At 42.1% G+C, this 101,737-nt stretch overlaps 2 protein-coding genes across 4 annotated transcripts; one reads left to right on the forward strand and one right to left on the reverse strand.

The window, feature by feature from the left end:
• Window positions 1-12,111: 12,111 nt before the first annotated feature.
• On the reverse strand, window positions 12,112-54,960 carry ska1 (spindle and kinetochore associated complex subunit 1). Of its 3 annotated transcripts, XM_043701223.2 has the most exons (8): window positions 54,871-54,958; window positions 47,584-47,668; window positions 39,751-39,840; window positions 35,156-35,280; window positions 31,767-31,861; window positions 28,137-28,271; window positions 20,452-20,621; window positions 12,113-15,115 (listed from the first exon to the last, which is right to left on the reverse strand). In XM_043701223.2, the coding sequence occupies exons 3-8, from the start codon at window positions 39,836-39,838 to the stop codon at window positions 14,967-14,969; spliced, it is 762 nt and encodes a 253-aa protein (XP_043557158.1). In that variant the 5' UTR covers window positions 39,839-39,840; window positions 47,584-47,668; window positions 54,871-54,958; the 3' UTR covers window positions 12,113-14,966. The 3 variants fall into 3 exon arrangements, with proteins under 3 accessions (XP_043557175.1, XP_043557158.1, XP_043557148.1); XM_043701240.2 differs by lacking the exons at window positions 47,584-47,668; window positions 54,871-54,958 and adding an exon at window positions 54,641-54,716 and having other exon boundaries at window positions 12,112-15,115; XM_043701213.2 differs by lacking the exon at window positions 47,584-47,668 and having other exon boundaries at window positions 54,871-54,960.
• A 237-nt stretch (window positions 54,961-55,197) lies between these two features.
• cfap53 (cilia and flagella associated protein 53) lies at window positions 55,198-101,529 on the forward strand. Its single transcript, XM_043701200.2, has 8 exons — window positions 55,198-55,395; window positions 64,426-64,652; window positions 71,732-71,905; window positions 81,875-82,178; window positions 91,150-91,368; window positions 92,405-92,621; window positions 95,221-95,323; window positions 101,140-101,529. The coding sequence occupies exons 1-8, from the start codon at window positions 55,324-55,326 to the stop codon at window positions 101,378-101,380; spliced, it is 1,557 nt and encodes a 518-aa protein (XP_043557135.2). The 5' UTR covers window positions 55,198-55,323; the 3' UTR covers window positions 101,381-101,529.
• Window positions 101,530-101,737: the final 208 nt, after the last annotated feature.

The following is a 101,737-nucleotide window of genomic DNA, read 5'->3' on the forward strand; positions in this document are numbered from 1 at the left end:
AGCACCTCCATATCCTCGGCAGAGTGGGAGGGGGAGTTGAAATGTTGAGCCACGGGGTGGTTTGGTTGATTGGTGCGGGTGTCCCGGAAAATTTCCCTAAAGCGCTCTGCTAGAAGGCGCCCAGTCTCCCCTATGTAGTGGAGACCGCATCGGGAGCAACGGATACAATAAATGATATTAGTGGATGTGCAGGTAAAACTTTGATGGAGGTGGAAGGCTCCTTTAGGGCCTTGGATGGAGGTGAGGGAGGAGGTGTGGGCACAGGTTTTACAGTTCCTGCAGTGGCAGGGGAAAGTGCCAGGATGGGAGGGTGGGTCATAAGGGGGCGTGGACCTGACCAGGTAGTCACAGAGGGAACGGTCTTTGCGGAAGGCGGAAAGGGGTGGGAGGGAAATATATCCCTGGTGGTGGGGTCTTTTTGGAGGTGGCGGAAATGTCGGCAGATGATTTGGTTTATGCGAAGGTTGGTAGGGTGGAAGGTGAGCACCAGGGGCGTTCTGTCCTTGTTGCGGTTGGAGGGGTTGGGTCTGAGGGCGGAGGTGCGGGATGTGGACGAGATGCGTTGGAGGGCATCTTTAACCACGTGGGAAAGGAAATTGCGGTCTCTAAAGAAGGAGGCCATCTGGTGTGTTCTATGGTGGAACTGCTTCTCCTGGGAGCAGATACGGCGGAGGCGGAGGAATTGGGAATACGGGATGGCATTTTTGCAAGAGGTAGGGTGGGAAGAGGTGTAATCCAGGTAGCTGTGGGAGTCGGTGGGTTTGTAGAAAATGTCAGTGTCAAGTCGGTCGTCACTGATGGAGATGGAGAGGTCCAGGAAGGGGAGGGAGGTGTCAGAGATGGTCCAGGTAAATTTAAGGTCAGGGTGGAATGTGTTGGTGAAGTTGATGAATTGCTCAACCTCCTCGCGGTAGCACGAGGTGGCGCCAATGCATCATCAATATAGCGGAGGAAGAGGTGGGGAGTGGTGCCGGTATAATTACGGAAGATCAACTGCTCTACGTAGCCAACAAAGAGACAGGCATAGCTGGGTCCCATACGTGTGCCCATGGCTACCCCTTTGGTCTGGAGGAAGTGGGAGGATTCAAAGGAGAAATTGTTAAGGGTGAGGACCAGTTCGGCCAAATGAATGAGAGTGTCGGTGGTGGGGTACTGTTGGGAACGTCTGGAGAGGAAAAAACAGAGGGCTTGGAGGCCCTGGTCATGGCGGATGGAGGTGTAGAGGGATTGGATATCCATGGTGAAGATGAGGCGTTGGGGGCCGGGGAAACGGAAGTCTTGGAGGAGGTGGAGGGCGTGGGTGGTGTCTCGAACGTATGTGGGGAGTTCCTGGACTAGGGGGGATAGGACAGTGTCGAGGTAGGTAGAGATGAGTTCAGTGGGGCAGGAGTATGCTGAGACAATGGGTCGGCCAAGGTGGTCAGGCTTGTGGATCTTGGGAATGAGGTAGAATCGGGCAGTGCGGGGTTCCCGGACTATGAGGTTTGAAGCTGTGGGTGGGAGATCTCCTGAGGTGATGAGGTTCTGTATGGTCTGGGAGATGATGGTTTGGTGATGGAGGGTGGGGTCATGGTCAAGGGGGCGGTAGGAAGAGGTGTCCTCAAGTTGGCGTTTGGCTTCAGCGATGTAGAGGTCAGTGCGCCAGACTACCACTGCGCCCCCTTTGTCCGCTGGCTTGATGGTGAGGTCAGGATTGGAGCAGAGGGATTGGAGGGCTGCGCGTTGTGAGGATGAGAGGTTGGAGTGGGGGAGGGAGGTAGACAGGTTGAGGCGGTTAATGTCCCGGCGGCAGTTGGAAATGAAGAGGTCGAGGGCAGGTAATAGGCCAGCGCGGGGTGTCCAGGTGGATGCAGTGTGTTGGAGGTGGGCGAAGGGGTCCTCGGAAGGTGGGCGGGAGTCCTGATTGTGAAAGTAAGCTCGGAGGCGGAGGCGACGGAAGAATTGTTCGATGTCACGGCGTGTATTAAATTCATTGATGCGTGGACGGAGGGGAATGAAGGTGAGTCCTTTGCTGAGGACTGATCGTTCGTCCTCAGTGAGGGGGAGGTCTGGGGGGATGGTGAAAATTCGGCAGGGCTGGGTGCTGGTGTGGGTGTAGAGCTGGGAGTGGGGTCGGAGCCAGTACCTGGAGTGGGTGTGATGGTGGGGGGAATGGGGGTAGAGTCATGAGCAGGGGTAGTGTTCCCCTCGGGGTTCTGGGGGGTGGGGATAGTGACAGTGGGGTCTGTGGGGGGCGTGTCAGCAGAATGCAGGTGAGTGGCGCTGGTGGGGATGGAAGTGGTGGCAGACACGGCAGTAGGGGTGGCGGAAGTCACTGAGCGTGTGGCATCGGCAATGATGAGAGGGCCAGAAGTGGCTGTGGGAGTGGCCATGATGGGGGCAGAAGTGACATCATCAATCAGCGTGGGGGTGTTAGCTGCATCAGCCGCATGGCTAATGGTGTTTGCGAGGCCAGGGGATTCTTCTGGAATGTTCAAGGAGCGCTGGTTATGGAGGTGGGTAGATAAAAGTTTGTTGTACTTACAGTTTTTGATGTTTGTGGTGTCTACTACTCAGTGCCAGTCACCAGCACTGCAAGGATCCCTGCACAAATATTTATTATCCCATTTATATTTGTCCTGGTTTCTAAACAGCCATGGGTCGCATGTGAAGGTCCCCTTAGCACCCTCAGTTAAGATTACCGTCTGCGGCTGTATCCCAAATGCCTCTGCCCTTATGAAAAGTCCTACCAGGGCGCTTGCTGACAGTGTGAGCTGGGGCAGCCCCATATTCATATGTCAACTATTACCAGACAATACCTTTTCCCTTTGCTGGGCGTTAGTTCAATAAATCCATCTGTAAATGTTCAAAGGGTTTTTGGGGTTGGGGGTGTGCTGCCTGACTCATCTGTATTCCCCTCCCCACATTATTAGTGGCACAGATAACACAACGTTCACAATATTTCTGGGAATAGTGAGTAAATCCCTTAGTGTACCATTGTGCCGAAATACTATCATACATCCCTTTTGACATATGATGCTTACCATGAGTCAGTTTGGCATAGAATGGAAATAATGATCGTGGTAAACAGGGTTTACCATTGGGGCCACACCATACTCCTTCCCTCACACTGCATCCTGCTTTTGTCCACTCACGCTTTTCTTCTGGCGTGGCCTGTGACTGTAACTCCCATACGTCTGCTGTTGGGGTACAAATTTTTGTCATACACATGTCAATCTGACCACTTGGCAACTGCTGGGCTGCTGTTCTTGCAGTTGAGTCTGCCCTCGCATTGCCTTGAGAAATAGAATCATTATTTTTCATGTGGGCTTCACATTTACACACAGCGATTAATTTGGGCAATAGGATGGCTTCCAGGAAGTCAGAAATCAGGCCATGGTGTGTGATGGGTTTTCCAGTGGTGGTCAAGAAGTCCTTGTGTTTCCACAGGATTCCAAAATAATGTACAACCCCGAATGCATATCTGCTATCGGTGTAAATATTCACTGTCCTTCCCTTAACCAATTTACATGCAGTCAAGGCAATCAGCTCCTCTGCTTGCGCTGACATATGAGAAGGGAGTGATCCCGCTTTGACTATCTCGTGGGTAGTTATTATAGCATACCCAAAACAACTCTGGCCTGTCTTCTTGCTCCTGAATGCTGACCCATCCACAAAAAACTCCATATCTGGATTCTGAAGTGGTGAATCCTGCAAATCTGGTCTAGGGCTGCAAATTCCATTTGTTGCAGCGACACAATCATATGAATCGCCATCTCCTTCTGTGGGGAGAAGGCTGGCAGGGTTAAGGACATTACATCGCTTTATTGTAATGTTAGGCATCTCCAATAACACAGTATTATATCTGAGCCAACGTGCTGCCGACATGTGTGCAGTCTTTTTCTCAGAAAGCAGTAAGGATACTGCGTGTGGGACCAGTAGGGTTAATTCATCATAACTGACTATATCCCTGGATGCTACAACAGCCTTTTCAGCTGCAGCCACTGCTCGCAGGTATTTATGCAATCCTGCCACTACGGGGTCTAGTTTAGCCGAAAAATATGCTACTGGCCTCAATTTTCCCCCATGATCCTGTAACAGCACAGATGTCATGCAGCCACGCTTCTCATTTACCACCCATTTGTACAAAAGGCTTGTTTGGGTTCGGAATCCCCAGTGTAGGTGTAGATGTAGTTTGGAGTGCCTTTTTCAATTCAACAAAGGCACTCTCGGCCTCTGGTGTCCACTGCAACGGACTCTGGTTCTGCAACCCTTTGCATGGGCTGTGTCACTTAGGAGCACCTCAAGGGTTGCGTAATGTGGGATAAACATTCTACGCAGGAGCACATGCCCAAAAAGGATAGCAATTGTTTCTTCGTGTGAGGCTTTGGAATTTGCTGGATTGCTTGAACTCCGTCTTGACCAATGGCCTTCCCTTGTGCAGATATTAAGTGACCTAAGAACTTCACCTGTTGTTGCACAAATTGTAGCTTTGTGAGACTGGCTTTGTGCCCTTCCCTCACTAGATGGCAGAGCAACACAAGGGTATCCTTCTCACATTGTTCCTCTGTCGGTGCTGCTATCAAGCAGTCGTCTACATACTGCAGAAGCGCTGACCCTGGGGTTAGAACAAGAGTCTCCAGACTCCTGTGTAGAGCCTCGTTATATATGGTGGGGGACTCACAGTAACCGTGACAAAGTCGTGTGAAGTTATGCAATTTCCTTTTGAATGAAAAAGCGAACCAGAATTGACTATCTGGGTGCACCGGTCCACTAAAGAAGGCATTTGCTAAATCCACAACAGAGAACCATTTACTGTCCGGTGGAATTTGAGACAATATAGTATAGGGGTTGGGAACATTTGGGGCGCGTGGGACAATGGCATCATTGACTGCCTGCAGGTCTTGTACAAACCTCTATTCCTCCGGTTCACCGGGAATGTTTGCCTTTTTGATCAGAAAAATGGGGGTTCTCACCGGTGAGTTTTCACAGGGGACGATCATTACAGCCTTTAGGAGGGATTCAAAGACTGGAGTAATTCCTTCGATGGCCTCTGATTTTAACGGGCATTGTGCTCTGCAAGGATGACACTCAGACTTCGGGGTTATTCTTATGGGTTCACAGCCCCGTGTGAGCCCCACATCGTGTCTGCCCTTTGCCCACAACTCAATAGGGACTGTTTTAAACCTTGGGTTCTATCTTAGGGAAACGCCAGGCTACCCTCCTAGGCTTTTCAGAGCTAGCAGGATTTACCTGGACAATCCTACCTGCCCGAGTTAGCCAATTTAGTCTCTTCCTATATGTCTGCATATCTGCAATGAACCAGATACCTACATCGTCCTTGAAGATCCAATCTTTCGTTCTTTGTGCCTTTAGCACCCATGGTCCCAAATCCTGCCACCGGACACCTTCACCAGTGAGACGTGAGGAGTGGAGATAGGGTCTACTTGCGGTTACAGGTAAGTTCACACTGACTGCATATCTGTGATCACTCCAATAAAATTCACACGACAACAGATCTGGTTTAACCAATCTCCTGAACCACTCCTTCTCATATGGTTAGTCAGGGCCATCGCAGTGTATGTGTGCTGTGCAGTGCAGCATGTCCCCAGCAAGAAAATCAATGTTAATAGGATTAACATGGTTGCTTGTTTCCAGGGTGAGTGAATCGCTCACTGAACTTATTGCTCTCTGGCTTAATCAACATTCATAGACGTACATCAGGGGTCGTGGGTCGTATTTTACAGCCTGCACTGGTAAATCTTCCTTTTGAATTACCTGCAAGCCTGGAGTACTGAGCAAATCCAACACCACTCTCCCTATGAGATCCCGACCCATCAGATTTAAAGGACAGAATTCTGATGACAAGAATGGGAATTGGAATGTTTCCCCATTACTAGTTTTGCATAATAGGGGTGCGGAAAATCTCTCTCGCACCATGACTCCTGGTGCACCCACTGTGTTCAGGAACCTTCTACTCATCTTTATTGGCGTCGATTGTCTAAACTGGCTTAATTTAAGGACTGAGTATGTTGCTTCTGTATTTACCAAAAAGGTAACTGGTGTGCCTTCCACATATAACAGACATCAATTTAGACACATCATTGTTACGTTGAACATATTGTCCACACTTCACAATCTCAGCACTCAGTATAGAGGTGGGACATGTCTCAGTGCCCGTAAGGTTAGTAGAAGAGACTAGCATAAGCGAGTCTTCATTGCCAAGCATAAAGGAAAGAGGCTTACCTGGACCTTGTGGGCTGCCCACTTCCACCTCAGCCTTCCCCTGTCAGTCACCCTGCTGTTCAGCCTCCAGGCCGATTGTAGCTGTCTGTGCCCAGTGGTCCATTGCTCTGCAAACAAAGCACCAGCCAAATCTACCTCTGCTCGCGCCTCTTCTGCGACCCCCTTCCTCTTCAGTGACCTCCACCTCTGCCTCTCTCTTTTCCTGCAGCACCTCCCTCCAACAGCTGGGTGACCATTTGCATCACGGTAAGCTGAGCTTTAAGTGCTTGCTGTCCCATCTTTAGTTTCCATTTATCCTTCTCTTGGGTAAGCAATTTTTCAGCATGTATTGCATGCCGTTCCATCAAATTCAGCTTTCCCATGTCCCAGGTTGTACATGTGTCTTTTCCTTTTTCGCTATTTCGTCCTTCATTCCATCGATGGCGCTGTTCCTCAGCTGTGCTTCATACGCTGGTGATTTCTGCCGCTGTAATGTCGTTGGGTCGTCTCAGTCCACTATGGGCGTTATGGACTTCAATGAGGTGCGTAACGTTTTTGGGACACTGTCTCACCTCGTTGTTTACACATTGCAATTTTGGTCATATCCATTCACACTGGGAGTACCTGCCTACAAAAGCATTAAAAGTCTCCGATCCCTTCCGCTTGCGGGTCGGTTGATCTGGCATGGATGTTTACGTCTGGCCAGATATACTTGATTTTGGCGACATCGGCACCCAGTTTTCATCCCAGAACAAGTCTCATCTCATGTGACGTGGGACAGAACTCGGTACAGAACTTTGTCACTTCTTCAGCAAACTTATTACCTCCAACCTCACATCGGTCAGGCAGCTGCCCATAGGCTCTTTCCAAATCCTTCATGGCCCACGGTCGGTGGACCTGCACTGGGCACCCTTCTGGACCTGCAATTTCAACCATTGGTGCTTGCAGAACTACCTGGTTAGATGATCGTATGCCAATACTCTCACCATCTGACTCATCATCCGTCATGGGGAGATCACGAGCAGGCCATGAATGCCTTCCCGTCTTGGAATTGCCATCGTCATTTTGGGGTTCTTGCTTCAATTGGTTGTGGGTACGACTTGCTGTCGGTGATTCAGCAGACTCCAAGGCAGCAGTCACTGACTTGGAATCTCACCAGGCAGATCTCGTGTGTGGGGGGGGGGGGGGGCAGGCTATAGGTCTCGTAGGGCAGTCATCAAGGTCAGGAACTGGAACAGATTTAAGACACTGTACAGCTTCGTTATGTTGTTTGCTGCGCACGTCTGCATGTGCGCTAATGTTTGTACGCATATTTGATCTACCTTTTACTTGAGATTTCCTTTCTCAAATACTGAACCCTTTTCCTGCTGTATTTATTCTCTTATAATGAGTCTCTACGTAGGATTTCTTAAGTCATGGCTCTTACCCGACCCTATTCAATTCGAACCCCATGGCGCTGGGGCGATCCACAGATTCTCAGTCCTCTCACACAAAGGGGCCAATTCAGTGCTCGAGATGAAGTGAAAGACCATCAAGGCGCTGGTGCCTGCACCTCCTGGGAATCTTCAGAATCTCACCCAGTCACGGAATCCCTGACGAGCCCCCAAAGTTTACTGTTGTGGCAATTAAATTGACTCGATTCAACTGCTAGCAAGAGCAAAGAAAAAGCTTGGGTTTAAAAACTGCATGCAGTGCCAGTACACTTCGCAAAAATACCTCATGTAAGGGAATGAGCATAATTCACATACTCTTCTTATACCATTCTTATCACACTCTCAAGGGCAAGGATTGGGAAGATTCGAATTGTTATTTTCTCATTCCCTTGCCGTGGATATAACTGCCCTTATGTTTTCTCTTAGCTTTTTGCTGAATTCGACTGCTTGCAAGGTCAGGTTGAACATTTACAAAATTCAACAAAGACAAGCTTAACACGTGGCTGCGCAGCTGGTGTAGGAGGGAGGGCTTCAGATATGTAGATAAGTGGGATGCCTTCTGGGGAAGGTGGGACCTGTCCATGAAGGACGGGTTGCACTTGAACTGGAAGGGGACCATGTGCTTGGTGGAAGGTTTGCTCGAGTGGTTCAGGAAGGTTTAAACTAGTATGGCACGGGGGGTGGGAAGCTGAGCTATATACCTGTGGTGAGAGTTGATGGAGATGAGGCAATAGCAAGAAGTAGCACAGCCAGTGGGAAGGAATTTCAAGGGATTGGTTAAAGTGTGTTTGCTTTAATGCAAGGAGTATCAGGAATAAAAGTGATGAGCTTAGCACCAGCTACTGATCCATGCTCTATGATGTTGTGGCCATAACAAAGACATGGGTTTCTCAGGGGCAGAAATTGTTGCTGGATGTTCCAGGGTTTAGAACATTTAATAGGAATGGGGGGTTGGGGGAAAGAGGAGAGAAAAGACGAGGGGGTGTAGCACTGCTAATCAGAGAGGGTATCACAGCTACAGAAGTTACCATTGTCGGGGAGGGTCTGCCGACTGAGTTAGTATGGGTGGAAATTAGGAACAGTAAGGGAGAAGTCACCTCATTAGGGGTTTACTACAGGCCCCCAATAGCAGCAGGGAGATTGAAGAAAGCATAGGTCGGCAGATTTTGGAAAAAAGTGTGAATGGAATAGGGTTGTTGTAATGGGTAACTTTAACTTTCCCAATATGGATTGGAACCTCCTTCAAGCTGATGATTTGGAAGGAGCTGTTTTTGTAAGGTGTGTTCAGGAGGGTTTCCGAACTCAGTACATTGACAGGCTGATGAGGGGAGAGGCCATTTCGAATTTGGTGCTCGGCAATGAGCCGGGGTAGGTGTCAGATCTTGCGGTGGGAGAGCATTTTGGTGATAGTGACCACGACTGCCTCACATTCTACATAGCTATGGAGAAGGAGAGAAGCAGGCACAATGGGAGGATATTTAATTGGGGAAAAGGAAACTATGATGCTATCAGACGCGAGTTGGGAAGCATGGACTAGGAGCAATTGTTTCATGGAAAGGACACTATAGACATGTGGAGACTGTTTAAGGAACAGTTGTTGCGAGTGATGCATAAATGTGTTCCTCTGAGACAGGCAAGAAGGGGTAAGATAAAGGAACCTTGGTTGACGAGAGCAAAGGAGCTTCTCGTCAAAAGAAAGAAGGCAGCTTATGTAAGGTGGAGGAAGCACGGGTCTTGCTCAGCTCTAGAGGATTATAGGCAGGCAAGGAAAGAGCTCAAAAATGGTCTGAGGAGAGCCAGGAGGGGGCATGAAAAAGGCTTGGCAGGAAGGATTAAGGAGATTCCAAAGGCATTTTACACGTATGGGAGGAATAAGAGAATGATCAAAAAAAAGAGTAGGGCCAATCAGGGATAGCATTGGGAACTTGTGTATAGGGTCTGAGGAGGTAGGGGAAGCCCTAAATGAGTTTTTTGCTTCTGTCTTTACTAAAGAAAAAGGACCTTATAGTGAATGAAACCATTGAGGAGCAGGTAAGCATGCTGGAACGATAGAGATTGAGGAAGTGGATGTGCTGAAAATTTTGACAAACATTAAGATTGACAAGTTGCCAGGGCCAGACCAGATTTGTCCTTGGCTGCTTTGGGAAATGAGAAATGTGATTGCTTCGCCGCTTGCGAAGATCTTTGCATCCTCGTTCCCCAGAGTCATACCTGAGGACTGGAGGGAGGCAAATGTAATTCCTCTCCAAGAAAAGGAAACCCCCAGCAATTACAGACCAGTCAGTCTCACATCTGTTATCTGCAAGGTGTGAGAAAGAATTCTGAGGGATAGGATTTATGACCATCTGGAAGAGCATAGCTTGATTAAATGCAGTCAGCACGGCTTTGAGGGGTAGGTCATGCCTCACAATCTTATAGAGTTGTTTGAGAATGTTACTAGACAAGTTGATGAAGGTCGAGCGGTGGATGTGGTGTATATGGACTTCAGCAAGGCATTTGATAAGGTTTGCCATGGTAGGCTCGTTCAGAAGGTCAGGAGGAATGGGATACAGGGAAATTTAGCTGTCTGGATACAGAATTGGCTGGTCAACAGAAGACAGTGAGTGGTAGTGGAAGGAAAGTATTCTGTCTGGAAGTCAGTTGTGAGTGGTGTTCCACAGGCCTCTGTTCTTGGGCCTCTACTGTTTGTAATTTTTATTAATGACTTGGATGAGGGGATTGAAGGATGAGTTAGCAAGTTTGCAGACGACACAAAGATTGGAGGTGTCGTTGACAGTATAGAGGGCTGTTGTAGGCTGCAGCATGACATTGACAGGATGCAGAGATGGACTGAGTGGTGATAGATGGAGTTCAACCTGGATAAATGCGAAGTGATGCATTTTGGAAGGTCGAACTTGAAAGTTGTGTACAGGATTAAAGACCAGATTCTTGGCAGTGTGGAGGAACAGTGAGATCTTGGTATGCAAATACATAGATCCCTTAATAACCCTGTCCACTTGGGTGGCAATTTTAAGAAAGCATATGGTGTTTTGGCTTTCATTAACAGGGGGATTGAGTTTAAGAGCCGTGAGATCTTGTTGCAGCTCTATAAAACTTTGGTTAGACCGCACTTGGAATACTGTGTCCAGTTCTGGTCACCCTATTATAGGAAAGATGTGGATGCTTTGGAGAGGGTTCAGATTAGATTACTTACAGTGTGGAAACAGGCCCTTCGGCCCAACAAGTCCACACCGACCCGCCGAAGCGCAACCCACCCATACCCCTACATTTACCCCTTTAACCTATCACTACGGGCAATTTAGCATTGCCAATTCACCTGACCCTGCACATTTTTGGACTGTGGGAGGAAACCGGAGCACCCGGAGGAAACCCACGCAGACACGGGGAGAATGTGCAAACTCCACACAGTCAGTCGCCTGAGTCGGGAATTGAACCCGGGTCTCTGGCGCTGTGAGGCAGCAGTGCTAACCACTGTGCCACCGTGTCGCCCATAAGGAGGTTTACCAGGGTGCTGCCTGAAATGGAGGGCTTATCTTACGAAGAGAAGTTGACTGAGCTTGGACTTTTTTCATTGGAAAAAAGGAGGAAGAGAGGGGACCTAATTGAGATGTACAAGATAATGAGAGGCATAGATAGAGTTGATAACCAGAGACTTTTTCACAGGGCAGAAATTGTCAACGAGGGGTCATAATTTTAAGCTGTTTGGCGGAAAGTATAGAGGGGATGTCAGAGGCGGGTTCTTTACACAGAGTTGAGAGAACATGGAATGTGTTGCCAGCAGCAGTTGTGGAAGCGAGGTCATTGGGGATATTTAAGAGACTGCTGGACAGGCATATGGTCACAAATTTGAGGGTTCGTACATTAGGTTTACCTTACGTGAGGATCAATGGTCGGCACAACATCGTGGGCTGAAGGGGCCTGTTCTGTGCTGTACTGTTCTATGTTCTAAGCTGTCTCCTCGACTGCAGAACCCAGCAAAAACGGTTTGCAAAGCTCAGCAAAAGTATTAAAGTTAGCAAAGAATTCTCTTTCAGATTTCACAAGAAAAGTTAAATTTGTTAATTTCCCATTACAATGACAGAAGTCATGATAAAAACACAAATTACAAAGTTAAGTAAAAATTAAGTTAATATGAGACAAAAGTTCAACAAAGTCCATTTAGAGGCTCCTGGTCTCGAAGAAAGCAGATCCATGATGAGAACGACATGAAGGGACAAAACCCGAAACACTGGGACACCACATCACTAGATCAAAAACCTCTGAAGAAATACTGCCACCAAGAACACCAGAAAAAAACTCTGGGCCATCGGATCAAGAAGTTGGACAGAGGAAGTTGCAGTCTGGGGTGAAGCTCAATCTTCATTCAGAGAGAGGAGCAGCAGCAGCTCCAGAAGCTCATGGTCTAGTCTGTACAGTAATTGTAACAAAGTCAGCCAGCTGGATGTCATCCCCGGCTGACAATATCACTGATGGACCTGTTGATCTGACACTCAGCTGACTGTGAAGAGGCTGTACGAAAGTCAAGAGCAGTTCATGTGTAAATAAAGAGTGACTTGGTGATGAGATAACAGCCTCTGTGGAATTATTTCAGTCTGAAATGCTGATTTACTTAGATCTGTACTTTCTGCTCCTTCTTGTTCTGGTCGGTTTAACATTTTCTATACTAACATTTCCTTTTATTGCCTAATCACTAAACTTCAATTTACCACATCTTCCCAAATTTGATCCCTCGCCCCAACTATTGTTTAAAACCCTCTATACTTGGTAGGACCAAGCATCCGCTTGGGCCCTCATACATAAAAACAGAAGTAACAGAATAATTACTTCAGAATGGCACATCTACTAAAATAGCAGAAAGTAAGACTTCAGAAGAATGAATTTAGCATTGGCACACAGTTACGCCTTGAAGCCGTAAACAGAGGATTGAAAACACCAGGTAGTAGTGTTAAATAATGCACACTGCAATTTTATTTGCTTTTTCTTTCATAAAGCTTCACAGATCAGATTATTAATTAACTGAAATAAGGCATGGAAAATATTTTGACAACTATAGCTTCAGTGATGTAAGTTATCTAGCAAGAAGCAAAAGGAAAATGTAAACATTTACTTGACATCTACAGTGTATTAGCCAGAACCTCAATACCTTGTCCATCTGACGACACCATGGTCTACCAGCACAGCGCATTGCAACAATACCATTTTGTCAAATTTTTATAAAATGGAGGTTGATCTCAATGCTCAAATGAGAAAATAAATAGGTTGATAAAAGCAGTAATGAAAAAACAATGACAAGAAAATCAGTAAGGGCGATTTATAAAATATATTCATAGAATAGAAACCCTGAAGTGTGGGCTGAATGGCCTGCTTCCACCAAGTCTATACCAACCATCCAAAGAGCATCCTACCCAAACCCAACCCCTCTACCCTATCTCTGTAACCCCACATTTACCATGGCTAACCCACCCAGCCTGCACATCCCCTTGGTATTATAGGCAATTTAGCATGGCCAATCCACCTAACCTACACATCTTTGGACTGAGGGAGGAAGCTCACACAGACACACTGAGAATGTGCACGCTCCACACAGTCACCAGAGTGTGGAATCAAACCCAGATCCCTGGTGCTGAGAGGCAGATGTGCTAACCACTCAGCCGCCAATGGATCATCAATTATTGCTACGAATTACTAAAATTTTAATAGCTAAATTAGGTTAGAAACCTAATTGCATTAATATTTGTAGATAGGAAAATTTATTTCAAATAAAGAGCATTATTAAAATTTGAAAGTTTAATTTGCATGAGCTGTCAATTTCAAAATCATAATTTTTACAAAAGCCAAGTTGAGAGTTATTTTACTCATCCAGTTGCAGTGATTAAAATAACACATTGGATTACTTGAATGCTTTGCATAAAAGCCAATTAACAGGGAGGATTCGATAGCAGTAATAAAGTTGCTAATTGATTGGAGATGATGATGATGATGATGTCAGACAAAAAAAAAAATCAGCAGGTCTATTACAGGCATGAAATTCTCCCTCAACAAATAGGTAATCAGTGCACCCAATGGCAATTATTAGGAAAATCTTCCCATTAATGATGGCAAATTGTTACACATCACTATCCTTTACTGAAGTAAAGAACCCAGCTGGGAGAGCACTGTTGCTTGGCATCAGCTTAATTTGGTTAGACTTGCCTGAAACTTACTTTTTTGCATGACCCTGAGCATTTACATCAGCTGTGAGCTAGTCACCATTCATGTCCAAAACTGGCTTTTGGTCACCCACCCAAATCTTTCCCTTGTAGCATTGCATCCGCCACTTGATTTTGTTTTTTCCCCATCTAGTCTGAAGCACTTGTGATATGCACTTTATGATATTTTCTATGTTGAAAGTCATATGAAAACAACTGCATTGTCCTGCATTAGGATTTTTAGAAGTTGCTGCTGATGGATTGGCAGTGAGTTATTTTCAGAGATCAGCTAGTCGAAATACATCAAGAATTTAGTGACTTAGTAGATTGGGGAGTATAACAGCTGAAAAGACAAGTTACAAAATTTTAAGAGTAAAAAAAATTACATTACTGAACACAAATTTTAAGCACAGTAGACCAAAAGACATTTTAGACAGAACACATTTAGAAAATAATGTCAATACTATTGATTTTGCTGAAATCTTCGAATAACATTAAACAGCACAGATCTACCAAAAGTACACAAAATAATTCAATAGACATCCACAATTGAGTCGTGTGCTAGACTTGGGTCAAAATGCAGAGGATCAAACATCTGATTACCCTTAGAGTATGAATTGATTCAAAAGTCGTCATTTTAAACATGGTGATATGTATTCAAATCTCTGCGCAGTGATATCAGGAGACGGTTCATGAGTGCTTCAGTTGGACATTTTCTTGTTCCTTCTCTGGTGCTCACCCAGCCCAAAAGGAGGTTTAGGATTTACATCATTTGCAGATTGTATCAAGTGATTCAGAGTACTTTAAAATGAGCAGAATTAAATTAAAAAGTGCTGAGATAACATGATTTCAACATCGTTCCTAGACTCTCTCCCAGTATGTATCTAACTGCAAAGAATAAGGTGTGAATTTGGGATGTCACAGGCATGTAATAGCAGAAAAATATACTTTAAAAAAATGTAAATATTATAGTATTAATCTCAAAAGGCTACCAATCCTCAGATGAAGACCATATTATGATAATAGGAGAGGGAGTAAATAAGGCATATATAATTCCCTTTTGTAAAAGTAACTAGCACAGTTATCTTTGAGACATTAGGATTTATGTGGCTTAAGAATACCGAAACAATTTACAATTGCCTTAAAGTAACAAGTAGCGCACATGATGACTCCCGCGGACTTCCCGCAATCGGTGGCAATGTCGCAGAATATTTAAGATTACGTGAAATTTCTTGTCAACCTTAAGGTGCGAGAAATCCTTTATATCAGCTTCTACAAAGAAATATTGACCTGCAGAAGATAAACAGAGAGAAATGATATATTTATAGATAATTGCTCTGGTTCCAGAGAGTGTACAGAAAGCTATAATTGACATAGATAACTAATCCATCATAAGCAGGCACTTGAAAACGTAGCCTCAACGATAATTATCTTTTCCGAGAACAACTTGGAAATTAGATACCTTGCTTGCGTTTGTATAGCCAGTTTAAAAGTTTAGCTCAGGATAGCCTAAATAGATTTCAAACTTAATTTCAGTTTTTGAAAAAAGACAAAACTTTTGCATGTGTCTGCTTAGCTTAACTGTTTGGCTAAGAGGATTAAGTTCAAGCCTCAGTTCAAGACTTCAGCATAATCTGGTGTACTTCATCACGCGTTTCCACACTGAATTCCATTTGCAGCTACTCTGCGCACCTGATCAGCCCTTTGACAGTCACCTGAAGTTCATGGCAGTCATCAACACGGTTTATCATCTTACAGATCCTTCCATCATCCTTCTTTCCATTCATCATAGCCCCTACATTCGAGTCCAAAGAATTAAGTATACACCTCAAAAGCAGAGACCCAAGCATCAAGCCCTGCAGAACCCCACTGGAAACAGATCTTCAATAAAAAGAAATATCCCTCTACAATCACCCTCTGCTGGATGCCTCTTAACCAAAATGGGATCTAACATGCCACTCTGCTTTAAATTCCATGGGTTGTTACTTTCTTGAACAGTCTGCCAAGAGAGATCACATCAAAATTCTTGTTTTCTTCTCAAAGAATTCAAATGAAATTTGACAAACTTGACAGTCACTTAACAAATCTATGCTGACTATGCCAGAATAATCTCTGTCTCTCCAAGTGGAGATTTATTCTGTCCATCAGAAAGCTTAGACTGACTGCCCTATGATTTCTTGGTTTATCCCTTACTCCCTTTATTTTTGAAAATAATGTGGCATCTAGCAACCTTCCAGTTGTTTGGCACCTCACTGGTGGTCACGGAAAATTTGTTGCTAGGCCCTCCGATATCTCCTTCCTACTTCCCTCTACAGTCTGCAATACTTCCTATTTGGACCTGCAGATTTATCTGCTTTTAAAGTTACTAAACACAAAATTATATCTTTTTTTCTCCCCCCAACATTTGAGTTTTCCACAATGACATCTATATTTGGAACATCATTTTCTACTGTAATACTCAAAGTATTAATTCAGCCCTGTTTTCATATTTTCTAGGTCCATACATAAATTCTCTCTATAGCTCCTAATAGGTCCTACTGTTTCTCTAGTTATTCTCTTGTACTTCTATATTGAAAAAAAAAACACCTTTGGCTTTTCCTTTATTCTACCTGCAAATACTCTCATGCACACACTCTGCCTTCCTAATTTTCTTGTAAAAACACACCCTGCTCTTTTAAAATACTCATCTCCATATTGAGCCCTTTGGTACTTACTACTAACTGATCTTTTCTTTATTCTAACCTTTGTGTTCCTTGATCCTAGGCTTCTCTGGTCTTGTTCCAAACTTCACCCATACATTAGTAAACACATTTGCCCTGCATTCTTATTACTTCCTCCTTGAATGATTCCCACTGCTCTGACAGTTGTATCTGCAAATCACTGCTCCCAGTCTACTTGGGCCAAATCGTAACTTATTTTAGTACAATTAGTCTTTCCCCAGTTTATTCTTGGCCCATCCTTCTTTTATTCCATAACTACTCCAAAACTTCAGTGAGTAATTGCTACAGTTAAGAGTTCTTAGAGCAGAGGGGTATCTGGTTCTCACAGTATTCAAAGTTACTACACTAAAGAAACAATGGGTGTTGGAAATGAGAAATAATCCAACACAAGACATAGGAGCGGAAGAAAGACCATTCGGCCCATCGAGTCCACTCCGCCATTCAATCATGGCTGATGGGCATTTCAATTCCACTTATCTGCATTCTCCCCGTAGCCCTCAATTCCTTGTGACAAGAATTTATCAATTTCTGCCTTGAAGACATTTAGCGTCCCAGCCTCCACTGCACTCTGCGGCAATGAATTCCACAGGCCCACCACTCTCTGGCTGAAGAAATGTCTCCGCATTTCTGTTCTGAATTTACCCCCTCTAATTCTAAGGCTGTGTCCACGGGTCCGAGTCTCCTCGCCTAACGGAAACAATTTCCTAGCGTCCACCCTCTCCAAGCCATGTATTATCTTGTAAGTTTCTATTAGATCTCCCCTTAATCTTCTAAACTCCAATGAATACAATCCCAGGATCCTCAGCCGTTCCTCATATGTTAGACCTACATTCCAGGGATCATCCGTGTGAAGCTCCGCTGGATACGCTCCAGTGTCAGCATGTCCTTCCTGAGGTGTGGGGACTAAAACGGGACACAGTACTCCAAATGGGACCTAACCAGAGCTTTATAAAGTCTCAGTAGCACAACGGTGCCTTTATATTCCAACCCTCTTGAGATGAGACAACATTGCATTCGCTTTCTTAATCACGGACTCAACCTGCATGTTTACCTTTAGGGAATCCTCAACTAGCACTCCCAGATCCCTCTGTACTTTGGCTTTATGAATTTTCTCACCGTTTAGAAAGTAGTCCATGCTTGTATTCTTTTTCCAAAGTGCAAGAGCTCGCATTTGCTCACATTGAATTCCATCAGCCATTTCCTGGACCACTCTTCCAAAATGTCTAGATCCTTCTGCAGCCTCCCCACTTCCTCAGTACTACCTGCCTGTCCACCTAACTTTGTATCATCGGCAAACTTCGCTAGAATGCCCCCACAGTCCCTTCATCCAGATCATTAATATATAATGTGAACAGCTGCGGCCCCAACACTGAACCCTGCGGGACACCGCTCATCACCGGCTGCCATTCCGAAAAAGAACCTTTTATCCCAACTCTCTGCCTTCTGTCAGACAGCCAATCCTCAATCCATACCAGTAGCTCTCCTCGAACACCATGGGCACTCACCTTGCTCAGCAGCCTCCCGTGTGGCACCTTATCAAAGGCCTTTTGGAAGTCTAGGTACACCACATCCACTGGGTTTCCCTAGTCTAACCTACTTGTCACCTCTTCAAAAAACTCCAACAAGTTTGTCAGGCACTCCTTCCCCTTACTAAATCCATGTTGACTCATTCTAATCCGACCCTGCTCTTCCAAGAATTTAGAAACCTCATCCTTAATGATGGATTCTAGAATTTTACCAACAACCGAGGTTAGGCTAATTGGCCTATAATTTTCCATCTTTTATCTTGATCCTTTCTTGAACAAGGGGGTTACAACAGCGATCTTCCAATCATCCGGGACTTTCCCCGACTGCAGTGACATTTGAAAGATCTCCATCAACGCCTCCGCTATTTCCTCAGCCACCTCCCTCAGAACTCTAGGATGTAGCCCATCGGGGCCAGGAGATTTATCAATTTTAAGACCTTTTAGCTTTTCTAGCACTTTCTCTTTTGTAATGGCAACCATACTCAACTCAGCCTCCTGACTCCCTTTAATTGTTGGGATATTGTCATGTCTTCCACTGTGAAGACTGATGCATCAGTTTGAAGTGGCCCAATGTCTACTTTTGCCTGTCATTTGTTTCTTATGTATTGAAAGAAACTTTTACTATCATTTCTAATATTACTGGCTAGCCTACCTTCATATTTGATCCTCTCCTTCCTTATTTCTCTCTTTGTTATCCTCTGTTTGTTTTTGTAGCCTTCCCAATCTTCTGATTTCCCAGTGCTCTTGGCCACTTTCTTGGATATCTCTTTTTCTTTGATAGATGGGCGACACGGTGACACAGTGGTTAGCACCGCTGCCTCACGGCGCCTGAGACCCGGGTTCAATTCCCGCCTCAGGCGACTGACTGTGTGGAGTTTGCACATTCTCCCCAGTGTCTGCGTGGGTTTCCTCCGGGTGCTCCGGTTTCCTCCCACAGTCCAAAGATGTGCAGGTCAGGTGAATTGGCCATGCTAAATTGCCCATAGTGTTAGGTAAGGGGTAAATGTAGGGGTATGGGTGGGTTGCGCTTCGGCGGGTCGGTTTGGACTTGTTGGGCCGAAGGGCCTGTTTCCATGCTGTAATGTAATGTAATGTAATGTAATCTAATCTAGATTTCCTGACTTCCTTTGTCAGCCATGGTTGTCTAATCCCTCCCCAGATAATCTCTCTCTTCTTTGGGATGAACCTCTGTAGTGTCCTCAATTTTACCCACAAACCCCTGTCATTTTTGCTCCACTGTCTTCCCTGCTAGGCTCTGCTTCCAGTCTATTTTCGTCAGTTTCTCTCTCATGCCCTCATAATTACCTTTATTTAACTGTAACACCATTACATCCGATTACATCCGACATCGGGCAACATCTGTGGAAAGTCTGATATGACTTGTCTTCAGGCTTGTCTTTCTATTCTGATTTTTTAAAAAAAGAAACTTGTGCAATGTCATTGAGCTGGTGACATCTTAAGCAGCCCTCATTGCTCGTATAACCAGTTCTTCTGTACGGTAATGGTTGCATTCTTGTAATTGCATTACAGCCAACACATGTTTTAAAATTTTGCACTTTACAAATAGCGTCCCCAATTCATCAATCACGTTAGAGAATTTGCATTGAAGAAACAACCTGTAGTATAGGAGAACAACCTGTAGTATAAAGCCATAAAGTGATGAAAAATCAACACAGCAAATGTGACAGCATTTGTGGAAACAGAGTTTTGAAGACATGTCAGATCAGACTCAAGATTCTATTCTCTTTCCACATATGCTGCCAAACTTGCTATATTATTTCACTAATGTCCTCTAAGGAACGTAATCTGCCACCTTACTTGATCTAGCCTACATGCGGCTCCAGGTCTTCAACAATGTGGTTGACTTTCAACTGCCCTCTAAAATGGCCTAGCAAGTTACATGGTCTAAGCACAATTAGAGATGGGCAATAAAATCTGGTCTTGGTAGTGATGTTCATATCTTCCAAATGAATAAAAACAAACAAGGCCAGGATGGACGATTGAACATGGATACACTGTGCACTTTCTTTCTACTAGCCAAATAAAATTACTTAAATACTCTCAACTATTGTTCATTGTGAAGAATCATCATCATCATAATGGATTAGGAACAAGAATGCAGTGTTAGCTGACACTTCAGTTCAAATGCTCACGTTAAGATGGAAACGGTTTATATTTCGATTGCCTGAAATGAATATCTCTGGAAGCTCAGCTGAGACTAATGCTCATTTACATTATAACCTCCGTAGAAGAGATGGTTCTCTTCCACATTTTTTTATTTTATTTAAATGAATGGTAGTGATGTAAGACACGATACAAATTAAAAAGTTTAAAGAACATATTGATTCATCTTGATTTTATCTCTTATTCCTATTTGTACCTTTGGTTTCCTTGGTTTCTTGTTCTTTAAAAGCATGATATTGGTTACGAGTAGTATTCGACATTGATTTCATTGGCAGGTTTAGGATCTTGTACTTGGCTTTCACAGTAGCATTAATCTCCTTAATCACAGCATTGATCTGATCATAGGTCATTCGCCCTTTCATATATCTAGAATGCCAATAAAGTCACTGTCAAATGGGAACTGAGGTGATAAAATACATGCATGTTCCAAAATGATTAAATGACGAATAAAATAGGAATTTCCAAAGATTACAAGATGTAAAAGATAACAAGACATTCTTTAGGAATTGCAAGAACAAAAGCAGAAACATACAAAACATGCTACTGTGAATGAGGTTCCAAAGAGATCCAAATTTTTCTCCAAGATCCAAGGGAGAACAAATCAGTACATTGATCTTAGCCTCTAATCAATGCTGCTCAGAATGTGCCTAGAATGATAATATTTTGAGATCTTTTAACGAAAGCTTAAAAATATAGGCTTCCAATGCAACTAAAAACATCATAATTTTAAATCTTGATCAGGATTCAGGACCAGCATGTTCCTGCCAGGATGAAAGATTCAAGATAGCAAAATTCAGGAACCCAGGATGACAAGAGATATTGCAAGTTTAAGCAAAAAAGGGGGAAAAAAAAGAGGCAAATTTAAAGTTTAGGAAATGGAAATCAGACAGTCCTGAATTAGGAGGGCTAAATTGGGGCATGGAATGTCCTTGGCAAGTAAGATTAAGGAGATTCCCAAGGCATTGTGTATATTGGGAGTAAGAGGGTAGCTAGAGAAAGGGTAACTCCATCCAAGGACAAGAGAACAAATTTATGCATGGAGCCAGAGGAACTGCATGAGATCCTTAATGAGCACTTCACATTAGTATTCACTAAGGAGGACATGGATGGTCATAAAATTTGGGAATGCTATGTTGATTTCTAGGGCATGTTGCTATTGAAGAGGTGGTGGTGTTGGGGGTCTTAAAACATTAAGTTAAGTACTCAGGGCATGATGGGATTGGTCCCTGGATACTGAAGGAAGCAAAGGAAGAGAGATTGCTGGGATGTTGGAAGAGATCTTTAGAGAATTGTATAATTTTAAAGTAGAGAAGGAGGAGGCCATTCAACCCATGTGTCTGTATTTGCTCCCGAAAAGAGATCTACCCAGTTAGTCCCACTCTCCAAAATGTGGGGTGCTGGAAAAGCACAGCACATCAGGCAGCATCTGAGGAGCAGGAGAGTTAATATTTCCTGCATGATGAAGAGCCCATGCTCAAAACATCGACTCTTCTGCTCCTCGGATGCTGCTTAACCAGCTGTGCTTTTCCAGCACCACACTTTTTGACCCCGATCTGCAGTCCTCATTTTCTCCTTGTCCCACTCTTCAGCCCTATTTCTACAGTCCTCTAACTTCATCACTTTCAAATATATATCTATTGAGTTTGCTTTTCAAACCTCCTATGGAATCCACCTCCACCACTCACCCAGGCACATTCCAAATCATCTCAATCCTAGCTCTCTCACTGACAATTTTGAATTGGTGACCCCTAGGTACTGACATACTGAAACAAAATATCCTTCTTTACCCCGTCAAAATTGTTCATAATTTTAAAATACCTCAAAAGGTTAGTTATTCTCCTTGGAGCAACGAAAGTTAAGAAGTCTAATACCCCTAATCGTTGCTTGTATCGAAAGGAAGTTCTGTTTAAAAAAAACATTTATCTGTTTTAGCGATAGACCAGGTCATAGAAGACTGGAAAATAGCCAAATGTTGTTCCTTTGTTTAGGGACAACAGGGATGATCCAGGAAATTATAGGCCAGTGAGCCTTACATCAGGTTGGGAAATTAGAGAAGATTCTTGGGGACAAGACTTACTCACATTTGGCAAAGAATTAACTTATTAGGAACAGTCAGCATGGTTTTGTACGGGGATCTTGTTTCACAAATTTTATTTGAGTTTTTTGAGGAAGTGACAAAGATGATGGAGGAGGGTAATGCAATTTATGTGGTCCATATGGACTTAAATTTAAGAGGCATTTGGACTGACATGTGAATAGGCAGGGAAATAGAGATCATGTGTGGGTAGATGCAATTATTTTAGAATGCAATCGTAGAATAATAGGTTCCAGAAGAAGCCATTCTGCATTCAACAAAGTACCTATTGGGAGACTGACCCAGAAGCTGAAGTCACTTGAGATGTGGATGAAAGTGTAAATGGCCTGATTAGTAAACTTTCAAATAACTCAATAATTGATAGAGGTGGTTAGTGAGGAAAGATACAACAGGATATCAGTTGGAAAGGTGGAGAAACAGCAGATCAAGTTTAATCTGGACAAGTGATGCCAAAAGAAAGAAGAAAACATACAGTAAACAGGACCCTTAAAAACATTGATATATGAAGGGATCATGGGGTGAAAGTCCATAGCTTCTTGAACTTGGTAGTACAAGTGGATAAGGTGATAAAGAAGCCGCACATCATGCTTACCTTCATTGGTCAGGACATTGAGTACAAAAGTTGACAAGTCATGCTGCATGTGCATAAAACTTTAGTTGGGCTACAAATGGAATACTGTGTGCAATTCTGGTCGCCACACTATAGGCAGGATCTGGAGGCTTTGGAGTGGGTGTAAAATAAGTTTAATCGAGATACTGTGTGGATTGGACTGTATTAAAGGAGAGGTTGGACAAACAAGGACTGTTTTCACTACAGCGTCAAAGGCTGAAGGACATCCTGATAGAAGTATACACGATTATGAAGTGGATAGCCAGAGTCTCTTTCCCAAGGTGAAAATATCAAACCTATACTCCCTAGTATTTAAGGTGATAAAGGCAATGTTTAAAAGAGGAGGAATTGTGCAAGGCAAATCTTTTAAAAATATTGGTATGCTTTCCTTTATTGGTCAGAGTATTGAGTACAGGAGTTGGGAGGTCATGTTGCGGCTGTACAGGACATTGGTTTGGCCACTGTTGGGATATTGCGTGCAATTCGGGTCTCCTTCCTATTGGAAAGATGTTGTGAAACCTTGAAAGCGTTCAGAAAAGATTTACAAGGATGTTGCCAGGGTTGGACGATCTGAGCTCCAGGGAGAGGCTGAACAGGCTGGGGCTGTTTTCCCTGGCGCGGAGGCTGAGGGGTGACGTTATAGAGGTTTACAAAATTTGAGGGGCATGAATAGGATAAATAGACAAAGTCTTTTCCCTGGGGTCGGGGAGTTCAGAATTAGAGGGCATAGGATTAGGGTGAGAGGGGAAAGATATAAAAGAGACCTAAGGGGCAACTTTTTCACACAGAGGGTGGTAAGTGTTTGGAATGAGCTTCCAGAGGATGTGGTGGAGGCTGGTACAATTGCAACATTTAAGAGGCATTTGGATGAGTATATGAATAGGAAGGGTTTGGAGGGATATGGGCCAGGTGCTGGCAGGTGGGACTAGATTGGGTTGGGATATCTGGTCGGCATGGACGGGTTGGACCAAAGGGTCTGTTTCCATGCTGTAGATCTCTATGACTCTATAAATGCAGAGGGTAGTGCCTGGAACGCACCGTCAGGAAAGGTGGCAGAAACAAAGACAATAACAACATTTAAGAGGCATTTGGACTGACACCTGAATAAGCAGGGAATATTTTGGTTTCCTCCCTATCGGAAAGATGTGAAACTTGAAAGGGTTCAGAAAAGATTTACAAAGATGTTGCCAGGGTTGGAGGATTTGAGCTATAAGGTGATGCTGAATAGGCTGTCTTCCTTGGAGTGTCAGAGGCTGAGGGGTGACTTAGAGGTTTATAAAATCATGAGGGGCATGGATAGGATAAATAGACAAGGTATTTTCCCTGGGGTGGGGACAGTCTAGAACTAGAGTGCATAAGTTTAGGGTGAGAGGGAAAAGATTTAAATGGACCCAAGGGACAACAGTTTTACACAGAGGGTGGTGAGTGTATGGAATGAGCTGGCAGAGGAAGTGGTGGAGGCTGGTACAATTACAACATCTAAAAGGCATCTGGATGGGTATATGAATAGGAATAGTTTAGAGGAATATGGGCCAAGTGCTGGCAAATGGGACTAGATTGGGTTAGGATATCTGGTCAGCATGGACAATTTGGACAGAAAAGTCCGTTTCCATGCTGTACATCTCAATGACTCTGTATCATGTGCCGGCAATAGGATTAGTTCAGAATGGCATCATAGAAGAATGGGGGCAAGGGGAAGCCACTTTGCCCACTGATTGTACATCTGTGCTCTGTACAACAATACTGCAAGTTCCATTTCTCCCAATCTATACCCAATGTCAACAATCACTAAATAAAGCAAAGTTAATGTTGAGTCCAACTTGACTTCTATTCACTAAAACGTTTGCCACAGGTTAGCAAAGTCAGAGAAATGGATTATCAAGTGGAGTTTGATTGTTAGAGGCATTGGCATGGAGAATGTACCTACTAATGATGATTGGCAGTGAACAATCATGGCTCATTGTCTTGAAATATGAATTCGTGAATGGCTGTCACCTATTTTGACAAGTTCTGCAAATTAATATGGAGTAGAGAGAAGTCTCTGAATGCAATTCTATGCAGCTTATAAATTTTAAAACTCCAACGTATAAATACTTCCACGCACTTAAGAATAGCTAAGTAATTTTTGCATGCAGTGTTCCAACTTATGTACAAATCCATGCAGTGTACTTGGACTTGCCAGACTAACTAACATGGAAGCTAAAACTCAGGGTAAGGGAAAACATGGTACAGATAGAACATTGGCCAGCTAACAGAAGCAGAAGGTAGATCTCTATCAGGTTGCCCTTCAGCCTCCACCTTTCCAGTGAAAACAAATCTCAGTTTATCCAACCTCTCCTCATAACTAAAACCCTCCAGATCAGACAACATCCTGGTAAACTTTCTCTGTACCCTCTCCAAAACGTCTGGTATTGTGATGACCAGAAATGCATGCAAGATTCCAAATGTGGGCTAAATAAAGGTTTGTAAAGCTGTAACAAAACTTGCCACCTTTTAGATTTGATGCCTGGTCGATGAAGGGAAGCATCCTGTATCCACCTGTGTTGTTACTTTCAGGGGCTTTCATTTCATTATCAAAATGCAATTCAAATCTATGTCTCTACTTATTGTAGCCTGAGAGGATGGGAGTCATTTCCAAACTGTTAATACAAAAGCCTCTAGCAATACATCACTCATTTTGTAGGGGAAGATTTAAAAAAAAAAAGGGCTGAGGGGTAACTTTTTCATGCAGAGGGTGGCGAGAGTATAGAACAAGTTGCCAGAGAAAGTGCTGGAGGAGGGTACGATTAGAACATTTAAAAAGTATCTGGACGGCTATATCAATAAGGAGGTTTAAAGGAATATGGATCAAATGCTGGCAAATGGGACTAAGTCAGATTGGGATGCTGGTCAGCTCAGACAAAGTTGGACTGAAGGGCCTGTTTCTGTCCTGGATGACTATGTCCACCTGTGACAGTACATACCAATAAGATTCGCTAGTAAACTAACACTGTCAAACACAGATATAATCTAAGATGAACATGATGTAGCAATCTCTCATTGTTCATGAAAATATTTTGAACCGTGATGTTGCAATACACTTGTCAGAGGAACCTGCTACGGAAGTTCAGGAAACAATCCAAAAAATTGGAAGCTTTCGTTTCAAGAAAATTTAAGTTCAAGAATAATGAAGTCTTACAATAGCTGCACATAGTTTGGTGACACTACACAGACATGGTTCTGTACAATTTTCATCTGTCTTGACATCTCTGGTCAAATACTGCAGTCAGGACAGTAGAAGAATCATCCTTCAGACTAATTTCGTACATTTTATTGATAATTTTTTTTATTTTTACTTCACAGCTAAAGCGGAAAAAGTCATTTCTGCACGCATGGCAATATGTTACTGAACACAACAATGAATACAAAAATGAGAGAAATCTTGGGACACTGGTGAAGAAAAATCTATAAGAGCAAAGGCCAGTTAAGCATTGAAAATGTAAACAAAGCACAGGGACGTAGAATTCAGAATTTATGAAGTTATAATAAACTTGTTTAGGATCCTGCTTGGACCATACTCAAGAGCAATGTGCTTTGGTCTAGTTGTCTCCAATTAGAAGAAAAAGACAGAAATGCAAGAGAAAGTTTTTTTAAAAAAAAAAGATGGAAAGTAAAGAGCAAATAATTTGGACAATTTCTTTCGATAAATGAAGACTTAGAAAGAGCCTCATACGGATCTTTAAAACTATCAGTGTTGAACAGGGTCAACATACGGTGAGAATTTTTCACGTGGTTAATTTTCACACATTCAAGATGGTTTCAAATAATCCAGTAGGTTAAAAAAAGACGACATTTCTTTACTCAATGATTAGAATCTAGAACTCAGTAACATGGAAAATAGTTAAGTTGAGCAGTTTTGTTGAGTGGTATTCACTGGAAAAACAGTAGTGTCCAGTTAGGATATTAGAAAATTTTAAATAGACTATGCACAGAATTAAAAATACACATACAAATAATTACAATTTATTTCCTCAAAAAGGTATTTAAAATAAAAAGATAGACATCAGTAACAAGTATATTCCTGCTTGCCAATTTTCACTCACTATTTCCTTCTTCTGAACTCTAGATGCAAGAGAGAGAGGGCTCAAGAGAGGAACAGTGAGCGGGACAAAGCTTCTGGCAGAGTAAGATGTGCTGCAAGTGGAGGGTTCACAAAGAAAGAGATAATTGGGAGTGGAGGGGCTCAGCAAACAGGCTGCAGTAAAGAGGTCTTTGGCTTAAATATGTTTAACCGCATATGATGTCAGTGCTTACAAGTCAGATAGAACAGCTCCAGAATTGATCAAGAGTAGTAATGCTCATCAGACTGGTGTTTAACAGCTGAGTTCTTAGGGTTCTTGTGATGCTGTGATAGTGTCCCTCCCTCTGAACAAAGTGGCCTAGGTACAAGTTACAACTGCTCCAGAGATGAGTCATAGTACATTTGAACAGGTTGATTATAAATATACAAAAAACAAACAAGAGCTGAGTCAGTTGTGGCTCAGTGGATCGTATTCTTGCCCTGACCATGAATATTCAGTGCTTGCTTCAGCAGCACAGACACTAAAATTGTAAAGATACAGAGAATAACAAGAATATTTTCAAATGCGTAAAGCACTTGGCATCTTCCCCATTGAAGAGCTAGTCTGTGGCCAGGGAAAGGTCCAGAAAGGTGGAAACTGATGTTTGTGCTAATCTATAGATTTACAATAAAACTAGAGTACCTTAGAAAGTCTTTTGCTGCCTAATTCCACATAAGTATGTTAAAACAAAAAAACAGAGGAGGGACAAAGATGTGCTAAAAATGGTCAAGGGGAGATGGCTGGAATGGAAGCAGCCTCATTGTATCAACACTAACATGGACCAGACCAATCAGATCTAAAAGCTTGTTCTGGATTGCATATTTTATCCAACTTTCAGTTTAAGGTAAAAGTAATCTTAAGAAAAGATCTACAAAAAATGTATTTCAAACAAAAACATAAATTGCTGGAGGAGTGGGAACAGTGAGAACTGTTCTAAAGAAGGGTCATTGGATTTGAAATATCAGCTCTGCTTTCTCCCCACAGATGTTTCCAGACCTGCTGAGTTCCTCCAGCAATTTAGATTTGTTCCAGTTCTTTGTTCTATTTTAGAATTAAACTGTTGTTATGAAACTTACCCAGGTACCTGATTAAATTCCTCCATCAACAGGTATTCAATTTCACGAACAAAATGTTTGTTTTTCGCTGAATTCTTTTCAGGTTCAGGATGGGCAGTTACTTCTTGGACTTTCAGATCTTTTGCAGGTGCTGTGCTGAAAATTAAACAAAAATTCTCAGTGTTAAGTTATAAATCACACCAGAATAAACATTGGTGCTAAGGTTTATATAAAAGATAAAAATTTTCAAGGACCTTTCAAACATAATTTAGGATTAATTGGTGCCTTGAAGAACTTTAAATAAATTAGGATGTGCAAAGCATCAGATCATAGATAAATTAAATTACTAAATACAACAATTAATTATTTAGTTGAATTGAATTGAATGAATAAGTGCTTCCATAAGCTGGCTTCCTAATGCAGGTACAAAGCGAAAGAGAATGAGAGAGACCACTGTAGCCAAAATAAAAGGATCTGTGACAAAGAGCTTGATGTCATGCGCAGATTCTAAGCCCTGTCCTTTTACAAGTGAATGAGGTAAGCAGCAGTGGGAAGTTGCAAAAGGCAGATCATTGCAGGTAGTAAAGATACAGGAAGGTGAATCTATATAATCATTTCTTGCGCACCAAACACAATATTAAGAAATGTTACTAATTTTTCCATGCATTTTCCTTGGGCATTCTTTATACAACTTTACTTCATTCAAAGCAAAAAATACATGCTGTATGCGCTTATATTCCTCTACAAGAGTTGCATTCAGAAAACCTGTAATTTTTACTGGCCAATGCAAATACTTAATGGAATGATGAGACTACTTTGATGATTAAATAATTTAAGTCATTCTATTGGTCTTATTTAGAAGATAACATCGTACTAATTCTTCTCCGGATCATTACAGCATAAATCCAAGAGCCTGAAAGATGCAAAGAAAGTTTTCAGCAAACAGTATAGAATGAATCCAATGCGAAGGCAACATCTGTAGCTTGTAGGAAAGATTCCATTTATAATCAAGGCTATGACAACTTGAGGATACTGCAAAACTCTTCATATGCAACAAAGGAGTCCTGAAAATGTAGTTGTAACTGAATGACAGATTAAAGAATCTTAAATATGTACAGCAAGATAACATGAACAGCAGTGACAAAATAACCTGTTTGATCAATATTGAGGGAGGGATACATGCTATTTGCAGAGTAGAACTCAACAACTTTTCCTCAAATAATGATTGAGGGGTCTGTCAGACAGCAGATTGACTCTACTTAAAAGTTCATCCAGAGGACTACATTTCTAATAAGGCAATACTCAAGTGTCAGGCTGGAATATGCCCTGAGAGATGGGATTTGAATTCCCATCCTTTCTGACTCAAAAGCAAGAGCGCTACATTTGAGCCACCATTACACTAGGTGGTGTCACTTGTCCTATCTTTAACTGCTCAGATGTGTTGTCATTTCTCCTCCGGCCTCTGCAGTCCTGCAAGGGTACTGCTTGGTGACAATAGAGGAACATGCTTGCAGTTAGGAAGCGGTCAATATTCCCACAATATCATTGCACCGGTTCTTTTCGTTAATAGAGATTATGTGTGGGGTAAGGATGCGGTTTAAAGTAAGCTTGGTAAGTTATATTGCATCTTCTAGTTAATACTGAGGGTAGTCAGATATATTCATAATGGAAAGAAATCAATTACAGGGACTCAGCAAAGCAAACTATTGTTTGTAGTCTCTTTGGGCTGGTGTGCTGTTACCTCTTCATGTATGTCATTTCAATCAAATGGATTTGAGGAATCAAAGCATCTCACAATATTCATCCTTTGACCTAGTTCTGAAAATATGTTGATATTACTGTTGTAGTTAGGCTTCTGGTCAGTGATCTTATAAAAAAGGTATAAATGCTAGAAAGCAGAGTTAGTGTTATGACCAAAGCTTCTATTTGCTTATATCATTGCTTACATGACTAGGTTGTTACCTGCAACTTATCAGTCAAAGACTAAATGCTATTCCAGTCTTGCTGTTGAGGCTGGTATTGGCTTCCAGTATTGAGGAACACAGAAGAGAAGTAGGTTATTCAATGTGACCATGGCTGATAAAATGTTTCAATGTTTTTTATCCACCTTAACCACCTTATATGCCACAGTAATCAGAAATCTATCAAATCCATCAATCCCTACCTTAAAAATATACCCAAAAATCGAACTTTCATAGCTCTTTGGGGTTGAGAATTCAAAACAATTCATAGCTGTCTCAGTAAACAAAAAAATTCTCTTCATCGCAGACCCAACTGACACCCAAACAGATTTTTAAAATCTGAACGATCTCTGGTTCTAGACTTCCCAACAAGAAAAATCTTAGTTGCATCTGGCACATCTACCCCTTCAAGCGCTTTGCAAGTTTCAGTTAAGTCACCTCTTATTCTTGCATTGCTTAATCTCTCTTCAAAAGCAAAGTCCCACCATCCCATGAATAAATTTGTTGAAGCACCATTGCACTCCTCTGCGGCAATAATCTTTTTCCTGAGACAGAGACCAAAACTGCATACAATAACAGTATGATCCAATGAACCTCTGGAACAATTGAAGCAAGACTTCACCATTCCTGTACTCCAACCCTCTTGCAATAAAGGCTACATTCCATTAACCTTCCTAATACTTGCTACACCTACATGTTAGCCTTCAGTAACTGGTTAACAAGGACAGCCAAAACCCTTCACACATCTATCTCTTACCATTCAAGAAACACTATACATCTGTTTCTCCTCCCAAAGTAAATAACTTTACATTTCCAAATGCTCCTGAAGGAGCTTTAAATCCTCTTCCACACCCTGTGCTTTCAACCTCTTCATGTACTACTTCTCCTGGTTTTGTACTTGCTTATGGACTCCTAATACCTCTAAATTTCACCCAGTTCTGACAAATAATTTGACCTGAAGTGCTGGTTTTATTCCTCTCTAATAGATTCTCTGTGATCTAAATATTTCCAGCATGGTCATAAGCTTGCAATAGGGACTTCACAATTTCAACCAGTTCTTAGAACAAATGGACACAACATTTATCTTCAAACTTATGAAAAAAAAATGCTCTACTACCTCCCATGATATTGTACACAGTGAGTCGATAAAGTGTGGCATTGGAGAAAGCACAGCAGGTCAGGCAGCATGAGGAACAGGAGAGTGGATGTTTCAGACAGGACCCTTCATTAGGATCCTGCCCTAAACACCCACTTTCCTGTGATCGGATGCTGCCTGACCTGCTGTGCTTTTCCAGTGCCACACTTTATTAACTGACTCTCCAGCATCCGCAGTCCTCACTATCGCCTAAATTGTACATGGAGAGTCAAGATCATGTGCAGTCTTCAGCTGCAGCAGAATTATATCAAAAAGAAAGGCAGGTGTAATTCAATAACAAATTTGGACATTTTATTTTTTTCCCCACTTATATTTCCTTTGTCAATAATGAAATGTGAACAACAAGCTTTTTCTCTTATTCACTAATAAAAGTATCAATGGCAAGTTGCGTATCCCCAATTGCTCTCGAGAAGCTAGTTAACGACATCTTGAACTCCAGTCCAGTGTGAGCATTCAATTCTTAGGAGCCATAACATGAAATCAGAAGGGGCAAAAAAAAACAAACACCCTTTGGTTAAGGTCAGCTTCACCTACCTAGTTTCAGCAGCTTTCTTGGGTAGATGAGTTGGGATATTTTCTAGCAAATGATGTGCTTTTTCAGAATTTCTTTGGACTGCATTTTTCAGTTCCTATACAAATAATCAAAAATCAAAGCTAGATTTAAAGCATTTGCCAAAATTGTATTTGTTCCTGGCTATTAAGCACGTCCAAAACTTTCAAAAGCAATGCAATAATGAAAAATTTAACAAAAAAAGTTCAAAGATAAAATCATAACAACTGACCAGATGAAAATCAATGCTATACAGGTGAGATTTAAAAAAGCTGGATTTGGTAAATCAAAATTTAATTTACATTAATTGACAGTTTTAAAGCTGTTACATAACAGTCACATGTTTTACATAAACAGAAATAGCATCAATAGCTGTTTGGTAATTCTTTTAGGTGAATTCAAGCTCTTTCAAATTTGACAAAGATTAAGATCTCAAGTGTGATCTAGCTACTGTCTCAATAGCATTCAGAGACATTTGCTATTTTTACCTATCATTAATTAGATTAGATTAGATTACTTACCATGTGGAAACAGGCCCTTCGGCCCAACTAGTCCACACCGACCCGCCGAAGTGCAACCCACCCAGACCCATTCCCCTACATTTACCCCTTCACCTAACACTACAGGCAATTTAGCACGGCCAATTTACCTAACCTGCACATTTTTGGACTCTGGGAGGAAACCGGAGCACCCGGAGGAAACCCACGCAGACACGGGAAGAATGTGCAAACTCCACACTGACAGTCGCCTGAGGCGGGAATTGAACCCGGATCTCTGGTGCTGTGAGGCAGCAGTGCTAACCACTGTGCCACCGTGCCGCCCGAAAATTAATATTAAATTCCTTTGCAATGGAATACAGAAATTTCACTGATCCTTCAGTCTGTCATAGATTGAGTCTTTAAATCTACCCCTGACTCGTACAGAGTTGGCTAATTACTACCTACATGGTAGTAAGGGCAGAAAGCTTTCTTTTAAATCCAGAAGAATTGCAAGCAAAGAAGAAAAAAGGTTAAAATCAAAAGTTCTTCATTGTTAGTCAATTATCTTCTCAAAAACTACAATAAATGGCTTTGTTGATATTTTCTGCAATAAAACACACTGCTAACACCAAAACAAATGTTAATCAGTGCAGTTTATCATGAGCAACTGATTATATTCTGTCAGGAGTACAAACTTGAAGAAAAGAAAGAAAGAAAATTTGGCAGCAAAGTTGAATAGGATCTCGTGGAATGTTGTGACGGCCCCAGCAGAATGGAGGAACAATCTAAATGAATAGAGACTTAGATTATTTCCTTTGATGTGTCAAGTAATTAATATTGCTAGTCAACTTAGATAGATACATTGAATACACGGCTGGAAGCAGGGGAAAGGGAGGTCAAGGAAAAGACTGTGCAAAATGCTCCTTCTCATACACCTAGTGTTCCTGAAAAGTTTGGATTCGGAAACCATGTAAAAATTCCTATCCTTGAAAGGATGCTGCCAACTACCTTCTTTTCTGCTCATCGCATGCTATACCTAGTGTATTGCGCTACTGCAAACAACAAAAAAAAAGTGTGATACGTGAACTGACACAATAGAACAGGAAGCTGCCAGAAATCTTCCTCATTTGGCAGGAAAGCTTAAAAGGAATGAGTGTTGTTTTGGCAACAGTCCATAATGAGTCATGGAGCATTTTTCAAGTTAGGTAGCCAGACATCTGGCTACTGAAAGGCATGGTAATGGAAACCAGGCTTGAGCAGTTGCCCTGAATAGCTACACTGTGGGCTTTACTGATTTCTAGTCACTTTCCACCATGATCACTCACATCTACTTCAATCACATGAACAAATTGAACCATGGGTGTCTGCTGAGCAGAGACTCTGTAGATGGTGATTTGACTGAACAAGCTGGAGACCAGCAAGAGAGTAAAGCCCAGCTGTAGTGTCATCAGATAGTGACAGCTATCTGGCCCAGCTACTACAGGCCAGGATAATCAGCCTCTCTGCTTCCTATTCTACAATGCAAGGCATTTGCAATTCTCCAATCCTGGCTTCATGTGCATCCCTAAATTTTAATTATTGTCCTGCCGGTGGCCATGATTGCCACTACCTCAATCCCAAACTCTGGAATTCCTTTCCTAAGCTTACATTCACCTGTTTTGCCACCTTATCCAGCTAAGGGGGAATTTTATTTTTTAACACTCCTGTCAATTGCTTTGGGAGTTTATGATCTTAAAATTTTTATACAAGTACAAATCATTTTGTTTAAACAATGTACTTAAAATGCACAAATTTTTACTTAAAAAGACAATTACTGAGTCGTGAGGGATCATAATGTATGCCATTTCATGTATTGACTTTCTGCATGGAAACAATCTTTTTGGGAGAATTTTGAATTTGGGTTTGAAGCATACACAGAAGGGATATGTTTTCTTATTTAGCAGGTCTAAACTTTGCCATAAAACTGATTTACAAGGAAAACACAAGAATTACATGCCACCACGATACTTCTCTTCTCACCTGTGCAACCTCAAGAGGAGTTCCAATTATGCCTGTAGATCAGGAACGCAAAACATGCAGTTTTACAGTTGTGAACCCATATTCGTATAACCCATGGAATTTCATTTAAAAAATGTTGATTCAGAATTGTTTGTAATGCTTAGTTTCAGGAGATAAATTACTTACTAAAAATCACTCAACTCCTAAGAAATGGTAAATATAAGTATATATAAATATATAGGTCGACCGCCATATCCACGGAATCTGCTTCTGTGGTTTCAGTTATCCGCAGTCTGAAAATATTACATGAAACATTCCAGAACCAGGAACTGGGGGCTGCCAGGGAGGTAAGTTTCCCACTTAAATGAATGGGTTTGCTACTATCTGCAGTTTCGGGCATCCACTTTAGTTTTGGAAGGTATCCCGACAGATGGGGCACTACTATATTCCTAATTTGCAATAGCGTTACTCTTGAGATTCTTACACACTTGCTGCAACTGCAACACACCAACTTCTGTGAACAAGCAACCAAATTTATTAAGGACAGTACAGTACAAGCTTTTTGGAGGAACCTTTAACACAGCTCGCAGAGCTTACGGGGTTGTCTTGAGCAGCATGTAATTATGAGGGGTTGGCCAGAGCATCTGTAGGCATTGCAACTGACTTATAACAAGGAAAACATATCACCTTTATAAGTGCCTCACTTTGACCAGACTTTGCATGCCTGTGAATAGGATCAAAGGGAATCACCTAGCTTGTACTGTACTTGATAAATTTAGTTGTTCGTTCACAGACGTCGGTGTTGTGCAGTTGCATCAAGTGTGTAAGAACCTCAAGAGTAGAAGAACCTAACAATAGAACCTAATCCTTTTGCAAATGGAACAAAATGGCTTTACCTGGAGTGATCTCAGTTCAGTTTGCTGTTGCTGTATCTGCATTTGAAAAATATCCAATATACCCCGAATGCTAGACAACTCCAGGCCAATCTTCTGCAGAATGTTTGTAAGTGAAGGGTCATTACCTAATAAAAAAACATTTCAAACTTGCATTAGAACAGGCTTGAGAAGGAGAAATGGGAGCAATAAACAAAATAGCAAAAAACAGAAAAACTGAAGATCAAACAAATAAAAAATCATACCTACTAAAAAGACAGAGGCAAAAAAAATGTACCATTCCAAACCAATGCCATCTGCTTGCAAATGGTTTATAAACAAGTCACTGCTGCAGTAAATAAGAAACACAGGTATCAAAAAAGGCTAAAATCCAGAAACTACCAGATAAGAGACAAAATCTGATACATAAACATTGCAAATGCTAAAAAGGAGGTCATAGCAATGTGAGTGATTCAATACCAAAACTTTCCTCATGTCTTCATTTCTCTGCAGTGTATTGAGAGAATATGAAAAAAAGAGCAGCATGTCTTTTTTAAAAATTCATGCAGGTGATGTGGACATTACTGACTAGGCCAGCATTTTATTGCCCATCTCCAATTGCCCAGAGATCAGCCAAAAGTCAACCACACTTTAGCAGTTCCAGAGTTAGATGTAGGCCAGACCAGGTAAGAACGATGACAATTCCTTTCTCTAAAAGGATATCAATCAATCAATCAATCAATCAGCATAAGAGCTGGAGAGCTCCTAAACATACCACAAGCTTGACAGAAGCATCCCAAACTGCCAGAGCTGTTGGTGTAGTAGAGTCTGTCAGCTTCTGGATGCTCAAGACCTAATCCTTTGGGGGTTTAGTGGAGAGGCTTTTCCTAAAAAAAAATCACCTTGGCATGAAAACAGAGTATAGCACAGTAACACAGCAATTGGTCTACCGTGTCTGTGCCATCCATGAGGCCATTCTAAATGAATTCCATTTCCTGTGCATGGTCCATACCCCTCTATCATCTTATTCACTTTTGTTGCCAGTTTCAAGTAGTTATGGACTTTCACCCCAAGATCCCTCTGTATATCAATGCTTTTAAGGGTCCTGCCATCTACTATATACTTTCCTCTTACATTTGACCTCCCAAAGTCCATCACATCACAGCTGTCTGGATTAAATTTAGTTATATCCATGAGAAGAGAACCTTTGGCCCAATTAGTGCATGTGACCATGGTCCCAAACTAATCTAGCCCCAATTGCCTACATTTGGTCCAAATCCTGCCAAGCCTTTCCTATTCATGTACTTATCCAAATGTCTTTTAAATATTGTGACTGTACCTACATCCACCATTTCCACTGGTAGTTCATTCAACAAACATACAACAAAAATATTGCCCCCTCATGTTTTTTTTTTAAAGCCTCTCCTTAAAAATATACCCCCTTTGTTTTGAACTCCTCCACCTTAGGGAAAAGTCACTTTACTAATGCCTATCATGATTTTAAAAATCTCCATGTTCACCTCACAATATCCTACACTCCAGTGAAAAAAGTGCTAGCCTATTTTTATAGCTTGTACCTTCCATTCCCGACAACATCCTGGTAAATCTTTTCTGAACCCTCTCCAATTTAATGACATTCTTCCTATAGCAGGATGACTAGAACAGTATAGAGTACTCCAGAATAAGCCTCACCAACGTCCTGTCCAACGTCAACAAGACATCCCAACTCCTATACTTAAAAAGGAGTGACTAACAAAGACAAGCTTGCTAAACTCCTTAACCACACGGTGATGCAAATTTCAAAAGAACTATGTACCTGGACCCCTAGGACTCTATTTACAATACAGTCCAGGGCCCTATCATTAATTGCACAAGTCCTGCTCTTGTTTGGTTTTACCAAAATGCAATATTTTCGTCCAAATCTACTATATATTTTACAACTATAGGAGGTCCTAGTACTGATCCTTGCAAACACAATTGGTCACAGACCCAAAGTAAGGAAAACATTTCTGCAACAACCTCTGTCTGCTATGACCAAGCCAATTTTGCATCCAACTTATAAATTCACCATAGATCCCATGTGACTTAATCTTTTGGACCAGCTTAACATGAGGGTCTTATGAAATGCGTTATGCACTATCCACCCTCAAATCATTTTAGGAGATAGAGATGGTTTTCAGGGGCAACCTCAGTCCTCCCCATGTCCTGATTGCCCCCAATTAGGGCAACTGGAGGGTTCCCTCAATCCTTCAGCAGGTCACTATTCTTTCCCATAAATAGAGGTATGAGTATAAAAACAGAGCTAACATTTACAGACCTTTGGTTAGGTCACAATTAGTGTTACTTCCAGTCTGAACACCAAACATTCATTAGTAGCAGCAGATAAAGGCAGAATGACAGTAATCATGAACAAAACAGACTACATACAAAAAGCAGAGGAACTACTTGCAGATACCGACACTTACCTACACAGAGGGAGTGTGACCCCACACCACAGTCAACCAATAACTAACTCTACAGAAAAATGGACTGATAACCAAGACAGACCTATAAAAGATTGAAAAAAAAAAGGAACCAACACCCCACAATTTTACAGATTATCTAAAAAAAGGTGCACAAACCAGACATACCTCTTCCAGGAACTTGATCACAAACTGGCAAAAGAACTTCAATAAAAACTCAAACATCTAACCAGTAGATTCAAACACTCCATACAATCATCACAGGAATTCCCAGACAGTATAGAGAACTTAAAACATAGACAAGGAACAAGTGACGGTCTCAGTTGATGAAACATCTATGTTTGGCTAAGACTTTGTCAGTTGAGTAAACAGACAATAGCCAACCTCCTGGACAAACAGATGACATAACAGGGGAACCAAATCAACCAACAAGGACAGCATACTTAAACTACTGGATCTGTGCTTGACAACGCATTTCAATTTTAACACTGGAGGAGTTGTGAATAAAATCAATGGGGCACCCCCATCTCTGGGTTCATAGCAGAAACAGTAAAGCAAAGACTGGAACAAACAGCCCTCCCACAAATCAGACTCAAAAATTTGCATCAGATTCACTGACACTTTTGTAATAATTAAAAGAACAGGGATTGAGAGCACACACCATATTATCAACTCCATGCTCACAGGGATCAAATTTACATGAGGAGGAGGAGATTAACAACCAACTCCATTCCTGGAAGGGATCGTAGAAAGAACACAGTGGGGAAAGCACAACAAAATTATCCAGAAAAACCACACACGGTGGACCAGATCCTGAATTATAACAGCAACCACCGAAACTCTCACACAAGAGAAACTGCATTAGGACCCTGTTCAAAAGGGCTACAATACACTGCAACACTTCCATCCTACTAAGAGAAGAACATCACCTCTATAAATCTTTGCCAAGAATGGATATCCCTCAACTTCAGATATTCCCACGACTTCATCCACAAATGTCACATTGTTTGTCTGTCAGACGACGACAAAAACATTAACTACTCTACCTTATATAAAAAAAACTGAATTGAAAGCCAAACTCCTCAAATCACTCAGATTTAATGACAGTACATAAACCAATAGCCACACTCTGACAATTCACGAGAACAAAATGACTAATTCCCATCACGTGTAGGACAAACGTGGTGTGCAAGATTCCATGCAGGGACTGCCATAATACTATATAGGACAAACAGGCAGACAGCAAGCCATTTGCATTCATTATCAACTAGCCATTGAACACCACAACCAATTATCCTTAGTACCTGTACATACAGATGACATGGACAACACAATAATAATAGGACAAGCCAAACAGAGGACAGCTAGAGAATTCCTTCAAGTTTGGGACTCACCCATGGACTCCTTAAATCAACACTGAACTAAACTCAATATACTGACCACTGCAATGAACAATCGGAACCAGCAATTGAAGCAGCGCGAATGAAATGAAATAAATTCCAACCAACAGTACTTCACAGGAGGTTTCACAGCACTGAGGATGTAACCTAGTAAAGAGACAAAACATCTGCAAACCAAAATTCCCAGCTCGGCAAACATAAACACTTCTATCAAATACCGTTGTTGTGAGTAAGATTATGACACATTTAGACAGTGGAAATAGTGGAATAACTATTCACGTTTATCACAAGGATTAGGGAACTTAGTTTTGGGTAGGAGTTGCAGGGAGAATGCAACAAAATACTGTTTTTAAAAAAAAGATGAATGGCAGTGACCTGAAATTTGCTGCCAGAGGAGTGCTGAAAGTCAAGACGATCAATCATTTTTAAAAAAGGAACTGAATGGGCATTTCAGGAAAGTGTACTTGTAGGGAAGAGGATTGAATGGAATGGAATTGATTGCTATAGAGAGCCAACATAGACTTGATAGATCAAATGGCTTCCTTTTGTATCTTCCTCTTACCAATGTTTGAGGCTTTATTTCAAAGATACCTTTATTGAATTTCACACCACATATAATCATATGGACAGACAATACTAGCAATTTCCCCCAAACGAATTCACATTTGGAGAACTTCTTGAAATTTTACAAAAGGTTCTTTCATTAAAGCTTTGTCAAAAATGAATAGTAGACAACTTAAAGTCATACTCAACATACACATGTTCTTCAGCTGCATAGACCTTTTGATAGACGATATCTTGTTGTTCAGTTGAGTTGATACATCTTGTAAGTCAACAGATGCCATTTCTACAAAGTCAAAATGAAATTTGATGTTATCTAATGAAGCACTAAGAGCACAGCTTGTCCCAACGTGTAGCTGGACAGAAGGTACAAACTTGGAGGCAGGGGAGGCTTCAAGGATTAAAATCGCTAAAATATAGTTTGAACAAGAATAATTTAGTTTCAAGAATGCATGCTAAATTTCATTTAATCGTAGTCAGGGATAAACCAGCAACCGGTTAGTGAGGCAAGTACAGGTGGTAAGTGGCTGGCTCCTCTAGCTAATGGTGTTGAATCATGTCTGTAGAACTTCAGTTAGTATATGACCTTGCTCAACGCACAAAATGAGCGAGGGTGGGGGAAAAGAGAGAAGAAAGCATGGTAGGTGGAATTGGTGGAGGCTGGAGGGAGGATGTGGAAGTGGGGGATGGGGAGTATAATTTCAGAGATCAGAAACAGGCAATGAGTTGGTGAATTTTAGGCTGCTTTCTCCTCAACAAAAAAAAATTTAAATTTAAGCCTGCGTCTTAGCCAGTTAAACTACTCGAGACAACTACAGACTATTATTTAGCATTATTCCTAAACAGTAATTAAAACAAAAGATCGGTTTCTGCAGGTGATATGTTGCAGCTAAAGCATTTGGAAGCTGATGGACACAAATGTAACTTGAGAAACTTGGCATGGAGGCCAAACCATAGGCAATACTATTATGCATCAAGGAGGGGGAAAATCTACATGGACATTTTGTTCCATTTGGTAGTCACACACCTTCTGATCTGGTCCATGGTCAGGTACAGGAGAAGAGTTAACTGGAAGTAAAGTAGGAAAAGGAACCAAGAAGGTAGGACAGAGCAAAGCTTATCTGGTTGTGATCTTAATTGCATTTTCTTCTGTTCCCCCATAGTCCATAACCCAAATGTAGAAGTGGAAGAGACTCAACACTTTGAATTGCCCAACAGGTTAAAGCTTCTTGCAGTTTCTATCAGTAAGAGCAGGTAGTGCAATGTGTATGAGCAAACTGACCATAGCATCTTGGTACTGGAAGCTAAGGTAGTAAATAGGAATTCAGTGGTAGCAGGTTACAGTAAACCATGGAGATAGACAGTTCTGTAAGAATGTGTCCAGAGGCTATTGGCACCAGGCTCAGCGCATCTATTCTGGACTGGAGGGGAAACTTGCAGTAGGAAGATGACGATTAAATTGTCATGATTCACATGTATACCAATAACAAAGATAGGAAAAAGGTCATAGTACAGGGTAACAGTTTGGATAATGTTAACCATACTGAAATTACCAGTGTAAAAGCAGAGCATAAAGACCAGAGAAACAGCAGAAGATTAGATTAGATTAGATTACTTACAGTGTAAAGACAGGCCCTTCGGCCCAACAAGTCCACACCGACCCTCCGAACAGCAACCCATCCAGACCCGTTCCCCTACATTTACCCCTTCACCTAACACTACAGGCAATTTAACATGGCCAATTCACCTAACCTGCACATTTTTGGACTGTGGGAGGAAACCGGAGCACCCGGAGGAAACCCACGCAGACACGGGGAGAATGTGCAAACTCCACAGTTTGTTGCCCGAAGGAATTGAATCCTGGTCTCTGGCACTGAGGCAGTAGTGCTAACCACCAAGCCACCGTGCCACCCTGAAAGCAATCACCAACCCTGATACGGCACTGCAAACATCGCTGGCTCACCACTACACTTGGTCAGTGTGGGGATTGAACCCACGACCTTGGCGTTATTAGCACCACGCTCTAACCATCCGAGCTAACCAACCAATGAAATAACCCTTCATCCAATATCGTCCCGTTCCCATCTCAGTTGAAGCAAGACCCTCAGGGACACAGTATGGCTTTACCTCCTTAATCTTTATTCCAGGCTTTGGAGGGAGAGAGAATGATCACCCACGTGCACAGAGACATGAGTTCTCTGCCCTCTCTCGAACACTAGTTTCTTAGTAAATCATCTAATCATTTTAAAAAGGAAGGAGCATCCAAATAAAGCAACATACATCTTAATTGGGTGACAGTTACAATCAGCAAGTGTCAATAGTAAAGATTAAGCCTTTTGCTGTTACACAATGAATGCTCTTAACCTTGTTAACTGCCTTGACATAATGGGTACTGTTCCCCTTGTTAACTGACCTTATGCTTCCAATATGTTTAAATGGCTCTACACAATGAATGCTTTTCCACCTTGTTAACCCATTACCCTTGCCTCCTGTACCCCATTGTTAAGTGCAAGTTCTTATCAGATAAGAGAGTTATGCTCAGGTGAACCTCTTGTTTCACAAACCTCAGAACTTAACTCTTGCCCTGCCTGGTTATACCGTATACAAATTCTCACATGAAGCATTCATTAAAAAAAAAGATGAATTGTTGGTACAGGTAGAAAAAAAAGTATGACCTGATAGCCATGACAGAAGCATGGTTGCAAGGTAACTAGGGTTGGGTCCTAAATATTGAAAAGTATTTGAGATGTTAAAAAGACAAGGTGATAGGATCTGTTAAATTGAGGATGTCATTAGTGCAAAGTTAAAAAATCATATCAGCAGATTACAGTCCAACAGGTTTATTTGGAAGTATTAGCTTTCAAAGCACTGTTCCTTTATCAGTTTCCAGCAGCACTCTGAAAGCTAGTACTTCCAAATAAACTTGTCAGACCAAAACCTGGTGTTGCATGATTTTTAACTTTGTCCACCCCAGTCCAACACCAGCACTTCCACACCATTGGTGTAGAGATTATAGATAGGCTTAGTTCAGAAGTGCTAGATGTAGAATCAGTCTGGGTAGATACAAGAAGTAAAAAGTAATTTGTGGGAGTAGTGCAACAATATTCATGGCAGGACGTTATACAGGAAGAAATAAGTGAAGCAAGCAAGATACCACAATAATGAACTATTTAGGTGCAATGATCTTCACGTAGATTGGATGAATCAGACTGATGAAGGTAGCCTGGGAATAGAATTCATGGAGTGCATTCAGAACAACTTTTCAGTTGTACATTCTGGAGCAGAAATGGCCCACTAGGTGACAATTAACAAACATGATAGCTCAGTTTGGGAGATGGTGAACTATAGGTCTCAGAGTTATGTTTTGAACCTGAATGTGGGTAATTGTAATGACATTATAAGGCAGGAGTTAGCTAAAGTTAACTGGGGAAATTAGGTTAAATGGTAGAACAGAAGTTGGAGTGACAAACTTTTTAAAAAAATATTAAATAACTCTCAGAAAAGATGTATCCAGTGAGGAAGAAAGCCTTTGGAAGGATGCATCATCTGAAGCTAAATCAGAATCTTAAAATGATAGTAGCAAACCAGAAGAAACTCTGTACTAGTGATCACAATCAGTAAATAATTACACAAAAGAGAGCATGAAAGAAAGCCAGCAAGAAATGCAGAAAACATAGCTCTTACTACTATTTAAAGTATTTGAATAGGAAAGGAGTAATAAATCAAGTACAGTGCATCCTGGTATAACGTGACAGTTGTGTTCCTCTGCAGCCTTGCACTATAGCAAATTGTGCTATGATAAACCACTACAGAAAATCACATTGTAGAAACCCCAAAGAAAATTGCGAAACCTATCCAGTATAAAGTTAGTGTTATCCAAACAGAGTCCACAATTCGTTAATTGTGTTATAGCCAATTCATGTTGACGAATAATGCGTTATACCAGAACAACCTGCATTAGTCTCTGGAGTATGACAGTGGTGAATTGATAATGGAAAACAAAGAAACAGATATTTGAACAGATATTATATGTTTTTGTGACAAGGACTTTTGAAAACATGAAAACAAAAAAAGTTAAAATTATCATAAGGCGCATGACAAGGAAGTAACTTGAAATAATCACCATCACCAGGAGAAAAAATGGTCATGGGATAACTAATGGACTTAAAGGCTGACAAGACCCCACTACCTGATGGACTGTATATTTGTATTCTAGGAGATATGATTGCAGAGATAGTGAATACATTGGTTATAATTTTTCAAAATTTGTTGGATTCTGGAACAACTTTAGAAGACTGAAAAATAGCAAATCTAACACTTTCATTCAACAAAGGAGAAAAAGCAAGAGAGTCCGAGAAAGCATGAAAGAGAGCAAGATGTGTCATACAAAAAGCCCTATAATTCATAATTAATAAAAATGCAATTAATAAATGTCAAAGTAGTAAAGATATTTGTTTTCAGCATGGCAGTAAACAAGCAATGGACAGGCTAACTCGGTTTTTGAATATTACCAAACTGCTACAAAACTGCTAGAGGTTTCTAGATTACACAAGCTGGTTACTTATTACATTATTGGACACTCTCATTTGAACACTTGTCATTAGCAGAGTCTAATACACGACATCTAAATGTTGCAAGTTTTTGCAAATAATTGGGAAAGCATTTGACTTTTATAGCTACATCAACATAATGACTGGGATATTAGAAGCGGTTTTCAAGATTCTTCCTTTTCCACACACCGAGTCAATTATGGTCAAATTTAATTGCGCAGCAAGTTGAAATAAATGCATTGCACATTCATTGTGCAAATATTATACCAAGTGATCAAAAGCAGATACTGGAGATTTCAAATAAAAAAAAACTGATAGCCTGGTATGACTCTTCTTAAGTTTGATTTAAAAAGTAAACTTTTGTTTCTCTTTCTATATATGCTTGCCAAACCTGCTGAGTTTCACCAGCAGGTTGTTTTTAATTATGATACATAAAATTTTGCAATGTGCATATGTGGGATATAGGTAAATTAATGTTACTTCTGCAATTATAATTGATTATATAAAAGTAAATGAACTCACACCAGTGTGTGGTTGTTTCGGCCGGGAGCTGAGTCAACAAGAATGGAAACTATGTGGAGGAAATATATAATTGTTTTTGTATTAGCTAAAATTGTATGCCAGCATGAAACGTGATTGCAAAACAATGGTAGATATTATGGGCAAATAGATAAGATGTCGTGAGGGGATGAAGTTAGGCTAGATACACGCCTGTACAAACGTAGGTATGAACATCTGTTTCCCACTTTTACAGAGACACAGGAACAAACCCTAATTAAAGAGGTCATAGGGATCAGAATGGCCTCGGGAGAGGCCCAGATGGAAAGAGTGGATACTGATGAAGAAAGAATATGCCTAACAATGACCTGCAGCGGGATGGGGTCAAACGGCCTTTTGAGGCCAGAAATAAGCATTTTGTCACAGACAAGGCCGGATAAGGCAAGAGATAAACAAGAGTAGGGCAGTGGAGGATGTAAACAGGGGAGGAGCAATGTAAAACAAAAGAAACTAAATTATATAAATATTGTGTATGAATTGAATTTGGTGTGTACGTCCTCTACCTTATAGGCACTGGACATCACACCCACTTGCAAGTGTGAAATAAATGATACTACTGATTCAGATCTTGTCTCGGACTGAAATTATTGAAGTGAGTGAGCTTTGTTTCCCACACATATTACTCTGAAGTGGCCTAAACTTTTATTGCATTAAAGTAAAAAAAAAAATGGCTTTACACAGGAAGTCCAATACCACTATCTGAAATAGGTGGGCAAAAGCATCTAGCAGGAGTTATAGTTACCTGAATGCATTACTAGTAGGTCACAACAAACATTTTCATTATTGAAAATGCAAAAATATAAATAGTAAGTATGCATATACAAATGTTTTCTAACATTACAAATCCATTACCTTGGACAAAATGCATGCCATAACAAATGACGTAATTTTAAATTAAATTCTTCAAAAATCATTCTGACCATTTGAATCATATAACTTGTCCCAATAGCCTGGTTTTACATCATTTGGATTTTCTTCATCATCATCATCAACAGTCCAAGTAACAACATTATCATTACCCCACAAGTATTCATCCTTGCCATTATGGAACACTTGATATTCAACATCTAAAAAAAATTTTAAACTATTTTGGGATTAGGCTCATTTCACAGAGTCATAGAGATGTACAGCACGGAAACAGACCCTTCGGTCCAACCCGTCCATGCCGACCAGATATCGCAACCCAATCTAGTCCCACCTGCCAGCAGCCAGTCCATATCCCTCCAAACCTTTTCCTATTCATATACCCATCCAAATGCTCCTTAAATGTTGCAATTGTACCAGCCTCCACCACATCCTCTGGCAGCTCATTCCATACACATATCACCCTCCGTGAAAAAGTTGCCCCTTAGGTCTCTTTTATATCTTTCCCCTCTCACCCTAAACCTCAGGTTCTGGACTCCCCGATCCCAGGGAAAAGACTTTGTCTATTTATCCTATCCATGCCCCTCATATTGTGTAAACCTCTATAAGGTCACCCCTCAGCCTCCGACGCTACAGGGGAAACAGCCCCAGCCTATTCAGCCTCTCCCTATAGCTCAGATCCTCCAACCCTGGCAACATCCTTGTAAATTGTTTCTGAACCCTCTCAAGTTTCACAACATCTTTCCAATAGGAAGGAGACCAGAATTACACGCAATATTCCAACAGTGGCCTATAACTTCCAAGTATATAACAGCTGAAGGTGCTTACACATTCCTACTTTTCAGAAAATGCTATACCACCTTCCACTTGTCCATGATCATTTAGATGCTGCCTTTGGGAGGTTTACTTATACAGTATTCACCTCCAAAGACTGCCACCCCAAATGGCAAGTAAGGCTTTGGAATCCTTAATGAGGAAAACAAAGCATGACTGGGAAAAAATTCAAATTAAAACTCAAGTGCCCGCTAAGGAGACAATGGTGGATTGTGAAGACAGGTTATATTTGCCTAATTAAAACTGATTTTTTTTAAATGAAGTAACAGAACAGGATGAAGGCAATTCAGTTGATTTGGTGTCTACAGATTTTAAGAAAGTGCTAGACAAATTTGTCAAACAAACAGCTGGTTCAATAAGTTTAAGGCCTATTGAAATTGGAGGGATAGTGTGCAATTGGAACTTTATTTAAAAAAAAGCTTAATAACAGATGACAGCAACTTCTGGTCAAAAAACTATGGATGCTGAAAATCAGAAACAAACAAATTGCTGGGAAAATTCAGCAAATCTGGCAGCATCTGTGAAGACAAAGCAGTTAACTTTTTTGGATTCTGTTTTTTTTCCAATAGTCCTTCAGACACTGATCCAGCTCCCTCAGAGTGAAAAGTTTAACTCTCCTGTTCTTTTTTCTTTTCTTGGTTTTAAAGAAAAGATTTTCTCCCACACTACCGCCTAACTGCAGTAGTGCTTATTTTTCCCCAGCACTTTTGTCAGGCGCGTGCAAGTGTCAGATAACGTGAAGAACAAGTGTATACATTTTTATTTGCATCCCACCACCAGGAAGAAAGGAAATACCAGAGTGGCCAGTGACAAGCAGTGCCCTTCTCAACAAAGGGCAATGCTATGTGATCAAAAAGTGAAGGGAAGGGTAGGGATTATCAGGTTCAGTTATTCTTGGGGGTGGATAGGAAGTAAACAATAGGTAGAGATGAAGCTGAGATACAGAAAACAACAGTTTGACGGGTAAAACTCAGGCTGGGGGAAATCAACAGCTGCTAATTGAGACCTTTAGTAACTGACAATGAAATGGTTGTGGTACAGAAGGTCAAGTGCTGAAAACTGGGTTTAGAAGTGTGATGTTTGATGACTGGCATTGATATAATGGGCCAAAGGGACTGTCTCATTGCTGTTAAGAACTTAGAAACCTATGTGATGATAAGGTCTGGTGTGTGGGGATTCGGTAAGGACATGGGAAGTGGTGTTCAGGCCCAAAAATCAATTACCTCATTATGGAATCCCAAAAGCTGCAGAGTCGAAGCAGAAAATTAGATGCCGTTCTTCCAACTTGTGCTGAGCTTTTCTGGAGCACTGGAAAAAGCCAAGGCAGAGATGTTGGTCAGGGAACATGGTGGTGTGTTGAACTGCTGACATCAGGAAATTCAGTGTAATTTTTGCAGAAGAAACATAGTTGCGCTGCACAGTAGTCATCCAGTTTGCATTTCATCTCCCCAGTGTAGACAGCAAATACAGTAAATTAGATTGAGTGAAGTGCAGGTAAATCACTGCTACATCTAGAAAATGTACTTGGGCCTTAGATAGTGAGGAAGGAGGAAGTAAACAAGAAGGTACCATGGGAGGTGGAAGGTATTGGGAGTGGAAAAGGAGTGACCAAGGTGTCATGGAGGGAATGGGGTCTCTGCAGAAGACAGATAAGGGAGGGAAGGGAAACGTGTCCAGTGGTGGCAATCTGCTGGAGGTGGGAGAAATAGCTGCTAATGATCCTTTGGAAATGGATGTTGTAGGGTATTAAATGAGGACCAGGAGGTCCCTAATGCTGTTGCAGGAGGGAAGAGAAAGAGGAGGGTGGAATTGCAGGAGATCATAGTTCTTGGACACTGCCAAGAGTCATTTCAACTATGGTACTGGGAAATACTCGGTTAAGGGAGGTGGTGGACATTTTGGAGGCCTTTGTAGAAACTGCCTTTGTGAATACAGATAAAGGAGATGGAAAACCGAGAACAGAATAGAGTTTTTACAGGAAACTGGGTGAGAGGATGTATAGTCAAGGTAACTGTGGGAGCCAGTGCATTTGTAGTGGAAATTAGTGGCCATCCTATTCCCAGAAATGGAAACAGTGATGTCTAGAAAGGGAAGGAGAGAGTTGGCAATGGACCAGGTGAAGGAGAGGTGGGAAGGAAATCGGAAGCAATACTGAAAAACCTTTCCAATTCCAGGAAGGGGGAAAGCAGCATCTACGGAAGCAAATTCTGGTAGTTGGCTGTTCTTCACACTGGAGGGTAGGAGACAGTGTTCCCCAAGGGTCAGTGCTAAATTGCTTTTTTAAAAAAAATGTATAAAAATCACGATCTTAAAGTACAAAGAAAAATTTCAAAATTTGCCAATGAAACATGCAGCTTCAAAGGTGGCAGCAGCGTATGATGCTCTGGTCGGAGCTCCTCTGTTCACCAGTCCTTTTTCCTTTATCCCCCTTTCTACCTCCCCTGGGATCTTAAGATCTTATAGTCACTTATTATTATTTTGGACTTTTTAACTATTTCATGCTAATGTTTTTCTTTTTTTCCTGTAACAATACTATATTTTTCTTTAATATACAAGATTTGTACCTAGGTACTTGTACCTAAGATAGCACCATTAAAAGGTAGCCATTGTAAAAACGTTTCACTGTACTTCTGTACTGGAGTACATATGACAATAAAAGGATATTCTATATTGTGGACAAGAGAGGCAAACAGTGAGAATGACATGAAGTAACTATTACAGGACAGAGAAAATAGCTGAGTGGCTGATAAGTAGCAGATGAAATGAGGTCTATCATGGCTCACGTTACCTCCAGTCTACAAAATTGTCTCGATCCTTTGCAATTGCTCTGTCACAAGAGGTCCACGGCAGATACCAGCTCCCTGACCCTACACTCATTCCTGAAAAATGTGGGTAACAAGGATACTTACATTACGTTCCCACTTATTAACTACAGCTCTACATTCAACACCATAATTCTAACAAAATCAAACTCCAAGACCTAGGTCTCAGATTCCTCTTTCTTACTGGATCCTTGACTTCCTGACCCACAGAGTGCAAATCAGTAAGACTAGGAGACAACACCTCCAGCATAATCCTCAATACCAGTGCTCCCTCCTCCAGAGGAAAGGGGGGGGGGGGGGAGAGAGAGAGAAAGAGGTGGGAAAAGAGAGAGAGATCCACCTAATGACTACACCTATACTTCCCACAGTCTCGGGAAAGCAGGCAACATAACACTACAGATTCAAAAACACCAGCTACAGTTCTCCTTCAAGATCCTCCGCTCCACGCTTGCAGCAATGTGCCGGCACCTAACCTCTCTACAGTCTGCCCTGCCTCAGCTGAGGGCCACACTCTCTCAGAATTGCAAAGGAACCACTCTGTACTCCATCCTCAGGAGAATTCATACTCTCAACAAACAGTATTTCAATTCCATCGCAAACATCAAAAACTAAGTACAACAAACTTTTATCCACCCACCTCCATAACTAGCGCTCCTCAAACATTCCAGAAGATTCCCCTGGCTTCGGAAACGCCATTAGCCATGCGGCTGATGCAGCTACCACCCCCACGCTGATTGATCCTGTCACTTCTGCCCCCATCATGGCCACTCCCACAGCCACTTCTGGCCCTCACATCATCGCCGATGCCACACGCTCAGTGACTTCCGCCACCCCTACTGCCGTGTCTGCCACCACTTCCGCCCCCACCAGCGCCACTCACCTGCATTCTGCTGCGACGCCCCCCACAGACCCCACTGTCACTATCCCCACCCCCCAGAACCCAGAGGGGAACACTACCCCTGCTCATGCCTCCACCCCCATTCCCCCCACCATCACACCCACTCCAGGTACTGGCTCCGACCCCACTCCCAGCTCTACACCCACACCAGATCCCAGCTCCCAGCCCTGCCGAGTTTTCACCATCCCTCCAGACCTCCCACTCAATGAGGACGAACGATCAGTCCTCAGCAAAGGACTCACCTTCATCCCCCTCCGTCCACGCATCAATGAATTTAATACACGCCGTGACATCAAACACTTCTTGCGTCGCCTCCGCCTCCGAGATTACTTTCACAATCAGGACTCCCGCCCACCTCCAACACACTGCATCCACCTGGACACCCCGCGCTGGCCTATTACCTGCCCTTGACCTCTTCATTTCCAACTGCCGCCAGGACATTAACCGCCTCAACCTGTCAACCCCCTCCCCCACTCCAACCTCTCACCCTCAACGCGCAGCCATCCAATCCCTCTGCTCTAATCCCAATCTCACCATTAAGCCAGCGGATAAAGGGGGCGCAGTGGTAGTCTGGCGCACTGACCTCTACACCGCTGAAGCCAAACGCCAACTCGAGGACACCTCTTCCTACTGCCCCCTCGACCATGACCCCACCCTCCCCATCACCAAACCATCATCTCCCAGACCATACAGAACCTCATCACCTCAGGAGATCTCCCACCCACAGTTTCCAACCTCATAGTCCGGGAACCCCGCACTGCCCAGTTCTACCTTCTTCCCAAGATCCACAAGCCTGACCACCTTGGCCGACCCATTGTCTCAGCATGCTCCTGCCCCACTGAACTCATCTCTACCTACCTCGACACTGTCCTATCCCCCCTAGTCCAGGAACTCCCCACATACGTTCGAGACACCACCCACGCCCTCCACCTCCTCCAAGACTTCAGTTTTCCCGGCCCCCAACGCCTCATCTTCACCATGGATATCCAATCCCTCTACACCTCCATCCGCCATGACCAGGGCCTCCAAGCCCTCTGTTATTTCCTCTCCAGACGTCCCCAACAGTACCCTTCCACCGACACTCTCATTCGTTTGGCTGAACTGGTCCTCACCCTTAATTTCTCCTTTGAATCCTCCCACTTCCTCCAGACCAAAGGGGTAGCCATGGGCACACGTATGGGCCCCAGCTATGCCTGTCTCTTTGTTGGCTACGTAGAGCAGTTGATCTTCCGTAATTATACCGGCACCACTCCCCACCTCTTCCTCCGCTACATTGATGACTGCATTGGCGCCACCTCGTGCTCCCGTGAGGAGGTTGAGCAATTCATCAACTTCACCAACACATTCCACCCTGACCTTAAATTTACCTGGACCATCTCTGACACCTCCCTCCCCTTCCTGGATCTCTCCATCTCCATTAGCGACAACCGACTTGACACTGACATTTTTTACAAACCCACCGACTCCCACAGCTACCTGGATTACACCTCTTCCCACCCTATCTCTTGCAAAAATTCCATCCAGTATTCCCAATTCCTCCGCCGTATCTGCTCCCAGGAGGAGCAGTTCCACCATAGAACACACCAGATGGCCTCCTTCTTTAGAGACCGCAATTTCCCTTCCCACGTGGTTAAAGATGCCCTCCAACGGATCTCGTCCACATCCCACACCTCCGCCCTCAGACCCCACCCCTCCAACCGTAACAAGGACAGAACGCCCCTGGTGCTCACCTGCCACCCTACCAACCTTCGCATAAACCAAATCATCCGCCGACATTTCCGCCACCTCCACAAAGACCCCACAACCAGGGATATATTTCCCTCCCCACCCCTTTCCACCTTCCGCAAAGACCGTTCCCTCCGTGACTACCTGGTCAGGTCCACGCGCCCCTACGACCCACCCTCCCATCCTGGCACTTTCCCCTGCCACCGCAGGAACTGTAAAATCTGCTCCCACACCTCCTCCCTCACCTCTATCCAAGGCCCTAAAGGAGCCTTCCACATCCATCAAAGTTTTACCTGCACATCCACTAATATCATTTATTGTATTTGGTGCTCCCGATGCGGTCTCCTCTACATTGGGGAGACTGGGCGCCTCGTAACAGAGCGCTTTAGGGAACACCTCAGAGACACCTGCACCAATCAACCAAACCGCCCTGTGGCCCAACATTTCAACTCCCCCTCCCACTCTGCCGAGGACATGGAGGTCCTGGGCCTCCTTCACCACCGCTCCCTCACCACCAGACGCCTGGAGGAAGAAAGCCTCATCTTCCGCCTCGGAACACTTCAACCCCAGGGCATCAATGTGGACTTCAACAGCTTCCTCATTTCCCCTTTCCCACCTCATCCTAGTTTCAAACTTCCAGCCCGCCCTGTCCCCTTGACCTGTCCGGACTTGTCCGACCTATCCACTCCACCCTCTCCTCCCTGACCTATCATCTTCATCTCCTCCCCCACTCACCTATTGTACTCTATGCTACTTTCTCCCCACCCCCACCCTCCTGTAGCTTATCTTTCCACGCTTCAGGCTCTCTGCCTTTATTCCTGATGAAGGGCTTTTGCCCAAAACGTCGATTATGATGCTCGTCGGATGCTGCCTGAATTGCTGTGCTCTTCCAGCACCACTGATCCAGAATCTGGTTTCCAGCATCTGCAGTCATTGTTTTTACCTAACACAAGGTGCCGCCCATCCCCAATATTCTCTCCCATTCTCTTCAGTAAGGCAGAAGGTAAAGGTCGTTCTGCTATAACGTACATTTCATTAATACGAATTCGCGGTAACAAGATTGACCAACTGGGGCTATTTCTAAAGGTTGAACTTTTCGAACATGCGATTACATGGTAGGCTACTGCATGGTAGGCTACTGCAGAAAATACGGAGATATGGCATTGAGGGTGAGTTGGAGGTTTGGATTAGGAATTGGCTGGATGGAAGAAGACAGAGGGTAGTAGTTGATGGCAAAGTTTCTTCATGGAGTGCCGTCACTAGCGGTGTTCCGCAAGGATCTGTTTTGGGACCATTGCTGTTTGTCATTTTTATAAATGACCTGGAAGAGGGGTTATAAGGTTGGGTGAGCAAGTTTGCGGATGATACGAAAGTCGGAGGAGTTGTTGACAGTGAGGAAGGATGTGGCAGGTTACAGCAGGATATAGAGAAGCTGCAGAGCTGGGCAGAAAGGTGGCAAATGGAATTCAATGTAGCTAAGTGTGAGGTGATTCACTTTGGGAAGAATAACAAAAAGATGGGGTACTGGGCTAATGGTCGGATACTTGGTAGTGTGGATGAGCAGAGGGATCTTGGTGTCCATGTACACAGATCTCTGAAAGTTGCCACCCAGGTAAATAGTGCGGTGAGGAAGGCATATGGCGTACTGGCTGTTATTGGTAGAGGAATTGAGTTCCAGAGTCCTGAGGTCATGATGCAGTTGTATAAGACTCTGGTGCGGCCGCACCTGGAATATTGTGTGCAGTTTTGGTCGCCATACTATAGGAAGGATGTGGAGGCACTGGAACGGGTGCAGAGGAGGTTTACCAGGATGTTGCCTGGTATGGAAGGAAGATCGTATGAGGAAAGACTGAGACACTTGGGGCTGTTTTCATTAGAGAAAAGAAGGTTTAGGGGTGACTTGATTGAGGTGTACAAGATGATTAGGGGGTTAGATAGGGTTGACAGTGTGAACCTTTTCCCACGTATGGAGTCGGGTATTACAAGGGGGCATAGCTTTAAATTAAGGGGGGGTAGATATAGGACTGAAGTTAGGGGTAGGTTCTTCACTCAGCGAGTCGTAAGTTCATGGAATGCCCTGCCAGTAGCAGTGGTGGACTCTCCCTCTTTATGGGCATTTAAGCAGGCATTGGATAGGTATATGGAGGATAGTGGGTTAGTATAGGTTAGGTGGGCTTGGATCGGCGCAACATCGAGGGCCAAAGGGCCTGTACTGCGCTGTATTCTTCTATGTTCTATGTACATCACCAACACTTCAAATGTTGTTTCTAAAGCATGATTTTTTTCCCATAATGTAGAGTTGTACAAGAACGCAACCATCATGTTATAGAAGAACTACCTGTATAAAAGTTTGAATGCAGATCTTTTCTGTGGCTGTAACACTATTACAGTACTCTGTTCTGCTACCCTGTTGCACTTTGAATGGTACGCTCTGTCTGTACAACATGCAAAACAACACTTTTCACCATATTTTGGTACATGACAATGATAAAATCAAATCAAACCAAACCAAACAAACATCACAAATACAACGTTAAAAATCACAGAACACCAGGTTATAGTCCAACAGATTTATTTGGAAGCCGTAGCTTCATAACTACCTGAAGAAGGAGCGGCGCTCCAAAAGCTAATGCTGCCAAATAAACCTGTTAGACTATAACCTAGCATTGTGATATAAATAGGCGAAAGTGAGGACTGCAGATACTGGAAACCAGAGTTTAGATCAGAGTGGTACTGGAAAAGCACAGCAGGTCAGGCAGTATGTGGTATAAATGACAGACATTCTGAACAGCTCCCAGCAGTGTTAGAATTAAAAAGAGAAACGTAGTATCTTACACAACTAAAAATTGTTCCGTCAGACTGTCGAAAAAAAATTCCGACAGATCACCAGCTTCGTCCAAGTACGGAGACCCTAAACAGATTCACACCCCCAGGCCTTGCCTCCTCAGAGCGCATTCAATCTTCTCCAACCAGGCGGCCAGTTAGTCAGCGATAACCTTCTCAGTCGAACCTGACAATTAACTTAGAAAATAAGTAATAAACAAGCAAAACAGCATCAACGTTACCTGTTCGCGTATTTATAGTTCGCCGGTGATTCTTGCCTTCAAAGAGAAAATAACTACTTTGTAAACAATTGCTTTAAAGGCACATCCGTTAACGGCTCCTCCTGTTTGAAATTCCCGCCCATCCGGGAGACATCTCGCAGCCGTACGCTAATGATATCCGCGTCGATAAAAAATTTGTCTTAAAAGCATTTGTCCGTAGTTCATGCTCGAATTAATCACAAAATATCAGAAAATTGCTGTTTTTCTTTTTTTAAAAAAACTGTAATTTAAATACAATTTATCCGTTGCTATGGCGAAGACACGTCATCTCTTTGGTAATGCACATGGCCCGGACCGGTGTTTGGTGGTCGCTATGGTGACGGTCCGGCGGAAGTCGATGCTGAAAGGGTCTGAGAATCCTTCACCTTACTCTGTCTGATAGCGCAGAGGAGATTCGAGTGGGAGAAACAGACGATGGCGGCTAAATGTCGAGAAAAGCTTTGCGGCAGGGAGGTAAAAGGCCCAACTCCCTGCTCTGTGGGTTTGGTAAGTTCAATTCTAAAGAAAGACCCCCAAAGTTAACTCCGCTGTCTCTCCACAGATGTTGCCAGACCTGCTGAGTTTTTCCAGTAATTTCTGAACTTGTGATAAATAGCACTTTCAGGTAACTCATAAGAGAGAAGGAGGGACTATTCCATACTGTCAGAGTTAATTAAATAATAAATAAATATGTGTTTTGGGGTTTGATGCAGGAGGATGGAAGGAGGATTGTGGTGTAAGCTCGTTGAGTATGTTTCTCTGTTGTATGTTCCATGAAAATGGAACCTGCTGGTCATTCTCTGGAAGTGTGTTTGATGCCATTTGTATGTTTTCTATTCATTAGTGGGATGTGTTTGCCGTCAGCTAAGTGGCCATTTGTTGCTATCTCTACTGAAAACCCAAACCGGTCACTCCTGAAAAATTCAGAAATTGGGAGAGCTATCCCACAGAATGGTCAAGCAACGGCCTGACACATGGAATCATACTGGGAGAAAGCGAGGACTGCAGATGCTGGAAATCAGAGTTGAAGACTGTGGTGCTGGAAAAGCACAGCTGGTCAGCCAACATCCAAGGAGCAGGAGAATCGACGTTTTGAGTGTAAGCTCGTCATCAGGAATGAGACTTGTAGCCAAAGGAGCTGAGAGATAAATGGGTGGGGGTGTGGGGCTGGGGGAAGGTAGCTGGGAATGTGATAGGGAGATGAAGGTGGGGGTGAAGGTGATAGGTCAGAGAGGAGGGCAGAGCGGATAGGTGGGAAGAGAGTTGGATAGTAGGACAGTTCAAGAGGCCAGTGCCAAGTTGGAAGGTTGGATCTGGGATAAGGTGAGGGGAGGAGGGGAAATAAGAAAACTGGTGAAATCCACATTGATGCCATGTGGTTGGAGGGTCCCAAAGCAGAAGATGAGGCATTCTTCTTCCAGGTGTCATGTGGTTGGAGTTTGGCGGTGGAGGAGGCCCAGGACTTGCATGTCCTTGGTGGAGTGGGAGTGGAAGTTAAAGCTTTTGGCCATAGGGTGGTTTGGTGCATGTGTCCCAGAGATGTTCGCTAAAATGTACTGCAGATTGACATCCTGACTTCCCAATGTAGAGGAGACCACATTGAGAGCAGTGGACACAGTGGAGGGCCTAAAGGCCTACACATCCAACAGAGATTTACCTGTACTTCCATACACATCATCTACTGTGTCTATTGCTCTGTATGTAGACTCTTCTACATTGGGGAGACAGGACACCAACTTGCAGAACATTTCAGAGAACACTTCTGGGACACACACACACCAAACAACCCTACCGCCCTGTGGCCAATCACTTTAGCTCCCCCTCCTACTCTGCTAAGGACGTGCAAGGTACTGGGCCTCCTCAACCCCAAACTCTAACCACCCAACGCCTGGAGGAAGAACGCCTCATCTTCCATCTTGGGACCCTCCAACCACACGGGATCAATGTGGATTTCACCAGTTTCCTAATTTCCCCTCTTTATCCCAGCACCACCCTGTTGAACTGTCCTACCTGTTAGCAATTTTTGAGAAGATTTGTAGCTCAGGTTGAGGTTTTGGATGTACATTTGCTTGCAGAGCTGGAAAGTTCATTTTCAGACATTTTGTTACCATACTAGGTAATGTCATCAGTGGTTCTCCAGTGAAGCACTGGTATTATGGTCTGCTTGTGATTTATGTGTTTAGATTTCCTTGGGTTGGTGATGTCATTTCCTGTGGTGATGTAATTTCCAGTTCTTTTTCCCACAGGGAAGTAGATGGGATCTAAATCGATGTGTTTGTTGATAGAGTTCCAGTTGGAATGCCATGCTTCTAGGAATTCTCAAGCATGTCTCTGTTTGGCTTGTCCTAGGATGGATGTGTTGTCCAGTCAAAATGGTGTCCGACCTATCCCATTTTCCTTCCTATCTATGTTGCCCCACCCTCCTCTCCGACGTACTACCTTCACCCCCACCTTCATCTACCTATCACATTCCCAGCTACCTTCCCCCGTCAGCTCCACTCCCTCCCATTTATCCCTCAGTCCCATTAGACCACATGCCTCATTTCTGATGAAGAGCTGATGCTGGAAATGTTGATTCTCCCGCTTCTCGGATGTTGCCTGACCGGCTGTGCTTTTCTATCACCACACTCTTTGACATGGAATCATACCTCATACACATTGTTGCTCACACCAACATTCTTGGGACAGGCCCACCAGAGATGGTGGCACAGTAGTATATGGTTGGGAGGGTGTTGCCTTGGAATCCTCAGTGTTGATTCTGGATCCCCTTAAGTCGTGTGGCAACAATTATTGCAATAAAACCTCCTATTGATTACTACCTACCACTCTGTGCACCCCAACCTCTGCTGATGAAACAGTACTCCTCCATTTTGACCACCAAATGATAAGGGTGCAGAATGCATCGAGAGTGGCATGGCGATGTCAGGTGTTTTTTTGACAGTCTGCTGAAATAGATTTTACGTCGATTTTGCCTGTCCTCGGATGCTGCCTGAATTGCTGTGCTCTTCCAGCACCACTGATCCTGAAATAGATTTTAGCTGTATGGGATACCATGTTACTCATTTCAGGCCTAACATTGAGAGGAGCTGTTGAAACCTTGCATTTATAAAGTGGCCAGAGGATGTCCTGAATAAATCATGAATTGAGTGCCTTTTGTTAATTTTCTGTAAATGAAAACAGATCCTACAGTATTATTTTGTTGATGTTGAAAATGGGGGATTCAATAATGATAATGCTATTGAGTATCTCACTTCCGCCAAGGGAATTGTTATGGGCATTTGCCTAAGCCCCAGTTATGCCTGCTTGTTTATGAGGTATGTTGAACAGTCCTTATTCCAGTCCAACATTGGCCCCCTTCCACAACTCTTTTTCTGGTACATCGACAAATGTTTTGGTGTTGCTGCATGCTCCCACCTTGAAAGATTTGTTCATTTTATCTTCAATTTCCACCTCTCTTTTCACTTTCACTTGGTCCATCTCTGATACCTCCCTCCTCTTTCTTGACCTCTCTGCCTCCATTTCGGGCAATAAACTGTCCTCTGTAATCCACTACAAAGCCATTGACTCCCATAGCTACTTTCACTACAGCTTGTCACACCCCACACCATGTAAGGATTCCATCCCATCCTCTCAGTTCTTTCGCCGACATCGTAAAGTTTGGATGATGCCTTCTTCTAAACCAGTGCTGCTGACATGATTTCCTTCTTCCATAATCGTGGTTTCCCACCCACCGTTGTTGACGGGGCCCTCAACTGCATCTGACCTATCAAGCACGCTTCTGCCTTTGGCCTGTCCCATTACTCACAACAGTGTGATCGGTTCCCCCTTTGCCCTCACATTTCATCCCACCAGCCTTTGTACTCTAAAGATTATTCTCAGACATTTCAGACAACTCCAGCAGAACACCACCACCAATCACATCTTACTCTCACTCCCCCGTCTGCATTTTGGAAGGACCATTCCCTCCAAGATACCCTGGTATGTTCCTTGATGACCACAACACCAGCCCCCCTTCCATGGCACCTGCCCATGTAACTACAAAAGGTGCAACACCTGCCTCTTCACCATCTCCTTGCTCACCATCCAAGGGCCTTAACTGTCTTTCCAAGTGAAGCAGCATTTCACCTGTACCTCCTCCAATCTTGTGTCTTGCTTTTGCTGGACCCAATGTGGCCTACTCTACAATGGAGAAACCAAACAGATTGATTGACCACATTGCATGATAATGTGTTGCTGGAAAAGCGCAGCAGGTCAGGCAGCATCCAAGGAGCAGGAGAATCGACGTTTCGGGCATGAGCCCTTCTTCAGCCCTTCTTCCTGATCTACAGCATCTGCAGTCCTCACTTTCTCCCCCAAGCATGACTCTGACCTTCCTGTAGCTCGTCATTTTAATACAGTGTCCTGCTCGCATGCCCATTTGTTTGTTCTTGGCATGCTGCAATGCTCTAGCGAATCTCAGTGCAAACCAGAGGAACAACATCTCATTTTCAGACTAGGCACTTTACTAGGCACAATATCTGGACTTAATATTGAGTTCAACATCTTTAGATTGTGAACCCACTCGCATTCCTTCTTTGCTTTTATCTTTACTTGTTACTTTCTCTGTCACCATGTCCTCTCTTCCCTCCACTCCAGTGGGACTGTCTGTTCTTTCCAATCTGGCATTTAGACACACCATTGTTCTGCCATTCTCACATTCCTATCACTTATTCTGCACTGTCAACACCCTTTCTCGCCTATACTCCACACCCCCACAGTGCATAAATGTTGCCCCCTCCACACTTCACGTCAGCTCTGATGAAGAGTCATCTAAGCTCGGATAATTAGCTTGTTCTCTCTCTATGGATGCTGCCTGAGCTACTGTGATTTCCAGCGTTTTTTGTTTTCATCAAGAGGGAATGGTTAGATCCTCTCTTATTTGAGGTGGTCGTTGCCAGACACTTATGTGCCTCAATGTTAGTTGTCACGTTTCAGTCCAGACCTGAATGCTGAATGGGTTTTGCAGCATATGGCCGCTGACTGCTTCAATATCTGAGGAGATTAATATGTATTAATTTGTGAACGTTTTGCCTTTCTAACCTTATGATGGAGAGAAGATCATTAATAAGAACTATTTCCTGCAGTGATTGCTGTGGGGCTAAGTCATTTGATCTACAAGAATTGCAACCATATTCCCTTGTGCACTGGATTCCCAAAGATCTCAATATGGTTAGAGATCCTTCATGATAAAATGATGTAATGAGAGCCACTTTCACAATATATTTTGAATTCAGTTTTTTGGACAAATGCTAGAAGGAGGTCTGTTGCTGACTGGCCATGTATAACCTATTTTTGGCTTTGGTGAGCAGTTTATTGCTGGATAAGTACCACCTGATTGACTGTCAATGACACCTTGCATTGTTTTGTTGTTGATCAATAGAAAACTGATGGAATGGTAATTGGTTGGCATGGATTTGTCCTGCCTTTTGAAGACCGGTCATACCTGGTAATTTTCCACAACTCGCTATTCACTGAATGTCTAATACCATATTTTAAAGGACATGCACTGTAAATCCACAGTTGCTTGGTATGGTTCCTGATACTTGCCCTGGATATGCAGAAATGGGGAAATTGTGCCCAACTTTGAGGGCAGGGACCTGGAGGTCCTGCTTGATCGGATGGTCCTGTTGATGGATGGGGTGTTGTTGACGCAGGACTTCTTCCCACAGGATCAGCAGTGGAGGTTCAACACCAGACCGTACTGCACCTTGTCTGAGATTGCCTCTTGGGTCAGAGCAGTCTCAGATACTTTGAAGATTGCGCAGTAGTGTAAGAAGAAAGCTAATGTCCTTCTCCACTCCATCAATCTATCTTTTTTATTCATTTGTGGAACGTGGCCGTCACTGGCTGTCAAGCAGTGATAGCCTATCCTTATTTGCCCTTGAGAAGGAGGTGGTGAGCTATCTTCTTGAATTGCTGCAGTTCACTTGACATGGATTAACCAACAATGCCAGTAGGGAGGGAATTCCAGGACTTTATATATATTTTGTATATCTCATTATCTTCTCTCTGACACCCCACAATTACACTATCTGCTACTGTGCCCTTCCCATCAAAGTTCATACTTTACCACTCTCATTATTGCAACATCTTCCCACTCTTCCTGTGCTGAAAAGCACAAAATGTCTTTGTCCTCTGCACTGCCTACTCACGTCTCTTTCCCAGCTGCACCAACAGCGACAGCTGTGCAACCCACTTTCAACCCCAGCAGTATATGCCTTCTCTGGATGGTGTTTAGCAAGTATATAATCTTCTTTTATACCTTTGTTAGGTTAGCACGTAAGTTTTAGAAACATTTTTTCGTCCTGGTGTATTCTCTTTCACATTCCACATTTATCTAAGGGTGATACCCTGTTTGGATATTAATGATAGAGTGAGGGATATCTAGGCTGTGAAATTACAAGTTATGCTTGAGTTTTGATGATGTTCCCTGAAGGATGCCCAGTTTTGAGCTGCAAGGTGTGTACAGTATCAGTCCAATTTAGCATGATGGTGGTGATGTGATGTAATAAAATGGAAGGTGTCTTCATTGTGAAACAATATTTCATCTCCACATGGAGCACAAGTTGTAACTGTTACCAATACAAATGCATCTGGGTTGATGAGGATGATGTCAAGTAGATTTTTTTCAATTATCATCTACTATAGACCCAGAACAGCAAATCGGTTAATATTGATGATTCTGTTTTAGTGATTGACATTGAGATCCTCCATCCAGGGTTCCTTCTGTTCCTATGTTACCCTCTGTTTCTTCAAACATCAATCAATATTGATTTATTGTCAAAGGGAGATGGTAGAGAGTAATCAGAAGGAAGTTTTCTTGCCCATGTTGATCTAATGCCATGAGACTTCATAGGTAATAAAGTAAGTATTAAGGACTCTCAGCACAACTCCTTTCTGACTGTACACTACATCTACTGTGTCACCAGTCTGTCCTGCCAGTGATGGATGAGCGTGAAGGTTTAGCTGATTCTTTGCATATGAATATTCTGTGGACCAACTTTCTTAAGTTTTGCATAGGTCCCCAAATGTAAGTTGGGGAAGGAATTTCATCTGGGGACGAGAAATAGAAGTCAGGGCCTTTAGTGGTTCACAAACCCACTCCATGGGGACCAATCACTGGTCCTACTTTTTATTGGTTCCTCATTAATTGACCCGAACACAGGATTGCCATCCAATTAAGGAAAGTGAATAGGCTTTTGAAGTTTGTGAACCAATCAGAGGCCTTAGAAATCAGAAACATTGAAACAAAAAAGTTAGGAAGAGGAGTATGCCTTTTGAGCCTGCTCTGCTATTCAGTATGATCATGGGTGATCACCTTATGCAGTACCCTCCTCCCCAGTCATCCCAAGCCCTTTGATCCCTTTAGTCCTATGAACTCTGTCTACCTCATACCTGAAAGCATAAAATGTTTTGTCCTCAATCATTTTCTGTGGCAGCAAATTCCACAAGCTCATCACTCTCTGAGTGAAAATATTTTTCCTCATCTCAGTGCTAATGGCCTACTATATATCCTTAGACTGTGACCTCTGGTTCAGGACATTCCAGTCATTGGGAACACCCTTCCTGCATTTACAGGCTAGTCGTGTTAGAATGTTATAGAATGAGAATCTCCTACCACACGTCATTCTTCTGAACTCTAGTGAATATAGTCCTAACAGATCCAATCCCTCTTCATTCATCAGTCCTGCCATCATCCCAAGAGTTAGTCCAGTAAACATTTGTTGGGCCCTCTCCATAAGTAAAACATCCTTTTTCACACAATATTCTGGTATAGTTTCACTAAGGTCTGGTACAATTTCAGTAAGGCATCCCTGTTCCTGTACTGGAATATTCTCGCTATGAAGACCAACATACTATTTGCCTTTTCACCGCCTGGTTCACCTGCAAAACATATTTTTTAAAAATAAGTGTTCAGCCAGCCTGCCAATTTGCTGTGTGAGGGGTGGACCAGTGGTTCTTCCTGCATCCAGGAAAGATGGGAAGATTACCAGAACTGCTAATAGCTGTGACCCCCCCTATATTCTGCCACCTTCAGACATCTAAACTAACCTCGTGGCATGCAGGGTTCCAGTGCTTGACTGGTAAATCTCAGATGGACTCCCTTAATTGTCATCAATAGATTTCTACCAAGTTGTGACAGCTACTTGTCTAGTGCAGGTGGGTATCCTTGCATCATCTTTAATAGCCTCAGTGAAGGATGGAGCTGGAAACTGACAGGCTGGCTTTCAGATCTACTCTCTTCAGTTCCTTGCTGTTGTGGTTTTCAAACTCCTGTCTAAGAACTTTACATGCTATACCACACCCTATGGTGTTTGTCGAAAAGTGTGGCACTGCAAAAGCACAGCAGGTCAGGCAAATGGAGAGTCAACGCTTCAGGCATAAGCCCTTCATCAAGATTGTTGAGGGGGGACAGCGGGGAAGGTAGCTGGGAAGGTGATAGGTGGCTGCAGGTGGGGTGGGGGGGGGAAATCGGGGAGGTGATAGTGATAGGTTGGAGATAAGGATGGAAAGGAGAGGTGGGAAAGAAGATGGTCAGGTAGGACAGTTCAACCTGCCCATCTTCTTCGAGCCCCGACCTGCATCTACCTATCGCCTTCCGAGCTACCTTCCCCACACCCCACCCTCTTATTTATCTCTCAGCCCCCTTCTCCCGCCACCACCATATTCCTGATGAAGGGCTTTTCCCAAAATGTTAACTCTCCTGCTCCTCGGATGCTTCCTGACCTGCTGTGCTTTTCCAGAGCCACACTTTTTGATTCTGATCTCCAGCATTTACAGTCCTGTCTGTCTCCTGTGTGTCTTTGTCATGTCTGATGCCTGGGTTAATGTCAGACATGCCTGGCATAGTTCTTACTTTAGCCTTGTCTAGAAGATTGATATAATTGAATGGTTTGCTATTTCAGAGGGCAGTGAAGAGTCAGCAATACCGTTCAAAGTATTTAATCTCATGTCAGCTGGACATGGCAAAGATTTCCTTCTCTAAAGTTAGTGAACCAAATGGGTAGTTTGACAGTTTCATGGGCAGTGTGACTGAGACTAGCTCTTTATTTCAACAAGTAAATTAAAACTCCCCAGTTTCTTCACGGAATTTGGTTTTGACTCGAGATCATCTGTCTAGGCCTTTAGATTGTTGGTGCCAAAATCATTGTGCTGTCATACTAGTTGTCATCCCTGTATTACACATAGTAAAAGCGGCTTTCATCTGGGATAGCAAACAATATCTCATTTAAATTGCGGTACTATGCTCCTTGGATGCTGCCTGAATTGCTGTGCTGTTCCAGCACCACTAATCCAGAATCTGGTTTCCAGCATACGCAGTCATTGTTTTTACCTCGTAGTATATCTAATAATATACCAGCAATATGCAGAAATAAGCAGACAGAGTAAATTCAAAAGCATGCCTTAGTTATAATTTTGTTTTCTTTTGATGGTTTGAAGTAATGAAAAGTAACCCTGTGATATATTTTTAAATGCCCTTATAATTTTTTTTTGCAGCTAGCAAAATCTGCAGGTAACTTCGCAAATGCAGATCTGGTGAAGGAGCTTGAACAGGATTTACGTGCTGAAACTTATGCAAGTTTTGTGAGGGTCCACAAAGAGTACGAAACCAAGAATCGTGTTATACTAGAACAAGAACAAATGCAATTGAAGGGCAACATCAGGTATAGGGTTCAAAGGGCCTTGGAGTTTTACGAAAATGGCATAGAACAAAGGAGAATAAAGTAAGTAAGTTTATGGCAGTGCTGAATGGTTTTTGAAGTTAAAATTAAACTATGGAGTTACAAGTACAATTTTTATTTATATATACAAGAGAGGGAGACATGGATAAATTATGAACTGTCATGAACCTGAAAAATGGTGTTGCAGAGTCAAAGATGGGTAAATGTACCCTGATTAACCTTGATTTGGAGATGCCGGTGTTGGACTGGGGTGTACAAAGTTCAGGGCATAGACAGAGAACACAGGGAGCCAACACCTTCAACATATTGATTAGCTATCACCATTGTTAACAGCTAACCCAAGAATGCAACTTTTTTAAAAAAAGGTTTTGTGATTTACACTTGAAAGAAGTGAAACTATCACTGTATTCGAACAGACGAAAGGCTTAACAGACAATCAATTTTTCAATGTGTAATTTCAGTTACATCACACTAAATTTTTGCTATAAATTCTGTGTTAGGATTGAGTCCACCACTATTACCTGATGAAGGAGCATCGCTCCGAAAGCTAGTGTGCTTCCAATTAAACCTGTTGGACTATAACCTGGTGTTGTGTGATTTTTAACTGACTAACCTTGACCAGTTTGCAGTAACCCGTTTTACGCAGTAAGAGAAGCAAAGGGGATAAGAGTCAAGGGATCATTCAACACAACCTTATTAAATATTTTATCAAGGAAAAATAATGTCTATCAAAATCAATCATTCTCTTCACAGGACTTTTCAGTAAACAATCTTAAATCTCTAATTGAATAGTCTCAAATCTACACTAGCTATCTACTGCAGTTATGAATATTCATTACATCCTATCCACAGGTGCCTACCCCTGTATTTGATCTGTTTGTTTGAAAGGACCGGTAATACCCATTCAGTAAGGATGAGACAGGCTGTTCCTTGGTCTTTGAGGGTTGGCTGATGTTTCGGGATCTCTCGTTTAGGGCTGCTTCTTGTCTTTATGTCATCTCACCCAAGTGGTCTTCTCGGTCTAGTCAGTCTGATGTTTGCCACAAGGTATGAGGAACTGGAAATGCTGTGCCAGTGGAAGGTTCTATTTGGAGATTATTTTTATAAAATGATGTAAATTCCTGTAAAGAACCAAAATACTGTACATGTTGGAAATCTGAAGTAAAATAGAAAATGCTAGAAATACATGGGTAGATAGGCAGAAGGTTGGAAGAACATAGCAAGCCAGGCAGTATTAGGAGGTGGAGAAGTCAACGTTTCGGGTGTAACCATTCTTCAGGGCTGCAGAAATACATGGGTAACATGGTGGCTCAGCAGTTGCACTGCTGCCTCATTGTGTTGGGGTCTTGGGTTCGATTCCAGCCTTCAGCAGCTGTCTGTGTGCAGTTTGCACATTCTCCTTGTGTCTGCGTGGGTTTCCCCAAGGATGCTCTGTTTTCCTTCCATAGTGCAAAGATGTGTAGCTTAGGTGTCTTGGCCAAGCTAAATTGCCCAGAAGTGTCTTCTCAAGGATGTGCAGGCAGACAGCTGCTGAAGGCTGGAATCGAACCCAGGACCCCAGCACAATGAGGCAGCAGTGCAACTGCTGAGCCACCATGTTACCCATGTATTTCTGCAGCCCTGAAGAATGGTTACACCCGAAACGTTGACTTCTCCACCTCCTAATACTGCCTGGCTTGCTATGTTCTTCCAACCTCCTGCCTATCTACCCATGTATTTCTAGCATTTTCTATTTTACTTCAGATTTCCAACATGTACAGTATTTTGGTTCTTTACAGGAATTTACATCATTTTATAAAAATAATCTCCTTAAAATATGAATCTGTAGCCAAAACATTTTAAAGTAGTACTTTATTATATGAGAGTTTGGACCATATTGGAAAAATAGTGATCACCTACAAAATTCTCTTCTCAACCATTTTAATTTTAGTAGAGAAGTACATACCCATATTTCACAGCATGAAGTGAGCGATGAAGAAATGTACTAGGAGGACATTTATATCTGGAATGCCCTTCCTAATTGCAGTTTAGGTGCCCCTGAAATCTAAGAACTACAGCAGTTCAACAAAACAGCTCACTACCATCTTCTCCAGCGAACTTAGGGTTGGCCAACAGATGCTAGTGTAGCCAGGCACACGCTTATTAATGAATGAATAAAAATGAAGTTGATCCTTTTCACATAATGCTAGAAATTGCAATTAGTTGAAGAGTAAGCAGTTTGGTGGCTAATAGCTTCCTATTCTATGAACAATAGATTCTTCAGTAATCTAATGCAGTGCATTTGGTTGGTAAATCTAATCCCTTGTATGATATGGACACTTTTAGGCCAGAATTTGTGGGGCAGAGTACTTTGTGATATGTCTTATGAATTGCAATTTTCATCCCCCTTCAGTTTGAAAAATATTTGAGCCACAGACTTCTGGCTATGCAAGCTGATTACAAGTTCCGTGGGGCAAATGAACCTCGGTGAATGTGGGGACCAACACTTCATGAGACTAAGAAAGAAATAGAACAATGGAGAGTGAAATAGGGTGAAGTAAATGTCATCTGAATACTATACTTGGAGAGAAATGGATTAAGGAATAGTAAACCAGGATTTGTTAAGGGAAGTTAATTTGACAAATATGATCAAAGTTTTGGTAATCGGGAGTGTTTGTGAGAATATGCATTTGATGTGATCAACATGGACAACATTGATTAGGTCTTCATTGCAGACTGATCAAAAACGTAAGAGCCCATGTGGTCCTAAGCAAAATGGTATATTGGATCCAAAAGTGGTTGAGAGGCAGGAAACAGAGGGTGATGTTAGAGAATGTTTCTGTGACTGGAGGTCTGTTTTACATAAGCATCTGCAGGGCTTGGTGCTGGGGCCCTTGCTGGTTATGCCATTTATACATTTAATGATTTGCACTGCAATGTAGGGGGTTTGATCAAGATATTCACAGAAAACACTAAAATTGATATGTTGGTACATAGTGAGGAGGAGAGCGGTAATCTATAGGAATATATCACTGAAATGGTCTACTGGGCAGAGCACTGAAAAAGGTAGGAGGGAATGCACTTTGCAAGGAATAACAGGGAAAGAAATTACTCTGTGAGAGGTAGAGTAAAACTCTGGAAACTCTGCAAATCAAAGCAAATTTGGTGTTCATTGCCATAGATCCCTGCAGTTATCATAGGATACATGGGTAGCTGATGCACAGAATACAAGAGCGAGGAAGTTATGCTAAAATTATATAAAATGTTGGTTGGGCCACAACTGGGAATACTGTGTGCAATTCTAGTCACCACACTATAGGAAGCTTATAATTGCATAATGTTTGGTGCAGAGGAGATTTACTAGAATGTTGCCTGGAGGGTCTGAGCTATGAGGAATGATTGGATAGGCTGGGCTTGTTTTCCATGGAGCAGTTGAGAGGGGACCTGATAGAGGTGTGAAGATTATGAAGGGATAGATAGGGTGGATAATGTAATGATTGGAATTATGTCAGGCAGGTGGATCTCTTAATTCCTTGATTGGAACTGTTAACCTTGTTAATCAGGGAGTCCTGGCTGTCAGATATAAACAAGCATATTGGGCTATGCTCACTCTTGGAGCTGGCTCTGTGCCAGCTGGGCCAGTCATGTTCTATGCATGCATAAATAAAGAGTGTCTTGGTGACACGATACTGGCCTTCGTGGATTTATTTCAGATAAGAAGGTACTTCTAATAGTAGGGTGGTCAATAATCAGGAGGCATAGATTTAAGGTAAGAGGTGGAAAGTAAGAGGAGAGTGAGGAGATTGTTCAGTTATGTTGCCATGGCTTCCTGGGCTATGAGCCAAGAACTGGAAAATGGAATCAGTGTGGTCAGTTCTTTGTTGGCCAGAGCAGACATGATCGGCCAAATGGCCTCCTTCTGTGTAACAGAGGTCTATGAACCTATTACCAACAGCTACTGTCAAAAAAACGGGAGCTGTTGTTCAACTCAATAGAACAGCCATCACTTGGTTCTACCTTATCCATCCATCCTTAACCAAAGCATTCCAACAATGTTTTCCTTTCCTATTACCTCTATCACTATTAGCACAAGGGTCTATCTTAGACTTCCTTTTTAAAATTGAATCAGATACAAACATTGGATTAGGTTCCACGTGTATGCCAAAAACACCCAGTTCTACCTGTTATTTCTCTTCTCAATTCCACTTCCTCTGTGTTTTCAGATTGCTTGCTTAACAGCCAGTCATAAATGAGCTATAATTTTCTTTAACTGGACACCAAGATTCCCACTGATTCCATCCTTTATTACAGTCTTGAAATCCTGTTCACTCTGAAGCTAAGCATCCGATCATATCCTCTTTGTCTAAAGCTCACCCACTTCATCTCACAGTTAAAAATCACACAACACCAGGTTATAGTCCACAGGTTTATTTAGAAGTATAAGCTTTCGGAGCGCTTCTTCATCTTCAGACGAGCTACCTGATGAAGGAGCAGCACTGTGAAAGCTTGTGCTTTGCCTCAGCTCATTTCCTGCAGAAAGACTCATACATGCCTTTGTCAACCTGAGACTCCCATGCTGTCTGGCCAATCACCAATATTTCATTGTCTGTAAACTGTGGCCCATCCAAAACTCTACTGCTCACATCCTATTCTCCTCTTCCATACGTATCATCCCTGTCCTTGCTGACTGAATGTGATTCCTCGTTCCAAATGCTTCCAACATAAAATTCACATCCCTGATTTAACCAAGGCCCTGTTCACCTCTAACTTTGTAATATTTCTATGACTGTCCCTACCATCTTCCCTGTCTTTCCATTCCGCCTCTTCCAGTCTTAGTGTCATAAAGTCATAGAGATGTACAGCACAGAAACAGACCCTTCGGTCCAATCCATCCATGCTATTCATATACCCATCCAAACGCCTTTTAAATGTTGCAATTATACGAGCCTCCACCACTTCCTCTGGCAGCTCATTCTATACAAGTACCACCCTATGGGTGAAAACGTTGCCTCTAGGTCTCTTTTATATCTTTCCCCTCTCACCCTAAGCCTATGCCTTCTAGTTGTGGACTCCCTCACCTCAGGGAAAAGACTTTGTCTATTTAGCCTGTCCATGCCCCTCATGATTTTGTAAACTCTATATAAGGTCACCCCTCAGCCTCCGATGCTCCAGGAAAAACAGCCCCAGCCTGTGCAGCCTTTTCAGATAGCTCAAATCCACCAACATTGGCTTATGAACCCTTTGAAGTTTCACAACTTGATTGAGTTTTTTGAAGAAGAAACAAAGAAGATTGATGAGGGCAGAGCAGTAGATGTGATCTATATGGACTTCAGTAAGGCATTCGACAAGGTTCCCCATGGGAGACTGATTAGCAAGGTTCGACCTCATGGAATACAGGGAGAACTAGCCATTTGGATACAGAACTGGCTCAAAGGTAGAAGACAGAGGGTGGTGATGGAGGGTTGTTTTTCAGACTGGAGGCCTGTGACCAGTGGAATGCCATAAAAATCGGTGCTGGGCCCTCTATGTTTTGTCATTTACATAAATGATTTGGATGCGAGCATAAGAGGTACAGTTAGTAAGTTTGTAGATGACACCAAAATTGGAGGTGTAGTGGACAGCGAAGAGGGTTACCTCAGATTACAACAGGATCTGGACCAGATGGGCCAATGGGCTGAGAAGTGGCAGATGGAGTTTAATTCAGGTAAATGCGAGGTGCTGCATTTTGAGAAAGCAAATCTTAGCAGGACTTATACACTTAATGGTAAGGTCCTAGGGAGTGTTGCTGAACAAAGAGACCTTGGAGTGCAGGTTCATAGCTCCTTGAAAGTGGAGTCGCAGGTAGATAGCATAGTGAAGAAGGCATTTGGTATGCTTTCCTTTATTGGTCAGAGTATTGAGTACAGGAGTTGGGAGGTCATGTTGCGGCTGTACAGGACATTGGTTGGGCCACTGTTGGAATATTGCGTGCAATTCTGGTCTCCTTGCTATCGGAAAGATGGTGTGAAACTTGAAAGGGTTCAGAAAAGATTTACAAGGATGTTGCCAGGGTTGGACGATCTGAGCTCTGGGGTGAGGCTGAACAGGCTGGGGCTGTTTTCCCTGGAGCGTCGGAGGCTGAGGGGTGACCTTATAGAGGTTTACAAAATTATGAGGGGCATAGATAGGATAAATAGACAAAGTCTTTTCCCTGGGGTCGGGGAGTCCAGAACTAGAGGGCATAGGTTTAGGGTGAGAGGGGAAAGATATAAAAGAGACCTAAGGGGTAACATTTTCACGCAGAGAGTGGTGAGTGTATGGAATGAGCTGCCAGAGGATGTGGTGGAAGCTGGTACAATTGCAACATTTAAAAGGCATTTGGATGGGTATATGGAAGGGTTTGGAGGGGTATGGGCCGGGTGCAGGCAGGTGGGACTAGATTGGGTTGTGATATTTGGTCGGCATGGACGGGTTGGATCGAAGGGTCTGTTTCCATGCTGGGCATCTCGATGATAACATCTTTCCAACAGGAAGGAGACTAGAATTGTACACAGTGTTCCAACAGTGGCCTAACCAATGTCCTGTACAGCCGCAACATGATCTCCCAACTCCTGTACTCAGTACTCTGACCAATAAAGGAAAGCATACCAAACACCTTCTTCACTATCGTATCTACCTGCGACTCCACTTTCAAGGAGCTCTGAAGCTGCACTCCACGGTCTCTTTGTTCAGCAACACTCCAGGACCTTACCATTAAGTGTAAGAGTCCTGCAAAAATTTGCTTTCCCAAAATGCAGCACCTCGTATTTATCTTTTTCTCTTGGAGTTCCAAATGCCTGTATTTCAGGGGCATTGGAATTGTCTTCCTAATCTCCATCAGCTCATCACTTTGAAGATTCTCAGTTTGACCCATGATTTTGATGAGTTTTGAATCATTTTCTTTCATTTAGTCAAAATTGTTTAAGTGAAGGTTAACTTGTGTAGATCAACTTGCATTTGTTTATGCATAACTGCTTTAAATTATCATTGGCATACTGTATGTGGTGTAAAGCTCTTCTACAATGGATACAAATTTCTATTCATGAAACCTGTTTTCAATAGCATTTGGAAAGGCCAATAAGCCCTTTAAAATCCTTTAAATGTAAGTTTTTTGATCATTTCAGGCTACGAGATCTTCTGGAAGCTGAAGAAAAGGATTACATGAATCAACTGTCCCTTTTGGGAGAAACACCTTTGGAACGACAGGCAAAAATGAGACAGCACGTAAAAGACTTGAAGATAAAACGGGAGCAAGAACGACAAAAGTTGGTTGCAGAAAAACTTGATCAACAGTTCAGGTAACTTTTTTATATTGGTCTAAACTCTGGAATTGAGCAATTTATCCATGATTTTTATCAGGAAATCCAGCTTTTGTGCAAACTTGAAAATCCACTTAAAACACAATGAAATGAAGAGAATGGGATAAATGAGAATGCTAAAATTCAGTATAAATCATGGAGTTCATTGGTATTATTAATGTAACTGAGAGTTTCTAATGATGGGAGACTGCAGTGACACATCTAATCTCTCCTTTAGAACATAGAAGGTATGATTAGGCAGTCAGCAGATGACACCAAAATTGGAGGTGTACTGGACAGCGAAGAGGGTGACCTTAGAGTACAACAGAACCTTGATCAGATGGGTGAATGGGCCAAGGAGTGGCAGATGGAGTTTAATTTAGATAAATGTGTGATGCTCCATTTTGGAAAGACAAATTAAGGCAGGATTTATACACTTACTGGCAAGATCCTGGGGAGGTTTGCTGAACAAAGAAACCTTGGAGTGCAGGTTTCTTGGAGTCACAGGTAAACAGGATAGTGAAGAAGGCATTTGGTATGCTTTCCTTTATTGGTCAGTATGTTGAGTATAGGAGTTGGCAGATCACGTTGCAGCTGCACAGGACATTGGTTAGGCCATTTAGAGTCACAGCGTCATTAGAGATATATCACATGAAAATAGACCTTTCAGTCCAACTCGTCCATACCGACCAGATATTCTAAACTAATCTAGTCCTATTTGCCAGAACTTGACCCATATCCCTCTAAATCCTTCCTATTCATATACCCACCCAGATGCCTTTCAAATGCCTCTGGCAGCTCATTCCATACACACACCAATCTCTGTGTGAAAATAATGTCCCTCAGGTCTCTTTTAAAAAAATTACTCTCTCATCCTAAACCTATCCCCTCTAGTTTTGGGCTCCCTCTTCCCAGGGAAAAGGACTTGTCTATTTCCCCTATCCATGCCCCTCACATTTTTATGAACCTCTATAAGGTCACCCTTCAGCCGCCGATGATTCAGCCTATTCGGCCTGAACCTATAACTCAAATCCTCCAACCCTTGGCAACATCCCTGTAAATCTTTTATGAACCCTCTCAAGTTTCACAACATCCTTCTGATAGGAGGGAGACCAGAATTGCACACATTATTCCAAAAGTGGCCTAACCAATGTTCTGTACAGCTGCCACATGACTTCCCAACTCCTACACTCAGTGCACTGGCCAATACTCCCCAGGACCATGCCATTAAGTGTATAAGTACTCCGGAAATACTGCATTCAATTCTGGTCTCCCTGCTACAGGACAAATGTTGTGAACTTGAAAGGGTTCAGAAAAGATTTAGAAGGATGTTGCCATGGTTGGAGGGTTTGAGCTATAGGGAGAGGCTGAATGGGCTGTGGCTATTTTACAGAGCATAGGAGGCTGAGGGGTGACCCTATAGAGGTTTATAAAATTATGAGGGTCATAAACAGGGTGAATAGCTCACTTCTTTTCCTGAGGATAGGAGTGTCCAAAACTAGAGAGCATAGGTTTAGGGTGAGAGGTGGAAGGTTTAATAGGGACCTAAGGTGCAACTTTTTCATGCAGAGGGTGGTGCAGGTATGGAATGAGCTGCCAGAGGAAGTGGTTGGAGGCTGATACAATTAGGCACCTAGATGGGCATATGAATAGGAAGGGTTTAGAGGGATATGGACCAAGTGCTAGAAAATGGAACCAAATTAATTTAGGATATCTGGTCAGTATGGAAGAGTTGGACTGAAGGATCTGTTTCCATGTAGGTCTATGATTCTCTGCTTTTAGATTCACTATTTTAAGCCATTTACCTAAAGATTTACATACTTAATTTGAATATGTGGCATGTCACTTGTGTCTAGAGCACCAACATTCCTGTGCGAGCAGATAAGGGTGTTGAATAGAGTTGGGCCTGCTGCCCCAAGACATCAGAAACAAGCATAGGGGCTGCCAAGTGCCTTTTGTGGTCTGTTTATAAGGTGCACATCAATTCTTTGGCACTTCATTCCAGGTATTTTGCTACATTTTTGTTAAATTAGGTCCCATCGCCCTTCATACCATCTCTCACTCGCACCCACTTCTATGCCACAATCAGGTAACCAATACTGTGCATAGTACTCCAGATGTTTCACCAATGCCCTGTATAAATCAAGGAAAACCTCCCTACTTTAGTATTCACTTTACCTCACTATAAATGAAACCATTCTACAGACTTTCCTTTTTACATGCTGTATCTATGTACTAATGTTTGTACACCAAGAATCCTCTGCATTTCAGAACTCTGTAATCTCTCACCATTTAGAATAATGTGTTTCTTTTTTAGTATTCTGGCCAAAATATATTCCTTTTTCCAGATTTTTATCATTCACTTAACATATCTGTGTCTTTTTGTCCCTTTGTTATGTCCTCTTCACAATTTATCTGTCTTTGTGTCATCAGCAACCATACCTCTGTTCCTTTAACCAAGGATGCTCCCCCAGACCATGAGCTTGTATTTTCCGCAGTAATCTTTGATATGGCACTTCATTACATTTTTTCTGAAAATGTAAATACATCCATTGGTTCCCCTTTATCAATAATACATTACCTCTTCAAAGAACTCCAATAAATTAGAGTCAGGGAGTCATAAAAATTTACAGCACAGAAACAGACCTTTCAGCCCAACTCATGCATACTGACCAGATATCCGAACTAATGTAGTCCCTTTTGCCAGCATTTTACCCATATGCCTCTAAACCCTTCCTATTCATGTACCCATCCAGATGCCTTTTAAATATTGTAATTGTACCAGCCTCCACCACCTCCTCTAGCAGCTTATTCCATACACACACACCACCCTTTGCGTGAAAAAGTTGCACCTGAAGTCTCTTTTAAATCTTCCCCCTCTCACCCTAAGCCTATGTCCTCTCGTTCCAGATTCCCCAACTCAGGAAAAATGCCTTGTCTATTTACCCTATTCATGCCTGTCATGATTTTATAAACCTATAAGGTCACCCCTCAGCTTCTGACACTCCATGGAAAATAGCCCCAGCCTATTCAGCATCTCCCTATAGCTCAAACCCTCCAACCTTGGCAACATTCTTCCTGTAGGAGGAAGACCAGAATTGTGCACACTATTCTAAAAGTAGCTTAACCAATGTCCTGTATGGCCACACAGTGACCTCCGAACTCTTATACTAAATGCCTTCTTCACTATGCTATCTACCTGCGACTCTACTTTCAAGGAACTATGAACCTGCACTCCAAGGTCTCTCTGTCCAGCAGCACTCCCCAAGATCTTACCATTAAGTGTATAAGTTCTGCCCTGATTTACCCTACCAAAATGCAGAAACCTCACATTTATGTAAATTAAGCTCCATCTGCCTCTCCTCACCCCACTGGCCCGTCTGATCAAGATCCCATTGTACTCTGATGTAACCTCCTTCGCTGTCCACTATACCTCCAATTTTGGTGTCATCTGCATACTTACTATCTATGTTCACATCCAAGTCATTTATATAAATGACAAAAACCAGTTGACCCAGCACCGATCCTTGTGGCACTCTTCTGATCACAGGCCTCCAGTCTGAAAAGCAACCCCTCCACCACCACTCTCTGCCTTCTACATTTGAGCCAGTTCTGTATCAAAATGGCTATTTCTCCCTGTATTCCATGTGATCTAACTTTGCTAATCAGTCGACCATGACATATGCTTCCTTCTTTTTCTTGACCAAAACCTTAATTTCTCCAGTCATCCAGCATTCCCTATACCTACCAACCTTGCCTTTTACTCTAATATAACATATTGTTTCTGAACTCTCATTATCTTGCTTTGGAAGGCTTCCCATTTGTCAGCCGTCCCTTTAACTGCCAACATCCAGCCCCAATCAACTTTTGAAAGTTCTTGCCTAATACTGTCAAAATTGGCCTTCCTCCAATTTAGAACTTTAACTCTTAGATCCTGTCTATCCTTTTCCATCACTAATATAATATGGGCGCTGGCCCAAAAGTGCTCTTCCACTGACACCTCAGTCACTTGCCCTGCCTTATTTCCCAAGAGTAGGTCAAGTCTTGCACCCTTTGTACATATTGAATCAGAAAATTTTCTTGTACATACCTAACAAATTCCTGTCCATCTAAACCCTTAATACTATGACAGTCCCAGTCTATGTTTGGAAAGTTGAAATCTCCTGCCATAACCACCCAATTATTCTTAGGATAACTGAGATCTCCCCACAAATTTGTTTCTCAATTTCCTGCTGACTACTGAGGTGTCTGTAGTACAGGAATATCTTCCCTACATATAGCCAAAATGTTATCCATTTAAAAAACGCCGCTCCCCCTCCTCTTTTGCCCCCCCTTTCTTTCTATAGCATTTGTATCCTGGATCATTAAGCTGCCAGTCCTGTCCATCCTGAGCCAAGTCTCTGTAATAGCTACGGTATCCCAGTCCCATGTTCCTAACCATGCCCTGAGTTCATCTGCCTCCCCTGTTAGGCCTCTTGCATTGAAATAAATGCAGTTTAATTTATCAATCCTACCTTGTTCTTTGCTTTGTTCCTGCCTGTCCTGACTGCTTGTCTTTCACCTTTTCCCCAATTGTACCAGTCTCAGAATGATCTCTTTCCTCACTATCTCCCTAGATTCCAGCGCCCCCACCTTACTAGTTTAAATCCTGCCTAGTAGCTCTCGCAAATCTCCATGGCCGTACATTAGTCCCCCTCCAATTCAGATGCAATCCATACTTCTTATACAAGTCATTTTTACACTAGATTCCAATGATCCAAAAATGTGAACCCTTCTCCCATGCACCAGCTCCTCAGCCATGCATTCATCTGCTCTAACCTCCTATTCCTACCCTCACTAGCTCGTAACATCGGGAGTAATCCAGATATTACTACCCTCAAGGACTTTCTTTTTAAATTCCTGCAGAACTTCCTATATTCTCCCTTCAGAATTTCATCCTTTTCCCTTCCTATGTCATTAGTTCCAATGTATACAATGACCTCTCCACTTTTGAGAATATTCTGCACTCTCTCTGAGATATCCTTGATCCTGGCACAGGGAAGAAACACATCATTCTGATTTCTCGCTGTCAGCCTCAGAAAATGTGTGTCTGACAAACGAATGCCCTTTCCTTCCACAAAACCAGTATCCGTGTCCTACAAACAAACAAAAAAGGCACAAAATAGAAACCTAATGCCTTCCTGAGGTATCTTGTGCAGAATTAAGAGAAACATAAATTGCTGGAAAATCTTAACAGATTTGGCACCACCTGCAGAGAGAAACAAGAGTTAACATTTTGGGTCCAGTGACTGTTGAGATTCTTCAGTTCTGTTGAGATTTTTCAGCAATTTTTGTTTTCTTTTTCAGATTTCTAGCAGTTGCAGTTCTTTTGGTTTATTGTCTATGCAGAATTAAGTTGCCCTTAAAATGAGGATGGGCATTCTTTTGTCAGACACACATTTTCTGTGGCTGACAGCGAGAAATCAGAATGATGTATTTCTTCCCTGGTGCCAGGTGTAACCAGACCAGTGATCCTGAGAAGAACTGCTGGAGGATGCTACCAACAACTTTGCTGAATAGTCTTGACTGTATTGTTTGTAGACCTGAGGGGAGGCTGCTGCTGGTCACCACTGGTGTGGGAATAGAGTAATGTGCAGGTCAGGTCAGGATAACGGTTTCTTTCCATAGTTTGTCAAGAACATTACAGTGCAATACAGGCCCTTCGGCCCTCGATGTTGTGCCAACCTGTGGAACAAATCTGAAACCCATTTAACCTACACTATTCTATTTTCATTCATATGTTTATCTAATTTAAATGCCCTTAAAATTGGCAAGACTACTACTGTTGCAGGCAGTGTGTTCCATGCCCCTACTACTCTCTGAGTAAAGAAACTACCTCTGTCACCTGTCCTATATCTATCACCCCTCAATTTAAAGCTATGTACCTTCGTGCCAGCTGTCACCATCCGAGAAAAAAGGCTCTCACTGTCCACCTATCTAACCCTCTGATTATCTTCTATGTCTTAATTAAGTCACCTCTCAATCTTCTGTCTAACGAAAACAGCCTCAAGTCCCTCAGCCTTTCCTCATAAGACCTTCCCTCCATACCAGGTAACATTGACGCTATCCTTCCTATAATGCGGTGACGAGAACTATACGCAATACTCCAAGCGCATCTGAGTTTTGTACAGCTGCAGCATGACCTCATGGTTCCTATAATACAGCAACCAGAACTTTACACAATACTCCAAGTGTGGCCTCATGGCTCCTAAACTGAATCCCTCTACTCATAAAAGCTAACATGCCGTATGCCTCCTTAACAACCCTATCCACCTGGGTGGTAACTTTCAGGGATCAATGTACATGGACACCGAGATCTCTCTGCTCATCTACGCTACCAAGAATCTTACCATCTTACCTCCTCACTCTGCATTCCTGTTACTCCTTCCAAAGTGAATCACCTCACACACTTTTCTGCATTAAACTCGATTTGCCACCTCTCAGTGCAGCTCTGCGCTTATCTATGTCCTTCTGTAACCTAGAACATTCTTTGGCACTTTCCACAACTCTACCAACCTTAGTGTCATCCACAAATTTACTAACCCATCCTTCTATGTTCTCATCCAGGTCATTTATAAAAATGACAAACAGCAGTGGCCCCAAAACAGATCCTTGCAGTATACCACTAGTAACTGAACTCCAGGATGAACATTTCCCATTAACTATCACCCTCTGTCTTCTTTCAGCTAGCAAATTTCTGATACAAAATGCTAAATCACCCTCAATCCCATGCCTCGGCATTTTGTGCAATAGAGTCAAGATTAGAGTGGTGCTGGAAAAGCACAACAGGTCCAGCAGCATCCAAGAAGCAGGAAAATCAACGTTTTGGGCAGGAGCCCTTGTGCAATAGCCTGCTATGGGGAACCTTAACAAATGGCTTACTAAAATCCATATACACCACATCAACCGCTTTACCCTCATAACCTTCTCAAAGAACTCCATAAGGTTTGTGAGGCACTAACTACCCTTCACAAAACCATGTTGACTATCCCAAATCAACTTATTCCTTTCCAGATGATTATAAATCCTATTTCTTACAATCTTTTCCAACACCTTACCCACAACCATAGTAAGGCTCACTGGTCTATAATTACCAGGGTCTCTATTCCCCTTCATGAATAAGGAAACAACATTTGCTACCCACCAGTCTTCTGGCACTATTCCTGTTGACAATGACGACATAAAGATCTGCAATCTCCTCCCTGGCTTCCCAGAAAATCCTAGGATAAATTCCATAAGGCCCAGGGGATTTATCTATTTTCACACTTTCCAGACTTGCTAACACCTCCTCCTGTGAACCTCAATCCTGTCTAGTTTAGTAGTAGTACAAAATGATTGCACTTTTTATTTTGAGTGGAACTATATATCAGGTCAGTTGGATAACAACAAATTTACATTACCACCCAAATAAAAATTCTACTTTGTAAGATTTTTTAATGACAAACCAGCAACTTCATTGTCACTCTTATTAATGCATGTCTAGATTTTTAAAACAAAATTGAATTCTTAGATTGACATAGAGGAATTTGAACTCATATAGCAGATTTTTCAGACATTACCTTGCCCTGCCATCACAGACGTTGACTGGGAACACAGTACACTAATATGAACACTTTGTGAAGCATTCATGGCTGCATACAGGGCTTCTGCATAAGATGGCTAGCAGCCAATCTAATTGGTTGATAGCTGTGTTGTTCCAGCAAACACAACAGGAACAGTGACCACTGCAGGACCAGAGGTAGTCCCCAGACAATGAGTGTTACCAAAACCAGGTAACAGTAAGGGTCTTGCAGCAGGCACCTGAGGGATCACCCTTGGACAGTACATGGGTGGTAAAAGTAATGGGGTCAGGTTGAAAAGGGCAGGGATGGTGAGAACATCTGAAGGAGGGTGGGAAGATTTGGGAGGGGATCTTAATCAGAAAGTGGGCTCATGAGGACCCTTTCATACCTGATCTTCTCCCAGACCCAATCCATGATGTCTCGGCACTGGCAGCAAAATAATGGCCAGGCAGGAAGATCCCCTTTTTTTTGCCAATTGGAGCAAGAGTGAAGGCGGGCTGGCCTACACCCTCCTCCATAGAAAAATTAAGACATTCCTGGGGCCAGTAGGTAGGCAGCAGGAAGGGAAGATTACATGTCACCTGACTTGTATGCCCATACAATTCTGCCCATAGGCCCTGGATTATTAGTCCACGCATCTGAATTAGAGAATATGAACTATTTTCCTCTTGTTCAGAATGCAAAAGTACACAAATCAACTAGAATGCTATAGTTTTTTTTATTACATATAAATAATATATATTTATTTGTGATAGATGTACAAAGGTATTAATTAAAAACTAAAATACTAGCTTCCTAGCAAAAGCAGCTCAAGACAAATAAATGATAAGATTGGTTGTTCTTGTGAGAACAAGAAAGTTCAGTTTCTATGCTGTCTTGTCTTGTGTTTGCTTATGGTTCTCCTGAATGCTCTGATGGAATGTGCTGTTCTTTATATTTTCTTCTGCACAATTCACAGTGTCATCATCACATGAAATAGGGTTGTTTTGGAACTCTGAACACCAAAAACTGATGAGATCTGCAGTTCTTGCTTTTTCTCTGCAGCCATTAACAGTGTTATTTCTTACTTGGGTTGGTTTTGCTGACACATCCCATCTTTTGATTTCGCAAAACTTGTTGTAAACATATGCATGATCCTCTGTAAGAATCAAAGCCTAATGGTATTATCGTTGGACTGTTAATTTGGAGACCCAGGTAATACTCTGATGATCCATATTCAAATCCTGCAATGGCAGATAGTGGCATTTGAATTCAATAAAAATAATCTGGAATTAAGAGCCTAATGCTGACCAGGAATCTACTGTCAGGAAAAATCCTGCCATAGCAGATAATGGAATTTGAATTCAATAAATATAGAGTCATAGAGATATACAGCATGGAAACAGACCCTTCAGTCCAACTCATCCATGCCGACCAGATATCCCAACCCAATTTAGTCCCACCTGCCAGCACCTGGCCCATATCCCTCCAAACCCTTCCTATTCATATACCCATCCAGTTGCCTTTTAAATGTTGCAATTGTACCAGCCTCCACAACTTCCTCTGGCAACTGATTCCATACACTTACCACCCTCTGAATGAAAAGGTTGTCCCTGAGGTCTCTTTTATATCTTTCCCCTCTCACCCTAAACCTATGGCCTCTAGTTCTGGACTCCCCCATACCAAGGAAAAGACTTTACCCTATCCATGCCCCTCATAATTTTTTAAACATCTATAAGATCACACCTCAGCCTCCGACAGTCCAGGAAAAACAGCCCCAGCCTGTTCAGCCTCTCCCTGTAGATCAAATCCTCCAATCCTGACAACATCCTTGTAAATCTTTTCTGAACCCTTTCAAGTTTCACAACATCTTTCCAATAGGAAGGATCTAGAGTTAGGAGTCTAATGATGACTGTGAATCCAGTGTTGATTGTCAGAAAAACCCATCTGGTTCACTAATGTCCTTAGGGAAGGAAACTGCCATCCTTACCTAATCTGGCCTGCATGTGACTCCAGACCCACAACAATGTGGCTGACTCTTAACTGCCTTCTGGGCAATTAGGGATAGGTAATAAAAGCTGGCCTAGCCAGAAGTGCCCTCATCTTGTGGATAAATACAAAAGAAATCAGCTCATTTTGCAAACTTCTGTTTTTTCTGAAGTTGGCCACACCAAGTAATTGGAGCTTCTGAGTCCATTTCATTCTTATAACAGTCTTTCAAAGTATATATATTCATAATCTTTTCATTGGGAAGTCTGAAATCCTTCAATAGATTCAGTAAGATAACCACTGCAATATCATATTCAAACCATTTTTCTCAGAAAGTTTAGATTGTGTCATTATAGTACTCTGCTATTTCACCCATGACTGATTTCTGTCTGTATTTTAGGGAACAGTGTGAAGAGCTGCAGACAAAGCTGTCTCATCGGCGAGTGCTAGAGTTGGTCAAGGATAGAAAGGCACAAATAGAGTTCAACAAGAAACTGCAGGATCAGCAAAAGGAAGAGGAACAGATCTTTGAGGAGTTGTGGGAGAAGGACCGACTTGCCAAAGAGGAGAGGGCAGAGAAAGAAATGAAAGAGCAACATGAGAAACAGCAAGAAGTCCTGGCTGCAGTATTGGAACAAATGGCAGAAGCTAATGCTAAACGCATGGATCAGAAGCAGCTGATTAAAGAAGAGGCAAAGTTGATGGTAAGGAAAGAATATAAAATGACCGAGCAGTTTATCTTCCTTCTTTGTCTTGTTCTTAGCTCAATTATCTGAGATGCTAATTCTCTAATTTATTTTCTCAATCTCAAATTCTTTTGTTCTTCATGTCAATTTCTTTCCCTTCTTGTCCTGAAGGTGGTGGCTTAGAAATTTGGTTTTGGCACATTAGGATTGTGGGTTATAGTCCTTACATTGAATTATGAAGCCCATATCTTGAAGGTCTTTGCTGCCAAATTCCGAGGCCAGTTGCTGTTTGCTGAATAAAATCACCAATACTGGGTGAACTTTGTTACTTCACCTTAGTAATTTTCATTCAAGACAATTTGACTATTTGAAATATCCATTCCACGTGCATGGATTTCTCGCTTGATAACATGCAGAAGTGGGATCCATGGCCTTGCCTTTCCTTACCTAATCCAGATTCAGTGAATATTATTCTACTATGGCCTTGCTCCAGTTAGCTAATTCAGTACAGATCAGGAGTTGAACCTTGGATCTTCTGAATCTATCTGACATTTGTATTCAGGGTAGTCTTGTGTATCCTATAAAAGGCATTTTAAAATATTTTTAATATCTTGAGCCTAAAATGAAGAATTTTTGTTAGATTTGCTTTATATTTTTCTTTCTGAGCTTTCATCCATTAATAAAGGAAAATGATTCTGCGAAGTATAGGAAATTCACCAATAAGAAACATTTCCACTCACTGTAAATCTGAAGAATTGTGCACAATTTACAGCACAGAAACAGACCAGTCAACTTTAAAAGCGAATGTTACTGTCCATAAACATCCTCATTCGTTGATGCTTGTTAAGCCATTGTAAATTTCACACAACTATTGTGAGAATGAGGTATATTTCAGTACTGAAAAGAGACTTCGTAGAAAGTTTTTGTCTTCTTCAAACTACAGGACAGCTACATTCTGACAGCTAGGGAAGTTTGAATGCAAGTGTCACTTGAAAATGAAATGAGTTCCTCGGCTGAATCTTAACAAAAACTGACTATCATTTTTATCAATTCTTGCAAGATCCTAGCAAGCTTTCCTGTGCAATCATCCCAAACTTGCTGCATTAACTGGGTACCACATCCCTATGGCACCATATTCATCCAATTCTCCCACCAAAGGCTTACCAGTTCTTTGTCTCATCTCATCTTATAATCCTCGCTAAAGTACTGCTGCCCCAATTTCACTGTAGCCCCAGAATGTAGAACCATCACGTACAGGAGAGCCTTCAATACTACAAACCATTTGCTTTTCTTCACCAACCCTAAACGTGAACAGAAGTCAACTAAATAGAAGCTTTCAAGCACCAACAATTTTACAGTTATTGAATGATCACTGCACCAGCTGTCCTTTACTGGAACCATGTGTCTGGCTTGTAGTACCTGACATTTCTGCACTCTATCTTGGAGAAGGTGTTCCTCCTGCTTAGTGCCTTCCTCTTCCTCCTTCTCAGATAACTACTCCCATTCTCCCAGCTCATCAGCCTCCATCAAATCTTCTCTTTGCTTACCCTATTGTGCAGAGCACAGGATTATATAGCACACTTTGTCTGAATTGAACTGTAAACCAACCCCCTCTCCATCTCTCCACCTTCCCCAAAACCCTACTACTAGCAGATAACCTATGGAATCTCAACTTCAATAGGCCTATCATCTGTTCTAGGTGAAAGTGAGGACTGGAGATGTTTGAGATTAGAGTCAAGAGTGTTGTGCTGGAAAAGCACAGCAGGTCAGGCAGCATCCGAGGAGCAGGAGAATCGATGTTTCGGGCAAAAGCCTTTCATCGGGAATGATGAATCAGGAATGAAATAAGCCTATCATTTGCTCTGCCATAGCCCTGCTTGAAGAATTAACATGATTGTCATGCTCCACTTTGTTCAATCATTAGGTTATGTAACAGAATCATCAGCCATGGTCACAACCTCAGCACCCATCCTTATAAGGCATTTGACCCATTGAACACAGCAGGAACATTAAAGCTGTCAAGGATATAGTCATCATGGTAGAACCCAGGATCTGGCACACTCTAAGAAAATATAGAATGATAGAATTATACAGTACAGAAGTGGCTGTTCAGTCCATTGAGTCTTTAAATCTATAGTACATCCAGCACTTGGCCCATAGCCATGAATGTTTTGATGTTTCAAGTGTTCATTGAAGTTTTTTTTAAAGGTTGTGAAGTTTCCCATCTCTACTACCCTCCCAGGCAGTGCTTTCCATCCACCCTGTCTATGCCCTTCATAATTTTATACACCTCTATCAGGCCGCCTCACAGTCTTCTCTGTTCCAAAGAAAACCATTCAAACTTATCCAGCCTCTCTTCATGGCTAAACAGCTTCATCCTAGGCAACATACTAGTGCATCTCCTTTGCACCCTGTCCAATGCAATCACATCCTTCCTGTAAAACATTGATCAGAACTGCACACATTACTCCAGCTGTGGTCTACCCAAAATCCTGTACATCTCCAACATAACCTGCCTGCTCTTATAATCTGTTCAAGGACTGGTAAAGGCAAGTGTCCTGTATGCTTTCTTCACTATCCTTATTAACATGACCTCCTGCTTTTGAGGATCTGTGGACAAGCATCCCACCATTCCTATTTTCCTCTGAGCTTCCACATCAGTCATTCATTAAGTACTCTCTTGACTTGTTACTTCTTTCAAAGTGTATCACCTTATCAGGGTTAAACTTCATCTGTCACAGATCTGCCCATCTGACCAATCCATCTATATCTTCCTATAATGTAAGACTTTCTTCCTCACTCACAAGACCAATCTTCAAATTATTGACAAACTTACTTATCATACCCACAAATTTTCTTCTATTTCATTTATATATTTATCACAAACCATAAGGGACACTAGTACTGAACCCTGTGTATTATATTGGACACCAGTCTCCAGTCATACAAACAGCCTTCTACCATCACCCTGTCTCCTATCACTAAGACAGTTTGAATCCAACTTGCCAAATTACCCTGAATCCCATGTATTTTTACATTATTTATCAGTCTCCCATGTGAGACCTTGTTGAAGACTTTGCTGAAATCCATATAAACTACATCAACTGCACTAATCTCAACTACACACTTTTGTCACCTCCTCATGTTCAATCAAATTTGCAATATTGTTAATTACAGATCACTTGATAGAATGAAACCGTTTTTTATTGATGAACTCAGCTCCATTATGAAATGGGCCTGTCAACCTAATGCTCCCTTCATTGGAAATGCCTGCTATGTTGATGGATTCTGCTGCCCATCCTGCTGCATCCTCAGACCTTACCTCTGACAGGCAAGATGAAGTGATGTGACCTGGCACAAAGAGCATTTACTGAGTATCTCCAGCATTCTGTGTTTGTTTCAGATTCCCAGCATCCGCAGTATTTTGCCTTCAAGATGTCTGCGAATGCATGACTGAGAGATCCCACACAGCTATGTATGAGCATTGCATAAAGTTCAATGAAGCTGTCACCTCAGTGGCCATTGGGATAAAATTGCCACCCACGCTTTCAATTCGCAGGTTCTGCTCCAGCACCTGATATTATTTTGATAGTGTCTAAGGATATTGTCATCTCATGAAACACTGTGCCTTGCTCATTTGGAGGAAATGGAATCTAGGACATTAGACTCTGGCTCTCCTGTGCATCCTGCACATCCTAATCAGAGCTTAAGCTGTGGCCTCTTCTTGTGGAGGCTATTCGGGATCTATTTGCTGCCGGTCCTGGATTTTATGTCGTATCTGTTACTTCTCCTGGGCCTTCGTTACATCACAGTAACAGCAATTATAACCCCTAAATGCGGCTGGACCACTGTGTCACACTTGCAATGAAATAAAAGCAAAATACTGCAGATGCTGAAAATCTGAATTTAAAATAGAAAATGCTGGAAATACTCAGCAAGTCTGGCAGCATCCATGGAACGAGAAACAGTTAACATTTCAACTCCGATAGGACTGTCCTTCAGAATCTTAACACTTCCAAACAGACCTGTGTGGGGAACATGAGAAACAGCACAGGATCTTTGTAATATAACAGTCAGCATTTGCATCACTCACAAATGATGGCATAGCACACTGTCCCCCCAAATAGTGGGACATGGAACGGTTTGACAAGGAGGGTCCGAGAGTGTCTGTGCATGATATATTTTTGTTGGATCTTATTCTGATCCGTGCAGCACCTATTGTGTCATAAAGAAGCATAGGTGATTGTAAGAGCTGCGTGAGTAATGAACCCTTTCCAGTCAGTCCCACATCTCTCAAGAAGGTCTCAAGAGTGTCTTGTAATTATACTTATAATTCAAGTTTAGAGGTAATCTGTTCCATGCCCCGTGTAGCTTTTGGGGTTTTGCATTAGCTTTGTGCTGTGTGACCCCAAGTGTCTCTTCTAAGAACATTAGTATTATTTCTGTGTCACAACGATGAATATCTTCAATCTGCAATGACAAACACATAGTTAAGATTGCTTATGACCAGCATTTGCATCCCTCACATTTGGACACTGTATGCATTTCATAAGCATAATGATATGATTGCAAATAACTGCAAGTGCATGACAATGGAATTGCCCTTGAAGGATGCTTTTGTATCACTCAAGTGGAGGCTGTGTGTTGTGACTGTAAAAACCATGTCGTCTTATTTTACTGTATTTTTTATTGTAGATTGAAATGAGAAAAGAAGTATGTTGAAAACCAATGATTTCTGAGGTATAACTGCATACTTGTGATAGCAAGCAATTAAGGCAAGGACTGATTAAGGATAGTCAACATGGCTTTATGTATGGAAAATCGTGTCTCACTAACTTGAATGAGTTTTTTTGAAGAAGTGACAAAGAAGATTGAAGGCAGAGCAGTGGATGTTGTCTATGTGGACTTCAACAAAACAATCAACAAGGTTCCACAGGGTAGACCTGTTAGCAAGGTTAGATCACCTGGAATCAAGGGAGAGCTAGCCTTTGGATATAAAATTGGCTTGAATACAGGAGACGGAAGGTAGTGGTGGAGAATGCTTTTCAGACTGAAGGCCTGTGACCAGTGGTGTGTTGCAAGGATCAATGCTGAATCCACTGCTTTTTGTCATTTAGATAAATAATATGGATATGAGTATAGGAGGTTATGGTTAGTAAGTATGCAGATGACACCAAATTTGGTGGTGATGTGGACAGTCAAGAAGATTACCTCCGAGTACAATGGGACCTTGATCAGATGGGCTGAAGGTCCGAGGAGTGGCAGATGGAGTTAATTTAGATAAATGTGAGGTTTTGCATTTTGATAGGGCAAATCAAGGCAGGACTTGTACACTTAATGGCAAGGTCCTGGGAAGTATTGTTGAACAAAGAGACCTTGGGGTAAGGTTCATAGTTCCTTAAAAGTGGAGTCACAGGTAGACAGGGTAGTGAAGAAGGCATTTAAGTACACTTCCCTTTATTGTCAGTGCTTTGAGTATAGGAGGTGGGATGTCACGTTTCAGCTGTACAAAACGTTATTTAGGCCACTTTGGAATACTGCGTTCATTCTGGTCTCTCTACTCTAGGAAAAATGTTGTTAAACTTGAAAAGGTTTGGAAAAGACTTACAAAGATGTTGCCGGGTTGGACGGTTTAAGTTATAGGCAGATGCTGAATAGGCTGGGGCTATTTTCCCTGAGTGATGGAGCCTAGAGATGACTTTACTGAGGTTTATAAAATCATGAGGGCTGCGGATAGAGTGAATAGCCAAGGTCTTTTTCCCTGGGTAGAGGAGTCTAAAACTGGAGGGCATAGGTTCAAGATGAAAGGAGAAAGATTTAAAAGGGACCTAAGGGGCAACTTTTTCACACAGAATGCAATGAGCTGCCAGAGGAACTGGTGTAAACTGGTACAATTACAACATTTAAAAGACATCTGGATTGGTACATGAATAGGAAGGGCTTGGAGGGATATTCGCCAAATGATGGCAAATGGGACTAGATTAATTTAGGATATCTGGTCAGCACGCATGAGTTTGACCGAAGGATCTGTTTCTTTGCTGTACAACTTTGATTCTATGACACTCATTGTAGATTCTCTTTACACAGTTGCTGGTTCAAGCTGTAGTCGGTGGTTTACAGGAGAGCTGTAGCCAAGGAGCTATATACATGGAGATTTAGCTGGTAACAACAGCTTATTGGCCTGTGGACTAGTGACCAGTTATTGATGACAAAGGCCTTCTGCCTGCAAACGCTTGTATGGTTGGTTCTCAGATAGCTGAACAGCTTTAGAGCTGTGAACAAGATAAGGAAATGGCATCAGATCATCACCAGCTCAGGACCTTTCTCTGTCCTCAAAAGCAGTTTAAGCCTAGTTTAGTTTTCCTTCAGTTGCTGTAAGCTGTGACCTTGATTTAATACTTCAGATCATTTTTGAAAATGTGAACTGGTCACTGTCCCCCCTGCAAACAAGCAAAAGCAGCTGCAGAAAGAAGATCAAGAAGCAGCATTCTGATCAGCACAAGAGTTATCTTTGCAGAACCTGTGAACAGGGTCCATTGAACTGCTTTCCCAGTCTTGCCCTTCACCCAGTATGCCCTTGTTTACTCCCTGTCTACCTTTGTGTATATGTAAGGGGGGTGGGGGGAGGGAAATTGGTTTAGCTCAGTTGGCTGGATTGTTGTTTTACAGACCAGGGTGATGCCAACAGGGTGGGTTCAATTCCCATTACTGTATCTCTTCTTCTAAACATAGGACAACTCCCATTAACGATAGTAATAGTCATAGATGGGGGAAAATGTGAACAGTTAGGGATAGCAATTGGCATAAGGATTTAAAGAACAGTGGAAGAATATAAAAAATAGTTAAAATGTTTAATAATGTGCCCTTTTCAAAGCTTTCTGGATATTTATCAATGCTGAATGTCCAGTTCACAAGGTTGCAATTTATATTTGATATCTTGCATGTCAGAGCAGCAAGGGATGGCTACCAAGTATCTTACTCCCAAATTAATTTGTAAGGGTCACTTATGCATCATAGAACCCCTACTGTGTGGAAGCAGGCCATTCAGCCCTTGGTAGTTCACACTGACCCTCTGAAGAACATCACACCCAGACCCAACCCCTTTCCAACCTCCATAAACTCACATTTCCACTTAACCTACATATCCCTGGACATTATGAGCAATTCAGTCCACCTAATCTGTGGGAGGAAACCAGAACTCCTGGAGGAAACCCACACAATCACAGGGAGAATATGCAAATTCTGCTAGTTTTTCTAATCTACACCACTGGAAATAAGTTACAGTGTAAAACAATTAATGGTTTCAGCAAAATAGTCCCCTGCTGATTTTTGCTCTAGGCTGCTTGATTTACTCTGGTTGAATAAGCAGCTAAGTCGAGGTTCATCGATTTTTGGTAGTCCAATCAGACGATTTTCACAGAGTGAAACTGAAGTTATTTTATTTGTCTCTCCAGATATTGTGGCATAAAAACTTTTTTTAACAGAAGAATGAAAATAAAAGGTAATCTTCTGTCACTGATACTAGGAGGCTATAGTTTCAGCATATATTGTGATTGCTGGTATTTGTGAGGTTATTGCACAAATATACCACTCCAAAGTCCCATGAAGTCATCCCATCACCTCTTCAAATGTAAAACATATCTTAAAAGACACTTTTACCACTTAAAAGGTGCTCCCCTGGCCTGTGATGACCACTTCCACTCTTGGCATAATGACCTTCAAGCTTCTGTTGGGTCACTTATGCACGAGGCAAATGGGAACTCTTAATGTAGTGTTACGAGCTCAAACCCCTCTGGAATTAAAACCAAACACCCAGAAAAGCTAGCCTCGCCTCATAATCTGTTTGACTGAAAGAGAACTCCCAATTTCAACTATTTAAAGTAAAATAACAATGCATTTTTCTAACTCTATTTGTGAACACTAAAAACTATTAACAAATCCAATCCCCCTTTTCTTAACTAATTACTATCTGACCCCAACTCTATAAACATGCTGCTCCAATAACACAACTATTAAACATTACATTAACTTAATTTCTCAAAAACCATGCAGTTAGTCTTCTCCTCTCCCTTCAGCCTTCTTTCCTCTTCTTCCTGACCCTGCTTCCTGTGTAACCTTTCTTTGTACTGCTTTTACAGGAAACGGTGCCTTTTGAGAGATGGTGCCTTCTGAAATTTCTTTGAGAGAAGATGTTAGGTGGGCAGTTAGCTCTCCGACTCTATGGCAGTTGCTCTGACCAACTCTCAAAATGCTTACGTTTTTTATACCCCCAACGTTGTTCCCTCTCGTTGCTCCGATGTTGTCAATACGATAAATTTAAATTCAAATGGGTTTTAGTGAAGGGCTTTTGCCCAAAATGTCGATTTTCTTGCTCCTCGGATGCTGCGACCACTCTAATCTAGAATCTGGTTTCCAGCATCTGCAGTCATTGTTTTTACCTTTTAGTAACCTGGGCATAATTTAAATCAATTGGTTAAATTTGAATAGTTGTCAGAACAGCAGCCAAAACTCAGATAGACAATTGTTACATGTATCTGTTTTGAAACAGCCTGTCTCATAGCTGTTTTATTTTGGCAGCTTTGGCTGTACTTTAAATTTACTTTAAAATTCAGAAAACACTTTCTATCTTAAACTGAACATACACTCTTTCAACTTAATAACAGTAGGAAAACCTTGCTGTAACCCCATCCACTTTGACATGGCTGACCTAATAATAGGATGACAGATGTCCGGTTCCTTGCAAGGCTGACAAAATACCATGGTCAGAAAATGTTTAAATATTTTAGCAGTTCAGGCAGCACATGTAGAGGAAAGCAAGTTTGACATTTCAGATCAATATCCACTAATCATTCTGTTCAGTGTTTTCTTACTGGATATCCACTGGAGCAGATGAGGGAGTTTGCATTTAAGGTCTTCCTAAAGTTTTGAGGACCTTAAAAATGTCCATAAGCAAAAAAAAACTCTTATTGGAGCTTTGTACTTGTCACAGAAAGAAAGACAACGTCTTTCAAAGTTAGAAGATGAGCGATTGGCACAGGAGAAGTCTCAAAAGCAGAAAGAATTCCGTGATAGTTTGAACAGATCGATGGCACTGAAGAAAAAACGTTTAGCAAAGGAGAAGGAAGAGGAGCAGGCGCTTGATACAAAGATAAAAGAGCAGGCCCTGAAGGAAAGTGCTGATGATGCCCAGGAGCAATTGCAGAAAAAGGTAAGAGCTGATCCATCTTGTATCACAATATAGAGAAAGAAAATGTTTTCATGTATATCATTTTTATCATGTTTGAAGTTATCTTGGTAGAATCATAGAATCCCTACAGTGTGGGCTCGGGCCATTCAGTCTACACCAACCCTCCAAACAGCATCCCACCCAGATTCACATCCTATCCATGTAACCCCACATGTTCCCTGGCTGATTCACCTAACCTGCACATCCCTGGACACTATGGGCGTTTTAACATGGCCAGTCCACCTAACCTGCACATGTTTGGACTTGGGAAGAAATAGGAGGAAACCCATGCAGACACAGGGAGAATGTGCAAACTCCACAAAGGTCCAAGGTTCTTGGCGCTGTGAGGCAGCAGTGCTGACCACTGAGCCACCATGCCAAACTTTTATTCTTCACTTATTAAACAATTCTGAATACTAGATACCTTGTACTACTTTGATATAATTTTGGTTCCATTCAAAATTAATATCTCCTTCTAGTTTATTTCATTCCTTTACATGTTTGACTTAAATATGAATGTATGAACATTCAGATTAAGAGTAGAAGTAGGCCACTTGACTTCCTGAGCCTGTCCACTATTCATAGCTCATCGCTGATCTGATTACTCCACATTTCTTTCTACCCCTAATTACCTTTCATCCAACGCTTCCTATGTTTTCTAATCCACTTATTCAGAGATGTCATTATACACCTCTGGAGCAGATGGGATTTGAACCTGTACCTCCTGGATTAGAGGTAGGGACTCTACCACTGTGCCATAAAAGCCCTTACTGGCTGATTTGACATGCTGTCTGTCACTCCAGCTGCAGTGCAACCTGATGTTCTCATCATTTAGGTGCTATCCAATGTCAAGCTTTATATGAGAAAGATATCTCACCGTGACTTTAGTAAGATTCATCTACATCTAATATTGCACAAGTGCTAATGTCCTCTTGTTTGTGAAGCATCGGTGAGCAAGGGGAAAGATTTAAACTTATTCACAATTCTGTTAATTTAAAAGGATCATTTCTTTCCTTAGCTGGATCTCCAGAGAGAAGTGCAAATCTATCGAAAATATTTGGCTCAGAAAGCAGATGATGAAAAACGTCAAGAAGAGGAAACAAACCGGCTAATTGAGAAGGATGTAGAGAAAACTTGGGCCAAACGCAATGAGCAGGTGCGTCTAAAGAAAGAGGCTCTAGATCACCTCAAGAAGGAAGTAATGGAAACACGCAAGCTTCAGATTCAGGAACATTGTAAGTAATTTGTTTAGTCTTCCCCCAGTGATTTTGATTTTAAAGTTCATTTATTAAATTATAGGTATAATTTTCTTTTCTGTCAGGAAAACAAGCTGGGCAATCTTAAAAAAAACCTAACACCTAACAAATCCCTGTAATTTCTCTTTATTCCTTGATGCCTTCTTCCTAGTCAAATGATTATTGAAATCTTATGTGAAGAATGAATATCTGTGCTTGGTCTGGTGAGCATGTTGATTACCAATTGTGACATGATAAGGACAGGGAGGGCAGGGTAGTTTGCTGTAATCTGCACTGACCTTGTAGGATTGACTCCTCTTACTTTCTCTGCATAACACTGAGAACACATTATAGGCAGTGTTAAATATGAATCAGGAGAAAGCAAGGACTGCAGATGCTGGAGATCAGAGTCAAAAGTGTGGTGTTGGAAAAGCACAGCTGGTCAGGCAGCATCCAAGGAGCAGGAGAGTCAATGTTTTGACATTCCTGATGAAGAGCTTATGCTTGAAACATTGACTCTCCTGCTGTTGGATGCTGCCTGACCGGCCGTGCTTTTCCAGCACCATACTTTTTGCCTTAATTATGAATTAGACTGATATTTCCATTGTGGATGTCCAATTTACCTGTGTGAATGATGTGTTTCATCTTTCCACACTGGGACACTTATGGTAGTATTGATTAGGGTAGTACTGACCATCTTTTAATTTTTAAGCTGTTCCCAGCCTGCTCTTACCTGTCATAAGGCTTAATATTATGGCCAATAAACCATGATGTGACATTTTTGGGAAAGAGATCTTTATAAAATGTGGTGACTGGCCCTCTAATGGACATCTAAAAACAGAAACAAAAACCGGTTGCTGGAAGAGCTCAGTATGTCTGGCAGCATCTGTGAAGATAAATCAGAGTTAATATTTCAGGTCCATTGACCCTTCCTCAGAATAATGGTAGCTAGGAAGATGTCAGTTTATATTCAAAATATAGGGTCAGGGGAGAGGGTAAGGAGTAAATGATAGGTGGGGATAGAGCCCAAAGAGAGAAAATAACAGTTGGAAAGACAAAGGAGTGGATAAAGAGGGTGCATAGCTGTTAATGGAGACTGTTAGTGACTAACAATAGATAGTGGGTACTGACAGACTATGTGATAACAACTTTCCCATGTCCTAGCCCCCTACCCCATAAACCAGGCCTTGTTATCACACAGTCTGCCATTACACAGTACCTATTGTTAGTCACTAACAGTCTCCATGAACAGCTATTCACCCGCCTAGCCAGATTGTTAGTTTGGGAATGTGGTCAGGATAGACTGGTTGGACTGAAGGGTCTTTTCCATGTATGACTGTACATTTCAGGAGAATGTGAAGATATGTGACAATAGAAAAGGTTCTTGCAAATGGTTTCAGGGATGAGGAGATTAAAGTAATTAGATTATTTTTGGAGAAGTTGGATGATTTTCCTTGGGAGATTTAATAGAACTTTTCAAAATCAAGAAGTATCTGGACAAAATAGATAGGAAGAACATGTTCCCACTGGTGGAAGGATTGAGAAAAGAAAGGCACAGATTCAAGAAATTGCCAAAGAAATAGCAAGAAGACATGCGGAAACAGCGAGTGATTAAGGTCTGGAATGCATTGCCTGTGTTTGTGCTTCAAGTGAGATATTCAAGAGAGAATTGGATGTTTATCTGAAGGTGAAGAATGTGCAAGATTACACAGAGAAGTTGGGGAATAACATTAGCCTGTTTTGGAGATCTGGCAGACCACGATGGACTGAATTGTCTCCTTTTGTGCTGTAAAAATTCTGTAGTTCTGAGATTCCATTCCTCTCTCTTTTTCAAAGGGTCCTAGCAAAGTATTTGTCTCATTCATCTCTGTCACTGATCTTCCTGACAATGTGTTTGCTGGAAAGTACAAGTTCATAAGACCATGAGAAATAGGAACAGGAGTAGGCCATTCGGCCTCTCGGGCCTGCTCCGCCATTATATTGGATCATTGGTGATCTGATGTTCCTCATGTCCCCTTTCCTACCCTTTCCCTGTAACCCATGGTTCCCTTGTGGATCAAGAACCTATCTATCTCAGCCTTAAATATACACAAGGAATCAGACCCCATAGCTCTCTGTGGCAAGGAGTTCCAAATATTCTCCAACTTCTGAGAGGAGAAATTCCTCCTCATCTCAATCGTACATTGGTGCCTCTAATTCTGAGGCTATACCTTTTGGTCCTAGACTCTCCATGAAGGGAAACATCCTCTCAACATTACCCTGTCTGGCAATTTAAGAATCCAACATGTTTCATGAGCTAACCTGTCATTCTTCTAAATTCCAATAAGTAGATTCCAAACTAGATAAATGTTCGTTCATTAGATAATCCTTCTATACTGGGGATCATCCTGGTAAACCTCCTCTGAACTGCCTCCATTAAAATAATACCTTTGCTTAATTGCTCACAACACGTCAGAGGGGGTGTCACCAGAACCTTGTATAATTGCAGCATTTCATTTTCCTAACGTCTTTCCTAGTTCTCTCAGCAAAACCATCACTGCCTCATGATTTCAAAATGATGGAAAATGTATGGTTACAAATGTTTGATTTCTATTTTCAGTGGAGAAAAATACAAAGACCCCGCAACAGATGGCAGAGGAAAGAGCCAAAATTATTCAAACCATTGAAGAGCAGAAAAAGGTGGAAGATGAAAAACTGGCCAGGTACACAGTTGCAGGATATAGATGGTGTGGATTATAAGAGAATATCAAAGTCATCTTGTTGCAATGTGAATTGCAGTATATAATGGTTGTTAGTGGATAGTGGGCTCAGAAAAAGTCAAAGTTCACAAAGATTCTAATGAAATCTCAATTTAAAGCTCATAAAACATAGCTTCAACTGACTGTTGAAACCTATTATAATGTAGAAAATTGTTTCTAGATAGAAACCACCTCAATGGTGTATCAATTATACAAAGCTGTTTGGATTCACTTAGCAGTCAGATTGAATCTAACACAAGTTTGATCCTGAGCTGAGCTTCAAACCTCCCATCTGCTCTGTTCAGAACTCTGTTCATTCCATCTCAAGACATTTCTTACCTACATCTCTACCTCACATAAATCGCTACGGAAATCCCTTCAGCATAATTACACTAGAACTTTTTTCTTATTCATTCATGGAATATATATGCCACTGGCTAACCCTAATTGCCCAGAAGACAGTTAAGAGTCAACCACATGACCTTGATTCCAGAGTCACATATCTACCAGACCAGGTAAGGACAGCAGATTTTCTTCCTTTAGTGGGTTTTTACATGGTTAGCATAAAGCCAGTTCTCTAATTTCAGATTTTTATTAAATTCAAATTTTTGCATCACAAAATGAATGTTCCTTGGACCTCCTTTTGCTCTTAACCATCCCCAAGAATCCCTAGTCATGACGTTTTACTGCTGAATTTCCCTCCTGGCAAGTGACTATCAATCTTTGCCAGAAGTGAGCTGCCCTGTTCCCTCCCCACTTCCCTCCAAATACTGAGGCCCTCCATTCTGGTACCTTTATCTAAATTCCACTGATATTGTCACATCTCTTCCCACCACTAAATGTTTACTCATTATGTTTCACCATAACATAAACTCTTGTAAATTCTCTGCCTTAGGGTTTGGTGTCATCTGATGTCCTGTAAAGAACCTCTGGATATTATTATGTGATGCAGTGCTCCTCCCAACTCCTCCAAAGCTGTCTCAGATGACAGAATTTAATGTTGGCGATAAAGGTCTCAACCATTGGCTGTAGAACAGGCAGGAGTTTACCAGAATTTTCTTTCCTGAATTTTGGATTCAAGGTGATGGAAATCCAACCCATTTAGAGCTACTGTTCAAGGTCAGAAGTTTCCATTTGGCTGCCGATCCACTGGGATTAGTGGCTACTGCCAGTAATACACCTAGTAACAGTTGAGGGATTTGGGCCAGAGATGAGTGAGGGTGGAATGGGGGTCACCGAGAGATTCACTTACTAGTGAGCAGAGGGACTCAAAAGAAAAGATAAAGGGTTGGCTCCTGAGGACTCTCCATTCACAATGCTGGGTCACTTGATCAGGCATTTTGAATGAGAGATCCCCCCTAGAATCCTGATTGCATTTTGTCTGTGGGTTCCCACCCAGTGGTTATGAAAAAACAAAGATGGTGGAAATGATCTCTATCTTGTGCAGCATGAAGATTTGCGAGAAAGCTGCGAAAATACAGTGAAAATGAAAAAAAAATCATAATGTTAAGGTTGGGAAAAAAATTCAAATTTTCTAGTTAATATTTAAACAATGACTCCCAAATGTCACTAATGATCAGCTCCTACCTTAGTTCCATACAATTCCATCTCTATAATAGCCCAATTCCCCTAATTTTGATGCAGCTTCTAATTCTTCTATCCTTCCCCAAAAAACTAGATAGCTCCAATTTCCAGCGTGAAAGTCAGAATGGTGACCTGGAAGGAAAAGCTCATTGCTTGCTCCTCCAAGTCTTCATCCAACTCAGTTTTCATCACAATGTCCCTACTTGCTCTATAGACATTGTCCTCCTCCACCTTCATCCACACAAATCGGTATCGACTAACCACCAGCCTGACTACATCATCATGTCTAACACACACACCACTTCAGTCGGTCCATACCCTCACTTTGGAGCTCATGGACACCTTCAACTCACACGTTTCTGCCAGGTCGCTTTACATGCATCTCATTCATATGCCCATGATAGATCTTAACACTCTATTTTTTATAGTATTCATTTTGTATTTACAAGGAGGCAGCTTTTTTCTGGAGATTGCATTTTTCTTAGTGCAGAGGGAGAGACAAGCAGCTTGTCATGGCTTGGAGCATTAAACAATCAAAGGTGTAGGCATGTCGCTGTACTGTGCAATGCCAACGTCACATCTACAAAATGTGCCACCAGCCTATGTGACAAACACACTGCATTTGCTTCAATCAAACAGTCACGGGTCAGGAGGTACTCCACTCAGCCAGGGGTTACCACCACTTTGTCTATGTCTATATCTACACCACATCTATGTCTATGTTAACCAAGGTAATTCCAGTTCAGGGGGTGGGCCATGGTCAGTCAGACAACTGTCCTGGAGTCCATGTCTTTTCAGTGTACATGAGAAATGTATTGAGATGGAATGAACAGAGTTCTGAACAGAGCAGACGGGAGGTTTGAAGCTCACCTCAGGATTAAACATTTGTTAGATTCAATCTGACTGCTGAGTGAATTCAAACAGCTTTGTATAATTGATACACCATTGAGATGGCTTCTATCAATAAAAAGTTATTTTCTACATTATAATAGGTTTCAATTGAAGCTATGTTTATGAGCTTTAAATTGAGATTTCATTAGAATCTTTGTGAACTTTGACTTTTTCTGAGCCCACTATCCACTAGCAAGCATTAGATACTGCAACTGACATTGTAACAAGGTCAAACAGATGACCTGTCCTACAGTTCATGCAGTCAGTCCTGGGATGTTGCTATAGGTTGGGGAGTTTAACGAGAATAATGAGAGATAGTTACGGCATGTCACTAGATGTCATGTATGACTGATTACTCAGAGTGAATTGGAAGCTATGTTGGAGAGTTTGTAGCAGGTCAGGGTCGATTAAATGCATGCATAACTGTGAGACATAATCCAAACCAATAAAGGTGCACCAAAGGTTAGATAAACTGCTAAATGGAGAGAATGGAAAGTTCAACAAGTTTTTTAACTAGATTAATAATAATTTCCTGTAACAATTAAAAATAAGAGCAATGCAACTGAATGATCAGCAGATGGTGCTAAGTTACTTCTAGTGGGTGAAATCTCACTGACCGAGGAAGTGTTTCAGTTGACAAGATGTGTCCATGTTTGCTTGAGGATCTAACGTACTCCTGTAGTACTATGAAAGAACTCACCAGACTGTACAAGAGGGGCAACACGGTGGCTCAGTGGTTAGCACTGCTGCCTCACAGCACCAGGGACCCAGGTTCGATTCCAGCCTTGGGCGACTGTCTGTGTGGAGTTTGCACATTCTCCCCGTGTCTGCGTGGGTTTCCTCACACAGTCCAAAGATGTGCAGGATAGGTGAATTGGCCATGCTAAATTGCCCAAAGTGTTAGGTGCATTAGTCAGAGGGAAATGGATCTGGGTGGGTTACTCTTTGGAGGGTCAGTGTGGACTTGTTGGGCTGAAGGGCCTGTTTTCACACTATAGGGAATCTAATCTAATCTAAACCCTGTTAATTCTGGTTATTGCAAATGGCATCATAAAGGGTTAGAACTTCTACCTGCTTTAAAAATGATGTTGACAGAGCATTCCACTGCAGAGAGCAATTGCTTGGTTAGAAGTAATAACTTCCCTGGTTCATCTCTCTCAATTGACTCACTCAGTTTCCAGATTAGTACAAATGGGCTTCATTGAGCTTCATACTGAAGGTCACTCCCATCCTCGCCATCACCCCCACCATCGCAACCTCACATCTTTAGGGCAAGGAGCACAGATTTTTCTGCAAATGCAAATGAAATGCCTGCTCACTGATCCTGCCAACTCAGGAAGCTATTCATGATGGTTCGGGTCCCACTGCAGTGGGCCATGAATATGCTCAAACAATCCTACTGTAACCACTGGATCTTCTGAGCATATTTTCTTCGAGTGTGGTACATGAAGATTGATCATAGAGTCATAAACATGGAAAGAGACCCTTTGTCCAACTCGTCTATGCCGACCATACTTCTCAGTCTATACGAGACCCATTTCCCTGCTTTTGGTCCATATCCCTCTAAAGTTTTCCTATTCATGTACCTTTTCAAATGCCTTTTAAATGTTGTAACTGTATCACTTCCTCTGGCAGTTTATTCCACATACATACTGATCTTTGTGTGAAAGTGTTGCCCCTCAGATCCCTTTTAAATCCTTCTCCTCTCACCTTAAAAATATGCCTCCTACTTTTGAACCCCTCATCCTAGGGAAAAGATCTTTGCTATTCAGGATATCTATGCCCATCAAGATTTTATAAATCTCAAAAGGTCATCCCTCAACCTCCTCTGCTCCAGTGAACAAAGTCCCAGCTTATCCAGCCTCTCCTTATAACTCAAACCTTTCAATCCTGGCAACTTCCTGGTAAATCTTTTCTGAACCCTCCAATTTAATAATATCCTCTGTATAGCAGGGTGACCAGGGTTACAAAGCACTCCAAAAATGGCTTCACCAACTTCCAATATAACTTCAACATGACTACCCAACTCCTATAGTCATTGGTCTGAGCAATGATGGCAAGTATTCTAAACACCTTGTAACCACCCTGTTTACTAACGATGTAACTTTCAAAGAATTATGTACCTGAAATCCTAGGTCTCTCTGTTTGACAACACTACCCAGGGCCCTACCATTAACTGTATAAGTCCTACCTTTGTTTGTTTTACCGAAATGCACCACCTCGCATTTATCCAAATTAATCTTCATCTGCCACTCCTCAGCTCATTGGCCCAATTGATCATATCAGGCTCCAAATGACTTGGACTCACTTTCGTTCTTCACAGAATTGTTGTAGTGTAGCCAGTTGTGTCTGCACCACTCTTCAAATGAGCATCATTACTGAGTGCCAATCTCCCGCTGATTCCTTATATCCTTGCATATTCCTTATATCCATGAGTGAATGTCTCAGTTGAGCCTGTTTCCAGCTCAGTTCCAAGTATTGCATTCCATATCCTAACTACTGGCTGTGTGAAAAAGAAAATGCTCATATCACATGTGACACTTTAAATCTATGCCTTCTTGTTCTTGTTCCGTTTATGAGCAGGAATAATTTCCCTATCCACTCTATCCAGTACACTCACAATTTTGAAAATCGCTATTAGATCTCCTCTTAGTTTTCTTCTCTCCAAAGGGAACACAATATATATTTCTATAATTTTCTTTCATCCCTGTTATGAGTTCTCCCGACTTTGCTTCCCTTTTTTGCATATAATCATGCTGGTTTGCTTGCATGCTTTACTTTCTCCCTCCTTTTCAGTGAGACCTAAGAAAGGGCTACCCCTCCAATTATACACCATGAAAACAGACCCATTAGTTCAAACAGTCCCTGCCGATCATAACCCCAAACTAAACTAGTCCCACCGCCTGTGCTTGGCCTACATCCCTCCAAAACCTTTTGTGTTCATGAACTTATCCAAATGTCTTCAAAAGTTGTTAGTGTACCCATATCCACCACCTTCATAGTTCATTCCACTTGTGAACCATTCTCCCCTAGAAGGATCTATTAAACAGTATTCATAAAAGGACTGACTTAATACATAAAACTCGGATTTTCGTGGCCAGGCCTTCAGTCATCCAGGATACAAATCTGTTTTGAACCTATCCCCAGGTGTACCACACATTTGCTCCTCAGTTGGCTTTACTTCTCATTTTACCAGCTATTTCAAATGGTGCAGATTTTTATTACTCTTTACTATCTATCAGAAACAAACAATTAATGAATGGCTCTCTAATGGTAACATACATGATTACTTTTCCTGCTCATAGAGATAAGCAAGCAAAGAAGACACATCAGCAGGACATTCTGGCACAAATAAAGTACCAAAAGCATCAGGCTGAGAAAAAGAAGGCAGAAGAACAGCGTGAGGTGGAAGCAGGAAAGCTGGAAGAGGAAGCTTACCAGAAAAAGCTTCAGGATGCTCTTTCTCAACCTTATACCAGCAGTGATAAGATTCATCCCTGGAGGAGGGAAAATTGTCTAAACCCTAAGCTCAATGAAACATGTTAGAATTATTGTTGCTATCTGTGAACATATACTGTAGTTTTGTTTGATTTGTAATGACAATTTGAATTGTGCTTTATGACGAAGTGTATTGTATATTACTCAAGTTATTATTGTAATTTTAGGTAATTAAAATTTTGAACTAGAAAAATTTGCTTTTGTGTTTAGATGATACCTTCTATACTAAAAAGGTGCACCACAGCATGGTGACACTTCGCGAAAGTCTGCTCTGCCATTCGTCATTGCTGATAAGTTTCTCAACACCATTTTCCTGTTTTCTCCCTGTAACCCTGATCCCCTTGATACTCAAGAATTTATCTATCTCAGTCTTGCAGTCTTACACAGTCATAAACCATGAGAACA

Source organism: Chiloscyllium plagiosum, unplaced genomic scaffold, assembly GCF_037043375.1.
Source record: "Chiloscyllium plagiosum isolate Xiang-an unplaced genomic scaffold, Cpla_swu_hap1 HiC_scaffold_1, whole genome shotgun sequence".
Taxonomy (NCBI): Eukaryota; Metazoa; Chordata; class Chondrichthyes; order Orectolobiformes; family Hemiscylliidae; genus Chiloscyllium; species Chiloscyllium plagiosum.

What these genes read in the sequence shown, in the direction of transcription:
- cfap53 (XM_043701200.2), top strand. Translation starts at nt 55,324, where the DNA reads ATGGCGGCTAAATGTCGAGAAAAGCTTTGCGGCAGGGAGGTAAAAGGC. An exon ending in AAACTTGATCAACAGTTCAG is followed by an intron (nt 71,906 to 81,874) that starts GTAACTTTTTTA and finishes TCTGTATTTTAG; the next exon opens with GGAACAGTGTGAAGAGCTGC. An exon ending in AAGAAGAGGCAAAGTTGATG is followed by an intron (nt 82,179 to 91,149) that starts GTAAGGAAAGAA and finishes TACTTGTCACAG; the next exon opens with AAAGAAAGACAACGTCTTTC.
- ska1 (XM_043701240.2), bottom strand. Translation starts at nt 39,838, where the DNA reads ATGGCATCTGTTGACTTACAAGATGTATCAACTCAACTGAACAACAAG. An exon ending in TATGCAGCTGAAGAACATGT is followed by an intron (nt 35,281 to 39,750) that starts GTATGTTGAGTA and finishes TTTTTTTATTAG; the next exon opens with GTAATGACCCTTCACTTACA. An exon ending in AAGAAAGCTGCTGAAACTAG is followed by an intron (nt 28,272 to 31,766) that starts GTAGGTGAAGCT and finishes TTTAATTTTCAG; the next exon opens with CACAGCACCTGCAAAAGATC.